Consider the following 144179-nt stretch of genomic DNA (forward strand, 5'->3'; position numbering starts at 1 on the left):
ATGACATTTCAACTGGCTGTGGGATTGGCCAGGACAGGTTGGGGAAAAGCCCTGCTCAACTTAGCAATTATTTACTTTCCCTCTCCCCCCCCCAAACATAGGGATGAATTAAATGTTTGGCAACATTAAAGACTTACCTGTGTACTAGTTCTTACTCCACTCCTGCTTGATCTCCTGCATTCCCTCATTCCTCTCCTCTGTTGACCCCCTCTCTACTCCATCTTGCATATGACTGTATTGTTCTCTTCCTCCACATAGAGCCTGCCTTGGTGGGATTCACAATAAATAAATAAATAGGGCCAAGGTCGTGGGGAGGAGGAATAGTTCCCCTCACCTCTGCTCTTACCACCAGTACTGCAGTTCTTTACAGGGCCGCTGAGAGACTGAACCAGGCCCGGGGCAGGGCCTGCTACCGCCGGGGCCAGGGTAGGGCCGCTGCCCCCCCCCCCCCATGAGCATTGCCACTGCCGCCCCCCACCACAATCGTTGCTGCTGCCACAACTGCAATTGAAATACCTTGGCTGGCAGGGATCCCGAGGCCCTGCCAGGAGAAGAGGTCTTCCTCCAGTGCTGCTCTTCACTCTGCCAATTGCCTGCCCCTGCGGCTGTTTTTTCTCTCAAGGAAAAGAAGCCTCTTAGCAAGCAATGGGCAGAGTGAAGGGTAGCGCTGGAGGAAGACCTGCAGTGTCTGCTCCTCCAGGTCCTCTCCAGCTTCCAAGGGGGGCCCGGCGCCTGAGTTTTCTCTGTCCTGCACCTGTCGGGACGCGATCACCCGGGTTCCATCAGGAGAAGGAGAGACCCCGGCGCTCGGCCCCCCTTGGAGGCCTGGGCCCGGGGAATTTCCCTCCCCCCCCCCCGCCCCCTCTTCTCTATTCCTAACAGCTGCAATAGCGATAAAAAGTTACAAAAGGCTCAGCTTGGGGTCTTGAGCAGGTGTGCAATCCTTAGCCTCTCGCAAGCCCCGCCCCCTACGATGTACAGGCTTCCTCTTACCAAGGAAACATACTCAGAGGCCAATTTTGGCCTCTCATAAGCCACGCCCCCTCCTATGCATGGGTTTCCTCTTACCAAGGAAGTACATACAGAGGAGGGAGTGGGGCTTCAGGTCCAAGATACTGTGCTGAGCCTTTTGGGACTTGTTAAATTTACTACAGCAGCCAGTAGGACAGAAGAGCACGGCAGAGGCCTGAATTAATAAATAAAAATAAATAAATTAAGGCAATGGCAACCTTCCAGCCTCAATCAAGATTTGACGCCAGAAGTCTATGTGGCCTATGCCTAAATGCAGGCCTGCCCAAACATTACATTCAGCATGCAGCCTTGGCCACTTAAGATCTTGCATTTCCTTTGCACTTCGCTCTATCATCTATTGAGCTCAGCCAGGGCAGAATGTGTATTTCTTGTAGAGAATGTCCACCAGAGGGTAGCGTATTTAGTCAGAAAGGACCGAAACAGATCTGTGTTTCGGCACAAATGCCTGCCTCAGGCGGTCATTAGATCTGCACTTTCTGGTGTTGGATTTGATATGCAATGCAGGCCTCTATAGTGACGAGCAAGACGCAACTGAAGGCAGACTGAAAATCACATGTGAAGAGGAAAAGCACAGTCGCCAGCACCAGATTACCAGAAAGCGCGCTCGAAATGTTAACTTACCTATTGCTGGCTCAATCGCTCCCTCTTTTGGTCTTATTTATAGGTCCGTTGATTTGTTGTCATAACATTTTATTCATTATATTTTTTCTGCTTTTTGTTCAAATAAATGTTGTACTCTACCCCAATGTTGGTTTGTTTCTTTTTAAAAATGTCATTCACTAAATCTAGTCGTCAACATTTGTGCAGTGTTTATTTCAGTGTGATGTTTTATTGAGTTTTAGCTTTATCCGGGGCTTTTTTTGAGGGGGTCTGCTAAAATTGACTTATGGTCCCCAAGTTTCAATGAAAACACACCAATTCTGCCTTGTCATAGATTCTGTGACTGGTTGCAGGGGGCCTGGCTATTTGGGGTGGGTCCCTCAGTGATCACCCCACCCCTGAAGGGGGGCCTGGCATTTGAATACCGACCCCTTTTTTTTGCTAGAAAAAACACACTGGCTATATCACAATTTACTTAGATGTGTAGGCAATGAAACAGGATGGGACACAGCAGGGGCTATACCTCTACCAATATTTGTTACCACACAGCATCAGAAACCAGGGGTAGGAGATCAGGGAAAGATCTTGGTTTGTTTAACCCTGCTAAGCAGAATGGTGTTCCACTGCCTCTGCTTAAAAGTATAATAACGGGAATGGTTCAGGCTAACTCCAGACTTCGTTCCTTCTATCTTGCTGCACCTTATGCCTGGAACCGTCTTCCCGAGCCCATACGTCTAGCTCCATCTCTACCTGTTTTTAAATCTAAACTGAAGGCTCACCTTTTCACTGCTACCTTTGGCTCCTAGCTGCTACTCATTTGCCCTCCTCCTCCCCTGTTCCTCTTTACCCTGTAATTCCCTTGCCCGTAATGTCTTGTCTGTCTGTTTTACCTAGATTGTAAGCTCTTTGAGCAGGGACTGTCTCTCTATGTCAAATGTTCAGCGCTGCGTGCGTCTGGTAGCACTATATAAATGCTATTAGTAGTAGTAGTAGAAGCCTGCCCTTGCAGATCAGCAACGCGGCCGCGCAGGCTTCTGTTTCTGTGAGTCTGACGTACGTGCAGGACGTCAGACTCACAGAAACAGAAGCCTGCGCGGTTGCTAGTGGAATAGCAACATTCCATGTAGAATCTCAAGTAAAGCAACATTCCAGAATCTCAAATAGTAACAACATCCCATGTTCCACTGCACTAACCACTAGGCTACTCCTCCACTAGCAACATTCCATCTTTACCTGTTTTTAAATCTATGCTGAAAGCTCACCCTTTTCACTACTGCCTTTGGCTCCTAACCACTACTCATTTGCCCTCCTCCTCCCCTGTTCCTCTTTACCCTGTAATTCCCTTGCCCGTAATGTCTTGTCTGTCTGTTTTACCTAGATTGTAAGCTCTTTGAGCAGGAACTGTCTCTCTATGTCAAATGTTCAGCGCTGCGTGCGTCTGGTAGCGCTATATAAATGCTTTTAGTAGTAATAATAATAACATTGAAAAGCTTCAAACTCTCATGCCAGGACTGCAGAAATGGCTCAGTGTGTGTGTGTGGAAGATATAGCATTTGCTCCACTGGTCACCCAGGGCTGGTAATATTATGGAGGCAACCCTCACAACCCTTGGGTATGGAAGGAGTCTTAGCAGTTGTGCAATGGCGACATCTAGTGGCTGAAATTAGGATTCATATTGATGAGGTTCCTGGTTGTGGTCAATACTGGCCAAGGTGAAGGTAAAAATCCCAGGTAGTTGTGAACAGCCTCATGGCACTGTAGCCAAGCAGACACTAGTTCCAACTGAGCTGGAAGCCCGGAAGGAGGAGGAGGAGAAAACTGCTAGGCAGGATTTAAGAAGCATATGACTGTTTGTTTTACATTGGAATTAAAGATCAGCAGAAATGTGAGAGATCACAATGTTGTTGTTTTGACCGTCAACCAAATTATTTAATAAGGTTTTGGTCGTTCCTGCTGCTTTACAGTATTAAGGGCTGAGCTGATAAGCAAGACAGCAGACACAAACCTATGATATAAAGAGACATGTAATAATGTCATTTAAATCATTACACCTTGTTTCACATTGGGTGATTAATGCACCAAACATCATCTGCAGATAAACCAAAGACTCTGTGAATATAGCAAAGCTGGTGGATTAGTTGAATGGTCCCACTTTAGGGTGGGGCAGAGATTAAAGTCAACATTTCTAAAAAGCTATGAGCTGTTGCTTACATCAGCGTGCCCATCCTGTCTGTGTGTATGTGCTTGGACAGCATAAAATCTAAACCACTGTTTTGAAATCTCAGAGCATTAATTATACATATATATATATTTGGCTTGTATTTGGAAAAACACGTTTTGACAGCGCCAAACCACTCCGAGAAAAATTGCATTGGCTACCAATCAAAGAACGTATTACTTTTAAAATCTGCACGACTGTTCATAAAATTATTTACGGCGAGGCACCGGGATACATGACAGACCTTATCAACCTGCCAACCAGAAACACCACAAAATCTGCACGATCATACCTAAACCTCCACTACCCAAACAGCAAAGGACTCAAATACAAATCCACCTATGCATTCAGCTTTTCCTACCTAAGCGCACAATTATGGAACGCATTGTCAAAAGCAGTGAAAACTACGCTCGACCACCTCATTTTTGGAAAGCACTAAAGACAGATCTGTTCAGAAGAGCATACCCCACCGACCCAACATAAAAATACCTGGTCACCTGTGACACAATGCAACCAAAGATCGTAACGAACATTACGTGACTCTTCTTCCCCCTTTCCCTCTCTAAATTCCCCCAACTGTACCTAACATACATGTACCTCATTCTACCACAATATCACTTTGTATTCATCATACCATGTATTTGTTCAGTCCGGAATTGGCTAACATTGAGCCTGCAAAAAGGTGGGAAAATGTGGGATACAAATGTAACAAATAATAATAATAATATTTATATAAGCAGAGTGGGATGTAAAGAGTATCCTTTTTACTTGCATTTTGCTGTGCTAATGATTGAAAATAACTCATTATGCATTGCTGCCCACACCAGAGCTTTCCAAACCTGTTCTGATGAGTCTACAGTAAGCTTGGTTTTCAGGATTTCCATGATGCAAGTTGTTGCTCTCTCTCTCTCTCTCTCTCCTCCCCCCCCCCCCCCCCCCCCCCCATCAGGCCATGCAAACACATTTTTCCATGCAGAGGGTCTTCCCCTAGGGGACAGAATTCTCTATGGGGCCTCCCAATATCTTTGTGATTCCCTAACAGCAATCATCAGATGGCACCCTGGTAGTGTGGTTCCCAAAGAAAATTAAAGCTTTTCTTGAAAAAGCTAGTGGAATAGCAATATTCCATGTAGAATCTCCAATAGTAGCAACATTCCACGTAGAATCTCCAATAGTAGCAACATTCCACGTAGAATCTCCAATAGTAGCAACATTCCATGTAGAATCTCCAATAGTATCTATATCTATTTCCCACTCATGGCAGGCTCAATGCGGCTTACATGGGGCAATGGAGGGTTAAGTGACTTGCCCAGAGTCACAAGGAGCTGCCTGTGCCTGAAGTGGGAATCGAACTCAGTTCCCCAGGACCAAAGTCCACCACCCTAACCACTAGGCCACTCCTCCACTCACACTCAGGATAGAATCTCCAATAGTAGCAACATTCCATGTAGAAGTCGGCCCTTGCAGATCACCAATGTGGCTGCGCAGGCTTCTGCTTCTGTGAGTCTGACGTCCTGCACGTACGTGCAGGACGTCAGACTCACAGAAACAGAAGCTTGCGCAGCCTTCTACATGGAATGTTGCTAGTGGAATAGCAACGTTCCATGTAGAATCTCCAATAGTAGCAACGTTCCATGTAGAATCTCCAATAGTAGCAACATTCCATGTAGAATCTCCAATAGTATCTCTTTTATTTTTGTTACATTTGTACCCTGCGCTTTCCTACTCATGGCAGGCTCAATGCGGCTTACACAGGGCAATGGAGGGTTAAGTGACTTGCCCAGAGTCACAAGGAGCTGCCTGGGCCGGGAATCAAACTCAGTTCCTCAGTTCCCCAGGACCAAAGTCCACCACCCTAACCACTAGGCCACTCCTCCACTCACACTCAGGATAGAATCTCCAATAGTAGCAACATTCCATGTAGAAGTCGGCCCTTGCAGATCACCAATGTGGCTGCGCAGGCTTCTGCTTCTGTGAGTCTGACGTCCTGCACGTACGTGCAGGACGTCAGACTCACAGAAACAGAAGCTTGCGCAGCCTTCTACATGGAATGTTGCTAGTGGAATAGCAACGTTCCATGTAGAATCTCCAATAGTAGCAACGTTCCATGTAGAATGTCCAATAGTATCTATTTTCTTTTTGTAACATTTGTACCCTGCGCTTTCCCACTCATGGCAGGCTCAATGCAGCTTACATGGGGCATTGGAGGGTTAAGGGACTTGCCCAGAGTCACAAGGAGCTGCCTGTGCCTGAAGTGGGAATCCAACTCAGTTCCTCAGTTCCCCAGGACCAAAGTCCACCACCCTAACCACTAGGCCACTCCTCCACTCCCGCTATAATAACATTTCCATTTCACTCCTGAAACATGTCCAGCATCTTTTAAATACTGGAGGGTAGACAATGTTAGTTAATAAATACACTGTAAGTGATAGCCTGGAGAATACACTGCAGTGAATGTATCTTGTCTACAAAGAGCCAACTCCCATTCAACATTTTACCTTGGTGACAGATTAACTGGGTAAACCGGGTAGGCCAATTTGTCTTTCACTGGTGTCAAATACTATCTTATTACAATTTATACTTTACTTATAAATGTTAAATTTTACTTGCATGTTACTTAAGAGGCTCATTTTCAATGCACATAAACGTACAAAGTTATATAGGTTACCATGTAACTTTGCAAGTCTATGTGCTTTGAAAATGAGCATTGTCACATAAAATACCACATCTGTTAAATGCCTTTCCTCATTATATAATTGCTTATTTATTTTCACCTCAATTGATGCAGCCTCACGGAACAGTTGTAACAATATAACCAAGAGTCTCTCAGTCACCTCCGGTTTACAAAAGAGACTTTGATTTCAGTGTTTTGGGATATTTTTCTTCTTTAGTAAAATAAACACAACTAAATATTAACATGAATGTGGGTTTCATTCAAAATGCAACTGGGTCAACCACTAAAACCAGGCAGTTAATATCCAGCTTATTTTCAAAAGAGATCGCCGGCCATCTTTTGACACAAATCGGGAGATGGCCAGCCATCTCCTGAACCCGGCCAAATCGGTATAATGGAAAGCCGATTTTGGCCGGCTCCAACTGCTTTCCGTCGCAGGGCCGGCCCAAAGTTAAAGGGGGCGTGTCGGCAGGGTACGGAAGGTGGGACGGGGGCCAGCTCTGACGAGCAATTCACCGACTTCACTTGGTCCATTTATTTTTAGGACCAAGCCTCAAAAAAGTGCCTCAATTGACCAGATGACCACCGGAGGGAATCGGGGATGACCTCCCCTTACTTCCCCAGTGGTCACCAACTCCCTCCCACCCAAAACAAAAATGTAAAAAACATTTTTTTTGCCAGCCTCTATGCCAGCCTGAAATGTCATACCCAGCTCCCTGACAGCAGTATGCAGGCCCTGGAGCAGTTTTTTGTGGGTGCAGTGCACTTCAGGCAGGTGGACCCAGGCCCATCCCCCCCCCTACCTATTACACTTGTGGTGGTAAATGGGAGCCCTCCAATCCCCCCCAAAAAACCCATTGTACCCACATGTAGGTGCCCCCCTTCACCCCTTAGAGCTATGGTAGTGGTGTAGAGTTGTGGAGAGTGGATTTGGGGGGCTCAGCACCCAAGGTAAGGGAGCTATGCACCTGGGAGCAATTTTTGAAGTCCACTGCAGTGCCCCCTAGGGTGCCCGGTTGGTGTCCTGGCATGTCAGGGGGGGGGGGCCAGTGCACTACAAATGCTGGCTCCTCCCATGACCAAATGCCTTGGATTTGGCTGGGTTTGAGATGACCGGCTTCAGTTTCCATTATCGGCGAAAAACGATGCCGGCCATCTCAAACCCGGCCAAATCCAAGGCATTTGGCTGGCCCCAACCATATTATCGAAACAAAAGATGGCCGGCCATCTTTTTCGATAATATGGTCGGGGACAACTCTTTACGGCGCCGGCCATATAGATGGCGCTGGTAAATGTTTAAAGTGCTTTAATGAATGCACATCCCTAGTAAAAATGTGGTCCCTAACTTCAGTCTAGTTAAAAACCCCATCCAAGACTATACAAGTCTCCTCATGAGACCCATTGAAACAAGCTAGGGGTGTGTAACCTCATTGTACTCTCTGGAAAGGACACCTGAGAAGCTGCATCTTCACACTGAAGAATTAAATTTAGAGCCATATAATCCGGGTTTGCATACTGTAAACAAGCTGTCATATCCTGTGCTGTTAACACTGTAATTGACTAGAATTGAGAGGAGAAAAGTGAACTCTGTGTTCTGTTGACTAACGCCCTCCTTACTGACCAGAGATCTACAGCTGCAACAGTCTGCTTCATTAACATGTCATTGAACACAGTAACAACTATGTTTCAAAGGAAAAAAACTAACTTTTATATCAGATTATCCTATAATGAAGAAAATGGCTCAAACTGCGATACCCGCAGACTGCCATAGTCAGAAAGGAAGATGCGACATTACAGAAATCATCAATGCAGTTTTCTGTGGGGAGGGCAATTTTGAGTCTCACTGTGGCTCTGTGGTGCTTTCTACCCTCAGGTCTGCAAGTTGATTTTCAAAGGGAAATGAAATCCCTGCACATATTTTACCAGGCCCATCCTGGAACTCTCACCTTCTGAAGACAGGAGCACAAGTTCCTGGTGTGGAGCAAACCGCCAAGAAATAGCACTAAGAACTTACGCTCCCATCTTCAGAGTGGACTTCCGCTGTGCAGAGATACGACTTCTTGCGTAACAACAACCTATGTATTGAGTGCTGCTTGTTTGAATTGACCCCTGAGGCAGGAGTTAGTTTACGCCGAAACACGGCCCAGGTCAGGTCATGATAAAGTACACTTAGTCCAGAAAAAAGCACAAAGGGCTGTCAAGAATGGAATGCTTGTGTTATGTACTCTGACCCTCTCCATTGTATGAATAGACTTCCTGAGCCGGTACGTCAAGCTCCATCTCTGGCCGTGTTCAAATCTAAGCTAAAAGCCCACCTTTTTGATGCTGCTTTTAACTCCTAACCCTTATTCACTTGTTCAGAACCCTTATTTTATCATCCTCACTTTAATATTCCCTTATCTCTTGTTTGTCCTGTTTGTCTGTCCTAATTAGATTGTAAGCTCTGTCGAGCAGGGACTGTCTCTTCATGTTCAAGTGTACAGCGCTGCATACGTCTAGAAATAAGTAGTAGTAGTAGTAGTATGTTGCTAGTGAGGGTCTTGCAAGGATTCTTACACTTACACATTTTTAAACATGTTCGTGACCAGTCCACTGTACACACACAGTTTTGAAAATGAAGTGCATGAATGTTGTTCATATGCAAGCCTCCAAAAAGCCCACTACTCCGATAAGCACATGCATTTGTTGACAATAGCATGGGGAACACCAGTGACATTTCCAGTGTCAGTTCATATTGTTTCTAACCTGAAGCAACAGATAAAAAGTACAAATTTAGAGGACACTGAAACACAGAAGTGAAACCAAAACAATGAAAGAAATATTAAAAATGGCAACAAGACAAAAAACAAAATGATTTTTCTATGCACACCATTAGTCCTAGAACGCCTTTTTTCTGTACACGAATGGCTGGTTTAGAACACTTTTTTGATAAATCAGACTAGGCTTGTTTTACAGAGCCATGCTAGCGATTCCCGTGCGGCCAATGAGAGGAAGCCCATACGAATTGAATAGGCCTCCTCTCATTTGCCGCACTGAGAATCGGTAACCGTGACTTTGTAACAGAAGCCCTCTGGCTTTAAAAAATGCTTTGTACAAAATGCCAGAGGAAAGGTCCATTAACCATTATTAAGGTAGACTTGAGGAAAGCCAGTGCTACTTTTTGGGATCTTGCCAGGTACCTGTGACCTGGATTTGCCATTTTTTGAAAAAACAAAACAAAACAGGATACTAGGCTAGATGGACCCTTGGTCTGACCCAGTACAGCAACCATGTTCTTATATACCTTTAAATGATACAGCAGTCAAAACATATCTTTGGTTAATATTTTTTAAGTGAGCTTGTTTGCTGTAATATTTTCTTTCCTAGCTGAACTTTTACTTGCACAAAAACAAGAGTCTCAACCCATCTGACCATTTGACAGTCTGCATTCTTTCAGTTACAGAATGACCCAACTGAGTATTGCATGGTCAATGATTTGCAATTAATTGTGTTTTTAGTACTCTCTCATTAGCATTAGCACATACAGGGGTCCTTTTACAAAAGTGTAGCAAGCCTACCGCAGGCTTGATGTGCAATTTGGCTCTACCGGTGGGCTCCTGGGGGTTCCCGGCAGTCAATCCAACCCCCACTGCCCACCATTCCCAGTGCTCGAAAATATTTTTGCATTTTCTAGCACCAGGGGTGTGCCTGGCGGTAATCGAGCAGCACTGCGCACTACTCAATTACCGCAGGGATCCCCCAGGAAATGACCTTGTAGTAGGTGGCACTAGTCTGAAGAGGCAGAGGCTGAGCCCGAGTCAGAGGGGCAGTGCACAGACTATAAGGGTGTTAAATTCCCTGAGCCTGAAAAGTTCAGGGAGGACCTGATACAGAGGTTTCCACCAGGGAGGCCCTGGGAGGAGAGAAGTTGCCCTGAAGTGAGGGTCTCCACAGCTTATAAGCAGGGGCATAGCCAGACCTGACATTTTGGGGGGGGGGGGGTTGCCAGAGTTAACATGGGTGGGCACTAGGCATATAGGCATGAGTAGTGCTTGGTATACTCCTAAATAATGCCTTAGAGTGCACTTGATAACGGATTTCTAAGTAAACAGTCTGTCCTACATCAACATAAACCTCATGCACACTTATGGAAATCTTGGAAATATTGACATTTTTAAATGAAGTTACGTTACCCCATAATTTAAACTCTACCATTATAGTAGACTTGAGTCTGGTCAACCTCTCAACACACATCACAGTATCCTGGAAAATAATTACTGACTTTATTTTATAACAAATATAAAATGCCTTATTAAGCTGTATTAATAAAATAAGTCTTCTCATCCCTTCCTCTCCTTTCTGAAATTAACCAGTTCAAGTCCCTGGACTTCCTGACAGTGTGCCTTCCACCCCCTTCTCCTTATGAAGGAGCAGACAAATAAAGGATTATCTGCCAAATTACTTTGTGAAGTAACACTAAATCCTGCAAAGAAGCTTCTCGGTGCCTATGTAGCAAGCTTAACAGCACCAATTCTGAACACGCAAATACCAGTAACTGTACCTTTAAAAAGGCGCAGTGAATATACAGAACCGCAGTATGCTTCCTATTGGAAAAGCCAGACAAGTCAGACTCCTATCCATCCACTCACAAATTACATGCCAGCAGAATCTCTCACCTTGGTCACTCATAGAACACAGACCAGTTCTCACTAATTACAGAATAAAGGACCAAAATTAGAAAAGGATGCGATGAGAAATCACATTCTGTGTAAGCAGTGCAATAAAAGAGAAATACAAATAAAAAGGGACCATCTACTGTAGGGAGCAAATGTAAGCTCACTTTCTACCCCAAAATAAAATCCACAAATACATTATCTGGAGACCCATGAAAAGTTAAAAACTTGTGGGACAACAGTCACTGAGCTGTATTTTCAAAGCACTAAGATGTACTAAGCATAAGTGGAGGAGTGGCCTAGTGGTTAGGGTGGTGGACTTTGAGGAACTGAGTTCGATTCCCACTTCAGGCACAGGTAGCTCCTTGTGACTCTGGGCAAGTCACTTAACCCTCCATTGCCCCATGTAAGCCGCATTGAGCCTGCCATGAGTGGGAAAGCGCGGGGTACAAATGTAACAAAAATAAAATAGATACTATTGGAGATTCTACATGGAATGTTGCTACTATTGGAGATTCTACATGGAATGTTGCTATTCCACTAGCAACATTCCATGTAGAAGGCTGCGCAGGCTTCTGTATCTGTGAGTCTGACGTCCTGCACGTATGTGCAGGACGTCAGACTCGCAGAAGCAGAAGCCTGCGCGGCCACATTGCTGATCTGCAAGAGCCAACTTCTACATGGAATGTTACCAGTGGGACTCTGGCCAAGTCACTTAACCCTCCATTGCCCCATGTAAGCCGCATTGAGCCTGCCATGAGTGGGAAAGCGCGGGGTACAAATGTAACAACAACAAAAAAAAACACCTCCATGGAATTTTGTAAGTCTAAGTGCTTTGAAAATACACCTCATAGTAACCCATGGAACTTTGAGTGCTTTGAAAGTCTCTAGCCAACTTACAGTATTAGTGGAACATAACCACAGAGGCATAGTATGGTCACATTTTCAATATGGTAATACTAGAGGTCAACTAAGGAACAGGTTACTTTAAGTTAGTCTTCACTGGACCAAACTTGCTTTCCTTGTGCCATCACCATCCACCTGGATAGGCAGTGTCTTAAAAGGTGTAGGATAAAGGAATTTTTTTTTAACATTTATTTCCCACATTATCCCCAGCAAACTCAGGTTCAATGTGGCTTACATTTGAAAATACAGTGAGAAAGAATAATAGAATTCAGTTATATCATGGGAGCAAATAGAAAGATATGTCTGAAACATTTGACAAAGTTGAGAGTAACTTATATACCAAACTGGACATTTAAAAATCTGTCCTTTAATGATGCTGTATGCTCAGAAATCATAGCCATATGTATAGACATGCACACACCAGAACAAGCATCCATGCACACATTGAAAAAGTAATCAACAACTTCTACAGAGTACATCCAAAATGTAATTTTTATTTTCTCATTTCCATCTTCTAAAATTCTAGACAGCAGATTAACAGATCAGTAGAACCTAAAGCAGTCTAAAACAAGTAAAGTCAGAAAAAACACAGTTTATACCTAATTGTTCAACCACCCTTTGGGTTTAAAAAGCAAAACCATGTGCGTGTATGGACTGGATAAGTGAATTAAAACAAAGTTTAAAGCAAATGCCCTTAATATGTAATACTTGGTAGCAATAATGAAACAGTGATGAAATATTCACATAGCAAGTAGCCCGAGCCAACAGATTTATTTTCCACTGAACATAATAGACTTTGTATGAACTTGGTGGCTAATAGTGTGCTGAACTGGGCAATGTTGGCACATTTAGACTTTCTCTGGACATAACTTCTGCATGAAGGAATCCTTTTCCTCATTTTTCAACACCTCTCTGTATGAAATAGTAGTAATTAAAAAAAAGGCAAATGCATTTTTATAATATACCACATTATTCCACAAAACAAAAGGAGAAAGTTCCCACATGGCATTTTTTTTCTTTTGATGTAGGCTCAGGAAAAAAAGAAAGATGATAAATACTCCCAGGTCTCAACCTAATTGTTGTTTTTTGTTTTTTTAAATTGTACTTATAAATAGTAAGTCTGATTGTTAAGCACCTGATTCTCATAACATGATCTCTGTTTTGGTGGCCCTTTACTAGGTGAAACCATCTCTACATGAGTACAGGCAGTCTCTATAACCAGCCCCTCCAAAAGACACAATGATTTACAATTTAGAACTAATTACTTCTCTAACCGATGAAACCAATACTTCCTCTATGTACATCCATATGCTTCTTAACACGATATGTTTGAAAATATAAGTGAGATCAAATATAAATGCTACCAAGGGAAAGGGAGACTTACCTAATTGGCTTCAGCTTTTCTGATGTCTCCTGTTCTCAGTCTAACCTCCTTGGTCTGCTCTCTCCTTCCCTTCCCTCCTCCCCCACACGGTCTTGCATTTATCTCCTTCCCTTCCCCTTCCTCCTTTGCAGTCTGACAATATGGTGGCTTTTTTTTCTTCCCTCCCCCAGTTGCAGCACTTCTTGCAGCCTCTCCCCCTATGGGATCCGATACTCCTCGCTCGCTTCCCGCATAGGTGGGACCCTGCAACAAAGGGAGAGGTTCCAGGGCTGCTTACCTCACTACCAAGATCTGGGCTTCAGCATTCAAACTAAAATTGAATAAGGAAAAAACACTTTGCCTAATACTAACATCAGCACACAATACTGAACACTTCACAAACGTCAACGCCATGGGAACACCCATCCCAATAGTAGACAAACTAAAAATTCTAGGAGTTACTATCAACCTTCAATGACCAGGTTACAAACACCACCAAGAAAATGTTCCACCCTATGTGGAAACTCAAGCATATAAAAAACTATCTCCCCAGATACTGTGATATGGCTAAGCACAGTGATTCCAGCCAAGGGCAGGCAGGTCCTGAACTACCTTACCCAGAGTTCTCCAGGAGGCTTAAAGAGAAGGGCAGACAGGCAATCCCGGTAGGGATTCCGGAGAATAACTGGAGGGGATGCAGCTCGGGAAAAGGGATGCCATTGAAGTCAGTCACCAGCAGGGGGCCACTGAAAGATGAAGCACAATTTCCTTGGGTACGTAATCAGTACAAGATACCTCCCAACTGCGAGGGGGGAGGGGAGCTTGAGTCCCTGAGAACGGTGAGTAGTGAAGAGAGAGGTGGAGGGAGCAGAGCCCATGGACTGTGTAGAGCAGGGTTGCCAGCTGGGAAAAATTTTCCCAGCCCCAAATGAGCTGAGCTGAAGTGATGCACTGAGTAGTTTTTTTCTTTCTTTCTTTACAATTGAACTAAGCAGGCCAGCACCTTGCTCAGGTGGAGCTGGTAACTGAGGGAGTTGGAGTTTTTTTTTTCCTCCTTTTGTGTGTTTTGCTTTAAAACCAAGTTGGATTACAGTTGGTGTTTAACTGGATCTGGAGGGGCGCCTGGGACTGCCGGAGACCATTCCCTGACCTGTGAGCTGAAGGAAGGGCTTCACAATACGTATTCCTCACACTTGTCCAAACCATGGTCCTCTCTCATGTAGACTACAAATAGCACAAAACACAGCAGCTATACTTATATTCGGGAAAAAAACTATTCGAAAGAGTGAGTCTACTACTCTAAAAATTAGATTGGCTACCCAAGAAAGCATACATATCCTTCAAGATATACATGCTGGTCCACAGAATAATCTTCAGCGTGGTTTCAGAATACATGGCTGGCTTGATAGATCTACCATTATGCAGTGTAAAGAAGAATGCAAGATCTCCTTTAACTCTTCATTATCCCAAATGTCAAGGCCTAAGATACAAATCTACACTTACAACTACCCAACATTCTGGAAACAAGTGGAAGCTCATCTCTTCAGGAAATTCATTTCTGACGAAATCACATAGCCAAGGAGATCCCGGTCACCACACCATCACACAATCACAGACATAATTAAACCTGGCTTGCGATGACCCTTACAACTTGATGCTTGTCGACCTAAATTAATTGTAAGACACATTGAACTGACCACTAGGTTGGAAAATGTGAGGTACAAATGCATAAATAAAGAAAGCAAAGAAAGGGTGCACATTAACAAAGAATGGCCTAGTGGTTAGAGTACCCGTCTTGATACTCAGAGGTGGCCGGTTCAAGTCCCACCTCTGCTCCCTGCAGTCTTTGGCAAGTCATTTAACCCTCTATTGCCTTAGGAACAAAATTAGATTGTGAGTTCTCCAGAGACAGAGAAATACCCACTGAACCTGAATGTACCTCACCTTGGGCTATTAGTGAAAAAGGTGTGAGCAAAATCCAAATAAAGAATGGTCTACATAGAGGTGTTTCACTCTTTTAAAGCATATTAAGAAGTCCAAGGTTTCACTCTACAAGAAGAGGGAAAAAAAGTAACGACCTTAGGGTTTGCCATTTTCTCAGCAACTATTTTGAATTTCAATGAGAAATTTTACACACTTATTTAATCATCATACTTAAGTATTACTATTAAACAACATTTAATTATCATAAGCTATGTTTAGGTTACTGACTTTTTGGTGCTATCACCTAGAGATTTGTTTTGTGTTAAAAATGTTCAAGCTAAAACACAGTAAAATAACATCATTCAAACGATACAATTAATGTGTCAGAATTTTGCAGTCACTGTGAATGCTCAAAAGTGTCCACCCCCCCCAGCTTTAACATAGGCCTTCAGTCGCTTTGGGAAGCCCTTAACAGTATTGTTGATCGGTCTCTGTGGCAGGCTGTCACAGATCATTTGCAGCACTTCCTTGAGTTTGGCGATTGTTTGCGGCTTTGGGTGGAGCTTGTGATAGGCTTCCAACACTGCTCCCCAGACAAAAGTCTACATTACTTTGGCATCATTAACAGTAAGATGGTTCCTTTTATTTTATTTTGTTCAAATAATGGTATTTTAACAGTGCAAAGATTTTTGAACGTACGCAAATCACGCTAAAAAGTCAGTAACTTCGCCATGTTTATAGATAACCTCATTCCACATGGAATATAAATGTAAATAGTAAGAACAAATAAAGCTGTAAAATTTCACATTGAAATTCCAAGTGGTTGCTGAGAGAGAAGCAAAAAAGTCTAGGGGGTTACTTTTTTTTTTTTTTGCCTCACTCTGTAGTCATCTTGTCACTGATGTTGAAAATCCTTCTGAAAATGTGTCAGTGTTAAAACTGACTTTGAGAAACAACAAACTCTAATTATGGCAGGGTATATAAAAAGACAGGTGGGAAGTAACTTCTAAATGTGCCCATGATCGACCGTACATGCAAAGCTTTTGCCATGCAGATTTGCTCGGTTATCAAAGTAAAAGCATGTACTTCCGCTTTGACAATTACCTCAGGGAAAATTTTTGCACACATTTACCTCTCCTCTTTGGCATGTACAAATTTACTTGCTTGAAATTTCAAAAGCATTTGCCTAAGTGCAAATTCCTTCCCCACTAGGCCCCTCAAAATGCCTCTGGTTAGTTCAGAAAAAGTTACATACTTAAGTTTACTTGCATATCAGGCAAGTAATTTTATTAAACCTATTCTGGGGGGGGGGGGGGGGGGGGGGGGGAGAAGCAAAACAAGGTAGCAATGGAGATTCAGGTTTGTCATGCTGCTCCAAAGAAGTATGTCGAGTGTCTCACCTTAACACAAGTATCACCCGTGCCTAAGATCTAAGCAGAACAGAAGTTCAAGGCATCTCATCTCAACCAGTTCCTGATAAGAAAAGCATGGCCGATTTCATAAAACATCAGAAACAAGAATGCATGAAAGATGAGGTTTTCATTTTATTTATATACATTAGATTTATTATAAAATAATCTCAAAGCACGTCTTTTCCAGTGGATATCATGTTCAAGATTAAGAACAAGAGGTCATAGAATATGACAGCAAATAAGGACTATAAGCCCCATCTAATCTGCCAAATTTTAGCCGAAGTGTATCATCATAGACCAGGAGTCCCCAATCCACAGCCCTGTGGAGTTTATTTTTCCTGTTCGCCATACATTTCCTTTCCATGGCTGAATCTGGCCTATGAGGGAAGTTCTATTATATTAACTCATGTATGGCAGCAGTAGAGGCAACAAGGCTGGCAGCTTGCCCAGGCTCCACCAGCCAAAGATAATGATGGTAGAGTGTTGCATGGCAATGAACTCAAGAAATTCCAAGAGGGACATTCATGCTTAGCACATTCTAAGCGTGATTCTCCACCCCGCTCACCGAACTCTAAGGGAGACCCCCACTGGTTCTTTCAGCGATTTGGAGTGTCCCATGAAGACCTTCTTTTGAAAGGTTTGGGGACCCCTGTCATAGACCCCAGTTCATTTCTGCCTTCCCCTCACAACTTCATAACTAGGGATCCTTCATGTCCAGCCCAAATTTTCTTGACTTCTACTACTGTTTTATTAAGCTCTTCCGTGCATTAAACACCCTATCGGTTATTCCCAGCAGGTAGGCTCAGGAGTAACATTGGCAAATATTACTTCACAGAGAAGGTGGTAGATGCATGAAACAACCTTCCAGAAGATGTAAAGATACCATTTTTCAAGCAAATTCTCTAAAAGAAAAAGAGGCCATTAAGACACGTAGACCTTTATTGACCTTTGACTTTTGAATTATATTATTATTGGGTTTTTTTTTTAAATATTGACATGCTACATTATGCTTTGAATAATCTGTAGTAAATAATACACAAAAACATAATCATAAAGAATGAGATGAGCACAGAAGGTCCCTGGCCACTAAGACGTGAAGTAAAGCCTGAGATCAGCTGAGGTCTCCAGTGTACAACCTCACTTTGAGCAGAGTAGAAATGTCTGCAGTCCTTATCTGCACCTCATTCTATGTAAGTCTTGGAATAGTGCAACACAAAAAGTCATTAATTTACTATTGCACATAATGATTTTTAACAATGGCAGAGAAATCTAAACATCACACAATATGGCTGCAAAGATCATCTGTCCTATGGGTAACAGATACTTGGTTTCACCTTTGTCCATGAGTAAAGTGGTGTGGTAGCTGTAGTAGTCCACTTTTAAAGGTAATAAACAGAAATAAAACAAAACATGGAAAAGAAAATAAGATGATACCTTTTTTATTGGACAAAATACATTTTTAAATTAGGTTTCAAAGGTAACCTTTCTTCTTCAGACCAGAAATGAACAAATGTTGACAAATATCAAAATATATAAGTGAAACACAAAAGCATTGCAATGACAGTATCACAGGAAAAGGATGGGGTGGGTTAGGTGAGAAACAGGGAGAGCTGGGTGGGTGAGAGACTTGGAGGGGCATAATCGAACAGGGGCGCCCATCTATAAGGGCGGCCCCGTAAAGAAGCGTACCCGACCGTATTATCGAAACAAGATGGGCGGCCATCTTTCGTTTTGATAATACGGTCGGGGACGGCCAAATCTCAACATTTGGGTCGACCTTAGAAATGGCCGCCCTTAGAGATGGCCGACATTGTTTTTCGCCGATAATGGAAACTAAGGGCGCCCATCTCAAAACCGGCCAAATCCAAGCCATTTGGTTGTGGGAGGAGCCAGCATTTGTAGTGCACTGGTCCCCCTCACATGCCAGGACACCAACTGGGCACCCTAGGAGGCACTGCAGTGGACTTCACAAATTGCTACCAGGTGCATAGCTCCCTTACCTTGGGTGCTGAGCCCCCCCCCCCCCAAAACCCACTCCCCACAACTGAACCATAGCCCTTAAAGGGTAACAGAGGGCACCTAGATGTGGGTACAGTGGGTTTCGGGAGGGTTTTGGAGGGCTCCCATTTACCACCACAAGTGTAACAGGTAGGGGGGGATGGGCCTGGGTCCGCCTGCCTGAAGTGCACTGCACCCACTAAAAACTGCTTCAGGAACCTACATAGTGCTGTGATGGAGCTGGGTATGACATTTGAGGCTGGCAAAAAATGTTTTTTAATTTGTTTTTTTTGGTGGGAGGGGGTTGGTGACCACTGGGGGAGTAATGGGAGGTGACCCTCGATTCCCTCCGGTGGTCATCTGGTCAGTTCGGGCACCTTTTCAAGGCTTGGTCGTGAACAAAAAGGGACCAAGTAAAGTCGGCCAAATGCTCATCAGGGATGCCCTTCTTTTTTCCATTATCGGGCGAGGATGGCCATCTCTTAACAACGCCCCAGTCCCGCCTTCGGTACAATGCTGACACGCCCCCTTGAACTTTGGCCGTCCCGTTGATGGAAAGCAGTTGAAACCATCCAAAATCGGCTTTCGATTATGCCGATTTGGGCGCCCATCTCCTGATTTGTGTCGGAAGATGGCCGCCCTTCACCTTCGAAAATAAGCGGGACAGTCACTCATAGGGGAAAAACACTCAGCATAAGGGGATCCTTCACATGCTCATCTTCAAATGTGGTATATATCATTCATGTAAAAAGTGTGAAGAAGGAGCTATACTGGAGAGACAAGCCAGATGGTAAAACAGAATCAATTTACATAGACATAATATTAAGCATGACAATACCAACGTGGGGCAGCACTTTACAAAACCAGAACACTGCATCAATGATTTTATGGTGACAATACTACACGGAAACTTTAAAACAATCCAGGATTCTAAGCCCTTTGAAGTCAAAATGATGAAATATTTACACTCCCACCAGAAAGGACTTAACAAAGATCTGGGTTTTCTAGCTCATTATAAACCATAAAATTCTACTGCTTTGTCACCCTCTTATTAGCCATCCATCTCTCCCTGTCTCTTACCCAAGCAGATCTCCCTGTTTCTCACCTAACCCACACCACCCTCTTCCTGTGAGACTGTCATTGGAATGTTTTTGTGTTTCACTTATATATTCTGATATTTGTCAACATTTGCTCATTTCTGATCTGAAAAAAAGGGTTACCTTCAAAAGTTAATCAAAAAATGTATTAAGCTAGTCCAATATCATCTTATTTTCTTTTCTAAATTTTGTTTTATTTCTGTTTATTACTTTTGTCTATGCAGCCCTTTCCACTTGTACATATATTTCGTGTTAACACACATGATTGTGTTGTCCCCCGTTTTCCCCCGTATTTTGTTTCTCTTGGCTGCAAGTCATCAAGACGGGGCTGCCATCTCATTCCAGGTCAACTGAACAGATTGATCCAGTCCTGTTTTTTTCCAGGCCCCTCCCACTCCTCTGATTCCCATTGGAATTCAGAACTATAGATCCATGGATACTATATGACAAAGGCAAGACTGGATCAGTCTGTTCCATTGGCTGGGGATAAGATAACAATCCTATATCTCAAGGGTTATCAACCCAGTCCTCAGGACAGACCCGTCCAGTCAGGTTTTCAGGATATCAGCAATGAATATTCATATACAACGGAGCTAGTGCATGCATATTCATCGTGGGAATCCTGAAAACCTATATGGATGGGTATGTGCCAAGGTTGGGCTGAGAACCATTGATGTATTAGGAGCACATGATTCAGTCCTGATTTTTCACTTGCGGCTTCAATTTTGAGAGTTTTCACAGTGGGGGAAAAGCTTTGGATAAGGAGTTAGAAAACAAGGACATAAGACTTATGACATAAGACCAGCCCTGTTCAGCAGTATAACATAATCTGTATCATCCACTTCGTGTCATTCCCATTTCATTTCACATCATTTTTAACCCCCCAAAATAACCGGAAAATAAATTTCAGGTTATTCCTATGTTTGAGATAGTGTCCACAAAGAGTTCACATTTTTTTCTGAAAAGTGCACACTTTCCAACATTGCCTCTGAGACAAAATGTTTTTAAAAACTAATCAAAATGAAAATTCCTGTAAATGGCACAGGAGGCTAATGAAACCTTTTGGGCTGCCTAGCCCAAGGCACAATCCTCGTGCAGAAGTTGTTTGACAGATCCGGGCCTTTTTATTTTTTGACAGCCCGGAACTATCAAACAGCAGAAAGGGTTTGACAGGTCCAGGATTTTCTCCTGGACCTGTCAAACCTAAGCCCGCCCCCCCCCCCCCCCCAACACAAGGCCTGGAGGTCTGATGGACCTCCAAGCCCCTCACCCCCAAACACAAAAAAGACCTGGTGGTCCAGTGGGACTGCCAGCCCCCACCCCCAGCTCTAACAGAAGGGCCGCTAGACCTCCACACCTGCTGCGTCACCCCCCCCCCCCCCGGTGGCCTACCTCAAAGTTGGAGGAGGGAAGGACTAACCCTCCCTCCCTCCTCTGCAGGCGCCTCCTCAAAATGGCGATATCCTTCCTGGAGCATCTTGGGATGCACTGGGCAGGGCTTAACCCTCATATGCATGTGTAGTTATGCCAAGTCTAGGTATGGTCTAACTGTGGGCATCTAAATGTAAAGAATGGTAATACCGGGTTACGGTAGCATTCTATAATGGAATCTGGGTACCAAGATACTGTTACAGAATAGGCTTTCATTGTGCGGCATCGGAACACTTAATTTGACATTCCCACTTAAGAAATGACCCATACATTTAGCTAAGTGGGTTAATTTAGGATGGCTTTTTCAAAGGCCTAACTTGAAATGCTTAACTATAAGGATAACGCCTGTATAGCTAGGTGGAACGCTCTCACTCCTCCATCATTTAGAGCAGGGTTGGTAACCAATGGAAGCAGTGCATGCAAATCAATCTCATGCATATTCATTGTGGAAATCTTGAAAATCTAACTGGATTATGGCCCTTAAAGCCCGTCTTTGGCCACTCCTGATTTAAAGGGGTTTTTCTGGGACTACTGTATAGTGCTGCTGAAATTCCATGGATAGGGGACTGACATGTTTAGTGGTAGCCACCAAATATATGAGTCCTTTTGAATATTGACACAGCTGTGTCTGATGGGGTGAAAAATGAGAGGGGAAGCTAGTGATCCCCTACCACTTCAAACTGAATACAGCTGTTCCTTCAGTTCAGTAATAGGGTTGTAACATTAAAAAGCAGTCAATAGGGCTGACAATGCAACCCAGTGGCTAGTGCAAACAACTGTGAAATACGCACACTCAGACTGAAATGCCAACTCCATCACAGGTGGTGTGAGCTTCAGCAAATCACATATTCTATTTTAAAAAACTTTCACACATGAACAATGCTGCACAGGCATAGTCCTATGTGCTCAAATTAAGATTGTGTGGTCTTTGGGCATTTTTGTTTGGACACAGCTGGGTATGCTAAAACTGTTAAATACTATCACCAGTCCAGCAATTACAGCTTGAGAAAGGGGCTTTTTACCAGACACTATAGCGTATAACGTCTCTTCTCATTAAAAAAAAATACATAAAAATCCAGTTTAGATAGAAAAATACTGACCTTCATATCAACTGAGAAACTGACCTTAGTCCAAACAGTTTCACTACATAAATATTTTAGTCAACAGCTGGACATGCAAAATACCATGCTTCAACTGGGAGACGCATACAGGGGAGATTCTAGTTCGGTTTAAATTTGACTAAAATCTGCAGATTTCCCCTGAAATCCCTGGGAAAAGATTCCTTTTAACTCTTTTTGTCACCAGTCTCAAGGAAACCTACATAGATCCAAGGATGACTGTTCAACGACTGGCCTCTATTAAGAAAACAAACCAATCAGCTCCTTTCTTACAGTTCATATAGCCCTACATGAAACTGTGCCAGTCTGTTGACTCCTTTGTTTTCTTATGACTATATTAGGGAGTAATGAACTGCAATCATCCATTCATGCTAAGTATAGTATAATCTACATGTGTGATTTGGTAAGAGATACTGGCAAAAGTTAGGTGCTTATATATAGCAATAGCAGCCTCTCTGCTACTACTGATTTTCAATAATAATAATAATAGTAAGATTTAAAAGATGCAAACACATCATTGGGAGGTGAGATGTAGGGGGTTAAGTACTGAACCCTCAAAGTGAGGGAATTAAGTCCATGGGTTAGACAGAACTCAACAGCTCCATCATGGTCGCTGATGACCTAGAGATGGTTTTGGCATGCCTGACCCTCCACAAGTGAACCCGAGTTCTAGTGCACTGATGAGACTTCAAAAGTTCCTGATGGGGAGTGGCTGTGAAGAAACAGTATATGAGTCCTTTTTTCTTGTTGGCTGCATCACCCTCCGATTGTAACGTTGGCCCATGACGGGAAGGTGTCCAAATTGAACATGGCACGTCCCCAGGTGTTGATAGCCAGTGCAACACAGAGCACACCAATTATATTCATCGTTATTCCAGTTTTAGCCTAGAGGTGAGAGAAGAGAAAAAAATATAATAATGAGATTTAAAAAGTTGCTGTCGTGACCAATCAGCACAAATACAAAGGTCATTCCCTGACTGGAGAATTTTAAGATGAGGAAGGATCATTATCTCTGTTTATAACTTCATTCTGCAGTCTTGAAACATAAGATACTACAATGCATAGTAAAGTTGGGAGTGCTTGCATGACCAAATATAAAACCTAATAAAATTTTATGAATTCTAAAAATCAAACAGGTGCTGTAACACTATAGCAGGCAAGAAAGAATGAAGAAGGGAAAGTGGGCATATGATAGAAACGTACAAATATCTAGCATGCTTCAAGAACACACATTTAAGCTAAGGAATTTGTTGCCAGCAGTATGGTCAAGGCTACTAGTATAGCTGAGTATTATCAATGTCTGGAGCTCAGGTCCATAAATGTTTGCCAGACAGACTTGGATGTCCTCACCTCTTCCTTCTGGGATGGAGTGAGCCACATGGACTGAATGCTCCTAGTCCAGATCTTCCAGATGGACCATTTTCAGGGGAAGGATGCACAGTTGAATGCACCATTTGTCTGACCCAAATGGTCCTTTTGTTTTCTTATAAATTAACAGAAGCTAACATTTTATGAAGTGCTCAAAGACAGAGGGCTCCATATGAAGCTGAAGGGAGGGGAGCTGAAATCAACTCTGAGAAGATGCTTTTTATTGAGATGGTGGTGGACCCCTGGGACAGCCTTGCAGAAGCAGAGTTTAAAAGGGTCAACATAGTGACAGAAAGCATATAGGGTTGAGACAGATGCAAAGGGATCTTAGTGGAGGAGAAGAAAGGGAGAAGTCCACAGTCTGAGCGAGACCTGTAGAAGCATAATAGGTAGACTGCATACAGTATTATATAAATGCAGATTGGGTGGTCTGATTAGTACTTCTATGTAAATTTTGACAAAATAAAAATCAATCTCTGAGTCTTACTGAGTTCGTCACATTGATGGTGGGAACAGCAAGAATATATTCAACTAAAAGAAGAGTTCTCCCACAACTCCTTTCTATAGATTCCAACCAACAGAAAAGCTGTCTCAGCAACTGCTTCTACAGCCTTTGACTACTTGCTAGTAACTCTAGTACCTCCAAATCCAGTCCAGACACTGGGAGACAGGAAACATTCCCATTTGGTGCAGGTGAGTTGGCCGAGAAATATTTTGTTCACAAGCTTCTCCACAAACCCATTCTGAGAACCCCAATAGATATGTATGAGATATTTGCATACAGCAACCTCCAGTGTATGCAAATTTATTGCATGCATGTTCATATTCCTGAAAACCTGACTTGATGTGAGATCCTCCCCAGGACAGGCCTAGAAAGCTCTGACCTACAGCTTTTACAAGAAATAGTTGCATGGTTGGCCCATGGCGTTTTAAGGAACTCAATGTGTGCTATCTAGAAGAAAGAAAGGGAGGACATTAAAGAAGCAAACTTCAAGAAAGTAAAATAATTCAGAACTGTTTGGTGACAAAGTTCACAGCAAGGTGCTCAGAAACAGTGAGTATGGTCTGTGGTATCACAGACAGTATACATAATACATATTATTTTATACTGCAGGTAGATGTATACATTAATAGTTGCTTATACTCCATCTCAGGTATATGGGCCTGGGTTCCTTTCTGTACAATCCACTGCACCAAGCACTAGGTTACTCCTGGGACCTGCCTGCCAATCATACAGTATGCTTCTTCCTGGCCCTAACATAGCCAAATTGGAATGCACTCAATATACAACTTTATATTTTTTGGCTCCATCACTATGGAACTCTTTGCCCACCCATATCCTTTCCGAGAAATCCTTCCCTTCTTAAAACTCATTATTCCATGCAGGCTTTAAACATTATTCTCTAGTGAGCTGGCTGGGGGGTGCTGACCTGGGAACCGTCTCTTGGATTTTATGCTTGATCATTGAATTCTCTTTTTCTGTTTGGCTGCTCAGTGTGCCTGGGTTTGTGAGACTCGTTCACTATCTCTTTTCTTTTCCTATACCCAATGGCGTTCTTTTCTTTTGATTTAGATTTGTACACAGCTTAGATCCACTGGCTTGGACATCTGATGGTGTTAAGTATTCAGAAATGATAAGTCCCTACCCCCGGGATCTAGGGAGTACCTGGCACAAGGGGAAATAAGATTTATTTATTTTTATTAGGATTTATTTACCGCCTTTTTGAAGGAATTCACTCAAGGTGCTGTACAATAAGAATAGATCAAACATGAGCAGTAGGCAATTAGAGCAGTAAAAATATTCAAACAACACTACAAAGTATGGCATGGTATACTACTTGCAATGACAACACAATATGTACTAGAACATTATAATTGGTAGTGAAGGGTAAGGCAAAGTTGTAACATATAGATGAGTAAGAAAGTAGGAAGAATTAGAAAGTAAGGTGATTGATTTGAAGAAAGTTGCACGTGAGGTCAGAGAGATGGTTAAATATTATCTCAGTTAGGCTAGGAGTGGATAAACATGTCCCGCTGCAGTATGTGCAGCCCAAGTCAATCCTTGTATGTGTGAGTGAGACTAACAAGTTTGTTAGTTCTTCCATTAAAGGCTTGGTTGAAGAGCCAAGCTTTCACCTGCTTCCTGAAGTAGAGGTAGTTTTGTGTTAAGCAGATTTGCCTACTGGAATAAGAAGTGGACTAAGCCCCGTAAGGGCCTACACGCACCCAATGCACGCCAATTCTGAGTTACCCCTCGGCTACCGCGTGTGCCTGACAGTAATTTCATTTTTGGTGTGCGTCCCCTACACGTGCCAGAAATAATTTTTATTTTCTGGTGCGTGGCGCTACCGGGCGATAAAAGGCATTTGACACATGTAGGTCATTACCGCCCGGTTAAAGCGTGAGACCTTACCGCTAAGTAAATGGCTGGCAGTAAGGTCTCAGACCCATAATTTTGCCGCACGTCCATTTTCAGTGAAAATGTAAAAAAGGCATTTTTACAGGTGCGCTGAAAAATGGATCTGTGCGCATCTAAAACATGCGCTAACACTACCGCAGGCCATTTTCCAGCGCACCTTAGTAAAAGGACCTCTAAAGCAGTTCTCCAGACACAATTTAGAAAATGTTTTCACTCAGTCTTGGACTTGACCAGGTCAGTATTCAAAGTCACCTTTATGTTTGCTGGTACACCAAGGGTGTTCCAACTACCTATATTTAGAGGATGTTATAATGCCGTTGTATCGCTCCATGGTGCAACCGCACCTTGAGTATTGTGTTCAATTCTGGTCGCCGCATCTCAAGAAAGATATAGTAGAATTGGAAAAGGTGCAGCGAAGGGCGACTAAAATGATAGCGGGGATGGGACGACTTCCCTATGAAGAAAGACTAAGGAGGCTAGGGCTATTCAGCTTGGAGAAGAGACGGCTGAGGGGAGACATGATAGAGGTATATAAAATAATGAGTGGAGTGGAACAGGGGGATGTGAAGCGTCTGTTCACGCTTTCCCAAAATACTAGGACTAGGGGGCATGCGATGAAACTACAGTGCAGTAAATTTAAAACAAATCGGAGAAAATATTTCTTCACTCAACGCATAATTAAATTCTGGAATTCGTTGCCGGAGAACGTGGTGAAGGCAGTTAGCTTAGCAGAGTTTAAAAAGGGGTTAGACGGTTTCCTAAAGGACAAGTCCATAAACCACTACTAAATGGACTTAGGAAAAATCCACAATTCCAGGAATAACATGTATAGAATGTTTGTACGTTTGGGAAGCTTGCCAGGTGCCCTTGGCCTGGATTGGCCGCTGTCGTGGACAGGATGCTGGGCTCGATGGACCCTTGGTCTTTTCCCAGTGTGGCATTACTTATGTACTTATGATATTCAGCTGCTATATGTATTAATTTGGGCCAGAGAATAGTTGGCTTCAATTAAACTGCTTCATTATATATATATAGTAGCTGAATTTCACCAGTCTATATATAGCTATCTGTGGTCAGTGATATGTTCAGCACCACTGACGGTATGAGTAACGGTATTGAATTCATGTTTTTTAAACACCACAATTGGCATTTGAAAAATCCCACTGTCCACCCTGAGTATTGGCTTGGAGGTATTCATGGTTTCCCACACATGAAACCAAAGCAAGCAAGAACAAAATTATTAAAACACACCACTGGTTACTCCCACTTCACTTATCCCTCCAGATCATATTTGCTTCCAGCTAGACTTTAATTTTTACTAGATCTTTCTTCCCAGTCAGAAATATGAGGGAGTATCAGCTGCCTGGTTGGGTGTGTAGTACCTAATAAACGTGGATGATACAGAGGGGCATTGTTGATAAAACGTCTAAGTCCGATTTTGTATGTTTTGCTAAAAATGTCCCAAAATCAAGTGGTGAGCATAGCCATTTTCGAACCTGAAAAACATCTCTCTTTTAGGTTCGGAAATTGCCTTTTTTTCTTGACGTTTTCTGCTCAGTGCATTTTTCTTTTGGGATCAATTTGGAAAATAAAACTGGCCAAGAGAAAAATACCCCCAAACCAGAAACCAGCCATTGTAGACTAGTCACACAGACATCCCAGTAGAGCAGTGGTGCAGTCTAGGGGGCACTGCAGTGGACTTCACATGAAAGGTGGCAGGTACACATCTTACCATAATCCCCTTACATTGTGTAGTGAGTCCTCCAAGAACAGAGAAAAAAAACATTATACCTAACTGTACACACCACTACAATAGCCCTCAAGACTGCAGGTGTCACCTGTATGTAGGTACCGTAGATATTTATTGGTTTCTGGAGAGCTCACACATTTCACCACAAGTGTACCATTTAGAGTGAGATATGGGTCTGGGTTCCCTTTTGTACAATCCTCTGCACTAGGCTCAGGGGCGTAGCCAGACGCCCAATTTTGGGTGGGCCTGGGCCCAAGATGGGTGAGCAGAAGAACTCCGCCCTGTCCCACAAGTGATTTGGTCTCTCCCTCTCTTGTCTGCATGCCATATGGTCTTTTAAACATCCCCTCCCCCGAATACTTTTTAAATAGCAGATTTTCACCATCAGCGAGCAGCAACTAATACACACTGCTCATGTTGGCCCCACAGTCTTCCTTCCCTCTGATGCAACTTCCTGTTTCCACATAGGCGGGAATACATCAGAGGGAAGGCTGCGGGGCCGGTGCGAATAGTATGTATCAGTCACTGCTTGCTACAGGCGAAGATCTGCTATTTACAAGGTACTGTATGCAGGAGGGACAGTTGTTGGGAGTTTTTGGCTGGTGGGGCTTGGGAATCCCTGCCAGCCACATCACAGGTGTGCTGCTACTTGGTGGGCCCGGGCCCACCCAGGCCCACCCTTGGCTACGCCACTGACTAGGCTACTCCTGGGACTTACCTGCAGCTCTAATAGGAATGGCTATCATATCTGAAGCTGTCATACAGCCTGATATGTACAGTCTCTGTCACATTTTAATGGGGGTGGGGGTGGGAGGGATCTGTGACCACTAGGAGAGTAAGGGGGTGGTTATGCCTTAATCCCTCCAATGTTCATTTGCTCATTTAGGGCACCTTTTGGTCATGTATTTGTGATTGACAGGTCTAGCCAAGAAGTCTTAATTTTGGCCCCAGACATTTTCATTTTGTTTCATTATTCCACAAAAAACATCTATATTTTGGTGCTGTCCATGCCCCGCCCAGGTTCTGCCCACAACACACGCCCAAAATGCCCCCTTGAAATTTAGACGAACTGTGGAGAAAAAAACCCCAAAATCGAAGTGCTGAAAATTGCAACATGGATGTTTTTGAGAGAAAAACGCCCTTCTGCCACCTTAAGATTCTTTTGAAAATTTTTTTAAAATGAGCCCCAAAATGTTAGAAATGGATAGAAAATAAAAAGTTTATAAAAAAAAGACTATTTTCTTTCCACTTTTGAAAGGTAATTTAAAACAAGAATTCTATTTTCAGTAAGCACACCCCTGATACACCCATTTCAAAGACCATTTTCAGAGCAACTTACCTGAGTAAATAGCTACTAAAAATTTTTGATAAAACATCAACACAAAAAGAAATCCCCCCAAATATTTTCAGAACTATGAGAACTATTTTGCTTGTCCACCTCATTATTACTTAAATTCAAAAAAGAGGTTTGGTAAAGTTGTATTGTGTTGTGTTTTTGGACAACATCTATCCATGGTTCTTGCATTAACTTTACCCCCTCATTTTGTCCAAACATGGCTTGCTCCAGTGCCATTTGTTTTTCATTTCCTGTTTGAGCAATGCACGTGAAGAAAGGGGCTACCAAGACTCTTCTATACATATACCACATAGAGAACCCATAGCTTAACTATACCACTTCACCAATACAACCAACACTGAAAATCTTCTTTCTAGACTATCTGTCTAGATCTTTCCTTTTCTACCATCCTAATCCTTCTACATCACCAACTGTATCTGACATCCTGGAATGGTGTTACCATAACAGGTCTCTGTAAGCCACATTGAGCCTGCAAAGAGGTGGGAAAATGTGGGATACAAATGCAATAAATAAATAAAAATAATAAATACATGGCAAATAATGGTCCTCTTACCATATCGGAAACACGGAGATGACCATAAGAAAACACAATAGCATTTGGAGGTGTTGCTACAGGCAGCATGAAGGCAAACGAAGCACAGAGTGTACATGGGATCATCACGTAGAGGGGATTGATCTTGATAGACTGCGACTAGTGAGAAAGAGAGAAGTGACATTATAAATATTTACCAACGGGACTCAGTAGTGAGCAGTCTGTCTGTTCAGGTCTGTGGAATTTGATCTGCAGATCACAGAGGGTCCAATATTCAAAAGGGTTTAACCAGGAAGGAAAGGTTTCTGCATGGTTAAACCCTGCTGAGCTGGCCATCTGGCAATATTTAGTGACACTTAAATGTTCCAGTGCTGCTGATTATTGCCCGAGACCGAGTAGTCAAAAGAAAACAGGAGAAAATGCTCTGCAGTATCAACACAGGCAGCAACAAATAGCAGAGGTGGTCCAGAGAAGAAGACAAATTGTAGGTTTGCCACATGCAAATTTATTATGCAATGACCTGACTCAGCCAAGTTTCGACACAATGCCTTCATCAGGGGTCAGCAGACTCTTCAATGCAAGATGGCAAGTATGAACACACTCCTTTTAAACCAGTGGCGTAGCTATGGGGGGGCCACAGGGGGCAGGGCCCCTCCAAATTTGCTCTGGGCCCCGGGTTTGGCTGGCAGTGGTCCCCAACCCCCGCCAGCTAAAGCCTTCATCCAGTGCTGGTCTCCGGTGCTGCCGCATTGCCTGCCCTGCTCTCTCTTCCCCTTACAGCCCGGCGCACTCATTTTAGTGAAACTGAGCATGCGCACTTGGTCAATTTCATTAAAATGAGCTTGCCGGACGTGACATGAGGGGAAGAGAGAACAGGTAAGGCAATGCGGCGGTGCCAGAGACCAGCGTTGGATGAAGGCTTCAGCTGATGTCACGATTCTGTCCATGTTTCATGCTCTCATTCATCTTGCCACCTGGTGGCTAGACCTGGTGTCTGCTATGGACTGACTGCCTGCTGTTTACCAATTGTTCCAGAAGGTGGTCCGGTCCGGTCCGGTCCTTCCAGCCTTCCAGACTGTCTTGGGATTTTTGGAACTTAGCAGCACCCTTACCTGGTGAACTCCCTTGTATGTTGCCTTTATTAAGCACCTGGAAACTTTCAGGCTTTGCCTTGGCAACAAAGATCTCCAGTTGTGTTCTTGTCCTTGTTGGCTCTGTTGCGGTTCCTGCCCTGAATGCTTGCTTTGCCTGTTATAGACCCTGCGTGTTTCCTGGTTTATTCTACAGTTTGCTGCCTGCCCAAGTCCCTGCTTGATTCCTGGTTTTCTACTGTTTGCCGCCAGCCTATAGACTCTGTTTGGTTCCTGGTTTCCTTGCTGCTTGCTGTCTGCCAGTAAGACTCTGCTTGATTCATGGACTATTCTCCTGCTGCTGCTTAGTGCTTCTGTTCCAGTCCGGCCTGCACTTGTCTGTCTGTGGTCTGCCTTGCCTCCTGTTTGGGTGATTTGCCTGCTGCTGCCGCTCCCCAGTGTGTCATGAGAAGCGTGACAGCTGGCAGAGGTTGGGGACCCCCATCAGTCAAGGTATGTGTGGTGGCGGTGCTTCAGTTGGCGGGGGTTGGGGACCTTGCCAGCCAAGATATGTACAGCGGCAGCAGTGGGTGGGGAGCGGCAGGGCAGCGGAGGGGGGCAGCGGCAGGGCGGTGGACCAAAATGTGTACCCCCCCTACACCTCAAGGTCTGGCTACGCCCCTGTTTTAAACTGCTTACCACAAGAGTTCCCACAATAAAGAAACAGAGGCTGGCCAACAGACACTCCAACACAGGAAATAGTGCTTAAAGGATGCCTTATTTGCTGCTTGGACTAAAGGACCCACTGTGTGTTTGGATTTCCTTCTGAACAGAGTTCTTTGGGCAGGTTTATTTATTCACTACTTGCCTCAACATCATTGTGACCCCTGAAGCAGGCGTTTTATTGCACCGAAATACAGAACATGCCGGGTTCTTTTGTCCAAGCAGCGAATAAAGCATCCTTCAAGCACTATTTTCTGTGTTGGACTGTCTGTCTATAGTGGATTAGGATTCTATAGTGGATGTATCTGTGTTTGTGAAAAAGACATGGCTTTCGGTTGGCATTGACTGTGCAGGATCGACGATCTGTACTGATCTGTCTGGTTTCGTTTTACAATAGGTGAATTGATGTTCTAGTGCTCACTGTAGTGTTTAAGATGCTTTCCTTTTCCTTGTGTGACTTGTAGAAATTACTGCTTTTGGTATGCTAGAATTGCTGTATAGGTCCCGAGTGTTTTGTATTCTCGGTATGCCTAGTACTGGATTTTGGAAGGGGGTGTTAAAAAATGACCAGCCCCGGGTGTCAACTACCCTAGGTACGCCACTGAAATATTGGAAGGGAATTATCAATACTTGTTTGAAAGCCGATGTGTAAACCATGGACTCATTCCCCAGGTGGCAGAAATCACCCAACCAGTGACACAAATTCTGCCCAAATAGCCTCAGCAGTGCATGGGACCCAAAAAAGAAGGAGACCCACTTACAGTTGCTCCCAGGTCTTCTGAAATGGACTGTCCCTTTGAGCCGAGGACCCTCTCCAAAATTTCACCTAGTAGCCCTTAATCTGTAGGTATGTGCACAGCCAACAAAAGAAAAGTTTGGCTATTCTTTGTTTTAACCAAAGCTTTTGTAATCTTTGTGTGAAACCTTTTAGCATGTGCACGCATTAATTCATAGGTATACACACACACAAGAGATTTGTGCACACTTGAAAGTTTTAGGCGCTTGTACGAACTGCATGTGTGCTCACAAATGTACATTCCTATTCATTAGAACCAGCAACTTCCAACACACACCAGGCTTCAATAGCATAAAGCAGTGGTGTAGCTACGTGGGGCCACGGGGGCCTGGGCCCCCATAGATTTGTCCCTCGACCCCTCCCTCCCGCCAACAACCCTCTCCCGCCGCCGCTGTCGCCGTCGGCTACCTTTGCTGGCGGGGGACCCCAACCCCCGCCAGCCGAGGTCCTCTTCTTCCAGCGTAAGGCTTCGCTCTGTTTCTGTGAGTCTGACGTCCTGCACGTTGTATGTGCAGGACGTCAGACTCAAAGAAACAGAACAAAGCCTTGTGCTGGAAGAAGAGGACCTCAGCTGGCGGGGGTTGGGGTCCCCCACCAGCAAAGGTAGGCGGTGGCAGCGGGGGAGGGTTGGCGGCGGGAGGGGGGGGGGGTCAAAGTTGTTGTTGTTGGTGGTGGTGGCAGCAGCGGGGTCGGCAATGGCGGGGGGGGAGGGGGTCGGCGGCGCCGGGGGGGGGGGGGGGGCTAAAATGTGCCCCCTCACCTCAGGCTATGGACCCCCCTCTTGCCGAAGTCTGGCTACACCCCTGGCGTAAAGCATGCCTGGACTTTTCTAAGTCAAATACATGAAACGCAAACTGCACTCACCATAGATCCAAGGATGGGAAGAAAGAGTGTCGCTGTAGCCACGTTACTGGTACACTCAGTGAAGACGGCAATAACAAGGGAAAGAACCACCGCAATGGCCCACGGGGGAATTGCGTGCAGTGGTATCATCTGGTCTCCTAGCCACTTTGACAGTCCAGAAGCCTGAGAACAAAAACAGTTAACATATATCAGGATTTTAGCATAATAACAATGAGGGAAAACCCACCAAAGAACGGAGAGGGATTTGTTATAAACTTGAATAAACTTCCTGAGCCCCTACGTCTTGCCCCATCCTTGCCCACCTTTAAATCTAGACTGAAAGCCCACCTCTTTAACATTGCTTTTGACTCGTAACCACTTGTAACCACTCACCTCCACCTACCCTCCTCTCTTCCTTCCCGTTCACATTAATTGATTTGATTTGCTTACTTTATTTATTTTTTGTCTATTAGATTGTAAGCTCTTTGAGCAGGGACTGTCTTTCTTCTATGTTTGTGCAGCGCTGCGTATGCTTTGTAGCGCTATAGAAATGCTAAATAGTAGTAGTAGTAGTGTTATGAACCAATGATTTTTCTCTATAAGCAGAGTTTTTTGAGTTGGTTCGTTTTTTCCCCCTCTGTTTCAATAATAAAAAAAGACCGATGATAATACCGTGCTCCAAAGAGAGTTGAGATGCTCCAAAAATAAAATAAAGGGGCAATTATTCAATACTGAATTATCTCAGCAGGAAGCTTTGAGGTCTTGTTGTTTAAAAGTTTATATATTTTGGGAACGATTGTGATTGCAGGATAAACTGCTCTTTAGTTAAGCTGGTTTTATATTTGCAGCTTTGACTTTTTTACCAGCTTAGTCCCATGTTTTAGTTGATTATCCTGCTTATAATCGAAATAGAAAAACGCCTATATTGTGACCCAAATCGGGAGATAGACGTTTATCTCACAAAAGCGAATAAAGCTGTATAATCGAAAGCCGAATTTGGACGTTTTCAACTGCACTCCGTCGCGGATGCGGACAAAGTTGATGGGGGCGTGTCGAAGACGTGGTGAAGGCGGAACTGGGGCGTGGTTATCGGCCAATCAGAGATGGGCGCCTTTCGCCGATAATGGAAAACAAATATGCGTTTTTAGCGAGAATTTAGGGCACTTTTCCTGGACCCTGTTTTTCCACGAATAAGGCCCCAAAAAGTGCCCTAAATGACCAGATGACCACTGGAGGGAATCGGGGATGACCTCCCCTGACTCCCCCAGTGGTCACAAACCCCCTCCCACCACAAAATATGCCGTTTCACAACTTTTTATTTTCACCCTCAAATGTCATACCCACCTCCCTGGCAGCAGTATGCAGGTCACTGGAGCAGTTATTAGGGGGTGCAGTGGACTTCAGCCAGGTGGACCCAGGCCCATCCCTCCCCTACCTGTTACAATTGTGCTGCTTAATGCTTATTAGTCGTCCAACCCCCCAAACCCACTGTACCCACATGTAGGTGCCCCCCTTCACCCCTTAGGGCTATAGTAATGGTGTAGACTTGTGGGCAGTGGGTTTTGAGGGGGATTTGGGGGGCTCAACACACAAGGGATGGGTGCTATGCACCTGGGAGCTCTTTTCCCTTTTTTTTTGTTTTTGTAAAAGTGCCCCCTAGGGTGCCCGGTTGGTGTCCTGGCATGTGAGGGGGGACAGTGCACTACGAATCCTGGCCCCTCCCACGAACAAATGCCTTGGATTTATTCGTTTTTGAGCTGGGCGCTTTCATTTTCCATTATCGCTGAAAAACAAAAACGCCCAGCTCACAAATTGTCGAATAAAACATGGACGTCTATTTTTTTTCAAAAATACGGTTTGGTCCGCCCCTTCACGGACCCGTTCTCGGAGATAAACGCCCATGGAGATAGACGTTTTCGTTCAATTATGCCCCTCCACGGGATTTAACTATGGCATGTCTTTTATCATGTGGTATTTCCTGCTCAAAACAAGAGAAAGAACGACCCCCCCCCCCCCAGGTCATTGTCTTTTGTTTCTGTCAGTTTAGAACGTGTTAAAATTATTTTGTGTGCACTGAAACAGGAACAAAATGAAAATAAAACCAAACAAACCCCTCCCCCTCAAATAAATAGAAATTGAAATAAAAGGTTTTATCCATGCACACCCCTAATAATTATTAGTGTCAGTTGAAGAAACATAATCGTACATCACTTCCTTTGGCCAAAGCAAATCCGCCTCCCAGAAGCAGTACAATGCTCCATGGCATCTGTTTGTGAACGATCTTCCAATTCAACAGAGGAGCAGGGAAAAATGACTTTTCATCTAAATTTTTACAAAGACAAATAATTAAACTGTTGATTTCCAAAAGAACATATAAATTCACAGCAACAAATTCTGTTACAAGAAAGGACATTTCTCTCGCACACATAGCTTTCCCCGGGAATTCCGTTAAGCTTCCTACGGTTTTCACACTTCTCAATAGCATGAACCCTGGGATAGGCAATCTCCAGTCCCTCTTGGGTTTTCAGAATGTTCCTATTGAATATACATGAGATACATTTGCATAGAAAAATGACGGCAGATGAAGACCATGCCTTGGAATAAATTCAGAAACAAAACAAAAAGCACCAAGGGCCTTCAAAAAAAAGGGGTAATAAAGTCTTTAATCATATACGTTGATGAAACAATGCTTGACTGGAACCGACACGGTCCGTGTTTCGTGCTCAGTGTCTGCGTCAGAGTGGACGGAGTGCTGGAAAAAGGAAAGCTGTGAGACTGGTGGTGAGCAACCTCAGGGGATCACACGGCGTTGCAGTATATTGTATTGCTTGTACAATACTGCCGCATGCTGTCAGCTATTACTTGCGACCCCTTTTACCCCTTTTTTTGAAGGCCCTTGGTGCTTTTTGTTTTGTTTCTTGTTTTTTGCTCCCTCTCTCTGTTATACTTGGAATAAATTCAGAACAGAGTGCCTATTTATTGAGATTTATTAACTGCTTTTATAAAGAGATTTACCAAGGTGGTGCACAGCAGGTACAGTTCGACATAAAACGTACAATTTTGTTAACACCATAACGATAGTAAAATGACCAAATATAAACATAAATACATTAAATGAGGTGAGATGTCAAAAAATGGTCCTATAATGACCCCTGTAGAAAGGGCGGCCGAAGGCAATCTGCTGCCTGAGGCAGGGATGAGATCCTGCCTCTGCCCGCACCCATTCCCCCACCGTTGCCCAGTCTGGTATCTCCTCCTTCCCTCCTCAACCCTCTTCCCCGCGTTTACCTTATTTTGTTTTTCCAAAAGACGGCAGTGATTCCCAAAGGCTGCCCTGCCACAGTGCTGCAGGCACCAGCCTCTTCGCTCTACTGTGTCCCGCCTCTGAGAAAACAGGAAGTTACATCAAGAGGCGGGCCGCAGTAGGGAGAAGAGGCTGGTGCAGTGGCAGGGCAACCTATGGGAATTGCCTGCCACTGCAATCTTTTGGAAAAAAAAAAAAATAAGTAAAGAGGATTGAGGAGGGAAGAGGAGAGTGCCAGTCCTAGAGAGTGTTGCCTGAGGCCCCAGCCTCAGTTGGCCTAATGGTAGGATTGCCACTGCCCTGTAGTGCACAAATTCACCCTTGCACTTGTACTCTTTTGGCATTTCTATAACTGGGCACCTGGTAGGAGCCTGTTCAATAAAGGAACATAGGCACCTACTTTCCTTTCCAGAATGTTCGCAATAACTACAGATATGCGTGCCTAAAAGTTAGGCAGTAAGGGCATATGCACAAATCCTGCGTTAATCGGGCAGCACGCAGCAATGGCTGTGCGCTGCCTGATTACTGCAGGGCATGCCTACTCCCCTCCCCCTGCACTCGAAAATAGTTTCTATTTTCCAGCACAAGGATCAGCACGCGCTGATCAGAGCAGAATCATGGGACGTCTCGGCGTGCCCCACGGCGGTGCGGTTTTGCCACATGATAACTCGTGCGGTACTCCTACCACCCTTTAGTAAAAGGGCCTCTGTGTGCAAATAGTGTACACGCTTATCGTCGAATGGCAATCATATGAAATGACACCCATCTCTAATCACCACTTACACTGTTGACATTTCTTTTGTCAGAGAGAACCTTGCTGCTATTCATGCAGTGAGCTTTTATTTATTAGGATTTATTTACCGCCTTTTTGAAGGAATTCACTCAAGGCGGTGTACAGTAAGAATAGATCAAACATGAGCAATAGGCAATTACAGCAGTAAAAATATTCGAACAACAATACAAAGTATGGCATGGTCTACTACTTGCAATGACAACACAATATGTACTAGAACATTATAATTGGTAGTGAAGGGTAAGGCAAAGTTGTAACATATAGATGAGTAAGAAAGTAGGAAGAATTAGAAAGTAAGATGACTGATTTGAAGAAAGTTGCATGTGAGGTCAGAGAGATGGTTAGATATCATCTCAGCTAGGGTAGGACTGGATAAACATGTCCCGCTGCAGTATGTGCAGCTCGAGTCAATCCTTGTGTGTGTGAGTGACACTAACAAGTTAGTTACTTCTTCCATTAAAGGCCTGGTTGAAGAGCCAAACTTTCACCTGCTTCCTGAAGTACAGATAGTCTTGTGTTAAGTGGAGCCTTTCAGGCAATGCATTCCAGAGTGTGGGGGTTACTCCGGAGAAGGCTCGCTTGCGGCCATCACATCGTGTAATGTCTTTTGCGTTCTGCTGAAAACTGTTTGCACATTTTAATCCTTTTCAAACTTATGTTGTTAAGATTTTGCACTTACCTGCTTTGGTCTCTCTGGTATCACATTCAGTTTGCTGGACCATCTGAATTTGGGCTTGGTGGCAGGCACTATGAAAAGCAGAACCGCAACAAACACAGCAACCGTGGCATCTGTGACATATCTGATTAAAAAAAGAAAAATGGAGCTGGGATGTGATTAGGCAGTTTCTGATTATAATTGAATCTTTACATTTTGTAACATTTTCAGCTTGATATTTTGATTGTAGGTTGCTATTAAGAATTATTAATAGAAAAAAAACGCTAATTTTAGCAGTTTGGGTTAATATATCAAGATTTCTCCTATTCTATAGCAGTAGGAAAAGCCTTTGCTAATATAGGGTCTCTTTTACTAAACTGAACTAGCGATCTCAACGCGGCAAATATGACCGCGCCAGGAATCACTAGTGCGGTTTAGTAAAAAAGGCCCATAGTAACATTGGGGCACTTTTACTAAGACGTGAAGGCATCTACACACATCCAACACACGTCAGTTTGAAACTACCGCCCGGCTAGCGCATGCCTCAAGCAGTAATTCCATTTTTTTACCTGCGGCAAAATTTTTTTGTCATTTTCTACCATGTGGCGCTAACTGGGCGGTAATCTGCAATGAACACTGACGATTATCGCCCGGTTAATGTGCGAGACCTTACCGCTAAGTCAATGGGTGATAGCAAGGTCTCAGGCCCACAATGGACACGCGCTAACTTTTATTTTGCCACATGTCTATTCTCGGCAAAAAAAAGGCCTTTTTTGCAGGCATGCTGAAAAATGGACCTGCGCGCGTCCAATACACGCGTCTACACCAGCGCAGGCCATTTTTCAGGGCGCCTTAGTAAAAGGACCCCATAGTAAATGATGACAGATAAAGACCTGAACAGTCCAACCAGTCTGCCCAATAGTCACCCTCATTATCAATTCATGATTATGTGATATAAAATACTTGATCATGGTCTTTCTTTGGTGTTTCTGGGACATAGACTGTAGAAGGCCATCCGGCGCTATCCTTATATTCCAACTACATGAGCTGCTGTCGAAGCCCACTCCAGCCTATCCAAATCCGTCTTGTCATTTGCAGGACACAGACCATAAATGTCTGCCCGGCACTGTCCTCATGTTCCAGCCCATTCTAAACCGGATTGACATAAACGGTACAGACCATACAAATTTCCCAGTTCTTCACAGCCAGAGTTGCCATCTAAGCATCATTCGACACATCCACACAAATACAATCATTTAAGTTTTGAGTTAAAAAAAAAAAACTACCATCCATTTTCTAATAAGAGATCCTCTGTATTCATCCTGCACTTCGTTGAATTCCGTTACCGTTTTTGTCTCTACCTTGGGAGGGCATTCTAGACATTGACCACCCTCTCTGTGAAAAACAATGTCCTGATATTACTCCTAAGTTTTCCACCCCATAACCTCAATTAATGCCCTCTAGTTTTACAGTTTCCCCTTCTCTGGAAAAAAATTGTTTCTATATTAATACCTTTCAAGTATTTCAACATCTGTATCATATCTCATCTCCTTTGTCCCTTCTTTCCTCTAGGATTTACATATTCAGATCTTCCAGTCTCAGATATGAATGGAAACATCTTCCAAAGCTTTGTGTCACATGATTTCAAAATACTCTTTTTGAGTTGCTCAGGAAATGCATGAATTAATACTAATAAGGTCATTTCAGTGCCTGTTCTTTATTTGGTTTGGTGATCAGCTGCATGGAATTTTATAAGAATACTTATTAAGAAAAAAGCAGAAGGGACAGTTTTATTTAAAATTTCCTTGTAGATGTACTATGAAATATAATGGTGTGAGAAAAATCTGTTCTTTGAACCTTCACAATTGACATCATTCTTGGTTGGTAAAGATTCAGAATGCCACTGATTTTGGGGACCATTGTTTTTCCCACTGGCCTGCTTTAATGTATAACCTGTATAACTGGGTCCAGCAGGGTTTTTTTTTCCTGATTCCTTATTATCTCAGTTTAGGGGACATTTTTATTTTCCTTGATTTTCTCCCTTGATTCTTTGCCTCCTAAGTTTAGTAGACTTTAATGATGAAAAGTTGAAATGTTTCCTTTTCTCTCTTTTCTTTTCCTTTAAGATGATAAGATTTCTCTTATTTTGTCATTTTGCTTCACAAGTTGTATACTTGCATTATGTATATTAAAATTGCATAAAAAAGCAGAGTTTCTCCCGTATACAAGCAGAAGACTCTACAAGACAGCATTATTTTAAAATAATGTTTCAAACATTTTTCATTCCTGCCTCTGGCTCCAAAAGATATTTGGAAGGAGTGTAGTACTTTGAGGAGAATGGGAGGGAGAGAGACGAGTAACAGTTTTCATTCTACTTTTGAAAAGGTCCCGTGGAGGGGCATAATCGAACGTCACCGACGAAATATATCGCTGGCGATCTATGTTGGCGGCGGCGCAACAGCTGGCCAGAACCGTATTATCGAAAAAGATGGCCGGCCATCTTTTTTTTCGATAATAGGGTTTAGCCCGGCCAAATGCCAGAGTTCGCCAGGTTTGAGATCGCCGGTTTTGTTTTTCAGCGATAATGGAAAAAAATGCCGACCATCTCAAACCCGGCGAAATCCAAGGCATTTGGTCGTGGGAGGAGCCAGCATTTGTAGTGCACTGGTCCCCTGACATGCCAGGACACCAACCGGGCACTCTAGGGGGCACTTCTAAAAATGTTTAAAAAATACACAAATAGCTCCCAGGTGCATAGCTCCCTTACCTTGGGTGCTGAGCCCCCCAAATCCCCCCAAACCCACTCCCCACAACTCTACACCATTACCATAGCCCTTATGGGTGAAGGGGGCACCTACATGTGGGTACAGTGGGTTGGAGGGCTCAACACTTAGCACCACAAGTGTAACAGGTGGGGGGATGGACTTGGGTCTGCCTGCCTGAAGTACACTGCACCCATTAAAAACTGTTCCAGGAACTTGCATACTGCTGTCAGGGAGCTGGTCATGACATTTGAGGCTGGCATACAGGCTGGTAAAAAAAAGGTTTTTATTTTTATTTTTTTTAGTGTGGGAGGGGGTTGGTGACCACTGGGGGACTATGGGGAGGTCATCCCCCATTCCCTCCAGTGGTCATCTGGTGAGTTGGGGCACCTTTTTGAGGCTTGGTCGTGAAAATAAAAGGACCAAGTAAACCCGGCGAAATACTGCTTAACGCCGCTTATTTTTTCCATTATCCGCAAAAGCCGGCCATCTGGTAGCCACGCCCATATCCCGCCTTCACTATGCCGCCGACACGCCCACTTGAACTTTCGCCGGCTCGGCAATGCTGTCAAAAAAGCCGCTTTCAATTATACCGATTTCGCCGCTTTTGAGAGTTCGCTGGCCATCTCCCGATTTACGTTGGAAGATCACCGGCGATCACTTTCAAAAATAAGCCTGATAGTCACCCTTCTAAAGATAATTTGCCAGTCCACCATCTGCTGGTCATCAATTTTCTCATCTAGCAGTACCCGCTTAATTGAGTGTGGAAGAGCCAGATATGAGGCCTGAGAGACCATTTGGTTCTAGTAACTTTCTATGGAGTTATTGGTAGCTACTGCTTTCAGCACCCAGGGGGCCCTTTTACTAAGCCGCGTAAGCGTCTATGCGCGCCTATTGTGTGCCAAAATGGAGATACCGCAGTAATTTCATTTTTGGCGTGCGTCAGATATGCGCAGGTGAAATTTGACGCATGTAGGTCATTACTACCCGGTTACCATGTGAGACTTTACCGCTAGGCCAATGGCTGGCAGTAAGGTCGCAGACCCCAAATGGACGCACGGCAATTTTGATTTTGCCGCACATCCATTTTTAGCAAAAATTTTAAAAAGGCCTTTTTTACAGACGTGCTGAAAAATGAATCGGCACGCACCCAAAACCCGCGCCTACACTACTGCAAGCCATTTTCAGTGCACCTTATTAAATGGACCCCTATTGTCTAAGAGGGTATATGAGGAATCTTTAGCTGCCACCATCTGGAGAGTGCTTTTAATATAAGAACATAGGAACATAAGAATTGCTGTACTGGCCTAGACCAATGGTCCATCAAGCCCAGTATCCTGCTTCCAACAGTGGCCAATCTTGGTAGAACCCCAAAGAGTAGTAAGATTCCATGCTACCAACCCCAGGGACGTTACCTTCAGGAACTTGGCCAAACCTTTTTTAAAACCAATATGTATGCAAGTAGAGACAGAGACCCTGCCTGTAACTCCACAAATAGTGAAGTTTATATATGGCAAGCAAAATCATACTGCAATGTCTGATTACTAAGAACAAGAAAGTAAAACATTAGCACAGTATGCAACGTTAAACATCTCTCTTTGAAAACTCGATCACTCTTCTGGTGATATTAAAAAAAAAAATCTATGAAAAATGGCTAATGCCATGACTACAATGCTGAATAGAAGGCAGAACTCACTCAACATCTGTATTAAAGAGAGCACTGGCCCAGCCAGAGACGAAGCCTGGGTCTCTTGTAAACCATAGGACAATCAGCAGAGTGAAGAGAATCAGCACGTTGAATTCAGCAAATGAGATGGGCCCCAACTTCTGGTGTTCCTCCTTAATCACATTGTACACAGCCCTCTCTTTATCTGTTCTCTGCCCTCCACAGCCCCAGGTTTTCCTGAAACTAGATAGACAAAAAAAAGGCATAAATGTGAATAATGCAGAATGGCCATTGAAGACAAAACATCAATTCTCGGCGGCCATTTTGAATCTCGCCGAGACCGTCACAGGCAGCATACAGGAGGATGCAGAGCAGCTGGGCAGGAAAGAGGGGGCTCTTTCCTGCCCCAACGTCACTAGACCACCAGGGAAGATCGTGTGAGTAAGGGGAGAGGTGGTGACAGGGCCGGGGGGAGGTAACCCTAGGGAGGGCGATCCCGAACTCGGAGGGAGGGCGGGCGGCCTGCTAAATCTCTACCTTCGGACTATAAGACGCACCCCCCATTTTCCTCCCAAATTTTGGGGGAAAAAAGTGCGTCTTATAGTCCAAAAAATACGGTATATGCACAGGTTTAGGGATGGGCGGAGCATTCAGACTGCAGTCAGGACACCCCTTGGATAAGATAGAATCTAGCACTGAAGATCTGAAGCTACGGTCCAGTTCTCCAAGCCCAGAGAACACTTCATTGGTGTTTAATGTCTGATGTTTTTCTGACTGGAGATGTGGTGATATATTCAACCCAGGATAACATGGAAGGTCATTCCTTGTGACATATTCCATATTCTCATTTATGTTCTACACTGCTTTTGACCATGTTTAGACTGGGAAGGCAGTCAATAAACATTAATAAATAAATAAATAAATGAAAGCTCACCAGTAGGGGCAGTGGCTTGTGGTTCATTACCCAATGCTCATGTTTGTATCCAGAACTTACTTGAATCCCATGAAGGAAAACTGGAGCCAGAGCCAAGCTATGGTCAGCATCAAAATCATGTTGGGGAAGGCAAATCCAAACCATGACGCAAAATTCACAATGTCACCATTCTGAGGGAACAACCTGAAAATCAGAAGACACGTTTTCTGTACAGTGATGGAGGGATCATTAGGACAGAAGAGAAAGACGGGAATTGGTGGTCCTCTGCTCTTTCTCCAAACCCATTCTGGAAAATTTAGTGCTTTGCATTTAGGGGAAGCCTTGGCCCCATAACATAACGGAGATGCCCTGACCTACATGCTAGATCTTGTAGACCTACCACCCAGAAATGCTAAAAGATCTTCCTGCACCTTTCTTAACTTACACTTCCCTGGCTGCAAAGGATTAAAATACAAACTAACACACACAGCCAGCTTTTCTTATATGGGCGCGCAGCTGTGGAATGCACTTCCAACCCACTTGAAAGCGATCAACGAACTAAGCAACTTCCGCAAATCTCTGAAAACCTCTCTCTTTGACAAGGCCTACCACGAGAACCCATAACTAACTATAACACAATACCAATCCACCTTTATTCAGAATGTACCCATCTATAACTGCTTGACCAATTCATCTTGTTTTCCTTGAATTCTTTGTAACACCAATTGTACTCTTTACCCTGGTATGGCGATACCATAACAGGTCTCTGTAAGCCACATTGAGCCTGCAAATAGGTGGGAAAATGTGGGATACAAGTGCAATAAATAAATAAATAACACTACACCAATACCATATCCTAAGTCATGTGAAAGGCAATTCTAGAACAAGGTGTTCAATGGTGCTTTCCCCTTTGCTCAGGTAAATGCATAGAAACAGCACTTTTGCATATAAGTTCCGTAACCGCTTTTCTGAAAGGGTGCATGTAAGTGGCATAAAGGGCATTTCTAGGTGTCCCAATGCCATGCGCTTAGTGCCAATTCTATAACACATGGTGCACATGGAGGGGCATAATCGAACAGGGCCAGCCATCTATAAGGGCGGCCATCTCTAAGGCCGGCCCCATCAAGCGGCATACCCGACCGTATTATCGAAACAAGATGGCCAGCCATCTTTCGTTTCGATACGGTCGTGGACGGGCAAATCGCAAAATTTGGGCCGCCCTTAGAGATGGCCGGCGTTAGAGATGGCTGGCATTGGTTTTCACCGATAATGGAAACTAATGCCGGCCATCTCAAACCCGGCCAAATCCAAGGCATTTGGTCGTGGGAGCCAGCATTTGTAGTGCACTGGTCCCCCTCACATGCCAGGACACCAACCGGGCACCCTAGGGGGCACTGCAGTGGACTTCACAAATTGATCCCAGGTGCATAGATCCCTTACCTTGGGTGCTGAGCCCCCCAAACCCCCACCAAAACCCACTACTGTGATGGAGATGGGTATGACATTTGAGGCTGGCATAGAGGTTGGCAAAAAAATGTTTATTAATTTTTTTTGGGGTGGGAGGGGGTTGGTGACCACTGGGGGAGTAAGGGGAGGTGATCCTCGATTCCTGCCGGTGGTCATCTGGTCAGTTCGGGCACCTTTTTGAGGCTTGGTCGTGAACAAAACAGGACCAAGTAAAGTCGGACAAATGCTCATCAGGGCTGGCCTTCTTTTTTCCATTATCTGCCGAGGCCGGCCATCTCTTAACCACGCCCCAGTCCCGCTTTCGGTACACTGCCAACACACCCCCTTGAACTTTGACCGGCCCTGCGACGGAAAGCAGTTGAAGCCGGCTAAAATCAGCTTTTGATTATACCGATTTGGCTGGCTTTAGGAGAAGACCGGCCATCTCCCGATTTGTGTCGGAACATGGCCGCCCTTCTCGTTCGAAAATAAGCAGGATAGGCACCTAACTATCAATTTGATGGCTCCTTTGATATGCCTACTTCTACCCACTACTTTATAGAATTGTCCCCATAGTGCATGAATACAAGGGAGCATACAAACGTGTAGAGAATGGGCATGGATATGGAAGTGGCTCCCAGTTATGCGCACCCTTGTGACATTGAGGCATGCCCAATTACATCAGGTCTAGGGCTGTTGTAACTACACACATTTAAATGTAAGATGTGTAGACGTTTGGTTATGCTAGAATCTGGATGCCCAGGTGTCATTATACAATAGCCTTTTACTATGTGGTATCAGGGTGTCTAAAAGGAGATCCCACAGTGGGTAAAAAGCCCCCAGACACACACGGCCACACGGTAAGATAATTCTTACCGCGTGGCCATGTGGCGGGGAGTCCTTACCACCACCCATTGAGGTGGCGATAAGCGTGCACCTAGGGTGGACCACCCCCCACTACCCCACCCTTAGTACGCTGCTGAGAGATGGTCCTGGAAGTGAACTCACTGACTGGACCAAGGAAGTACTGCTATAAGATTCCAAATAGAGCTGAGCCAGAATCTTTCTGTGAAGGGAAAGAGGTAGTCTAAACTAGAAGAAAAACACCCAGTGGACATCTTAGCCTTGATTGAACCTCCCCCCACTTCCACAATAATGGAACATGAGTGGAGCAGGATGCAGGGCCTGACTGGTAGGGTTACCATAATGTTGTCCTCTCAAAAAGAGGACTCATGACCCGCCCACGCCCATGCCCTGCCCCACCCCTTTCACATCCTCACCCTGCCCCTTGCCACATATTCCCCTCCCCTACCCCCTATCACCTCCCCTCCCCTTACTTACTATCTACTGCCCTGGTGGTCTAGTGACCTCTTCGGGGCAGGAAAGAGCCCCCACTTTCCTGCCTGGAACTCTTTCCTTGCCCTGCATCCTGTTGCTGTGACGGTCTCAGGATTCAAAATGGCCACCGAGAGTTGAAGTCTCACGAGGCCGCTTCAACTCTCGGCAGCCATTTTCAATCCCTACTGACTGGGATAGTGATTCAGTTATGCAGGAAGGAAAACCAGATCATAAATAAATAAGAATTGGAGCCAAGCTTGGGTTAGATAAGATTTGAATGAATCAAGTCTAGATACCTAATGGTCGATATTTAAAATGATTAAACCAGACAGAAATGGCTGTTAACTGGTTAAATCACTAAATTTATGCTGCACTTAATTGGTTATTGCCCCTGAAAATTAGCAGTGAGCACCTAAGTGAAAACCAGCTGTTTTGGGGGCATTCGGTGGGGGGGGGGGGGGACAGACTCAAAACACTTGGCCGGTTAAGGGCCGATATTCAGCACTTACCGGCCAAGGTAACCTCATAAATGGGACTGCAAAAAAAAAAAAACCCCCCGCAGTCCTATCTTTATGCAGCTACCCACGGCCGGTTAAGTTCTGAATGTCGACTTAACTGGTTATGTGTTAGCCAGCGTTGACTAAACCGAATGTTCAGTGCTGGATCCCAGACATGGCCCAGCATTGAGTTTCCGGGAATAACGTTGGCTGCAGCGGCAGTCAGCAAAATGATCAGCACTGCTGGCTGAATATTTACTCCCTAGATTCGATCTGATTTGCAGAGAGACACATCAGCTGTTGTTTGAAAAATCCAGATGGCACTGTTCCACCCCTCTTCTCTCCTGGTCTAGAGGTGACAGATCAGTCTATCCATTTTTAGTAGCTACCGCAGGCAGAGTTGCCTAAGAAGTTGTACTATTTACACAAAATGGCTGAATTGCTTTCCTGACCATGGGAGCCAGTTCGCCATTGAAAGCGTGCCCAATGTTCGATGAATGAGGTTTGCCCTTTTGCTTAGATCAGCTGCCAGGGTTATACAAAGTAAAAGCTGTTCAAAATCCACACTGTGTAATTTTAAGAAACAGAAACCTACAAAGCTTTTCATTACCTAAATATAGTCCAGAAGTCTTTTCAAACAAGCATGCGTATTAAAGAGGAATTTGCACATTATTGAATTTCATTTCCTTCTGCTACACAGCCCAGCACTTTTGTCTTGTTCCCAGTGTTTGCTCTGAATTGCAGTAGAAATTTCAGAACCTCGATTGCACTGTGCTGTTCATCTGCCAGCCAACGGCAAGGAACAGTATAAACCAGTTCATTGCTCACATTCTCTGCACTCTCAGCAGTGGGATTTCTCACAGAATTTATTTCATGTATGCTCTGAAATATTTCAGATCTCGTTCTACAGGGGTAGGGTTACCATTCGTCCGGATTTCCCCGGACATGTCCTCTTTTTGAGGGCATGTCGGGGGCGTCCAGCGGATTTTGCCCACACGCACGTTTGTCCGGATTTCTGGACAAACGTGGGCGCGTGCGTGCATGCATGCGGGTGGGCGATCAGCGCTGTGGGTCTGGTCTCGTCTCCCCTCCCCTTCCATGTTCCCTTGTCCATCATCCTTCTCGGTCGGCTGGGGATTCAAAATGGCCGCCGAGAGTTGAAGTCTCGCGAGGCCGCTTCAACTCTCGGCGGCCATTTTGAATCCCCAGCTGAGACCGAGGAGGATGCAGGCAAGGGCAGGCAGCGCTCCGGGCAGGAAAGAGGGGGCTCTTTCCTGCCCCGAAGATGTCACTAGACCACCAGGGCTAGATAGTAAGTGACGGGGGGGGCGTGGGGGGTGGGGGAGGGGACTATGTGACGGGGGCGGGAAATAGGGGGCGGAACAAGGACCCGAAAGAGGCGTGGTGTGGTGGGGCAGGGGGCATGATAAGGGCGGGGCAGGGGGCGTGACGTGTCCTCTTTTTCAGAGGACACAAAATGGTAACCCTATACAGGGGTTCCATTTTCACAAGTATGCACATTTGAACAGGCATGTGAGGGAGTGGGTGGTGGAGTAAAGACCACTCCCTCACTGGTGGTGCAGTTCAGCCACTTTACAGCAGGTAGTGCTGAGTCAGAGGGGCAGGGCTCAGGCCAGAATGGAGTTAAATGCCCTGAGATTGAACAGATCAGGGAGGCCCCAAAGAAAGAGGTTTCCCAGGGAGATACCTTAAGGCAAACAGTCTCCAGAAGGTGAGGTCTTGAGGGCAAGGATCCTCCCACTGTGTCCTATTGGCTGCAGTATCTGGGGAGCCAGAGTGGCCCTCGGCAGACATTGCGACCCCGAGTTTACCAAAAGCAAAGGTTTCAGTAAGATAGGAGAAGTTTCCTTGGAACCTAAGTTAAGATTGTCTGAGTTAAGAAGAAGTGGATATTTAACCTGTGGAAGCTTGTGTCTGGGACAAGCTTCAGGGATGCTGAACCAAGAGGGAAAAGTAAAATATACTGAAGTGTGGAACCTGTCAGGGACAAGGTTCAACTATCATGTTTGAAAGACTTTATTGAGAGTGCAAAACCTGTGAGGAAACAGGCCTATTTCCCTTTTGTACAGTAGTAAAGCTTTCCTTCTGACTTCGCAGTGCCCTCTGTCTGTATTTTATGAGGAGTCCATGCCTTTCCGTCACTCACACTACCACAGGGCAATTTTCAAAGAGAAAGTGTGTGTTAAAGTACCTGCAGATGTTGTAATTATGCCATTTCCAAATTTGCCCTATCTATGAAACTAAGAGGAAGCAGATTTAAGACAAAATTAAGAAAACATTTTTTTTTTTCAGTAAATGCACAATTAAGGCCTTGAATTTGTTGCTGGAGGATATAGTCAAGATTAATCTTATAGCTGGGTTTTATAAAGATTAGACTGAGTTTCTGGAAGACAGGACGATTATCAAGTGTTAAGGAGACTTAGGAATTGCCTCCTTATTTCTGAGAGTGAGCAACAGGGGAACGATCATCTCATTCAAATCTGCCAGGTACTTCTAAGACATCTTGTCTGGTCACTATCAGAGACAGGAGATTGGGCTCCATTGACCAAAAACCTTCTAATGCTCGGACTCAACAATTCATTCACTGAATTCCCTCTCATGACTTTGTGAATAGAATGTGCAACTCAAGGAGCTACATTGGTCCTAGTGAAACCTGGATTCTTTGCAGGTTTCAAATAGGAATAAGGAGACACTGAATATGAGATTTCAAGGCCACAGAAGTTCCTTCACTTCTCCCTGTACCGGGTGCCTTTTGACAGACAGTTATGGGTATCTAGACCAATGCCTGTCAACCCTCTCCTCAAAGCACTCCTTGCCAATCAAGGTTTCAGTATTACCAGAATGAATATTGTTTTGTTTTGGGGTTCAGACAGTGGTGTGCTGGAGCCGGCTCGCACAAGCCGGTTGTTCAATTTTCTTCCGGCTTGCGAGCCAGTTGTTGAAAATAGCGAGCCGGCTCTGGCTCTCCTCCCTCCCTCCGGATCCGCCTCACCGCCTGCTTGTTTTTTGAATTCTTCGGGGCAGGCAGTCTTGCCTGCCCGCTTCCAGCGCTGACTGTCCTCCCTTGCCGATTCGCGCTTTAAAAGTGGCCGCTGAGACTTCCAGAGGCGGCCTCGCGAGACCGGCTGAAGGGAGATGGATGGTGGACATGGAGAGAGAAGAAAGGTCAAATGGACTGAGGATATTGGAAAAAAAGTTAAGAGAAGAGAAGACAGAGGAATGCAGAAACCAGAGACTGGGACAACATGATTAGAAAAATAACATGACCAGACAACAAAGGTAAAAAAAAATGTTATTTTCTGTTTAATGATTGGAATATGTCATGCATGAGAACTGAGCATGCCTATGGTGCCGAAGCCAGTGTCACTAGCATGGAGCAGTCCTTTGACTGCTGTGCTTTTCTGAACAGGGGTCTGTGGGCTAGAGATCTTCACCAGCTAAAGTATTTCATTTTTTTAAGTTCATGGTTGGGGAAGGGGGGAAGGGAAGAGGAAAAGCATGCTCACCCAACCTGCCCACTGGCCCACCCAAAAACTGCCTTCTGGCTACGCCACTGGTTTGAGGAGCCATCTGTATCCTGTTTGTGAGGTTTCTGCACCCTAGCTTCTTCCTCATTTTGCTGCATGGTCCTTCTTTATTTTGCTGCATGGTGTGTCCCAATAGCTCAAGAGTTTGCTGGAACTTCAGAGTTCAAATTTCGGCTAATGGCCTGTACTTTTCTTGTCATTTTTAGAGCCTGAACCTAAGTCTCAGACCTGGGCTTCCAAATAATTATACAATATGCATGAGACAGATTTGCATGGAATGAGTCTCTGCTACAGTATATGCAAATTTATTTCATGCATATTCATTGTGGCAGTCCTGTAAACCCGATCAGCTAGATGTGCCTCCAGCAGGTCATGGCTGATCCTCTGAGGGAGCAGCATGCCTAAAGGAAGCCATCTGTGTTTCCAAGCCCAGTTTCTGGCTGCCCAAGGCTAGGAAAGCAGTAGAAGCAGCACTCACAGTCCTGGGTGAGTGCTGGATAAGCTTCTGCCATTGCAGACTAGGGGTGTTCATGTACCTGGTTCTTAAGGGATCTGTGGCCCTTGGCCAAGGAATATAACTGGAATGGTGGGCAAGGTGGGGGGGGGGGGGGTTAACAATGTGGGGAAATGTGAATGAAAGTTCAGGGCCCCATAGCTCAGTATAGGCTAATTCTAATTCAGCTAGGGGGTGAAGTGCTTCAGTGTGTGAAGGAAGAGCGGGACTTGGGGGTGATTGTGTCTGATGACCTTAAAGCTTTCAAACAGGTAGAAAAAGTGACGGCCAAAGCCAGAAGGATGCTTGGGTGCATAAAGAGAGGCATGACCAGCAGGAAAAAGGAGGTGATAGTTCCGTTGTATAAGTCTCTGGTGAGGCCCCATTTGGAGTACTGGAGACCGCACCTACGGAAAGATATAAACAGGATGGAGTCGGTCCAGAGGGTGGCTACGAAATTAGTAAACGGTCTTGAATGCAAAAATTATAGGGACAGGCTTATGAACCTCAACATGTATACGCTGGAAGACAGGAGACTTGATAGAAACGTTTAAATATCTCAAGGGCATTTATGTACAGGAAGAGAGCCTTTTTCAAATGAAGGAGAGCTCTGGAATGAGGGGGCATACGACAAAGTTAAGAGGGAATAGGCTTAGGAGTAACCTAAGGAAGTATTATTTCACAGAAAGGGTGGTGGAGGCGTGGAATGGCCTCCCGGTGGAGGTAGTGGAGTTGAGGACTGTTCCAGAATTTAAAAAGGCATGGGATAAGCATGTGGGATCGCTTAGGATCAGGTAGAATTGGGGGTTACATAGGATGGGCAGACTGGATGGGTCATTTGGCCTTTGTCTGCCGTCATGTTTCTAGAAGCCCAAAAGAGCCAGAAGAAAACCTGCCGGGCCAAAACAGATGAAATGAAGTAAACCAAATTCCTTTGGGTTTCTGTATTTAATAAGTGCATGCCTTAAATTCTTTCTTTGAGCTGTGACACATGCACTGATGCTTTCTCACTATCCCACGCTGAGAAGAGCTTTGCACCAACTGCTCAAATCCTTCAGCACAATTTCTAGACCAGCTATAGGAGAGATGGGTCAAGATGATGGGAGGAGGCAAAGTTGATTAGGCAACTCATGGGAAGAGGGGCAGAATTGTGTAATACTCACTGATTCATCTGTCCTTTCAACACAAGGTTCGGTCCTGTTCCTGTAAGTGTAGCAGTGCCTCCAATACTAGCTGCATAGCACACACATAGCGTCATCCCTTTGCAAATGCGTTTCTTTTCTGCGCTATCATCAGGAGTTTTGGGGACATCAGGATTGTGACTATTTCCTATGACTGGAAGGAGAACAGTACATGTTAGTTAAATAGCATGACTTGGGGGACCTTTGTGTTATCAAGTCAAGAAGAGATTGTTCTAATCTTCCTCGATTTTCATTTGCTTTGAAATTCTGTTTATCCAGATTCAGTCATTGGTGGGGCTTGAACTGGGGATTACTCAAGGGGACAAACTCAACACTGTGAAGACTTAGAGGCTGGAAAAAATGAACCATTGTTTTAAGCACTTATCATATAAGTGATGCATAAACGATAGTACCATTGATACAGAATTAGCCTCCCCCCTAGTGCAGTCAATCCTCACTAAGCAGTTAAGTTCCTTCCTCAGCCAGCCCTTTTCTTTAGCATCTAAAGTTTGCTGCTGATTTTAGCCACCTTTGGTCCCATGTGACTGTAACAGCCCAAGTCTTTACCTATATGACTATATCCCAATGAAAATGCATCTCTAGAACTTTTCTCCCATTCTATGACTATAGGAAGAGACCTTAAATTATAAGCTGTATAAGTCACTGTGAGCTGAAAAACAGGCTAATGCATGTAAAACATGTAAACTGACCACTAGAAATAGTACTACAAGGTCACTGCTAGAGGTCACCAGTGCCATTTTGAAACCAGCACTGGCAAGGACAGGAGTGATTGGGGATCTCTCCTGCCTCGACCCTACTAAACCATCAGGGATATTAAGGTAGGCCTGCAAGGGGGTGGCGGAGGCCTTACAGGTGTGTGTCCTATATTAACATCCCTGGAATAAGGTGGAGGGGGGTTGAGCCTAGACATTTTAGGGTATTTCGTGGGGGAGTCTTGCATTGGGGGAGCTTTGAGTGGATTGATGTCGGGAGAGAACAGCTACATTAAAAACTGGAGAAAACAAATCACTGTACAAAGGTACAAGACATCAATAGACAGGCGGTAGATAATATTATAGCACTGAAAAAGAGTCTATGGATGCCAGTAAATGCTGAACATCCCCAGTATTGAATAAGTTCCTTCACTGTGTCCAGAGAAGGGTCATTTGTATTGTGTTTGACATGCCCTATTGTTTTGAAATGTTGACCCCTATGGGCTGAGATAAACATTTAAACAAGAAGGAAAAGAGCATAGTAACATTTTGTAGATGCATCTGTACTACAAGAGTATACTCTACGAGTTTTTAAAGACGTGTGGGAGAAGTGATGCAGACAAGCTGTTCTGATGGACTTTTTACTCTATACTATTGAAGAAGAATGTTTTTCTTGTTTAAAGATCAATTTTTTATTCAGATTCCATCCTTGGCAAATTTGTTTATGGCAGCTTTTGAAATTCAGTGGGTTAATGAATCACTCATTGTATGGAACGGTATATATCGAAGACACCTTGCTTTGGTCCAGCTCAGTTGTCAAAGGACCAGAATTAGAGCCATGCCAAACAGCTGAATGGGTGACTGTAACCAAGGTCACACAGTGCCACATCCTTAAGACACCACTAAGGTAGGGTTAATGGTGTTGAATTCTTGAAGGATACGGATAGAATCCTTATCCTCATTTGCAGCCATCTAAACGCCGTTGAGCAATTAAAAAACAACTGTTTTGGTCACCTGGCCCATTCTGAAACCAGACTGATATGAATGACTCACTTTGGCCTCCTACAGAAATTGTAAACGCTGGATATATAAGCAACTTAATTCAATAATTAAGAAAGGTTAGATACTGGGCAATTATGAATCAGCAACATCATGTCCAAGGTTAAAGTTTTCCAACCCTTTGTAATTAGAAGGTGTAAATAGGATATTGACCCATTCAGTAAGTAGTAAGGGATGGGGACTTTTTAGGACCCTGTGAGGGAGTGAGTGGTATAGCAGCAGGTGTTCCTAAGAACACCCTCACTGAGGTTACAGAATAGCCACCTTACAGCAGGTGACTCTAAACCAGTCATGTCAGAGGCTGAAGCTGTCCAAGTGTGCATAGGGGTGTTAGGCTGTCTGGCCAGGAGGGCAGGGCTCAACAGTGAGAAAGAAGTAAAAGCCCTATGGCAGAACTGAACAGAGAGGCCCTAGGAAGAGAGAAGCAGCCCTGTAGTATAAGAGTGTAATATAACTGGTTATATTGTACTAGCGTTGAGCCCGTCCAAGCGGGCTAGTTTTGGAATGGTGGGGTTTCTGAGCCCCCCCCATGGGTCGCCGCCCCTCCACCCCGGCCTGAGCACTGTCTTTATTGAACTTACCAGTAGAGACTTCCCGCTCTGTCCCACCCCCGTCATCATGTATTGATGCGGGGGCGGGGCAGAGAGGCAAGTCTCTACTGCGCATTTGCGAGTGAGTACGCCACTCGCCTTTTATATGTTTGATTATGGTAACCACGGATATTGAGCGGAGGATAGCCGGTTATCCCCTGCCAGTTAAGCATTATTTAACCGGTCAGCATCTGTTCTGACCAGTCAAATACCACTACATACTGGGCAGTATGAGTATAATTTAAATAGCAGACATGCCATGGAATTTTTGCAGTTTCCCACAGAATCTACCTTTCAAATTTCTAAAGACAACAAAGGGCTTTTTTTGGTCCTCTTTGACATGGAGACTGGCATAGTTGGTCCAGACAAGAAGTCTTGCTCATTAGTTCTGAGCACACCAGTCTGACATTTCAAATAAGTTCAGTGAGACTTATAAAGCAAAATAAATAATAATCATTTTAAAAAATCTTAATTTTTCAAATGTGAGCAAAGTACAAAGAACTTAAAGAGAAGCCTGCAGTATGGGGATTGTGATATCACAGACTGCGATGTCACAATTACCTGCATAGACATTCCAAACAGTAGCAAAAGCATATTTATTCCAAGAGCCCAAGATGCAGTTATGTAGTTCAAACAAGCATTGATATATTAATTGCAGCCAATGGAAAACATATTATCATGAAAGATCTTTCACCTTTCAATTTTTGTGTAACTTAATCTGTTCCAGAAGTTCAGAATGATCAGTACTGAAGGATAAATCCTGCATGGTTTATCACATCACCCAATCCAAAAAGGAACCAGACCGATCCAACAGAGAAGCTGAGAGACTGAGCTGGGCCTGGGGCAGGGCCACTGCTGCCTCCCCTAGATCACCATCACCATCACCGCTACCCCACCCCCCACCGCAACTCCACATACCTTGACTGGTGGGGGTCTCCAAGCCCCGCCAGCAGAGGCCTTCCTCCAGTGCTGTTCTTCACTCCACCGCATTGCCTGCCCTGCCCCTGCTTTTCCCCTCACGTCATCAAAACCGAACATGTGCGACGTGAGGAGAGAAGCAGCTGCAGGGCAGGAAATGTAGTGGAGTGAAGGAAAACGCTGGAGAAAGGCTTCTTCTGCTGGCAGGGCCTGGGGGGGCCCCGCCAGCCAACCCAGAGGCCCCGAAGCCCTGTGTTTGCTCCTCCCCAGCCTCTAAGGGGGGGCCAGGCGCAGGAGTTTCCTCTCTTCTGCTCCTGTCGGAACGTGATCACCCGGGTTCCGTTAGGAGCAGAGAGAGAGAGAGACCCCGGCGCCAGGCTTCCCTTGGAGGCTGGGCCCGGAGGAATCTTGCCCCCCCCCCCCCCCCCCCCCCCCGGCAGCCCTGCGATCCAATGGATAATGCATAAAGCAAAACAGGAGCCTGGTGTGCTGTACCAGGACAGTTCTCAGTTGAGCTGAATGCATCTGCTTCCACTTTGGTTAGGTACTGCCCGTTTCACTGCGTGATGAGCTGGCACCAGAGGAGACATGGCCTAGAGGAGCACTATGTGGGAACAGCATGTGCTTTCAATTAGCACAGCTAATTTCATCATGTGTTACTACATAGCATGGAAGGGACATGTTCTTACTGAAACACCAGTAGCTGGCTATTTTCCTTGTATTGTAGGAATCTTTGCCAAGACTTGGCAACAAATGAATAAAAAGCTTGCAACAGCTCTGAAAAAGTGTCTGTTTCCTCAGTTCTTTCACATTTTATGTAGCTGATGGGCAGGCAACTACCAGGGCTTTATTTGCCAGGGAAACCTCATTAAAGTCTGTATAAAACCAGCCACATAGACGCTTGAAACAGGTCAAAGATCTTTAAGTACTTCTCTGTAGTCTTTATTTTTTTCTGGTTCCTTTTGATAGATTATTGCTACTACTTATTATTTCTATAACACTGCTAAATGTATGCAACACTGTAGACAACCATGCAAGAGACAATCCCTACTCAACAGAGTAATCTCATATAAGAGATTAGGGAGTTACATTTATTATGGGAAAGATTAAAACAACATGGGTCAGAGACAGAGCATGACGTACGGACTCAGGAAGTCTATTCCAGGCACATGGCACAGCAAGATGGAAGGAACGGAGTCTGGAGTTGGCATGGAGGAGAAGGGCAGGGCAGCCGAGAGACAGAGCCGGGCCCGGGACAGGGCCGCCCCCAGGCCCCCCCACCCACCCCACCCGAGGTCATCGTCGCCGCCGGGCCCTTAACTAACCTTAAACACCTCCTTCCTTTCCTTTCACCACCTTCGCGGCAAGCAGCAGAGCAGACCTCTCCTTCCTTCCGTGCTCCGCCCTCATGGACGTTACGTCAGGCGAGGGCGGGACACGGAAGGAAGGAGTGGCCTCCCCTGCTGCTGCTTGCCGCGAAGGTGGTGAAAGGAAAGGAAGGAGGCGTTTAAGGTTAGTTAGTTCGGGAGCATCGGCGGGCGGGCCTGACTGCGGTGGCGCCGGGCCCCCTCCGGAGGCCCGGGGACTTTTGTCCCCCCTGTCCCCCCTCTCGGCGGCCCTGGAGATGGGTACAGATAAGAGTGACTTACCTGATGAAAGAAACTCCCAGGGAGAGATAAGAGATATTGAGGAGCTGCAGAATGAAAGCAGTTATTAGTAAGAGGAGTTTGGATTTTATATGGATATGGACAGAGAGTCGATGAAATGACTTGAGGAGAGGTGTTATGTGTGTACAGACGTTGGCAGAAGATAAGTCATGCAGTGAAATTTTGAACAGTTTGGGAGAGAGATGGTTTAGTGAGAGACCTGTAAAGAACAAGTTGCAGTAATCTAAGCAGGAGGTGATGACAGTGTGGATAAGAGTTTTGGTAGTGTGTTCAGAAAGGAAGGAAGGAATTTAGTGATGTTACAGAGAAAAAAAATGGTAGGTTGGATATGTGCAGGAGAGGGAGAGAGAGAGGGGGGGGGCTGAGAGAATGGAAGAATAGGAGAGGTGGGGTTAGGGGCAAAGATAAGAAGCTCAATCTTGGCTATGTTTAGTTTCAGATGGTGGTGGGACATCTAGGCAGCAACATCAGACGTGCAGGATGAGACTTGGGCCTGAATTCCTGGTGAAATTTTAGTTGTAGAGTTACCAACATAAAAGATGGTACTGAAACCAATGGGAGGAGATCAGAGCCCTGAAGTACACCAACTGATAGTGGGATAGAAGTGGAAGAGGATCCATGTGAGCATACACTAAAAGTGAGATGGGAGAGATAAGAAGAAAACCAAAACAGAACAAGAAAAATCTAAGCAAGGACAGTGTTTCAAGGAGCTGCTTCATAGCTTCTTACCCTGTACAGATCCAAAAGACAACGCATTCTTCTCCTCTAGCTCTATGCCCACATTCACCTGTCCCTCAGGCTGTTCCGTATGTCCCACATCTGAATCAGATTTATTGAGCTGGCTCAGGACAGCCTGCACAATAGGGACCATCATGGCAGTGGTGGCAGTGTTGCTTATCCACATGGACAGGAAGGCGGTGACTCCCATAAACCCAAGCATCAGCCTAATATAAAAATGGAAAAACACTCACCTATGGGTGGTTGAACAAAGACACAAATCACTCACATTTGTGTAGGTCCATCTACCAACATCTAATTCTATATAATCAATATAACACAACAGTGCACTGTTGCTACCTTTCCTATCCAGGATTACTTGGCAGGGCCTTCCTAAGGGTTGTGTGAGTGGTGTGCCAGCACAGGGTGCAAGGGAGGTGGGGGTGCAAAAATTGCTCCCTGTCCATTATCTCCCTTGCTTGGATGTGGTGCAGTAGGTAGGGTGGGGGTGATAGGAGGTATGCCACACAGGATGTGATTCCAGCTTGGGACACTCCTATTATCTGGCAATAAACAATAACATTAACTTCTCCCAATCTCATACCAGCATCTGTTAAAACCTGAATAGGCTATCAAAGAGATACCACAGCGCTGGTTGAGACCTTTCAATGGATTCATATTTGAGACCTATTCTCCCTTAATCAGGTCATTGAGAAAAAGTGCATTTACAAGAGTCATTGAACTGGATAGAATCTTCTTCAGTGTATTGCTGGTCTACTGGGCTTAGAAATACATGAGTAGCAAAATCTATACAGAGATGTATTTTCAAAGCATCTAGACTTACAAATTTCATAATAACCTATGGAACTTTGTAAGTCTAAGTGCTTTAAAAATGAGCCTCTATATAGTAACATAGTAAATGTTGGCAGATAAAGACCTGCACTGGTCAGGTGCTTTGAAAATGAGCCCCACAGCGTGTTTAGAAAAACAGTACACATCTAAAGTACTCTGAATGGGGCTTATAGGAAGGTTTATCCCAAATACTGTCCCCCTGATTTTAGCGCTACAACCGGTTAAATGCTGCTGAACATGACTGGTTATGCGCTGAGACACGAGTTAACCGGTCGGTGGCTGTTCCTGGCTGGTTAACTTGCACTGAATATTGGCTGGACTGTTCTTAAGCTTTTCGGATGGAAACTGTGCTCATCGCTGTTTTGGACATATCAGACAATGATATTCAAGGAAACAGGTCAGCAATACTTTTGGGCAGAAAGCTGAGAAAGCAACATCAACAAAAAGTGAGAGACTCAAATAATAAAGCAGACCCAGTCCTCCTCACCCAATCTCTTCTTGTTTATCTTTCTCTCTATATATTTTCTGTTCTAATTCTCATTTTTTCAGTCCTTACTTTCACATTGTTTATTTGCCAAATAAAGTAGTTTCCAATATTATTTCAGCTTTGATATTCCACCCAATCAGGAGGCTTTCTAGGTGGTTCTCAACATAATAATAATAAGGATAAAATGAAATGAGCTACAATATCAAACAGGAAAGGAGATAGTTAAAATAGTATGCAGATTAAATGGCAATATATACCCCCCACCACCAACCCAGAGCACAATGGGACACGAGAACAAGACATATCCAGCCAAACTTCAGCCAAAGGTTTTTAGATCCTTTTTCAAAGTCTAAAAACGTTTCCATTTAGTGATAGTAGAGAGAGAATTGTTTGTGCCTCTGCATCCTCACTATTTGTTACATGTAGCCCAAAAAAGATTACCTCTTACATTGAAAAAACATGTTTTGTTACATCCTATGAGATATGTGTGGAACTATTTGACAAAATGTCTTGAAATGAATCCACGTTGTAGGGAACCTTGAATTTGGACCTGGTCGGACAATGGGGACTTTCCATGGTTGGGCCGCCAAAGGGATCTTTTATGTAGCGGATCTGTTAAAGGTTGATGGGTCACTGAAAACATTTGCGCAATTGCTGGAACACGTCCCATCTAATCTAATTAACTTTTATGCTTACTTACAGGCTTGTCATTATGTAAGTGCCCTGTTACCTAATTGCACCAGAAACTTGATTGAGAATTTGGAGGTGTTTTTCAAGCCGAAGAGTACGACTTTCATTTCGGTATCTTCCTTATATAGATCTTTGGTTATGTATTTGTAACGCGGAGGTGGCACGTGGAATTGGGGTGCAAGTTGTGTACCGGGGATATCTTGCGCTGTATCCAGCTGATCCCGTGTTACCTTCATACTGCTTATTATAGAGAATGTCAGTTTCGGATTGTGACCAGGTCTTATTTTTCTCCCCGTCAAGCGTTTCATGCGAAGTGTCTGGCGGTTAAGAATTATGTAAAGTGTGGATATCTAGATGCTACTCTAGCTCATGCATTATGGTATTGCCCAAGAGTACAACTTTTTTGGAAGCGTGTGATTAGATATTGGGAGCATTTATTACATAAGCAACAAAGTCTTTCTCCAATTGGACTTCTGTTGGGCTGGGTGGGTGGTGCTGACGCTTTATTAGCATCTGAACGCATTTTTATATATAAATCAGGGGTAGTGGGGAAGAAGTGCATTATGCACTGTTGGACCCAGAGCAGGGCGCCGGATTTCTGGTCTTGGCGTAATGCTCTTCATGCTCTTGCCCTTTTGGAAGCTCGTGATACACGTTTAACTCCTAAACGTAGGAAAGAATTTTGGTTAGTTTGGGAACCGTATGTAATGTCTTTGTCCTCAAGAGTTCGCAGTCTTTTATTGAATCATATCCCCATATGATCTTCTATAGTTTTGAGTAGGTATCGAAGGGGGGGGGGGGGGGGGTTGGTAGAGGGAGGGAGGGAAGGATTTAGTTGGGGGATGGGGGTATTTTAGTGGTTTGGGGAAGGGGAAAAAGGGGGGTGGGGTGGTACATGTTTTAATATGTTTTCGGATGGATACTGTAAGCTGAAATGATTTTCCTAGATTTTGTTAATTCTGAAATTTGGAATTCTGCTTATGTTCTGGATCATTAGAATTAACCAATGGTCACGTTTGTTTTTGATTTTAAGGATTCATTTGTTAGTTTTTGCCTAAATTTAGTAATTTTCTGGTTTGATTTTGTTTGCTGTGTATTTTGTATTTCTTTTGTTATAATGGTTGTGTTTTCCATTTACTGCTTATTTATGCATTGTATTTTGAACATTTAATAAAGCATTATTTATTAAAAAAAAAGTCTGCAATGAGCATTCCTATCAAAGAGAAAGGGGCAAGGCATTCCAAAGGGAGGAAGCAGTGATGCTAAAAATGTTTGTCCTTATGGTGTCAAAGCCAATGATGTGAAAAGAACGTACAGTGAGAAGGTTCTGTTGAGAGGATTGTAAGGCCCTAAGCAGGGTACAGGGGATATGTAATCTGGATAAACATAGTGGGAGACCAGTAAAATAAACTTTATGAACTATAGAAAGGATCTTAAATGTTATTCTGTGATTAATGGGCAACCAGTGCTCTTCCCAGAGCAGGGGAGTCACGTAGTCAAATTTCTTAGAATTCATTATCATATTCTGAACTATTTGTAATCTTTTCAAATCTGCAACCTGAAGGCCATTCAGCAGGGCACTGCAGTAATCTAACTGACTAATGACGAGGGTATGTGCAAGTAAGCGAAGAGCAAATTTGGTGATTACACCTCTGACCAAGGATATCAGTTGAAGTTTATAGAAACAGTGTTGTACTGTGCTGAAAATACAATGAGGAAGCTCGCTTAATACTGGGGGTGCTCAGCAGCCACTGGCACCCGCATACCTATGAAGTGGCTGGCAGGGATCCCCAAGCCCCACCAGCCGAAAACTCCCAACAAGTGTCCCTCCTGCATACCTTGTAAGTAGCAGATCTTCGCCTGCAGTGAGCAGTGACATACATACTGCTCGCACCGGCCCCACAGCCTTCCCTCTGATGTATTTCTCCTTAGGCGGAAACAGGAAATTGCATCAGAGGGAAGGGTGTGGTGCCAACATGAGCAGTGTGTATTAGTTGCTACTCGCTGCTGGTGAAAATCTGCTGTTTAAAAGGTATACGGGAGAGGGGGGATGTTTCAGAGACCATATGGCATGCAGGCGAGAGAAGGAGAGACCAAATCACCTATGGGACGGGGCGAGGTTCTTCTGCCCACCCATCTTGGGCCCAGGCCCACCCAAAATTGGGTGTCTGGCTATGCCCCTGCTTCCATAGCTCTGTCTCTCTGTTAGCCTCTGGTAGCTTTCTGTTCCTGTCTCTCACTACCCGTCTCTCTCCTCTCTCTTCCAGTCTTGCACATATACACAGAATTTTCCCTCTGAATCTCTCACTCTTACAGCCTGTGCTTTTTTTCTCTCTCTTTACCACATTTCTCACGCTTTCCCTGCTTATATCTCTCACAGCCTACACAACCCTTCTTCCTTTATCTTTCCCTGTCTCTGCCTCTCTCTTTCTTAGACTGGGGAGGTCTCTCTCTGTTTACTTTAGCTTAGTGGTCTGATAATAATGCTTCCAGTAACCTGATCTCCACCAGTGCAATAATTTTAGAAATGAGGAAAGGTGTTTTGGCATTTCTTACAATGCGGGCTTCACTCCAACAATTAGCAGAACTCTCAGTGCAATGCGTTTGTGTAAATTCCAGTGTTCCACTGCTACAGCGACAATCAGCCCACCAACAAAGAGCATATTAGTGTCCTTCAAGTACTGCATACACACCTGAAACAGAGGAGAAACAAGGGTCTCAGGGCTGGACACCAATGTCAGTCTGTGAGGCCCATATTCAAAAGGTTTAAGCTCTTAACGTGTCCTTTATAGAACAGCATTTAGCACTGATTTCTTTTTTTTTTTTTTAATGGCCACTTTTGAGCAGACAACCAAACAGCAGCAGAGATCCAAGGAAGGGCAGATACAGCAAAGGTTTATCCAAATGTCAACTTTAATGGAAACAGAGCCCAACCTGGTCACGTTTCGGAAAAACCTTCGTCAGGGGTCACACAATGCATTCATACATAGATTCAACGCATGTACTACAATACCTTTAACTGTGCTTTTTGAATTTGGGCTGGAGACTTGGTGATTACTGACTTTTGGAATTAGACCAGAGCTTTTTCTATGCAGATGCTGCTGGCTGCGTTCTTTTCCTTTTGACATTGGATCTCATTTTCCTTTTTAACGCACATATTGTAGTACATATTTCGAATCTGTGGATGTATTGTGGGAACCCACGTGACCCCTGATGAAGATTTTTCCAAAATGTGGCCAGGTTGGGTCCTGTTTCCGTTAACGTTGACATTTGGATAAACTCTTGCTGGGTTTGTCCTTCCTTGATTCGCTGCAGTGTTTGGTTGTCTGTTCTGCTTCATCAGTAGACTGTCTCTTGTCTGTTTTTGCCCATTTTTGAGCTTTATTTATTAATTTCTCCTTAGGGGTCATACACAGTGGAGCATGGGAGGGCCATGGATGTGTCACAAAGCAATGTGCACAACTTGTGAATAATATCAGGTACCAACAAATGCCAGCCATTGACCTGTTATAAGCTAAATTTTGGAATGCCAATGTGGCTGCATTAGTTTTCTATAATGGCTTAGGCACATCCTAAAGCTTTTACGGGATTGACTTAGACACACCCTAAAGCTTTAACGGGATTGGTGTTGTGTCACCTACACATCTTGGCACCAAGTTATAGAATTGCCTCTTTAGGGTCCATGATTAATGAAAGGTGGTCAATCAAGCCTTTCAATATTAAACATTCAGGATCTCAGTTCTGTAGCCTAATAGACACCAGTTATGACTGAGCTGGAAATCTAAAGTACAGGGAGGAAACGGCCAATGTACTGGAGTGCTCCCCTATAGGAAGAGCTAGGAGGGAGCAATAATACAGGATAATTTGTGGCAGCAATCTAAACAATTTGCTTTCCTGGCAGTGACGGCATACCTTTTTGGATTCCAGGATTCCAAACATAGGAAAAAGCAAGACCGGTAAAAGCGCAGTGACAGCCAGGGGGATAACCTCGGTGCACCAGTACACAGCCATCAGGATGATAATGTAACCACATTTGGCCTCCTGGAAGATATCAAAAGTCATTTGATAGTGAAATATATGGTAGAGGAGGCAAAAAGAGTGATAGAATTCAAAAAAGCTTGGAAGCAGCATAGAGGATCCCTAGACCATGAAGGAGGGAAGCCAGGAATCAGCTGTGGGTTGTGGCATTTTACCAGACATAAGACTAAGCAGATAAGATGGACCCTACTGTCCTTACCTGAAATCATGTTCTCTATATGGGAGCAGAATGGCCATGGCTGTTAACTGATACCTAACCCAGGTCAAGGACAGGTGGGGGGGGGGGGGGGGTGGTAGATAGATCTCCCAGGTGTCCACTGGTCAACTTATTTTTATGTGTCACTAAATAGACCTAGAGATTTGCTTGACAAGAGACTAGGGTAAGTTACAGCTTGCAGGTTTCTGGAGGATCTTTAAGCAGCTACAGTAGCCCTGGAGTTAAAAGGAGAAGAAAAACTTACACCTACCCTCAACGCACAATGTAAATGCCTAAAGGAACCAAAATTCCTTCCCTCTCCTCCTCCCTGCCTTCTCCTTCATGCCTCTGTATTCTCTCATTGGGGTATTTAAATACAGGCAACAAAGTGTCAAATTAAAGAATTATCTTTAAACATATATGGATTGTAACTTTCAATTAATCAAGCAGGAAAGCTTTGAAGGGGAAGGAAGTTTAGGGAAACAAATTGAACCAATGTTTTCAGGAAACCTCAAATTATTTGTATACTAATTTGTGTCTTTCAGATATTGCCCTAGTTGTGTATGTAGGATACAGAGTTCTCAAATTTCTTCTTACAGAGAAACAACTTATAAATTGCGCCACTGACATATACGGTAAAAAACTTTTAAAATTTATTTATTTATTTGCATTTGTATCCCACATTTAACTATTTACCCCCAGATTCTATATAGTGCAACTTAAATTGAGTGCGCAAATCTGGTCATATTCTGGATTTGCGTGCACAATTTAATTACTTAACAAGCCAATCAGTGCAAATAATTGCCAATTAATTGACACAAATTGGCATTAATTTGAATTTACGTGTGCAACTGTCTATGTGTATTCTGTAACAGGATGCGCATAAATTCTAAGGCGTACAGCTGAAAAGGGGGCATGGCCATGGGCACTTCTAGAATCCATGTGTATTGTTATAGAATATACCTGGCCGCACCTAATTTATACGTCAGCATTTACATCAAGTTTTACTTGGCGTAATTGCCTGCAACTATGTTTAGTTATGCAGATGGGTGCTAGGCTGGGCGCTGTGCCAAAATTTAGCCATATTCTATAAAGTATGCCTAAATTTAGGTTTACTTTATAAAATACATGCTCAGTCTAATCGATCTACCATCTAGAAATGCCCTAATATCTGCAAGGACCTACCTCAATCTACATTATCCCACCTGCAGGAATGTTAAATACAAGACCCTTTTTGCTTCGTCCTTCCCCTACATCAGTCCTAAATCCTGGAATGTTCTGCCAAAACAACTAAAAGAGCTAGTCGACCACCAACTGTTCAAGAAGTCCTTGAAAACATTCTTATTCGACAAGGCTTATTCCAACTGCAACGCCACTGTTTAATCTCTCTCTCTTGTTGACTGTACAGGTTATTCACCGGTTGGTTTGCCCTTGACATTCTTCCCGTGTTATCCCATGTTCCTTCTCCTCCTGTCTCATTCCATAACTGTGCCATCTATGTATTGTATTGTATCCTCTTGAATTAATGTAAGCCACATTGCGCCTGCTCTTGTGGGAAAATGCACCAAAATAAATAAATAAATACACCTAGGTTTTGTCTTTTTTTGTGCCAATTTTTTTAGGCATGATATATAGAATCTAGCCCTTAGGGGGGAAATTATCAACATGGCTCCTGTTAAGTCAGGTTATTTTGTCACAAGTTGGGTTATTTTAGCACAGGGTATTTTATGCAATGAGACCTATGTGGTCTTATGGTAAAATAGCCCACATTGTGCTACAATAACCTGGCTTAACAGTAGTTCACTTGTTCAGAACCCTTATTTTATCATCCTCACTTTAATATTCCCTTATCTCTTATTTGTCCTGTTTGTCTCTCCTAATTAGATTGTAAGCTCTGTTGAGCAGGGACTGTCTCTCCATGTTCAAGTGTACAGTGCTACATACGTCTAGTAGCGCTTTACCCCCCCCCCCCTTTAATATCTGCAGGCCAAGTGCTACCAGTGCATTTTTTCTAGTAAAAAAGGTACTCAAATGCCAGGCCCCCCTTCAGGGGTGGGGTGATCACTGAAAGACCCACTCCACAATAGCCAGGCCCCCTGCAACCAGTCACAGAATCTATGACAAGGCAGAATTGGTGTGAAGGGCCTGAGCTCTTTCATTGAAACTTGGGGACCATGGGTCAATTTTAGCCCTGAGTATTACTACCACTACTAATCATTTCTATAACACTACTAGACTTAAGCAGTGCTATACACATTATATGCAAGTACTTTCTCTGTCCCTAGAGGGCTCACAATCTAAGTTTTTGGACCTGGGGCAATAGTGTTCAGTGACTTGCCCAAGGTCACAAGGAACTGTAGTGGGAATTGAACCCAGGTTGCCATGATCAAGGTCTGCTGCACTGACCATTAGGCCACTCCTCCAAGTGTCCATTGTACTGTGGCTCTAGCACAGGATAAAGCAGTGGACTGGCTTCCCTTCATTTTATTGATTTTATTCTCTTGAACTCTAGATTGCTTGACAAAAACAAACAAACAAACAAACAAAAAATATCGAACAAAGGCTATGTCAACAAATTGAGACACCAGGCCACATTTAGTGCCAGGGTCAGGACCAGGCAACGTTCATTATTTTTTGCAAACAACCATTGACGTTTTCATAATAACAACATGAAAAGCCAATAAATGTGCTGGTATGAGGAAAAGGCAGGTCAGGGGAGGCAGAATCACAGTATATCCAGGTGTGTAGTGAAAATCCCCTGGAGCAAAGCTCATGGAGCTTTACTGCAAATCCTAACAAACAAGGGAGATTACCCAATAGGGCACACAAGAATTCGCCAACAGGATTTAATAAAAATATGTGTCTAGGGCTGGTCCAGTGGCTCAGTGGCAAGTGTTAGGCACTATACAATATATAGTGGAGGAGTGGCCTAGTGGTTAGGGTGGTGGACTTTGGTCCTGGGGAACTGAGGAACTGAGTTCGATTCCCACTTCAGGCACAGGCAGCTCCTTGTGACTCTGGACAAGTCACTTAACCCTCCATTGCCCCATGTAAGCCACAATGAGCCTACTATTACTACTATTTAGCATTTCTATAGCGCTACAAGGTGTACGCTGCACAAACATAGAAGAAAGACAGTCCCTGCTCAAAGAGCTTACAATCTAATAGACAAAAAATAAAGTAATCAAATCAATTAATGTGTACAGGAAGGAGGAGAGGAGGGTAGGTGGAGGCGAGTGGTTACGAGTCAAAAGCAAGGTGGGCTTTCAGTCTAGATTTAGAGGTGGCCAAGGAAGGGGAAGACGTAGGGGCTCAGGAAGTTTATTCCAGGCGTAGGGTGCAGCGAGACAGAAGGCGCGAAGTCTGGAGTTGGCAGTAGTGGAGAAGGGAACAGATAAGAAGGATTTATCCATGGAGCGGAGTGCACGGGAAGGGGTGTAGGGAAGGACGAGTGTGGAGAGATACTGGGGAGCAGCAGAGTGAGTACATTTATAGGTTAGTAGTAGCCTGCCATGAGTGGGAAAGCGCAGGGTACAAATGTAATAAAAATAAATAATAGAGGGTAGATAAGTACATAAGTATTGCCAAAACAAAAAGGCACACAACTGCTTACAAAAACAGTAGATAAAAAACAACAAAGCAGTGGAATCAAATGCATTTATTGGAACAATACCCGACGTGGCCACGTTTCGCCCTCAGGCTACGTCAGGGGTTCAAACTATCAAAAGTGTATGTAAATATATCATACACACTAGTAGTTCCAAAAATCTAGTTCTACACAGATACAAAAACAAAAAATAAAAGTATCATCAGACAAGATGCATATCTAAATGTACACACTGCAAGCACTCAATCTTAAAAACAACATTTAAAACGTCTCCATCAGATCACAGCTAGACTCCCTACATATTCCAAAGATGTGCAAGATGAGTGCTTGCAGTGCTTTCTCTGTTGTTATATTTTTGTGAGAAGTCTAGCAGTAATGTGGACTGGTTATTTATTTCTAAGGAGTTTTTTTGGTTTTGTGTTAAGAATATCAGTGGAGAAACTAGAATGTCTAGAGTCTTTTAAAAGTTTTGTGTACATTTAGATATGCTTCTTGTCTGATGACACTTTTATTTTTTGTTTTTATATCTGTGTAGAACTAGATTTTTGGAACTACTAGTGTATATGATATATTTATATACACTATGTATAAAGAAATTTCTTCCCCTCTTCATTGAATTGTTTTTGATTCTAATTATATGATCTTAACATTTTTTATTGAGAGTTATAAATGTGATATGAGTAATTGTAGATGTTCTGATAAAATTTGTGATGTATGATTTTAATGATAATTGTAAATATTTGTTTTACAGATGATATCATGTATGTCTATACATGTTTTTAGAACTTTTAAAGGATTGTTTTATATATGTTGAATTTTTTTTTTAAATAATTGCCTTTTATTAGTTGAATCATGCTTATGACATTGTTAATATGTACGGTTATACATGTTTTTATACTTGTGTTTTGTTTTTATAGTTTGTACCCCTGACGCAGCCTGAGGGCGAAACGTGGCCACGTCGGGTATTGTTCCAATAAATGCATTTGATTCCACTGCTTTGTTGCTTTTTATCATAAATATTGCCATACTGGGAAAGACCAAAGGTCCATCAAGACCAGCATCCTGTTTCCAACAGTGGCCAATCCAGGTCACAAGTACCCGGCAAGATCCCCAAAATGTACAAAACATTTTATACTGCTTATCCCAGAAATAGTGGATTTTCCCCAAGTCCATTTAATAACGGTCTATGGATTTTTCCTTTAGGAAGCTGTCCAAACCATTTTAAAACTCCGCTAAGCTAACCGCCTTTACCACATTCTCTGGCAACGAATTCCAGCGTTTAATTACACGTTGAGTGAAGAAATATTTTCTCCAATTCGTTTAAATTTGATGATGCAGCTAGAGCTGACAATAGTTTTATGATAGATATATCAGCAGAAGATGCATGTAATATGCCAAATTTGTTTGGATAAGGAATGTCATCAATAACACTCATAACTAAGAATAGAGGGGGAGAAATGGGGGGGGGGGATAAAAGCGGGAGAAACTGTGATGATAAAAGGTATAATTTAGACCTCGTTGAGCACGATGTTGTAAGTGCATGTTTGTATTTCACTCTATTTGGAAGTGTTTTTGGCTTGATTTGTCATCAATAAAAATATTGAAATATAAATTTACTACATTGTAGCTTCATCTCATGCCCCCTAGTCCTAGTATTTTTGGAAAGCATAAACAGACGCTTCACATCTACCCGTTCAACTCCACTCATTATTTTATAGATCTCTATCATATCTCCCCTCAGTCGCCTTTTCTCCAAGCTGAAGAGCCCTAGCCGCTTTAGCCTTTCCTCATAGGGAAGTCGTCCCATCCCCTTTATCATTTTCGTCGCCCTTCTCTGCACCTTTTCTAATTCCACTATATCTTTTTTGAGATGCGGCGACCAGAATTGAGCACAATATTCGAGGTGCGGTCGCACCATGCAGCGATACAAAGGCATTATAACATCCTCATTTTTGTTTTCCATTCCTTTCCTAATAATGCCTAACATTCTATTTGCTTTCTTAGCCGCAGCAGCACACTGAGCAGAAGGTTTCAACGTATCATCAACGATGACACCTAGATCACTTTCTTGGTCCGTGACTCCTAATGTGGAACCTTGCATGATGTAGCTATAATTTGGGTTCCTCTTTCCCACATGCATCACTTTGCACTTGCTCACATTAAATGTCATCTGCCATTTAGACGCCCAGTCTCCCAGTCTCGTAAGGTCCTCTTTTACAACTTGCGCAAGCACATATGTTTTAGGAGGAAAAGCCTCAAGAAGCTCCTAGAATTTTTCAACAATAATACAGGAGCGGGACTTCTTCATCTTCGGCAGGAGGTCTGCATGGAGTGTAAAGCCAGGGCTGCAAAGCTTGTCCATACTAACTGTTTGGAATTGTCAATGGTCCAAAGTCCAATGTCTTTTTAATCTATGCTGTTCTCATACTATGCTTTCCATTGCAATATTCACAGAGGAGACACATTCGCTTTAGGGTCAACATTCAGCACGGTTTAAGCAGGCAGGAGAAGCTCCTGCCCACTTAAAATATGTTGAGCTGGCCGGCCACCAATTTCAGGAGCTCTTAACCAGGTAATGCTGATAAATATTGGCCCTCACTGCTACAGCGCTGTCCAGGAAGGTGGAATCTAGGTGGTTATGGAAATTATGTGGACATCGGGCACGTAGGATCATATAAATAACAGTTCTAACTTTGCCCGCTTAGGATGCAGGCATGGTACTGAATATTTACTACACCCGTATAACTTCTGGGTATCATTGCAGACCTGGCTATCCAGTGCTGGTGCCCATCCATGGCTTGGCACGCTTGTAGATCATTGAAACAAGAGAGTGGCAGAGTCTGTCTGAATCATCCCAGTTCAACAACCACTGACATGGACTGCATAATTGACCGAATGGCTTCTTTGGGAATGAATAAAGATGAACGATGCAGATGAAGAATGTTGAGCCTGTGAAAGGGATAATGTGGTGACCTTGTTTGCCATGTTGGGAGCCAAGATGGAGAAATGCAGAGGACTACCCAAAAAACTAGGGGCTCTGGACTTAACCAATAGAGTCAAAGGTTGTACCTATCTGAGATAAGAGCAAGGTAGTTCTCAAGAGGACTAGAGAGACGGGATCACATGCAACATTTAATCTATGGGTGTGAAGGTTACAGAACCAAAACAGGAATCAGCTGTCACAGTACAATTCAAACTGAAGAAAAACATACACACATAGCTGTGGGTAGAACAATGGGCCTCTGAAAGATGACTTGTTTTCTTACCCCTGAAATAATCCTTCGCTCTTAATGGACTGAAAGCATTTAATAGATATGTGCCAAAATTATGATGCCAATTATCTGGACTATCTTCGGAAGGGAGTTGGTCCAGATAATCAAATCTGGATGGTTGGACAAACCTATGCCCACAACCACCAAGGCTAGAACCCAAGGCCCTGCATGGCCTCAACCACCCAGTCCTTGTCCCTGATGCAGCAAAAACTCTCCACACTACCAGACCGACCCGTCCACCTCCTGACATGCAAGGACTGGAGGCCTATTGCAATACACTCCCTTCTGTGAACCCTGCAGTCTGGATAATTGGACATCCGGTTAATTGGCGTTCAGATAATCAGCGTCATACTGTATTAGAATCTCAAGTTGTTTTTCATGTAAACTAGATCACTAAAGGTGTAATGTTTCAAACGATTTTTCACATGTAAAAGGCCTCTTATAAAATTAGTCCATGACAAAAAGCTGCATGCCTGTAGATGACCCACATATAAGGGCATGTTCAGGGACATGGTTTGGGAAGAGAGGGAGTAGAGTTATGAAGTATTTGCATAGCTTATAAAATACTCATCTAGGCACACGCTTCAATCATGTCACAACTAACGAGCAATGATTTTGCCACATTTTGCCAACAAAATTAAAGGTCTCCATCGGGACCTACAGACAGTTCCATCCATGCTCGTGCCAGCTAATGAAGAGAACGCTCCCTCTTCCCCGCCATGCACAGCCATCTGGGAGACTCATTCAACCAGGTCACAGAGGAAGCCCTTGAAAATATCCTGAAAAGCCTATAATCTGCCCTCTTGATCCCTGCCCAGCAAAGATTGCAAAACGAGTGAGCATGGGCCTCATTGAAGGAGCCACTAAAATTGTTAACTCCTCTCTTATGGAAGGACAGTTGTCAACAACACTAAAAAGAGCTGTGGTGCACCCCCTACTGAAAAAGAGCTCACTGGAACAGGACAAACTTGAAAACTACTGACCAGTCTCTAACATTCCTTTCCTGGCAAAACTTATAGAACGAACAGTCTGAAGACACCCCAACAACTGGCTAATTGAAAGTAACTGGCTAGACCCATGTCAATCTGGCTTCAGACCTGGGTACGGAACAGAGACAGTTTCTTGACAGGGGATCTGCCTCAATACTAGTGTTGCTCAATTTCTCGGCAGCCTTCAACACCATTACTACTACTATTTAGCATTTCTATAGCGCTACAAGGCGTACGCAGCGCTGCACAAACATAGAAGAAAGTCCCTGCTCAAAGAGCTTACAATCTAGTAGACAAAAAATAAAGCAAACAAATCAATTAATGTGTAGAGGAAAGAGGAGAGGAGGGTAGGTGGAGGCGAGTGGATACAAGTGGATCATAATATCATGCTTACAAGACTGGAACAAACAGGCATCAATGGCACAGTACTTACATGCTTCGTATCCTGTCAGACAGATAACAATCAGTTCTGTTCAGCAACAGCACATCATTGCCTTGGGCACTGGACTGTGGGGTGCCACAGGGATCCATACTGTCTCCCATTTTATTAATATCTACCTCACGCCTCTGGCTGAGCTACTTCAGTCAATGGAGACAAAATTCTGCATACCCATTGAATGAGATCTACCCACAGGTCTGAGTAAACTGACTGCCTGCCTAACCACAACTCAGGATTGGGCAGACATCAACAAACTTTGCCTGAACCCAAATAAAACAGAGATTCTTTGAGTACCAAACACTTATATGGTGCTTAGCCCTGCCCAGTACTACTACTACTACTTATCATTTCTACATCCCAGAATGCACTGGACAGGGCCTGGGTGAGGCATTTTGTTCCAGGCAGGCCCGAGGCAAGAGGGGGGAGCCGTTGCTCCTACCCTCCTGCCTCCACCTTGTTGTAAGGTACTGGGAGAGGCGGGGTGTGGGTCAGGTGTGGGAGGGAGGGGGGGTGCCTGTGCAAGGGAAGGGGTTTGGTCCACCGAACCACCAGAGAAACTTTTTTATAAAGTTCTGGGGTTAAGTGGGGGGTCGTGGTCCACCAGACCACCAGGGAAAATTTTTTAAAAAGGTTACGGGGTCATGAGCGGGGGTGTTGTGGTCCACTGGACCACCAGTGAAGGTTTAAAAAAATGATTTGGGGGCGTCAGAGTCCACTGGACCACCGGGTTAACAGTGGTGGTCCAATGCATCAGAGCTGTCAAATGGATTTGTCAGCAGAGTCAAATCCATTTCACAGCTCGAACTCGCAAACAGGGATTATGCACAAAGGGGGACCCATGCAATCCCCTTTGTGCATTGCTGGCTGTTAGCGATTCGCTAAATTTTAGCAAGGCAGACGTATTTTACAGCTGCCTTTGTGCATAAAGGCCTAGGGATTTGAACATGCAACCTTCTGGCATCAAACTGCTGCATGAAAAAAACAGCTCCATTACCTTAGCTCACGAAACAATTCTCTCTTGCTCCATCCCCCATTATGCCAGTCTGTCAAACACGGGTCTATTAAAATAAACTGAGACACTGCATAAACCTTCAATGGCATCTGCTACAAACAAAGTACTTTTTTCCATGACAAGTAAGTCGATAGTCAAAGCTAAGATGGACTTTTCCAACCCAGAAGATACTTATAACTTATTTCAGTGTTCTGTTCTTCTTGCCTTAAACCTGACACCAGAGGAAACAGTAATTCTTATTTTCAGCATTTATATCCTGAGCTTCTAGTGATCTTTCCAGACCATTCAAACTTCAACTTCATTTCTTCTCTATCAACAGAGTCCTTCCATGCACAGTAATGGTATTACAATGCCCAGTTCCAGAGCTGGCGTTAGTGCGGTGCAAGCAGTGCAATTGCTCTGGGCCCCCATGATTTGGGGGCAGGGGCACCGAGAGACTGGGCCGGGCCCAGGGCAAGGCCGCCCCTGGGGCTCCGCCCCCCCACCGCTCCCCGCTCCCCCCTCCACCGGGCCGGGCCCCCTGCATTGAAATCACCGCCTCTCACCTCCATGTGAAAGCGCTGCAGGCAGCAGGGCAGCAGATCGCCTCCCTTTGGCCCTCCTTCCCTCCTTTTGTCCCGCCCTCGCGGAAGTTACGTCAGACGAGGGCGGGACACAGGGAGGGAAGGAGGCCCGAAGGGAGGCGATCTGCTGCCCTGCTGCCTGCAACGCTTTCACACGGAGGTGAGAGGTGCTGTGATTTCAATGCAGGGGGCCCAGCCAGGTGGCAGACGGTCGACGACAGAGGGCAGGTGGGACTGTGATGCCGGGCCCGGGGAATTTTGTCCCCCCTGCCCCCCCCCCTCTCAGCGGCTATGTTTAGGGGGCCCAAAGCATGCCCTTAACTGAAGAAGGCAGAGCCTGCTGGCAGACTTTAGGGCTTCCTTCCAAATTGCTGCCCTGAGTCCCAGCCCGCCCAGCCCTTATCTTACAAATTTGCTGTCAACGAATTCTAATGACAACATGAAAACATGAACCTATTAACTAGCCACAGACACCGACTCAGAATAGTTAAAATAAATTCTTTTGCAAGTTGGAACAGTAACTTTGCTTAACGTATGTCTGTTCTGGATCAGAAGTGACTCGACAAACTCCATAGTAGTTACCTAAATTGTTGATGAGACACTTTCAGGATGCAAGAATCCTATAATTTGTAAAGTCAATCTCTGTAAAAAGGAGTGAATAACCTTTAAAAGACTATCAACAGTGTTTCCAGTCCTGTGCTGTACAACTCACACGTCTGTATTTAAATATTAAATAAGTACATTGGGGTTAAGTCAGCAAAGCTAGGATTTCCCTACAGGCTAGAGATGAAAGGTTTGGGAGAATTTTTTGAGCTTGGCTCCCTGTCCTGGGAGCAGACAACATCCAGAACTCAGCAACTCAGCAGAGGAGGTGCTCACCCCCCCCCCCCCCCCCCGGGGAAAATTGTAGGTGAATGCCCTGAGGCTGTACTTGACTCTGGAACCTTATTTAATTAAAAAGGCATTTATATCTCGGAAGAGGGGAGATATGATAGAAGCATTTAAATACCTATCAGGCTCATTTTCAAAAGAGATAGATGCCCAAAAAGTGACATAAGTCAGCATTTAGACGTTTATCTCACAGAAACGTCCAAATCAGTATTATCAAAACCTCTTTTTGGATGTCTTTCTCTGAAGTCCGTCAGAAGGAGGCCCAAATCTCAAGGGGGCGTGCCAGGGGAGTGTTCAAGGTGGGGCTTGACGTCTTACTCCCCCAGATCATAAAACATTTTTCCAACCAGCACTTTCAAAAGTGACCTTTCCTGTTCTGATTTTGGACGTTTTACAAAAAATGTCCAAATTCAGACTTAGATGTCATATCCAAAAATTCCCCTTGTGCATTTGACTTGCCCAAAGTCACAAGGAGCAGCAGTGGGAATTGAACCCATTAAGCCACTCCTCCCCTGTTTTGGATGTCTTGCATTTGGACGTCTTTTGTTCAAAAATGGACCAAAAAAAGGCTGTCCAAATCACAAAGATGTCCAAATCACAGGATGTCCATAGTATTTTCAAACACAAAAGATAGACGTCCATCTTTTTCAAAAATGACCTTCTTTCCAATTCGGAATTTGGAAGTCTTTGTAAAATGTCCAAATTCTGATTTAGACGTTTATTTCAAAAATGCCCTTCTATGTAACATAAATGCACAGGAAGCAAGACTCAATTGAAAGGAAGCTCTGGAACCAGAGGTCATAGGATGAAGGTGAAAGGGGATAGATTCAAAAGTAACCTGAGGAAATACTTCTTCACAGAAAGGGTAGTGAATTCATGGAACAGTCTCCAGGTAGAAGCGGTGGAGATGCAAACAGTATCTGAATTCAAGAGAGCTCGGGACAAGTACTTAGGGTCTCTAGGGGAGTGATAGGGGCAGAATGGATAGGCCACATGGTCTTTGTCTGTCTACATTTTTCTATGTTCCTATGAAAATCAGGTTTGAGACGATTATAATTACAGAAATAAAATACAATATTCACTACAAAAACAAACCACTCAATTTTCTGTAAAATGTCCTGGGAATACATTAATCTAGACATTTCAAATTACTCCTAGATTCAGCAGCATTATCCCCCGAATCCTGTATAGGTCACCCAAAGTTAGGTGTGTAATTTTTGATGTGGATTGCATATATGCGCAAAAAGTAACTAACAGTGATAATAATTGGCCTTAAAAACTGCTAATTGGTACTAATTACAGGTTATGTACGTATCTGCTCGGCGCCCCTATTCTATAACCTGTGCATTTAATTCATCTGGCATGCAATTCCAAAGGGGGTGTGGCCAAGGAAGGGACACAGGCAGGTCATGGGCGTTCCCAGGATTTAAGCACGGAATCATAGAATACTTCCATTTCCATGCCTAACCAACAGTGGTTAGGCACGAGCGTTTCCACCAGCCTTTGGCAGGCGTAAATACTCGCACCTAAAGTTAGACGTGAACATGTCTTAAGCCAGTATTTTATAAAAACAGATCCAGGCTTAGCGCGTATCATCCCGATGCCTAATTTTGGGCGCCGTTTATTGAATCTATTCCTAACTCCCTGATTCTATAAAAGTTGACGAAAATTGAGTGTGCAAATTTAGGTATGCGCCCGATTTGTGCATGCAATTTAATAGAATAACAAGCCAATTAGTGCCAATAATTGGCTTTTTAAGAAGCATTGATTGGCACTAATTAAATTTAATTGGAATATATGTGTGTAACCACTAGGCCACTCCTCAACTCAGCTAGCCAACCGTGAGGATCCACAACAAAAATTTTTAAATGTGCTAAAACGTTTTCTTATGTTTGTGTGCACTGGTGACAATGACTGAGTAATATTTAGTTGCTGGGATACTGTTTGTATAAACCTTAATTTAAGGTGCAATCACTTATACCAATCGTAAAGCTGGCATAAATGCGCATAAGAACATAAGAATCACCATACTGGCCCATGTCTAGATCAGGGCTGCTGAGAGACTGGGCCGGGCCCGGGGCAAGGCCGCCCCTGGGGCCCCACCGCTCCCCCCCCCCCGAGATCGTCATCGTCGATGCCCCCCTCATCCACCACCGGGCCGGGCCCCCCTGAATTCAAATCATAGCGCCTCACCTCAACCTCGCTCCGTGTGAAAGAAGCGCAGCAGCGGCAGTCTGCAGGTCGCCTCCCTTCGGGCCTTCCCTCCCTGTGTCCCGCCCTCGTCTGACGTAACTTGCGCGAGGGCGGGACACAGGGAGGGAAGGCCCGAAGGGAGGCGATCTGCAGACTGCCACTGCTGCGCTTCTTTCACACGGAGCGAAGTTGAGGTGAGGCGCTATGATTTGAATTCAGGGGGGCCCGGCCCGGTGGTGGATGGAGGGGGGCAGGTGGAGGGGACTGCGGTGCCGGGCCCCCCCTTTGAGGCCCGGGCCCGGGGAATTTTGTCCCCCCTGCCCCCCCCTCTCGGCGGCCCTGGTCTAGATGTTAGCAAGAACATGTGTTAGCCTGTGGGCTCTGCCTCTTCTCCACCCACGTTCTGCCCATGCGTATGCCCACCATCAAAGTACACGCTATTGAGCAACATGCCAACTTTTACGCTGCTCATGATTTCATAAGAGGTCATTTATGCATACATGTTACCACAAACACACGTTAATGACTAAAATAATTTCCAGTTAGGCACATACTTTGCACCTAAAAGTATGTGTCATTGTCCCCCCCCCCTCCCTTAATACAATTACACCCATAACTATATATCAATTTCTGACCTTAAGGAATTCAGGAGCAGCGGAACATCATTGTGTTTGGAGAAGCCAAAGTAACCAATCTCTAGCCCTGCTCCAAGCTCTCTAGTTGCTGATACTGTGTTGGGCAAATTACAGCAGTCTGTGATACAACCAGGGCTTTTTTTGAGGGGGTACTTGGGTGTACTGAGTACCGGCACCTTTTCCATTGTCTGCTAAAATTGAGCCACGGTCCCCAAGTTTTAATGAAAGAGCTCAGGCTCTACACACAAATTCTGCCTTGTGATAGATTCTGTGACTGATTGCAGGGGACCTGGCTATTGTGGGGTGGGTCCCTCAGTGATCACCCCACCCCTGAAGGGTGGCCTGGCATTTGAGTACTGGCACCTTTTTTGCTAGAAAAAAACGCACTGGATACAACCACTGCTTGTATGATTGTTTTCAAGTTATCATCTAATAAATAAGACCATATACAAAAACATGGACTGATGAGACAAAGTCAGCACGGATTTAGTGAAGGGAAGTCTTGCCTCACCAATCTAATGCATTTTTTTGAGGGGGTAAGCAAACATGTGAACAATGGGGAGCTGGTTGATATTGTATATCTGGATTTTCAGAAGGCGTTTGACAAAGTGCCGCACGAAAGACTCCTGAAGAAATTGCAGAGTCATGGAATCGGAGGTAGGGTATTATTATGGATTAAGAACTGGTTGAAAGATAGGAAGCAGAGAGTAGGATTGCGTGGCCAGTATTCTCAGTGGAGGAGGGTAGTTAGTGGGGTCCCGCAGGGGTCTGTGCTGGGTCCGTTGCTTTTTAATGTATTTATAAATGACCTAGAGATGGGAATAACTAGTGAGGTAATTAAATTCGCCGATGACACAAAATTATTCAGGGTCGTCAAGTCGCAGGAGGAATGTGAACGATTACAGGAGGACCTTGCGAGACTGGGAGAATGGGCGTGCAAGTGGCAGATGAAGTTCAATGTTGACAAGTGCAAAGTGATGCATGTGGGTAAGAGGAACCCGAATTATAGCTACGTCTTGCAAGGTTCCGCGTTAGGAGTTACGGATCAAGAAAGGGATCTGGGTGTCGTCGTCGATGATACGCTGAAACCTTCTGCTCAGTGTGCTGCTGCGGCTAGGAAAGCGAATAGAATGTTGGGTGTTATTAGGAAGGGTATGGAGTCCAGGTGTGCGGATGTTATAATGCCGTTGTATCGCTCCATGGTGCGACCGCACCTGGAGTATTGTGTTCAGTACTGGTCTCCGTATCTCAAAAAAGATATAGTAGAATTGGAAAAGGTACAGCGAAGGGCGACGAAAATGATAGTGGGGATGGGACGACTTTCCTATGAAGAGAGGCTGAGAAGGCTAGGGCTTTTCAGCTTGGAGAAGAGACGGCTGAGGGGAGATATGATAGAAGTGTATAAAATAATGAGTGGAATGGATCGGGTGGATGTGAAGCGACTGTTCACGCTATCCAAAAATACTAGGACTAGAGGGCATGAGTTGAAGCTACAGTGTAGTAAATTTAAAACGAATCGGAGAAAATTTTTCTTCACCCAACGTGTAATTAGACTCTGGAATTCGTTGCCGGAGAACGTGGTACGGGCGGTTAGCTTGACGGAGTTTAAAAAGGGGTTAGATAGATTCCTAAAGGACAAGTCCATAGACCGCTATTAAATGGACTTGGAAAAATTCCGCATTTTTAGGTATAACTTGTCTGGAATGTTTTTACGTTTGGGGAGCGTGCCAGGTGCCCTTGACCTGGATTGGCCACTGTCGGTGACAGGATGCTGGGCTAGATGGACCTTTGGTCTTTCCCAGTATGGCACTACTTATGTACTTATGTACTTATGTACTTATCTGATGAATTAAACACAGATTCAAGTAAGCTAGCTTAGAAACTGTGCATTTCGTATGAATAAGTTTCTATGGGGCGACTGAAGTGCAACTTTCCCCCGTCCCAGTGTCTTTATGCTAAGAACACAGTATGTTATGTTCACTTTTCCAGGCTGTAAAAATAACAACAACAACAAAAAAACCCATTTCAAATCAGCCCATTTACAGTTAACCAGAGTTATATTTTAACAACGCCAACATATTTTTAGCATCTTAACTGTAACTGTTTGAACGAAACTCCTTTCTGTTAGCTAGTTTATAAGTATCAATGTTTTCATTCAGATTAGTAGATGATTTTCATATATTTATGTTATACAGCCAGAATTCCAGGATTGCTTCCTCTCTCTCTTGCCTTTGTCACAAATCAGTGGTCAGCAGAATTCATGGGAATCTGACAAGGGGCCACACTGTGAGCACGTCTGCTGTGAGGCCCTGGAATAACAGAGAAACATAGATAAAGGCAGGTACAGACCATGTGGCCTATCCACCATGCCATGTCCTATCCTCATCATTTCCTTACAGATCCTATGTACTTGCCCCAAGCTCTCTTGAATTCAGATACAGTTTTCTCATCCAACACCTCCATCGGGATGCCTTTCCACGAATTCACCACCCTTGCCATGAAGAAGTATTTCCTCAGGCTACTTCCAAGTCTGTCCCCTTTCACCTTCATCCTAAATTGTCCCCAGTCACTTGGTCATTCTATAATATGGAGCCTAATTTAGGTGCCACCTGAGCTTGTAAATAATAGAATAGTCATGAAACACATGAGAGGCACTTCAGACCTAGATGTAAAAGCAAAACAGCTCTCTATTTAATTGAAACCCCTAGAATACTAACACTTTTATGCATTTAACAATAAGTGCTAGATTCTACTCTATAACTTATGTGCACATATCGCTTACATAGTAACATAGTAGATGACGGCAGAAAAAGACCTGCACGGTCCATCCAGTCTGCCCAACAAGATAAACTCATATGTGCCACTTTTTGTGTATACCCTACTTTGATTTGTACCTGTGCTCTTCAGGGCACAGACCGTATAAGTCTGCCCAGCACTATCCCCACCTCCCAACCACCAGCCCCACCTCCCACCACCCGCTCTGGCACAGACCGTACAAGTCTGCCCAGCACTATCCCCGCCTCCCCACCACCAGTCCCTCTTCCTACCACCGGCTCTGGCACAGACCGTATAAGTCTGCCCCGCACTATCCCCGCCTCCCAACCACCGGCTCTGGCACAGGCACAGACCGTATAAGTCTGCCCAGCACTATCCTCACCACCCCACCACCAGCCCCACCTCCCAACCACTGGCTCTGGCACAGACCGTACAAGTCTGTCCAGCACTATCCTCACCTCCCCACCACCAGTCCCGCTTCCCACCACCGGCTCTGGCACAGACCGTATAAGTCTGCCCAGCCCTATCCCCGCCTCCCACCACCGGCTCTGGCACAGACCGTATAAGTCTGCCCAGCACTATCCCTGCCTCCCAACCACCAGTCCCACTTCCCATCACCGGCTCTGGCACAGACCGTATAAGTCTGCCCAGCCCTATCCCCGCCTCCCAACCACCAGCCCCGCCTCCCGATCTTGACTAAGCTCCTGAGGAGTTAGGGATAAATATGTGGGCAGAGCATCAGTGGGACATGGACGGGACTCCCAGTTGTAAGATCAGCATCGTTTGAATGTATTAGATGTGCCCTCTTTTGGATGATCCAGTTGGAGAAATACAGATCTTCAGTATTTTATGCCATTGGGCCTAAGTTGTGGAAAGGTCTGCCTTTGTCATTAAAAACGATTGATAAAGCTAGGCCAGTTCAAAAAGGCCTTAAAAACTTATCTGTAGTTAGATAAGGCAGGGAATTACACCTTATTCCACTATAAACTCAAATAGGAGATCTACTAAAGCTCAGTATAAATAAAAAGGGAAAAGGGCTTACATTAAATTATGTGAGGACTAAATCATGCGTTCACACTACTGGTGAGAGTTGGAGCTTGCATTTTTGAAACTAACTTTTCTATTCGTGCTACTTGCCAAACTTTATCTCACCAAAATTTCTGGGTAGCATCTTTCCATTTCTACGCTATACACACTTGGTTAACATATCTTAATTGTGATTTGATGTATATTATGGTTTGATAATGTAATTGTTATTTTATGTATGTGATTATTTTGTATGTTTGGCTGTAAACTGGTTAGAATTGTAGATAATGCGGACTATGAGTTTTAATTAATAAATAAACTTTAAAAATACTGTGAGTTACAAACATCACTTGATACACTTGGATGCCAATAGTTACACCTGCCATGGACACGGAGTAACTGTTGGTACCATTTAAGTGCACCAATGTTGATTTAGTATAATGGAATATTGAAGTCCAGATGCCATTATAACATTGGTTCAACTTTCAATTTATTTGATATACAGAAAATTTTCCAAAGAAATCTAAGCAGTTTACAAATTTCTTAAATATATTAGGGAAAGGAAAACATGACGAACTAAAACAACACAAAACACAGGAGGAAGATAGGGACAGGAAATGTTACAAGTTAAAACAAAGGGTAATAAAATTAGGAGGCTTGGGACAATCTCAGCCACTTATCAGAAAGCTAATGAGAAGTAGCTAGTTTGCAACTTAGATTTAAAATTATTAAAAGAACTTTCCAGTTGCATTCAGCATAGAGGTGCCTAAAATGAGACGTCTAGTTGAAGAGTTTCCCCTAAGTTTGTTTGTTTTGGATTTGGTTCCAGAAGAAGACTGGGGGTAAAAGGTTAAGGGGGCCTTGTTGACTGAAAAATGCATTATAACATTCAACTGTACTTGGTGGGATGTGGGGCAGGGGCGGGTGCTTCCCTTTTCAAAATTTGCAAGCCTATAAACTTGGACAGAAAAACTTTGACATAAATTCCATGATCAATTAAACTCAACACTCAAGATGGTGAAACGAATGAATAAAGACCAAAATAATCTATCTTTAAATGTTCTGTTCTTGAATGAGGAATTAAAAATAAGCCACAATGAAGGGTGTGAATGTGAGGGAACAGGTACTGCAGCATTGTAGGTGAAAGGAGCTATAGTACAAAAAACCCATCCCATCAGATTGTTCAGCTTGTACTATAAAGTCTGTTAGTCAACCTGGTGTTCAACGAAGCCAACACCTACAGAAGGTGATCTCTCCTCAGGAGAAACGAAAGCCAAAACAAACAAACAGTGGATCCAAAAGAGTCCTCTCACAAATGGTGTTTCCTAAACAAGGTCTTTATTTCAATCAATAAAAAACAACCCAACACGATTCGTGTTTCGGCCGTAAAGGCCTGCGAAAATCAATAAAAAACAAATATAGCTTGGTCAAATCTGTAACACCAGGTGCCAGCTTGAGTTTGAAATGTTGCCAAAAGTCAGAAGACTCAAAAGTCTCTTTGTATCCTATTTATTGAACCTGTCTTACCCTATAATTTACCCCCTACATCATGTGATTTCCATGCAATCAAAAACGCCAGATTGGAAATTCACTATGGTCGCAACTGTAGCTAAAGTACACAATTAGACAAGTTAAAGAATGAAAAGGGGTTGACTATTTAAGGCTGTAAAGTTTGGTGTTGAAGTGGGCACCTGGGGTATATGGACTGTGCATAGGGTGGGTAATTTTCTAAGTGATTTCCAGGGACAAACAGTGTTTTACTCCCAGAAATGATAGAATAGCATTCCACACATTCAAGCAGGTACCTTTAAAATTAGCATATACGAGCATTAAGGTAGGTGCTCAAAAAACATATTGCCTACTTGCAGGTAATACATGTCTAGGCACTGCAAGGGGTGGAACCTTGGCAGGATTGGCAGTTTTTGTGTATTTTATTAATACTACTGATAAGATAAGTGCTGTAGTTGTCTGATTACTGCATTTGGCTGGTATTAGTTCTATAGTAGCTCATTAGCACTATTGGTTCGTTTAAAATCTGGGTTTTTTGGAAATCATTTTTTGCCAAATCCTTTGAAGTAATCAGGGAAGGTTTTTTGGTGGCCAATGATGAAGAGTTGATCGTTTCGATCTATTTCAGCTCTATAGGATTTGTTAGATCCTGGAGCTCTTTGAGGCCTTTTTCCTTCCTGATCTGAATTGTGTTTGTGACAACTTTTTTTTTTTTATTACATTTGTACCCTGCGCTTTCCCACTCATGGCAGGCTCAATGCGGCTTACATGGGGCAGTGGAGGGTTAAGTGACTTGCCCAGAGTCACAAGGAGCTGCCTGTGCCTGAAGTGGGAATCAAACTCAGTTCCTCAGGACCAAAGTCCACCACCCTAACCACTAGGCCACTCCTCCACTGTTGCTACTATTTGAGATTCTACATGGAATGTTGCTATTCCAACATTCCATGTAGAAGTCGGCCCTTGCAGATCACCAATGTGGCCGCACAGGCTTCTGCTTCTGTGAGTCTTACGTCCTGCACATACGTGCAGGACGTCAGACTCACAGAAACAGAAGCCTGCGCAGCCTTCTACATGGAATGTTGCTAGTGGAATAGCAACATTCCATTTAGAATCTCCAATAGTAGCAACATTCCATGTACAACCTCCAATAGTATCTATTTATTTTTGGTACATTTGTACCCTGCGCTTTCCCACTCATGGCAGGCTCAATGCGGCTTACATGGGGCAGTGGAGGGTTAAGTGACTTGCCCAGAGTCACAAGGAGCTGCCTGTGCCTGAAGTGGGAATCGAAGTCAGTTCCTCAGTTCCCCAGGACCAAAGTCCACCACCCTAACCACTAGGCCACTCCTCCACTGTTGCTACTATTTGAGATTCTACATGGAATGTTGCTATTCCAACATTCCATGTAGAAGTCGGCCCTTGCAGATCACCAATGTGGCCGCGCAGGCTTCTGCTTCTGTGAGTCTGACGTGATGTCAGACTCACAGAAACAGAAGCCTGCGCAGCCTTCTACATGGAATGTTGTTAGTGGAATAGCAACATTCCATGTAGAATCTCCAATAGTACCAACATTCCATGTAGAATCTCCAATAGTATCTATTTTATTTCTGTTACATTTGTACCCTGCGCTTTCCCACTCGTGACAGGCTCAATGCGGCTTACATGGGGCAATGGAGGGTTAAGTGACTTGCCCAGAGTCACAAGGAGCTGCCTGTGCCTGAAGTGGGAATCAAACCCAGTTCCCCAGGACCAAAGTCCACCACCCTAACCACTAGGCCACTCCTCCACTGTTGCTGCTATTTGAGATTCTACATGGAATGTTGCTATTCCACTAGCAACATTCCATGTAGAAGTCGGCCCTTGCAGATCACCAATGTGGCCGCGCAGGCTTCTGCGAGTCTGACGTCCTGGATGTACGTGCAGGACGTCAGACTCACAGAAACAGAAGCCTGCGCAGCCTTCTACATGGAATGTTGCTAGTGGAATAGCAACATTCCATGTAGAATCTCCAATAGTAGCAACGTTCCATGTAGAATCTCCAATAGTAGCAACATTCCATGTAGAATCTCCAATAGTATCTATTTTATTTTTGTTACATTTGTACCCTGCGCTTTCCCACTCATGGCAGGCTCAATGCAGCTTACATGGGGCAATGGAGGGTTAAGTGACTTGCCCAGGAGCTGCAGTTGGAATTGAACTCAGTTCCCCAGGATCAAAGTCCACTGCACTAATCACTAGGCTAGTCCTCCACTAGCAACATTCCATGTAGAAGTCGGCCCTTGCGGATCACCAATGCGGCCGCGCAGGCTTCTGCTTCTGTGAGTCTGACATCCTGCACATACGTACAGGACATCAGACTCACAGAAACAGAAGCCTGCGCAGCCTTCTACATGGAATGTTGCTAGTGGAATAGCAACATTCCATGTAGAATCTCCAATAGTAGCAACGTTCCATGTAGAATCTCCAATAGTAGCAACATTCCATGTAGAATCTCCAATAGTATCTATTTTATTTTTGTTACATTTGTACCCCGCGCTTTCCCACTCATGGCAGGCTCAATGCGGCTTACATGGGGCAATGGAGGGTTAAGTGACTTGCCCAGAGTCACAAGGAGCTGCCTGTGCCTGAAGTGGGAATCGAAGTCAGTTCCTCAGTTCCCCAGGACCAAAGTCCACCACCCTAACCACTAGGCCACTCCTCCACTGTTGCTACTATTTGAGATTCTACATGGAATGTTGCTATTCCAACATTCCATGTAGAAGTCGGCCCTTGCAGATCACCAATGTGGCCGCGCAGGCTTCTGCTTCTGTGAGTCTGACGTGATGTCAGACTCACAGAAACAGAAGCCTGCGCAGCCTTCTACATGGAATGTTGTTAGTGGAATAGCAACATTCCATGTAGAATCTCCAATAGTACCAACATTCCATGTAGAATCTCCAATAGTATCTATTTTATTTCTGTTACATTTGTACCCTGCGCTTTCCCACTCATGGCAGGCTCAATGCGGCTTACATGGGGCAATGGAGGGTTAAGTGACTTGCCCAGAGTCACAAGGAGCTGCCTGTGCCTGAAGTGGGAATCGAAGTCAGTTCCTCAGTTCCCCAGGACCAAAGTCCACCACCCTAACCACTAGGCCACTCCTCCACTGTTGCTACTATTTGAGATTCTACATGGAATGTTGCTATTCCAACATTCCATGTAGAAGTCGGCCCTTGCAGATCACCAATGTGGCCGCGCAGGCTTCTGCTTCTGTGAGTCTGACGTGATGTCAGACTCACAGAAACAGAAGCCTGCGCAGCCTTCTACATGGAATGTTGTTAGTGGAATAGCAACATTCCATGTAGAATCTCCAATAGTACCAACATTCCATGTAGAATCTCCAATAGTATCTATTTTATTTCTGTTACATTTGTACCCTGCGCTTTCCCACTCATGGCAGGCTCAATGCGGCTTACATGGGGCAATGGAGGGTTAAGTGACTTGCCCAGAGTCACAAGGAGCTGCCTGTGCCTGAAGTGGGAATCAAACCCAGTTCCCCAGGACCAAAGTCCACCACTCTAACCACTAGGCCACTCCTCCATCTCCATCTATTGCGCTATGCTTGATACATATTTTGTTGCTTTGTGGAAATTTGTTTTGAATGTTTTAAGTATTTTATTAATACCACATGTATGCACCAATTGCTGCCAGGGCATATTTTATTTATTTATTTGCTACACTTGTATCCCACATTTTCCCACCTATTTCCAGGCTCAATATGGCTTACAAAATGTTATAACAACATGTACACATTTATTTATTTCTTTATTTGTGACATTAACATCCCACATTATCCCAAACAAGTTTGAGTTCAATGTGGCTTACAATAAACAGTATTGGATACATCACAAAGAATAATACATAAGAAAGTAATTTGCTGTAAGAATCCAATTTTACAATACAGTATCCTAAACCCACTGGGATAACTATGGAAGTTTAATATTTAGAAAATCTATTATGAATGAGAAATTGTACATGAAGCAAAGAGAAGGTTAATGGTAAATAGAGTGATAACCGATTCAAGTAATAATTAGTTGTTTGAGATATGGCTATTCTTTGTGATGGTTTGTTTGTTTGAATAAACCCCTGGATTCTATACATGGCACCCAAATTTGGTCATGCTGCTGAGATGTGCATGCAACTTAATTGGTTAATGAGCTGCTAACCATCAACAATTGGGTGATAGCAACCAATCACTGATGTTAATTGGCACACATTAAACTTTGCGTGCACATCTGGCTGCATGCTGTTTTATAAGACAGGGCCCCTAGATGTCATAGTGTGTATCCCAAAAGGGGGAGTAGACATAGGAGGTGTATGAGTGGATCAGGGGGGTTCCAAAAAGTTACACGCGTAGTTATAGAACACTGGGTCAGTGCATCTAACTTGATCGTGACTGAATAGATAGGGATGGGCTGAAATGTAAATTTTAAGGGGCTTCGATATTAGCTTCAGAACTTTTAGTACAAAAACAGTACTGGGCAGACTTCTACGGTCTGTGCCTCGAGAACGGCAAGGACAAATCAAGCTCAGGTATACATATAAAGTATCACATACCATGTAAAATGAGTTTATCTTGTTGGGCAGACTAGATGGACCGGACAGGTCTTTATCTGCCGTCATTTACTATGTTACTATGTACGTAGGTTTCAGCAGGCATAAGTCTGGCGCTCAAAATTAGAATCCCCTCCCCACACACACACAAAAAAGGAGAATTCTATAGCTAGGTGCCTGCAGTTACACGTCCCTTTCTTGTATAAATGCAGAGAAAATTGTCACTTACATGCATAAGTGCTGTAAGCGATATTCTATAAGGTTGTGCATCGGTGCATAATTATGAGTGGTTTACACAAGGGCAAGGTATGCCTAGTGTGCCTGTACAAGGGTGGGGGGAGAAAGAGAGGCATGCGCCCAGAGAGAGAGAGCCCGTTGTTAAAAATCTACCAGCATACACCTTGGAGTAAACCCCTAATTCTAGAAACTTACATGTACAATTGTATGTTTACTCTCGAATTCTGTATAGATCGCCCAAATTTGAGTGCAGATCTCAATCCGCGTGTAAATTAATTAGCCAATAAGTTGCTAACAATCAATTATTGGAGTTAACAAACACTTAACTGGCAGTAATTAGGGGTTGTGCAGTTAAATGTTGGACAGTCGCTGATCTTGTTATAAGATACAGTTCCTATTCTTGGAGTGTTTATATTAAAAAAAAAAACAATTCAAACCAACTAATATATAGATAAATATGAGAGGAGTAGAAATTCTAAACAGTGACAAATAGATCATAACCTATGAAACTAAAATTATGTCCGTTGAGCTGTTAATCTCTCAAAGGGCTCACAGGGGACACGTCAAAGACATGGAAGTAATGACATTTATAGAGGCACATCAAGACACGTAAAATCAGGTCCCTATGATGTGGTGAACTAACCCACTCATGTCAACTCATAAAAAGTTTGTTTTATACTGACAGACTGCCAGCTTTTTTAATGATGGTTGGTAGACGTGTAAGCTTGGCTCTTCTCCCGAGCCTTTAATGGAAGAAGCAACTAACCAGCTAGTCACATCCATAAGGACTAACACTGGCTGCACATATTATAAGCAGAACTTGCTACTTTAGCTGAGATCATTTTCCTGTATCTGCAATTTTTTCTTAAGTTAGTTATCTTATTTCTGTATAACTCCTGTTACTCGATTTTATGTTCCATCTCTGCTTACACCCTATGCTGTCTGTTAATAGTATACTATGCTACAGTGGCATAGCTACGCAAGGCCATGGGGGCCTGGGGCCCCTGGTTTGGCTGGCAGAGGTTGGGGACACCCGCCAGCTGAAGCATTTGTCCAGCGCTGGTCTGTGCTGCTCTTCCCCTCACATCGCGTGCATGCTCGTTTTCATGAAATTGAGAAATGTGCGAACGCAAAAATGTGCCCCCTCACTTTGGGCTCTGGACCCTCTCGACGTTGAGGTCTGGCTACGTCACTGCTATGCTATAATGTGGGCTGTCATTTGAACATTTTTACTGCTGTAATTGTCTATTGCCTATGTCCAGCTTATTCTTACTGTACTCCTCCTTTGGTTAATTTCTTCAAAATGGCAGTAAATAAACCTTAAAACAAACATTTAGAATGGGCAGCACAGATTTAAATCTGCAGAGACAGGCAGCGTTCATTGGTAGGCCTAGGGGACCCTGTTTAGACAACAACAATTCTTCCTCTGCCAGGCTGTCTGGGGACAAAGTTCAAGAATTATTTATTATTATTTAGGTACTAAAAAAATCTTACTACTTCAAGCAAGTACTCTTTATCTTAAAGAGGAAAAGGCCTCAAGAAACCCCTTGACAACTGAAAAAGTCAAACTGGGGCCGATGATGAGGAAGTCCAACCCCAGTTTGACTTTTTCAGTTGTCAAGGGGTTTCTTGAGGCCTTTTCCTCTCATCTGACTGCTCTAGGTAACTCCAGTGGCGTAGGAAGGGGGGGGCGGTGGGGCGGTTCGCCCCGGGTGCACGCCGCTGGGGAGGTGTCGGCTCTGCTGGTTCCCTGCTCTCTCTGTACCGGAACAGGTCACTTCCTGTTCCGTGGCAGAGAGAGCAGGGAACCAGCGGAGCCGACGCAGCTCCCAGCGACAACCGTGCACTCGGGGCGGAGTGCCAGTGGTAAGAATGCGCTCTGAGGAGGGGGGTGCGCTGTGCTGCACCTGGGCGACCCGCCCCGGGTGTCAGCCGCCCTCGCTACGCCACTGGGTAACTCACCCCATTATATAGATTGAATTGGGGAGAAAGTTCCACAGAAAAAAAAGCTCCCACTCAGATTAAAAGAGGGAAAGGAATTTTGTTTTTAGCGGATGTCTTTTTCAGTATCAGCACAAGGTGAGTTACATTCAGGTATAATATGAATTCTCCTGTCCCCAGAGGGCTTGCCATCTAAGCTTGCAGCTGGGACAATGGAGGGTTAAGTGATTTACCCAAGGTCACAAAGAGCCATGGTGGAATTTGAACCTTAGCCCTCTGGTCTAACCATTAGACTATTTATTCCGCTAGGGGTAAGCTAGAGGCCAGCACTGTGGACAGAAAATGCCCAAGTGAAAGAACTGTGATAATTTGTTACTTGGCTCATAGCCAACTGGCAGTTGCTGTATGAGAAGAATTGTTTGCTGTTTGCTCGGTAGAGTACATGTGTGGGACACTGTTAAAGGACCTGCTAAATCCTTCTGACCGCTTTCTGGTGCCTCAGGAGAAGTTAAAAATGTGGCAGCATCTGTGAGAGATTTACTGTTATAGGTATTGCTAATAGGTTGCATTCCAGTTTCAGCATTTGGATCAGACTCAGGTAACCAAAACCCCTTCCTGAGCTGGTAGCTTACTGCCCTGGTTATTTTTCCTGATACATCTTTCCACAGCACAGCACCCCCTATTCAGCAGTTGCAGAAGCATTGAATAAGACGTCACGGACCCATCTCACATAAGTTCTCAAAGTGGCTCCAAGCAGCAGGAAATGTTGTCTCATTAAAGGGGGGCATTATTGAGGTGCAGTGAAAGGTGAGCTTTTCCCACACCTTGATTTACCACAGGAGTTACCAACCTGAGGTATAACAGTCCCATAGGTTGCTTTCTGATTAATGTGGTAAATGAATAATGTTGCTTGTGAGCCACCCCAGAAACAGAGTTATTGTAGTGGCCCAGAGAATCAGCCCGATGCTCCTGGCCATGACTTCCAGGGCCCCACAATCCTGACCCCCCCACAAAGAGCCCATTGAAAGAAGCCCCCTTCTGATCCAGCACTCACAAAGCAGAGCACCCACCCTAAAAAGCCCCCCAATCTGGCTCCCCAAAGTAAACCCCCACACTTATAAAGCCCCCTGATCCAGTCCCCCTGATCTGGCTCCCAAAGTAGAGCCCCCCCCCCCCCCCACAAAAAAAACAAGCCCCTCCATCCAGACCTCCCAATCCAGACACCCCACCTGATCTGGTCCCCACTTATTTAAAGCTCTCCCAAATAAGATCCCCCCAATCAAGCCCCCACTCCAAAAGTATACCCCCACCCCATGTGACCGTATCGTAATTATCTGGTGATCTAGGAGGTCCCTGGGCAGAGCAATCCCTTTGCTCCTGCCTTTTCAGTGCCATTCCTCAAAATGGCACCCCTAGTGGTAGTCAAATGCAACTTCACAAAGGGTTATGTTAAAGTATGAGCCTCTGGGTGGCTTGTTTGGCGGGTCTACTTTGGAAAGAGCAGATTGGGGGGCTCTGGATCTGGGGGGGGGGGGGGCTGTACTTTGGAAGGGATGGATTGGGGAGGAACCCTGAGGGTTATTGCTGATAGCATTGGGCCATGGCTTGGCAGCCTGATGCTCTAGGGTTGTAAAAATAACCCCAGCTTTTGGATGGGGTTATTTTAGGGCTATAACACAACTTGCATTGTGTACCAAAAGTTGCATTATAGCATTTGCATAGTAATGAGCTGCTTTATATGCATATGCAGGTTTTGTATCTCATTATTATATAATTTGCAATGACTTAAATATTGTTGCATGAAGGCAAGACAACCTGCGTTAGTGCCCTTTATGTCACATTAAGGGGCAAATAATGCAGGTCATTACCCTCACACAGCTTGATAACTTCCCCCCCCCCCCCCCTCAACTGCCTCTCTTGCTGCCAATGAGGGAGAAGATTGTACATAAAGAGTCAGATCGGGTCTGAGGTAACCCTACAGTCTTGTGCAAATCCAGCAGAGCAGAGAAATAAAGGAAAAAGCAAGAAGTGAGAGAAGATCAATACAAGAAGAGAGAAAATGGAACAAATACAATTAGAAAAATAACACATTCTCCCCCCCCCCCCCCCCGTTTAATAAGCTGCAGTAATGTCGACACAGCCCATTCAAAATGAATGGGCTGTGTCAGCATTAGCACATGGAAGCTGCTAGCACAGCTTAGTAAACTGGGGTGGGGGGTGGGGGGTCTGATAACAAAGGTAGAAAAGAAAAAAAAAAACATTTAGAGAGATTGGAATGTGTCAGCTTTGGGAAATCTACATCTTTTACATTTGTGCATTTTTGCAGAATACAGCAGGAAATGCATTTCTGTTTCTCTTTTTCTAACATTACACTTCTTATAGAGTCTGGCTTTCTTGGGGGTTTCCATATCAGTTTTCATCTGCATATTTCTATTTCTAATTTCTGGTCCCCTATTTTGCATTAGGCGAGGGTCCATCCTTGTTTTTCCTGTGTGGCTGAGGTAAAGGGTTCTGCTAGCATGTACATAAGTTCTTGAGTAGGGATCAGTACTAATTCAGATAGATCTAGTTTCCCAGTAGCAGGTGTATTGGTGCTCTAGGACCCAGTGAGGTCTTTTCTTAGGCAGTTTGGACCAGATTCTATATATGGTGCCCAAAAAAACAGCAGCGAAAAAAATGTGCTTAGTGCTTGTGACAGGGTTTATAGAACACTGCCCCTCACCCTTAAGAAAAGTCCCTCTCTAACTAGCTTGGGCCAACTTTGTTTTGTTAAAACTTGCAAGCCTTGCTGAGGTCTGCCTGGAGCCAGACCTCAGTTTCAGAAGACCTGAGAGTTCACAGGCTGTGTTTGGGGCAGGGCCGCCCCACGAGCCACAAACTGCTTGGCCTGCAAACCAGAGGCCTACTCAAGACTATTACTAATTCAGGCTCAGGTGAATAAAACCATTTACTTTCTCCTTTATATACCTTATCTGGCTGAGTTATTTTGAGGGCCATCCCCATAATAACCATCGCCCGGGGTCTCACAGTGCTATTCTATAAACCTTGCCTAAAGTTAGGCGCAGTTTATAGAATGCACGTAGTGCCCATTTATGTGACTAAAATTTAGGCATGACAATTTATGCCAAGTAAAACCTGGTACAAAATTCCTGCGCCGAATTTAGGCACAGATCGGGCATATTCTATAACAGTACACGTAATTTTTAGGAATACCCACGACCCACCCATGGCCACACCCCCTTTTGAGATCTACACATTAGAATTTACATGCACCACTTTACAGAATGCGCTTATAAAGTTGCATGTGTAAATTCTAATTAGTGCCAATTAGTGTTGATAATTGCTTGTTAGTGGCCAATTATCGGCACTGATTGGCGTGTTAAACAATTAAGTTGTGTGCACAACTTCAGTCGCCATATATAGAATCTGGGGGTTTGAGTCCTGGGAGTTAGGGTATGATACATACCTGTAGCAGTTGTTCTCCGAGGACAGCAGGCTGATTGTTCTCACGACTGGGTTGACGTCCGCGGCAGCCCCCACCAACCGGAAAAAGCTTCGCGGGACGGTCGGCACGCAGGGCACGCCCACCGCGCATGCGCGGCCGTCTTCCCGCCCGTGCGCGACCGCTCCCGCCAGTTGAATGACAAGCAATAAAGTATGAAACACAACTCCAAAGGGGAGGAGGGAGGGAAGGTGAGAACAATCAGCCTGCTGTCCTCGGAGAACAACTGCTACAGGTATGTATCATACCCTTTCTCCGAGGACAAGCAGGCTGCTTGTTCTCACGACTGGGGTATCCCTAGCTCTCAGGCTCACTCAAAACAATAACCCAGGTCAATTGAACCTCGCAACGGCGAGGGTACAACAGAAATTGACCTACGAAGAACAACTAACTGAGAGTGCAGCCTGACCAGAATAAATTCGGGTCCTGGAGGGTGGAGTTGGATTTACACCCCAAACAGATTCTGCAGCACCGACTGCCCGAACCGACTGTCGCGTCGGGTATCCTGCTGGAGGCAGTAATGAGATGTGAATGTGTGGACAGATGACCACGTCGCAGCCTTGCAGATCTCTTCAATAGTGGCTGACTTCAAGTGGGCCACCGACGCTGCCATGGCTCTGACACTATGAGCCGTGACATGACCCTCAAGAGTCAGCCCAGCCTGGGCGTAAGTGAAGGAAATGCAATCTGCTAGCCAATTAGAGATGGTGCGTTTCCCGACAGCGACCCCTAGCCTGTTAGGGTCGAAAGAAATAAACAATTGGGCGGACTGTCTGTGGGGCTGTGTCCGCTCCAAGTAGAAGGCCAATGCTCTCTTGCAGTCCAATGTGTGCAACTGACGTTCAGCAGGGCGGGTATGCGGCCTGGGGAAGAATGTTGGCAAGACAATTGACTGGTTAAGATGGAACTCCGACACCACCTTCGGCAGGAACTTTGGGTGAGTGCGGAGCACTACTCTGTTGTGATGAAATTTGGTATATGGAGCATGAGCTACTAGGGCTTGAAGCTCACTGACCCTACGAGCGGAAGTAACTGCCACCAGGAAAATGACCTTCCAGGTCAAGTACTTCAGATGGCAGGTATTCAGTGGCTCAAAAGGAGGTTTCATCAGCTGGGTGAGGACGACGTTGAGATCCCATGACACAGTAGGAGGCTTGATAGGGGGCTTTGACAAAAGCAAGCCTCTCATGAATCGAACGACTAAAGGCTCTCCAGAGATGGCTTTACCTTCCACACGATAATGGTAAGCACTAATCGCACTAAGGTGATTCCTTACTGAGTTGGTCTTGAGGCCAGACTCTGATAAGTGCAGAAGGTATTCAAGCAGGTTCTGTGCAGGGCAAGAACGAGGTTCTAGGGCCATGCTCTCACACCACACGACAAACCTCCTCCACTTGAAAAAGTAACTCTTTTAGTGGAATCCTTCCTAGAGGCAAGCAAGACCCGGGAGACACCCTCAGACAGACCCAACGCAGTGAAGTCTACGCCCTCAACATCCAGGCCGTGAGAGCCAGAGACTGAAGGTTGGGGTGCAGCAACGCTCCGTCGTTCTGCGAAATGAGAGTCGGAAAACACTCCAATCTCCATGGTTCTTCGGAGGACAACTCCAGAAGAAGAGGGAACCAGATCTGACGGGGCCAAAAGGGCGCTATCAGAATCATGGTGCCGCGGTCTTGCTTGAGCTTCAGTAAGGTCTTCCCCACCAAAGGTATGGGAGGATAAGCATACAGGAGGCCGGTCCCCCAATGGAGGAGAAAGGCATCCGACGCTAGCCTGCCGTGTGCCTGAAGTCTGGAACAGAACAGAGGCAGCTTGTGGTTGGTCTGAGAGGCGAAAAGGTCCACCGAGGGGGTGCCCCACGCTCGGAAGATCTTGCGTACCACTCTGGCATGGAGCGACCACTCGTGCGGTTGCATGACTCTGCTCAGTCTGTCGGCCAGACTGTTGTTTACGCCTGCCAGGTATGTGGCTTGGAGGAGCATGCCGAACCGACACGCCCAACGCCACATCCCGACGGCCTCCTGGCACAGGGGGCGAGATCCGGTGCCCCCCTGCTTGTTGACGTAATACATTGCAACCTGATTGTCTGTCCGAATTTGGATAATTTGACAGGACAGCCGATCTCTGAAAGCCTTCAGTGCGTTCCAGATCGCTCGGAGCTCCAGGAGGTTGATCTGCAGATCCTTTTCCTGGAGGGACCACAGACCCTGAGTGTGGAGCCCATCGACATGGGCTCCCCACCCCAGGCGAGATGCATCCGTCGTCAGCACTTTCGTGGGCTGCGGAACTTGGAATGGACGTCCCAGGGTCAAATTGGTCCGGATGGTCCACCAGAGCAGTGAAGTGCGACAACTGGTGGAGAGGCGGATGACATCTTCTAGATTCCCGGTGGCTTGGAACCACTGGGAAGCTAGGGTCCATTGAGCAGATCTCATGTGAAGACGAGCCATGGGAGTCACATGAACTGTGGAGGCCATATGACCCAGAAGTCTCAACATCTGCCGAGCTGTGATCTGCTGAGACGCTCTGGTCTGCGAAGCCAGGGCCAAGAGATTGGTGGCCCTCGCTTCGGGAAGGTAGGCCTGAGCCGTCTGGGAATTCAGCAGCGCTCCTATGAATTCCAGAGACTGAGTTGGCTGGAGATGGGACTTTGGGTAATTTATCACAAACCCCAGCAGCTCCAGAAGTTGAATAGTGCACTGCATGGACCGGAGGGCTCCTGCCTCCGAGGTGTTCTTGACCAGCCAATCGTCGAGATATGGGAACACGTGCACTCCCAGCTTGCGTAGGTAGGCCGCTACCACCACGAGGCACTTTGTAAACACTCGTGGGGCAGAGGCGAGCCCAAAGGGCAGCACACAATACTGAAAGTGCCGTGCGCCCAGGCGGAATCTGAGATACTGTCTGTGAGCTGGCAGTATCGGGATGTGAGTGTATGCGTCCTTTAAATCCAGGGAACATAGCCAATCGTTTTTCTGAATCATTGGCAGAAGGGTGCCCAAGGAAAGCATCCTGAACTTTTCTTTGACCAGGAATTTGTTCAGGCCTCTCAGGTCTAGGATGGGACGCATCCCCCCTGTTTTCTTTTCCACAAGGAAGTACCTGGAATAGAATCCCTGCCCTTCCTGCCCGGGTGGTACGGGCTCGACCGCATTGGCGCTGAGAAGGGCGGAGAGTTCCTCTGCAAGTACCTGCTTGTGATGGGAGCTGAAAGACTGAGCTCCTGGAGGACAATTTGGAGGCAGGGAGGCCAAATTCAGGGCGTATCCGCACCGCACTATTTGGAGAACCCACTGGTCGGAGGTTATGAGAGGCCACCTTTGGTGAAAAAATTTTAACCTCCCTCCGACCGGCAGATCGTCCGGTACGGACACTTGTAGGGCGGCTATGTTCCCGTGGATCCAGTCAAAAGCCCGTCCCCGGCTTTTGCTGTGGAGGCGCAGGGGGCTGCTTAGGCGCACGCTGTTGACGAGAACGAGCGCGCTGGGGCTGTCCCTGTGCCTGACGAGGCCTTCGGGCCGGCTGGTTGTACCTACGCTTTGCAAAAGAATAGGGTGCAGCCTGCCGTGCCCGGGAAAAACGCCCACCCGTGGGGGCGGGTGCTGAAGGCGCCCGGTGGGAGAGCTTGTCGAGAGCGGTTTCCCGCTGATGCAGTTGGTCCACCATCTGCTCGACCTTCTCACCGAAAATGTTATCCCCCCGGCAAGGGACGTCGGCCAGTCTCTGCTGGGTGCGGTTGTCCAGGTCAGAGGCACGCAGCCATGAGAGCCTGCGCATCACTATACCTTGGGCCGCAGCACGAGATGCCACGTCACAGGTGTCAAAAATCCCCCTGGACAGGAACTTTCTGCACGCCTTCAGCTGCCTGACCACCTCCTGATAAGGCCTGGACTGCTCCGGCGGGAGCTTATCGACCAGGTCCGCCAGCTGTTGCACATTGGTCCGCATGTGGATGCTCATATAGAGCAGGTACGATTGGATGCGGGTCACGAGCATGGAGGACTGGTAGGCCTTCCTCCCAAATGAGTCCAGAGTGCGAGACTCCCGCCCCGGGGGCGCCGAGGCGGTATCCCTCGAACTCCGTGCCCTCTTGAGAGCAGAATCCACGACCGCTGAGTCATGGGGCAACTGGGGCCGCATGAGCTCTGGGTCAGAGTGGATCCTGTACTGGGACTCTGCTTTCTTGGGAATGGTGGGATTAGTTAATGGTCGCACCCAGTTCCGGAGCAGCGTCTCCTTCAGGACATTGTGCAGCGGTACCGTGGAGGACTCTCTAGGTGGTGATGGATAGTCGAGGACCTCGAGCATCTCGGCCCTCGGCTCTTCCACAGAGACCACGGGAAAGGGAATGCTTATAGACATATCCCGCACAAAGGAGGCAAAGGAGAGACTCTCAGGAGGTGAGAGCTTCCTCTCCGGTGACGGCGTGGGGTCCGAGGGAAGGCCCGTAGACTCCTCTGAGGAGAAATATCTCGGGTCCTCCTCTTCCCCCCACGAGTCCTCATCCTCGGTATCGGACATTAGCTCATGTAGCTGAGTCCGGTACCGGGCCCGGCTCGACGTCGAGGCACCGAGGCCTCGGTGTCGTCGAGCGGTGGACTCCCGCGCCGGCGGGGACGGAGCTCCCTCCATCGACGTCGACGGGGACTCCACCTGCGTGGCTGTCGAGACCGGCACCGCAAGCGGCGGCGGTGTCGACTGCCCCGGCGCCGGGCTAGAGCTCGCCGGCGCCACAGTCATCGGCGCCGAGGGCGCAAGCACCCCCGGCGCCGGCACAGCCTGGCGCATCAGCCCTTCCAGGAGCCCCGGAAGGATGGCTCTGAGGCACTCGTCCAGGCCCGCTGCCGAGAAAGGCGGTGGGGCCGGCAAGGGTGTCGGTGCCAGAAGCTGCTGGGGGCCAGGAGACGGCACCGAGGTGCCGGAACCCCGACGCGTCGGTACCTCCACCACCGACGGAGATCTCTCCTCTCTGTGATGACGCTTCGGCGTCGACACCTCCTCAGGCACCGAGGGCTCCCGGTGACGGCGCTTCTTGTCCTTCTTCCGGTGCACGTCACCGGTGCCGGAGGGCATGGAGGAGGAGGAGGTCGATCCCCCTCGGTCTCGAGGCACCGGGTCCGACAGGGTTCGGTCCCGTGGCTCACGAGTTGAGGGAGTGACCGGGGCCGACTGCCCACGCGGTCTCTCTACCCCACTCTCGCCGGCGGACCGGCGGGCCGACGGGACCTGTTCTCCTGGGGTCGCTGCCATCGGTGCCGATGTCTCGGGCATCGATACCGGTACCGAAGAACCGGCCTTCGATACCGATGCCGTCGAGGTCGACGTCGAGGGGCCGGCGCAAGTTCCAAAAAGACGGTCCCGCAGAACTTGCCTCGCAACCTGAGTCCGTTTCCGGAGACCGAGACACAAAGCACACGACTTGAGATTGTGCTCCGGCCCGAGGCACTGGAGGCACCAAGCGTGGGTGTCGGTCTGCGAGATCGGCCGGCCGCAGCGACCACACTTTTTAAATCCACTCGGGACCTTCGAGGACATCGACGGAAAAAATCGCGTCGGCGAAGTCAAAGTCGGCAATGGTGGCTAAAATCACACCACGAAAATTGAAACCGACCGAGCGGCCACTAGGCCGCAACGAGGCGTCCCCGCTAGAAAGCGAGGGAAAAAGGAGGAGCGCGTGCTCCACACGCGCAAAATTCTTTTTTTTTTTTTTTTTTTTTTTTTTGGATAACAAACGAAAACTGAAAGAAGAAGAGGCCAAAAGGGCCAAGAGCGACGACCCGCGTAAACGCGGTCGAAAATTCCGGCGGCTGAAACGAGAGAGTTGCAAAAACACGACTCTCTCAGTCGCGGGAAAAAAGTAACTGGCGGGAGCGGTCGCGCACGGGCGGGAAGACGGCCGCGCATGCGCGGTGGGCGTGCCCTGCGTGCCGACCGTCCCGCGAAGCTTTTTCCGGTTGGTGGGGGCTGCCGCGGACGTCAACCCAGTCGTGAGAACAAGCAGCCTGCTTGTCCTCGGAGAAAAGACTGTTACGGTGTGTTAAGTTTGTTCTGTAGGGCCTAAGTCCGTTTTACAGGTTTTTGTATCCTTTCACAATTTTTGACAGTGGAGGGATGTGTGCTGTTGTCGAGATGACATCCCGATGTGATTATTATTATTTATTTGTTTTGTATGGTGAATTGTAAGGGGAATTCCTCCATTGGTGAAGAATATGGAATGTGTCTTACAGAACTGGAGATACAAGATTTGCATTGACATTCTGTCTAGTCCTATAGAGAATTCAGATTTCCCTCCCACATAGAAAGTATTAGCTGAATGATGCTATCGATGGGGGATTACTTTATGCATAGAAGACCCTGAGCAGGGTTTTTTTTTTTAGTTTTATATAGCTAATTTAGGAGCCCTTTACGCGCGTCCAACAGGCGTCAAATTGGAACTACCGCACGGCTACCACGTGCCCCAGGCTCTAATTTCATTTTTGACGCATGTCCATAACACGCAGTAGAAAATATTTGCAAAACAGGACACTGGGCTAGATGGACCATTTGTTCTGACCTAGTATGGCTTACTCTTATGTTCTATAAACTGAGGGGCCCTTTTACCAAACAGTGGTAAACGTGGCCTTACCGCACCCTTACGTGGGTCGTTCCCATGCATTAAGGTCATTTTTACTGTGTACAAAATAGGTGGCGGCAGGGACATAGCTACGGGTGGGCCTGGACGGGCCCAGGCCCAGCCACTTTTGCTCCAGGCCCGCCTAGCCCCTTCTGCCCACTCTCCCCGTCCGCGTGGTCTGCTCACTTTTACTTCCCTGAAGCGCCATTCTCCCTCCAGCACCGGCAATTCCCATAGCCAGCCTTCTGCCAGCACGATTCCTCGGGGCCTCTTCTCAGGCGCGTCCCGCCTACTCTGCAACTTCCTGCGTCCCACCTTTGCGGAAAACAGGAAGTTTCAGAGTAGGCGGGACGTGCCTGAGAAGAGGCTCCGACGACGCGCGCTGGCAGAAGGCTGGCTATGGGAATCGCCGGTGCTGGAGGGAGAACGGCGCTTCAGGTCAGTAAAAATGACCAGAACTGACCGTGTGCAGGGGGCTGTCGCGGTGGGGGGGGGGGGGGGTAGCAGGTGGAGAGGAAATGCGATGGTGGGCAGGCGAGCAGGTGGGGGGGGGGGGTGGTAGTGGGTGAAGAGGAAATGTGAGGCCTGTGCCCACCCAGCCCACCTCCAGGCCCATCTAAAAATTAAACTCTGGCTACGCTACTGGGTGGCGGTAGAGCCTCACTTGGAAAATTAGCAAGTGGCTATTAATAGGAAAAATAGAAAATTCGTCCATTTTACCCCAAACAGTGGCCAAGAGAGGTCACAAGTACCTGGCAGAAACCCAAATCGTGGCAATACTCCATACTACAAATCCCAGGGCAAACAGTTGCTTTCCATGTCCGTCTCAATAGCAGACAAAGTAACATAGTAGATGACGGCAGAAAAAGACCTGCACGGTCCATCCAGTCTGCCCAACAAGATAACTAATATTTGCTGCTTTTTGTGTATACCCTACTTTGATTTGTACCTGTGCTCTTCAGGGCACAGACCGTATAAGTCTGCCCAGCACTATCCCCGCCTCCCAACCACCAGCCCCGCCTCCCAACCACCGGCTCTGGCACAGACCGTATAAGTCTGCCCAGCACTATCCCTGCCTCCCAACCACCAGTCCCACTTCCCACCACCGGCTCTGGCACAGACCGTATAAGTCTGCCCAGCACTATCCCCGCCTCCCAACCACCAGCCCCGCCTCCCGATCTTGACTAAGCTCCTGAGGATCCATTCCTTCGGCACAGGATTCCTTTATGCTTATCCCACACATGTTTGAATTCCGTTACCGTTTTCATTTCCACCACCTTCCGTGGGAGGGCATTCCAAGCATCCACTACTCTCTCCGTGAAAAAATACTTCCTGACATTTTTCTTGAGTCTGCCCCCCTTCAATCTCATTTCATGTCCTCTCGTTCTACCATCTTCCCATCTCCGGAAGAGATTAGTTTGCAGATTAATACCTTTCAAATATTTGAACGTCTGTATCATATCACCCCTGTTTCTCCTTTCCTCCAGAGTATACATGTTTAGTTCAGCAAGTCTCTCCTCATACGTCTTGTAACGCAAATCTCATACCATTCTCGTAGCTTTTCTTTGCACCGCTTCAATTCTTTTTACATCCTTAACAAGATACGGCCTCCAAAACTGAACACAATACTCCAGGTGGGGCCTCACCAACGACTTATACAGGGGCATCAACACCCCCTTTCTTCTGCTGGTCACACCTCTCTCTATACAGCCTAACAACCTTCTAGCTACGGCCACCGCCTTGTCACACTGTTTCGTCGCCTTCAAATCCTCAGATACTATCACCCCAAGATCCCTCTCTCCGCCCGTACCTATCAGACTCTCCCAACCTAACACATACGTCTCCCGTGGATTTCTATTCCCTAAGTGCATCACTTTGCATTTCTTCGCATTGAATTTTAATTGCCAAAACTTAGACCATTCTTCTAGCGTCCTCAGATCCTTTTTCATGTTTTCCACTCCCTCCCGGGTGTCCACTCTGTTACAAATCTTAGTATCATCCACAAATAGGCAAACTTTACCTTCTAACCCTTCGGCAATGTCACTCACAAATATATTGAACAGAATCGGCCCCAGCACCGATCCCAGACAATAGACTTTTCTTCCAGGAATTTGTCCAAACCTTTTTTTAAACCCAGATACACTAACCGCTGTTACCACATCCTCCGGCAAAGAGTTCCAGAGCTTAACTATTTATTGAGTGAAAAAATATTTCCTCCTATTTGTTTTAAAAGTATTTCCATATAACTTCCTCAAGTGTCCTCTAGTCTTTGTACTTTTGGAACGAGTAAAAAATCAATTTACTTCTACTTGTTCTACACCACTTAAGATTTTTTAGACCTCAATGATATCTCCCCTCATCCGTCTCTTTTCCAAGCTGAAGAGTCCCAACCTCTTTAGCCTTTCCTCATACGAGAGGAGTTCCATCCCCTTGATCATTTTGGTCGCTCTTCTTTGAACCTTTTCTCATTTTCTAATTGTAATTATTGGGCTACTGTAAAATGTTTAGTATGCGCTGTCAATTTTATGCACATTGCCCTACAAATTGATCTGCAAATGTTACATGTTTCTAATGTGTGCTAAAAAATTCAAATATATGAAATGAACCAAAAAAAAAAACCCACCCCAAAAATCTGGAAAATATTATACAAATCTAAGAATGAACTTAAAACGTTTTCACTGTGCACATCCCTACTGTCTTGAAATGCCATAATTTACAGCCCACCCTTCCAGAAAACCTGCACAAGCCAGATTGCAATAGTACAGAATCGATATAGCTGGAGAGAGGGGAGCAGGAGGTGTGTATGGGATTGTACAGGGTGTAGATTGGGGATGTGAGGAGAGATAAGTACATAAGTAATGCCACACTAGGAAAAGACCAAAGGTCCATCGAGCCCAGCATCCCGTCCACGACAGCGGCCAATCCAGGCCAATGGCACCTGGCAAGCTTCCCAAACGTACAAGCATTCTATACAATCAAGCCATTGTGACATCACTAATGAGGTTGGCTCTTATTGGTGGAATGAGCCACTATGACATCACAATAGGTTAAATCACTGCTCTATGTAATAAAAGTGAGCCAAGTAGAGGACATAAGTACATAAGTAATGCCACACTGGGAAAAGACCAAGGGTCCATCGAGCCCAGCATCCTGTCCATGACAGCGGCCAATCCAGGCCAAGGGCACCTGGCAAGCTTCCCAAACGTACAAGCATTCTATACATACAGATAATAGACGGTGCAGAGTGGTGAGTAGGAAAAAAAGGATAATGCATGGGGTGAGAGTCTTCCCATGCAAACTGGAAGCACTCCAAAGCTTCCATGTTGCTGCCAGTCCTGGTCACGTTGTCAATCTTGTTTTCGTCCAAAGGTCTACATGGAGTTGTGTGTTTCTAATTTTGTTCTCAAAAATTGGCTTGCAAATGGGGTATACGTATTAAACTAGGACTGGCTTATTCTTTTCTTTTTGAACTACGTGTTCACCCTAACACATTTGAAATATTCTCAAGTAGATATTTAACGTGGTTTAAGTGGGTGGAACAGGCTCTTGCCTGCTTAAACCACAGTGAGTGGGCCGGCTGCCAATATTCAGTGGTACTTAACCAGGCAGTGGTACTGATTATCAGCTCTGACCGCCGCGGCACTGTCTGGTTAGTGCCAGGGTGGTCCGGGGGCAGAGCTTGGGTGGAGCCGGCACTTAACTGATTAGTGGTGATATTCAGTCAACCGATCAGTTAAATAAGCACATCGAGGGGTCCTTTTACTAAAGGGCGGTAGGGCTGCCACACGGGTAGCACTACCGCTGGGCACCCCCACGCACCCTGCAGTCGTTCTGCTCTTAGAACATAAGAATAGCCATACTGGGTCAGACCAGGTCACAAGTACCTGGCAGAATCCCAAACAGTAGCAACATTCCAGAATCCCAACAAGTAACAAGATTCCGCTGGCGAGTCCTATATAATAATTCTCACCTCCAACGTTCTATGCTTGGGACCGTGGCTCCCTGGCTGCAAGTGGTCTGCGAGGCAGACATGCACGGACGTCACTGACGTCAACACAGCTGTTTCCCTACTCCTCCTACTGCCTCGGAATCAGCTGTCACCCCCCCGCGCTACGGCCCCCTCGAAACCCACCCCCTCCCGCGAACCTGTCGATCCCCCCCCCGGAACGCCGAAAACCGCACCCCCCTCCCGCCGCTGTTGTGCACTACCTTCGGGTGGGTTCCTTAATCATCTTCTCAGAAAGTTTAACTCCGTGCATCTGACGTCAGACGCACGGAGTTAAACTTTCAAAGAAGATGATTGAGGAATCTACGGGAAGGGAAGGTAGCACAACAACGGCGGCGGTGGTGGCGGCGGTTTTCGCTGGCACGGGGGGGGGGGGGAACGACAGGTTCGCGGAAGGGGGGGGAATTGCCTGCCTAAGGCCCGTTTCCTTGCCTACAGAAACAGGCCTTTTTTACTAGTACTTCATATTTTCATCAATCTAAAGCAGAGAGCGATTCATGGAAGGTTTTGTATGATTATTTGGATGTTTCATAGTTTGAATTGAGCACTTTGGTTTTCATGTTTTTTAGACATTGCATTTCCACCTTGACACAGCTGTTCGGCAAAACTCTGGCCTTAGTCGGCGTGTGTTTTAAGTGGAAGCAGAGTTGCACATGTTTAAAGCTAAGTTTCCTTTTTCACGTTTAAATCACATCTTTTGCTGAAACCACTGGAGTTTTAACAAATATTTTTCAAGGGGTTTTTTTTTATGCCTGCGAAGTGAACTCGCCCTTTTGTATTCTGCCACTAAATGTTTTCTGTATTGTGAGCTACATATTTTGAAGGAGTTTTGTGAGCTGTGGTATTCGAGTCTCCTTCATCCTCTATTGATATTTAGTACTTTGAATAAAATTAACAGAAGAACATTGCCATACTGAGACAGAACGAAGGTCCATCAAACCCAGTATTAAAGAATGGGACGGGGACGCGCAGTAACCACGGGGATGGGGACAGGGACAGAGCCTGCGGGGACGGGGCGAGGATGGGGACAGAGGTCGTGGTGATGGGGACAAACTTTGTCCCCATGTTATTTTCTACTTTGAAGCCTGTTAATGAATTGGACTGTTTATGTTTGAGTGATGCAAACAACGTTTTGATTTTTTTTTTTTTTTTTTGGAAAAGCAAGCAAAAATGCTGGCCACAACTAGCAAAATTTGCATGGGGGATGCTGTACAATCCTGTTACCAGTAAATCTTCTAAGAAGCAGTGCCGTAGCGAGGGCGGCTGACACCCGGAGCGGGTCGCCGCTGCGCACCCCCCCGGGTGCAGCACGGCGCCCCCCCCCCCCCCGGAGCGCATTGTTACTACTAGAAGCGAGGGGCGGGCAGGAGGGCCGATCCGCCCCCGAGTCCACGTCGCTGGGAGCTGCGTCGGCGCCATTGGTTCCTTGCTCTCTCTGCCCTGGAACAGGAAGTAACCTGTTCCGGGGCAGAGGGAGCAAGGAACCAACAGAGACGACACCCCCCCAGTGGCGTGTACCTGGGGCGGACCGCCCCACTGCCCCCCCCCTTCCTACGCCACTGCTAAGAAGACATCTTCTATTACAGGAAGGACTGTGGAAGACAGGAGAGCTAGACTGAATCCTGAGATTGTTGATGACTTCTTATTCGTCCACAGATTAAAATATCATAACAGTGCTTCATAGGGCGTATTTCTCCCCTGCTAGGGCATACAGAACAGATTGTATTTTGTACCCCTGGACATTTTTACAGGGTGTATTAGAATTCCTTGGGGAATAGAAGTCAGCTATTGTTGGGGTTGGAAAGGTAGGGAGCTGGAGGGGGAAGGGTTATTATAGTTGCTCATTGTTATTATTGTTTTCTATTTGTGATTTATAAACAGTTGCACAGCATATTGTTTCTTTTTATACTTTAATAAAGATTTAAATATAAAATCATAAGTGTTTGAGGCTACTGCAGATGAGAACAGAGCTCACGGAGATTGGGACGCTATGGGGACAGAGACAGAACCCATGGGAACGGGGACGGGACGAGGACAAACTTTGTCCCTCTGTCACTCTCTACCCAGTATCCTGTTTCCATCAGTGGCCAATGCAGGTCACAAGTACCTGGCAAGATCCCAGAACAGTAAAACAGATTTTATGCTGCATATCTTAAAAATAAGCTGTGGATTTTCCTAAATCCATCTTAATAACAGCTTATGGACTTTTCTTTTAGGAAATTATCCAAACCTTTTTTAAACCCTGGTAGGCTAACTGCTTTTACCACATTCTCTGGCATTGAATTCCAGAGTTTAATTACACATTGAGTGAACAAATATTTTCTCCAGTTTGTTATGCCCCCAGTCCTAGTATGTTTGGAAAGAATACACTTGTGATTCACCTCTACCCATTCCATTTCACTCAGTATTTTATAGACCTCTATCATATCTCCCTTCAGCCTTGTCTTCTCCAAGCTGAAGAGCCCTAGCCACTTTAGCCTTTCCTCATAGGGAAGTCATCCCATCCCCGTTATCATTTTCATCGCCCTTCTCTTTTTGCTTTCCTAATTCTGCTAAATCTTTTTTGAGATGCAGTGACCAGAATTGCATACAGTATTCAAGGTGCGGTCGCATCATGGAGCACTACAAAGGCATTACAACATTTTCATTCTCCATTCTGTTCCTAATAATTCCTAACATTCTATTTACTCCACCGACTCTCCCCACACACATCCACTAAATAATTAATATTGAAACTAATCACCTACAACTCACCTGCTTTGGTTCTTCTGAACCATAGTTTCACTCTGGTTTTTGTTCTGTGTGTTTTGACTAATTGTAAGCTCTCTGGAGCAGGGACAGTCTCTTATGTGTCCCTGTACAGTGCTGGTGTAATGATAAACCAGGTTAAATCCTTGACCTCCTTCACAGAATCAGCTTACTAGATTTCAAGTTTTAAATCACCACCCAACCCACCCAAGTATCAAAATACACCTCTTACACCACTATATCTAACACCTCCTTCTCTAATACCTCATACATCTTCTGCTTAATACCGATTGTATACAAGATCCTGTCATGACTATGTCATAACCAGTGGAGTAGGAAGGGGGGGCGGTGGGGCGGTCCGCCCCGGGTGCACGCCGCTGGGGGTGTCGGCGCCTCGCTGGTTCCTTGCTCTCTCTGCCCCGGAACAGGTTACTTCCTGTTCCGGGGCAGAGAGAGCAAGGAACCAGCGAGCGCCGACACCCCCCAGCGGCGTGCACTCGCCGGATTGGCCCTCCCGCCCGCCCCTCACCGCCTTCCAGGTATGTTCTCGCGGGGGGGGGGCTTGCACTAAGGAGGGGAGAGGGTGCGTCGCACTGCACCCGGGGGGGGGGGGGGTGCGCAGCGGCGACCCGCCCCGGGTGTCAGCTGCCCTCACACCGCCACTGGTCATAACAACACTCTGTAAGCCACATTGAGCCTGCAAATAGGTGGGATAATGTGGGTACAAATGCAATAAAATAAATAAAAAAGAGTTTATACAAAAATGTTTTGCTGTCTTGTGCCTTTTCAGGAGTCCATGTGCTAAGGAGGGACACTCACCCAGTATCACTTCAAAATGTTACTATGAATTCATTACTTTTCACCCTGTGCCAGATTTTAGAATGAGCTGCATTCTTAGTGACCCTTAGCCAAGGACTGTCAGTGAGATGTCTGCTTTAAACTGGGAGGGTGGGGGTGGGTGCAGGTTAAAATGGGAAAGGAGTGAAAAATCCCTGGCTTGTGGAGGATAGAATCTCCAGAAGAGGGTGGTTCTGATTGAGCCAAAAGCCCAAAGAAGCAGGGAAAAAAAAGACTGGACCAGCACTCCACCCACTAGAACCAAAAAATGAACATCATGTCCTGTCTCTGTTAAAATTGCCTCAGGTACAAAACGTAGCCCCCTGTTCAGTAAGCTGGGCTAGTGGCTGCAGTGTACTAATAACGACACAGCTCATTCACTTTGAATGGGCCGTGTTGGCATTGCTGAGCGGCTTAGTAAACTGGGGAGGGGGGGGGGGGGTTAGATTGTGAGTTGTCCTGGAAGAGGGCACTCACCTTGAACTACTACTGAGAAAAGATTTGAGCTAAATCCAAATAAATAAAGAAATGTGACCCGCTGAGCGAAAAGGTACCAAAAGTGGGATCTGTGACTTATTTATACCACAAGATAGAGGGATATCAACTGCATAATCCTGCAAAATGTCACTCTCAGGTACGGACTAATTACAGCTTTAAAAAATGAGAAATGTTTATCAGTTTTTTTTTAAAAAGTACATTTTTTTCAAAAAAACGCATTTGAAAAATAGCAAACCTAAAACATCTGTATCTCTGTAATACATAGGAAGTTACGGATAAAATTTTGTACAGTCCCTTTCTACTGACCCTATAGTACACAAAAGTAAAATTTGCCCAAATTTGTCCTCCAAACTTTTATAGCCTTTATCTCTGTTATTTGTAACCCCATTTTTGGTACCTTTTCACTCAGCGGGTCACAAACGGATAAATACATAATTACAATAAATAAATCACAGCAATTTCTAATTGCAACAAACTCTCCTGGAGATTACACAGCGAGACAGCATCATTCCTTCAGAACACAGAGAAAAAGTCCTTTTTACCTTACTCTGAAGAACAAGAGGCAGAGGTAAGAGCAGCAGTGGGGTCAGGAAGAGAATGACAAAACTCTTAAATCGCAGCAGACTCTTCACACATGTTGCCATCGTCTGTGGAAACAGAGATTAGCAGGAAATAAGCAAGGTCAGACGTGCAGAGAAAGGATTTCCAGAAGTTGAAAGTTGATGAAACCTGTTGGTGAAGTTGCTTTAAATACTGCCTCCCCTCCCCAAAACCAACTACACCATCATGACTTCAGAGCTCCGTAAGAGCACTGGCATTAATTTGATGTGATGTGTTTAACGTGTGTTCTTTGAAATCAGAGCTTCATCATTCACAGAGCTCTTTTCATCTCCAGGACAAGTCCACAGTCCAGCCTAGGAATCCCAACATTAGAGGGAGGAGTTAAAAGAGGGAAAAAAAAAAAAAAAAGAAAATCTCAGCATTCAGTTAAGGGCAGACTGCACATCAGTTAACTGGAAGTTAGTGCTGAGCTGGAGAATTTCACTGTTAACACAGAGAAAATTGTTGACTACGTTGTCTGTCCCAGTGCTATTGTGATATTTAGCAAATATGATTTGGCTGAGGAAACTCTGGGTTGCAAAATTTTAAAAGCTTTTTTTTCTCTCTCTCTCTTCAGTTAACTGTTCTCTGGCTTAGAGGAACTTATTTAAAGTAAAATAAATACAAATCCGTTCTTCCAAACTGCAGTTATTCACAGGAGATTCTCTATGGGGTCCTTTTACTAAAGTGCGCCAAAAAATGGGCTGCACTAGTGTAGGCGTGTGTTTTGGGCGCGCGCAGATCCATTTTTCAGCATGCCTGTAAAAAAAGGTCTTTTTAAAAATTTTGCAGAAAATGGACATGCAGCTAAGGTTACCATATGTCCGGATTTCCCCGGACATGTCCTCTTTTTGAGGACATGTCCGGGGCGTCCGGGCGGATTTTGCCCGCCCGCCTGTTTGTCTGGATTTCTGTACAAACGGGCAGGCAGGCGAGTGGCGCCGTGGGTCTCTTCTCCCCTCCCCTTATTTACTATCTGCCCTGGTGGTCTAGTGACCTCTTTGGGGCAGGAAAGAGCCCCCTCTTTCCTGCCCGGAGCGCTGCCTGCCCTTGCCCTGCATCCTTCTCAGTCTCGGCTCGGGATTCAAAATGGCCGCTGAGAGATGAAGCGGCCTCGCGAGACGTCAACTCTCAGCGGCCATTTTGAATCCCGAGCCGAAACCGAGAAGGATGCAGGGCAAGCTAGCGCTCCGGGCAGGAAAGAGGGGGCTCTTTCCTGCCCCGAAGAGGTCACTAGACCACCAGGGCAGTAGATAGTAAGTAATGGGAGGGGAATATGTGACAAGGGGGAGGGGCGGTGACGGGGGGGGGGGGCAGGGGAATATGTGACCCGGGGGAGGGGAGGTGACGGGGGGGGCAGGGGAGGGGAATATGTGACCCCGGGGAGGGGAATATGTGACAGGGGGCGGGGCAATGATGCAAAATGGGTGGGGCGTGGGCGGGACAGAGGCAGGACATGTGTCCTCTTTTTAAGAGGACAAAATATGGTAACCCTACGTGCGGCAAAATAAAAATTGGCACGCGTCCATTTTGGGTCGGAGACCTTACCGCCAGCCATTAACTTAGCGGTAAGGTCTCATATAATAACCGTGCAGTAATCATCTACGTGCATAGAATTACAATTACTGTGCGGTTTCCGCCACACACAGGAAAATAAAAATTATTTTCCGGCGCACATAGCAAACACACGTAAAAAATAAAATCACCACCTGGGCCTCACGGTAGCTGGCCGGTAACTCCAAACTGACACGCTTTGGGCACGTGTAGGCGCCTACACGGCTTATTAAAAGGGCCCCTATGTTCTTCTAGGAAGAGAGACAATATCTTATGTACACCAAGGTTGGGTGAACTGAAGAAATGGTGACCACTAGATGAGAAAACAAGCTACAGATATTCTAGTCTCCACTTATATTAAATATTTATAGCCAGTTGCCCTTGACAGGATGTGACTCTTCACAGGTAAGACCTGGTTCTGGAGGAAGTCTCATGGCCAGTGCTAGGTAGGTCAGGTCTTCAGGATATCCACAATGGAGGTAAAGACGACAACATCATTTCGACCACATTTGGCAACATGTCGGCAGACTGACTGATGATAAATGTTAGGTAAATGTTGTAGTTAAATTTGCCTAGGTTAAATATAATAATGATAGGATTGGTAAATTCATGTACCCTTTGATTTTTTAGGGGACTTCCTTGAAAAAGTACATACATCAGTATGTAAGTATTGCCATACTGGGAAAGACCAAAGGTCCATCAAGCCCAGCATCCTGTTTCGAACATTGGCCAATCCAGGTCACATATACCTGGCAAGATCCCAAAAAAATACAAAACATTTTATACTGCTTATCCCAGAAATAGTGGATTTTCCCCGTCCATTTAATAATGGTCTTCCCTACACCCCTTCCCGTGCACTCTGCTCCATGGATAAATCCTTTTCTGTTCCCTTCTCCACTACTGCCAACTCCCAACTTCGCGCCTTATGTCTCGCTGCGCCTTCTGTCTCGCTGCACCCTACGCCTGGCATAAACTTCCTGAGCCCCTACGTCTTGCCCCCCTTTAAATCTAGACTGAAAGCCCACCTCTTTGACATTGCTTTTGACTTTGTAACCACTTGTAACCACTCGCCTCCACCTACCCTCCTCTCCTCCTTCCTGTACACATTAATTAATTTGATTTGCTTACTTTATTTTTTGTCTATTAGATTGAAAGCTCTTTGAGCAGGGTCTGTCTTTCTTCTATGTTTGTGCAGCGCTGCGTACACCTTGTAGCGCTATAAAAATGCTAAATAGTAGTAGTAGTAATGGTCTATGGACTTTTCCTTTAGGAAGCCAGCCAAACCTTTTTTAAACTCCGTTAAGCTAACCACCTTTACCATATTCTCTGGCAACGAATTCCAGAGTTTAATTACACGTTGAGTGACGAAACATTTTCTCCGATTCGTTTTAAATTTACTACATTGTAGCTTCACCACATGCCCCCTAGTCCTAGTATTTTTGGAAAGCGTAAACAGACGCTTCACATCTACCCGTTCAACTCCCCTCATTATTTTATAGACCTCTATCATATCTCCTCTCAGCCGCCTTTTCTCCAAGCAGAAGAGCCTTACCGCTTTAGCCTTTCTTCATAGGGGAGTCGTCCCATCCCCTTTATCATTTTCGTCGCCCTTCTCTGCACCTTTTCTAATTCCACTATATCTTTTTTGAGATGCGGCGACCAGAATTGAACACAATATTCGAGGTGCGGTCGCACCATGCAGCGATACAAAGGCATTAGACCATCCTCATTTTTGTTTTCCATTCCTTTCCTAATAATACCTAACATTCTATTTGCTTTCTTAGCCACAGCAGCACACAGAGCAAAAGGTTTCAACGTATCATCAACGATGACACCTAGATCCCTTTCTTGGTCCATGACTCCTAACATGGAACCTTGCATGACATAGCTATAATTTGGGTTCCTCTTTTCCACATGCATCACTTTGCACTTGCTTACATTAAACGTCATCTGCCATTTAGACGCCCAGTCTCCCAGTCTCGTAAGGTCCTGTTGTAATTTTTCACAATCCTCCCGCGATTTAACGACTTTGAATAACTTTGTGTCATCTGCAAATTTAATTACCTCACTAGTTACTCCCATCTTTAGGTCATTTATAGATATGTTAACAAGCAGCGGTCCCAGCACAGACCCCTGGGGAACCCCACTAACTACCCTTCTCCATTGTGAATACTGACCATTTAACCCTACTCTCTGTTTTCTATCTTTTAACCAGTTTTTAATCCACAATAGGACACTACCTCCTATCCCATGACTCTCCAATTTCCTCTGGAGTCTTTCATGAGGTACTTTGTCAAACGCCTTCTGAAAATCCAGATACACAATATCAACTGGCTCACCTTATCCACATGTTTGTTCACCTCTTCAAAGAAATGTAGTAGATTGGTGAGACAAGATTTCCCTTCACTAAATCCATGTTGACTTTGTCTCATTAATCCATGCTTTTGAATATACTCTGTAATTTTGTTCTTTATAATAGTCTCTACCATTTTGCCCGGCACCGAAGTCAGACTCACCGGTCTGTAATTTCCCAGATCTAGTCTAGAACCTTTTTTAAAAACTGGCGTTACATTGGCCACCCTCCAATCTTCCGGTACCACGCTCAATTTTAAGGATAAATTACATATTACTAACAATAGCTCCGCAGGCTCATTTTTCAGTTCTATCAGCACTCTGGGATGAATACCATCCGGTCCAGGAGATTTGCTACTCTTCAGTTTATAGAACTGCCCCAATTCATCCTCCAGGTTTACAGAGAATTCATTAAATTTCTCCGATTCGTCAGCTTCAAATACCATTTCCGGCAACGGTATCCCACCCAAATCTTCCTCGGTGAAGACCGAAGCAAAGAATTCATTTAATCTCTCTGCTACGGCTTTGTCTTCCCTGATTGCCCCTTTTACTCCTCGGTCATCTAGCGGTCCAACCGATTCTTTTGCCAGCTTCCTGCTTTTAATATACCTAAACAAATTTTTGCTATGTGCTTTTGCCTCCACCGCCGTCTTTTTTTCGAAGTCCCTCTTAGCCTTCCTTATCAGCGCTTTGCATTTGACTTAAGTACATAAGTACATAAGTAGTGCCATACTGGGAAAGACCAAAGGTCCATCTAGCCCAGCATCCTGTCACCGACAGTGGCCAATCCAGGTCAAGGGCACCTGGCACGCTCCCCAAACGTAAAAACATTCCAGACAAGTTATACCTAAAAATGCGGAATTTTTCCAAGTCCATTTAATAGCGGTCTATGGACTTGTCCTTTAGGAATCTATCTAACCCCTTTTTAAACTCCGTCAAGCTAACCGCCCGTACCACGTTCTCCGGCAATGAATTCCAGAGTCTAATTACACGTTGGGTGAAGAAAAATTTTCTCCGATTCGTTTTAAATTTACCACACTGTAGCTTCAACTCATGCCCTCTAGTCCTAGTATTTTTGGATAGCGTGAACAGTCGCTTCACATCCACCCGATCCATTCCACTCATTATTTTATACACTTCTATCATATCTCCCCTCAGCCGTCTCTTCTCCAAGCTGAAAAGCCCTAGCCTTCTCAGCCTCTCTTCATAGGAAAGTCGTCCCATCCCCACTATCATTTTCGTCGCCCTTCGCTGTACCTTTTCCAATTCTACTATATCTTTTTTGAGATACGGAGACCAGTACTGAACACAATACTCCAGGTGCGGTCGCACCATGGAGCGATACAACGGCATTATAACATCCGCACACCTGGACTCCATACCCTTCTTAATAACACCCAACATTCTATTCGCTTTCCTAGCCGCAGCAGCACACTGAGCAGAAGGTTTCAGCGTATCATCGACGACGACACCCAGATCCCTTTCTTGATCCGTAACTCCTAACGCGGAACCTTGCAAGACGTAGCTATAATTCGGGTTCCTCTTACCCACATGCATCACTTTGCACTTGTCAACATTGAACTTCATCTGCCACTTGCACGCCCATTCTCCCAGTCTCGCAAGGTCCTCCTGTAATCGTTCACATTCCTCCTGCGACTTGACGACCCTGAATAATTTTGTGTCATCGGCGAATTTAATTACCTCACTAGTTATTCCCATCTCTAGGTCATTTATAAATACATTAAAAAGCAACGGACCCAGCACAGACCCCTGCGGGACCCCACTAACTACCCTCCTCCACTGAGAATACTGGCCACGCAATCCTACTCTCTGCTTCCTATCTTTCAACCAGTTCTTAATCCATAATAATACCCTACCTCCGATTCCATGACTCTGCAATTTCTTCAGGAGTCTTTCGTGCGGCACTTTGTCAAACGCCTTCTGAAAATCCAGATATACAATATCAACCGGCTCCCCATTGTCCACATGTTTGCTTACCCCCTCAAAAAAATGCATTAGATTGGTGAGGCTTGACATTCCTTATGCTGTTTCTTATTATTTTCAGTCGGTTCCTTCTTCCATTTTCTGAAGGATTTTCTTTTAGCTCTAATAGCTTCCTTCATCTCACTTTTTAACCATGCCAGCTGTCATTTGGTCTTCCGTCCTCCTTTTTTAATACGCAGAATAAATTTGGCCTGGGCTTCCAGGATGGTGTTTTTGAACAGCATCCAAGCCTGATGTAAATTTTTGACCCTCGCAGTCGCTCCTCTAAGTTTTTTTTTCACCGTTCTTCTCATTTTATCATAGTCTCCTAGATCCTGCAGTGCCTGCTAGATTCTGTTAATGCTGTGGTATAAAGTTTTTAAAATTAAGTGGAAAAGACTATGGAGATTAGTTGATAAAATTAGCTTTTTATATTTTTATTTTGCCTATCACTAACCTACAATTCCTCCTTTAAACCCCAATCTTTAAGTTCCCAAAGCACAAAGCAAAATAGTGTTCACTTACCAGAGAAATGTCCTCTTCTCTCGGAACTTCTCAGAAAGAAAGTTCAGTGGGACCTTTCCTCTTTATATAGTTTTGAATCTAAGGGGCCTTTTTTAAACAGGCTCTTTGAAGCTGATTCAGCAACCTACTTCCCCACACCTTAGTTAACACTTAATTGAGGTCGCTGGATGTGCTACCTCTCCAGCAGCCAAGGAACAGAAAATAACTGCCTTTTAGAACAAGAGTTTTTGGCTGTTTAGTTTCTACCTCTAGAAAAGGTTTCAGTTTAAAACTATGGGAAAAATGCCTATTTCTAGAGAAAATTTCAGTTTAAAACTAGGGGGAAAGGGTTGTACACTATCCACCTTATAATCGAAAGAGAAAAACGCCCATATTCCGACCTAAATCGGGAGATGGACGTCTCTCTCTCGCGGGTGCCCAAATCGGTATAATCGAAAGCCGATTTTGGGCGTGTTCAACTGCACTCCGTCGCAGGAACGAATAAAGTTGACGGGGCGTGCTGGAGGCATGGCGAAGGTGGGACTGGGGCGTGGTTATCGGCCGAGGAGAAATGGGCGTCTCTAGCTGATAATCGAAAAAAAAGGCGTTTTTACCACGATTTTGGGTCACTTTTTTTGGACCCTTTTTTTTTCACGAACAAGTCCCAAAAAAGTGCCCCAACTGACCAGATGACCACTGGAGGGAATAGGGGATCACCTGCCCTGACTCCCCCAGTGGTCACTAACCCCCTCCCACCAAAAAAAACCCCATTTTACAAACATTTTTTGCCAGCCTGTATGCCAGCCTCAAATTCCTTACCCACCTCCATGACAGCAGAATGTGTTCTATCCTCTGACAGCCTTTCCCTGGTTCTGATGTGGGTCTCGGGTGAGTGCGACACCTTTTCTGTTAAGGGCACTGCAGAGTCACATCAGCAATGCATTGTGGTAGGTGTAGGATATTGGGCTCCGTGATTCCACTAGCTTGTGTTAAATGCTCACGATGTTGGTAGTTGGTAGGCTATACTCCCATGGTGCTTTTCCCTCTGCTTACTGGGTCAGAGTGTGCCCTGTTTTGTTTCCGGTAGTCCATGAGGTAGTGGCCATTTTTGTAAGCCAGTTTTAGATCCTGTTCATGTGTTAGCCACGTTATAGCACTTAGTTCTTACCTTGAATGTTGCTGAAAGAGGGCATTGTACACCATTCTGCCAGCTCGGATCTACTGCTAATCTCAGTACCAGCGAGACTCGTTGCCAGTGGGGCACAACCTCTGATCTGCAGTTAACTGTGAGTAAAGGTGCTTATTCAAATAGCGAGATTAGTCTTCAGGTGTCAACTGCTGTGCCAAGGTTATACAGCAGCAACAAGTCCTGTCCCTGGAGCACTTTTAGTGGGTACTGCAGTGCACTTCAGGCAGGCGGACCCAGGTCCATCCCCCCCCCCCCCACCTGTAACACTTGTGGTGGTAAATGGGAGGCCTCTGAAACCCACTGTACCCACATGTAGTTGCCCCCTTCACCCCTAAGAGCTATGGCAGTGTTGTACATTTGTCCTTCCCACGACCAAATGGCTTGGATTAGGACGTTTCTGAGCTGGACGTTTTTATTTTCCATTATCGCAAAAAAAAACAAAAAAAAAAAAACGCCCAGCTCAGAAAGGACCAAATCCATGGCATTTGGTCTGTCCAAACTGTATTTTCGAAACAAAAGATGGACGCCCATTTTTTTTCAAAAATATGGTCTGTCCCACTTCTTCACGTACCCGTTTTTGGACATAGATGCCTATGGAGATGGACATTCGCGTTCGATTATGCCCCTCTATGGCAACTAGTTAATAATGCTTGCTTTTCTCTCTCTCTCTTTTTATTCCCCCCTTAATACTAAACTAGATTGTTTTCTTTTCCCTCTCTCTCTCTCTCTTTTTATTCCCCCTTAATACTAAACTAGATCATGCAGTGCCTGCTAAATTCTATCTGTTAATGCTGTGGTACAAAGTTTTTAAAACTAAGTGGAAAAGACTATGGAGATTAGTTGACAAAATTAGCTTTTTATATTTTTATTTTGCCTATCACTAACCTACAATTCCTCCTGTAAACCCTAATCTTTAAGTTCCCAAAGCACAAAGCAAAATAGTGTTCATTTACCAGAGAAATGTCTTCTTCTCGCGGAACTTCTCAGAAAGAAAGTTCAGTGCGACCTTTCCTCTTTATATAGTTTTGAATCTAAGGGGCCTTTTTTAAACAGGCTCTTTGAAGCTGACTCAGCAACCTATGCAAGTATTCTACTTCCCCACACCTTAGTTAACACTTAATTGAGGTTGCTGGATGTGCTACCTCTCCAGCATTTAAAGAAACACATGCCGTGTCGGAAAAGAGTGTCCCTAAGCCAACTAGATCAAGAACCCTCTTTTTAAGATGAGTATCAAGTAAAAACAAGAAAAACAAGTTAGTCATTAGACTAAATTTATGATCCCTACAAGTTGGATGTAAAAATAATAACATAGGAAGGTGGCGGCCATTGAATCGATGACGATTTGAGTAAGTAAGTCTCTGCGTAAGAGGCTGTGGACACAGTGCAGTACTGCCGAGGTTCATTGTCCATTGTCCAACCCATTTATCTTTGTTTCTTTTGGCTGGATTTTGGATGATGTCTATAAGGTTATTGGATATCCAACAGGGAATTCGTGTACAAACCCAGCATATATTTCTATAGGCATGCAGCAAACAAGAGAATGGTCCAGGTACAGGCAGCGTCTATAGGCAGGCAGCAAGCGAGAGAATGGTCCAGGTACAGGCAGCGTCTGTAGGCAGGCAGCAAGCGAGAGAATGGTCCAGGTACAGGCAGCGTCTATAGGCAGGCAGCAAGCGAGAGAATGGTCCAGGTACAGGCAGCGTCTATAGGCAGGCAGCAAGGGAGAGAATAGTCCAGGTACAGGCAGCATCTATAGGCAGCAAGCAAGCGAAAGAATGGTCCAGGTACAGGCCCTGTCTATAGGCAGGCAGCAAGCGAGAGAATAGTCCAGGTACAGGCAGCGTCTATAGGCAGGCAGCAAGCGAGAGAATGGTCCAGGTACAGGCAGCGTCTATAGGCAGGCAGCAAGCGAGAGAATGGTCCAGGTACAGGCAGCGTCTATAGGCAGGCAGCAAGTGAGAGAATGGTCCAGGTACAGGCAGCATCTATAGGCAGGCAGCAAGCGAAAGAATGGTCCAGGTACAGGCCCTGTCTATAGGCAGGCAGCAAGCGAGAGAATGGTCCAGGTACAGGCAGCGTCTATAGGCAGGCAGCAAGGGAGAGAATGGTCCAGGTACAGGCAGCGTCTATAGGCAGGCAGCAAGGGAGAGAATGGTCCAGGTACAGGCAGCGTCTATAGGCAGGCAGCAAGGGAGAGAATGGTCCAGGTACAGGCAGCGTCTATAGGCAGGCAGCAAGCGAGAGAATGGTCCAGGTACAGGCAGCGTCTATAGGCAGACAGCAAGCGAGAGAATGGTCCAGGTACAGGCAGCGTCTATAGGCAGGCAGCAAGCGAGAGAATGGTCCAGGTACAGGCAGCGTCTATAGGCAGGCAGCAAGCGAGAGAATGGTCCAGGTACAGGCAGCGTCTATAGGCAGGCAGCAAGTGAGAGAATGGTCCAGGTACAGGCAGCATCTATAGGCAGGCAGCAAACGAGAGAATGGTCCAGGTACGGGCAGTGTCACAAACCAGAACAGCAGGATAAGCAGGAACGCGGTAAAGAGAGAAGCTTACCGAATTGAAGCCGAAGAAATGAGACAGGAGGAAAGCTCTCCTGAAATAGTGCCGGTGTTTGACGTGAGCTGGAACCAGCTGGAGGAGAGAGCTGGTCATAGGTCAGGAAAGCAGTGAGGGGAGGAGCCGGTGTCCGCCCGTGGGGCGGACCAATCCCTGTGCAGCAGGGAGGCGTGTCGCCAGACGGGGAGCAACCTTGGGAGTTCTTCAGAGGCGCCTGAGCCGGCAGAAATGCATGGTGACGTGGGCGTCCCCTGGCATACGCGCAGAACCGGAGGAGACTGCGGGAAGTGCAGCCCTGCCCCAGAGTGCCAGATCCGCTATTGCAGCGAGTGTCCCGGCGCCGACGAAGAGGTGAGGGGCGTGGCAACTGTTCTTTGAGTGAAAAATATATTTCCTCCTATTTGTTTTAAAAGTATTTCCATGTAATTTCCTCGAGTGTCCCCTGGCCTTTGTACTTTTTGAGAGAGTGAAAAATCAATTCACTTCTACCCATTCTACACCACTCCAGATTTTATAGACTTCAGTCATATCCCCCCTCAGCCATCTCTTTTCCAAGCTGAAGAACCCTAACCTCTTTAGCCTTTTTATCATATGAGAGGAGTTCCATATCCTTTACCATTTTGGGCCATTTCTAATCTCGCTATATCGTTTTTCAGATATGGAGACCAGAATTGAACACAATACTCAAGGTGAGGTCACACAGAGGCATTATAATATTCTTGGTCTTATTTTGCATCCATTTCCTAATAATTCCTAGCATCCTGTTTGCTTTTTTGGCTATCGCTGTACAATGGGCAGAAGATTTCAATGTATAGTGCACACTGTAGAGTGGTCTCCCTGAAAGTCTCTGCTCAACACAGGACTATCTCTACTTCAGGAAGCAGGTGAAAGCTTGGCTCTTCAACCAAGCCTTTAATGGAAGAAGTAACTAACTTGTTAGCCTCACTCACACACACAAGGATTGACACGGGCTGCACATACTTCAGCAGTACATGTTTATCCACTCCTACCCTAGCTGAGATAACATTTAATCATCTCTCTGACCTCATGTGAACCCTTTCTTTAAATTAGTTCCCTAAGGGGCCCTTTTACAAAGCAGCGGTAAGCCTGGCGCAGGCTTACTCTCGCTAAAAGGGAAGTACTGTCAGGCTACCGCAGCAGCCCAGCAGTAGTTCCCTCCAGGGCGCGCCATTTCCAGTGCTGCAAAAATATTTATATTTTTGTAGCGCCGGTGTGTACCCAGCTGTAATTGAGCAGTGCCATGTGCTGCCCAGCTACCAGCGGGTTAGCGTGGAAGCCCTTATTGCCACCTCAGTGGGTGGAGGTAAGTGCTCCCCCCCCGCCGAAATGGCCACGTTGCAAGTGATTCACTTGCCACACAGCCATTTCATGAAAAAAAGACCTGCCCTTTACCCGCTGCAGTAAAAAGGGAGCCTCAGCTTGCGTCAAAAACTACTACTACTACTACTAATAGCATTTATATAGCGCTACCAGATGCACGCAGCGCTGAACATTTGACATAGAGAGACAGTTCCTGCTCAAAGAGCTTACAATCTAGGTAAAACAGACAGACGACATTACGGGCAAGGGAATTACAGGGTAAAGAGGAACAGGGGAGGAGGAGGGCAAATGAGTAGTGGTTAGGAGCCAAAGGCAGTAGTGAAAAGGTGAGCTTTCAGCATAGACTTAAAAACAGGTAGAGATGGAGCTAGACGTATGGGCTCGGGAAGACGGTTCCAGGCATAAGGTGCCGCGAGAGAAAAGGAACGAAGTCTGGAGTTAGCGGTGGAGGAGAAGGGGAACGACAAGAGAGATTTGTTCAGAGAGCGGAGTTCATGGGGAGGAGTGTAGGGAGAGATGAGAGAGGAGAGGTAGCGAGGGGTCATAGAGTGGATGCACTTAAAGGTCAGTAAGAGAAGTTTGAACTGAATACGGAAGCGGACAGGGAGCCAGTGAAGTGACTTGAGGAGAGGGCTAGTGTGGGCATAGCGATTCTGGCGGAAAATAAGTCGTGCTGCAGAATTCTGGACAGATTGGAGAGGAGAAAGATGATTGAGCGGAAGACCAGTGAGAAGTAAATTGCACCACTGCCAGCACAAGCCCCCTTTTGCCGCAGCTTCGTAAAAGGACCCCTTATTTTCTAACTCCTCTTACTCTCTTATCTATCTATATGTTCCATCTTTGCTTATACCGTACACTGTCTATTAAAATATTCTATTACACATTGCGTTGACATTGTACGTAGTATACTATGCTATACTTTGTATTGTTATTTGAATATTTTTACTGCTGTAATTGTCTATTGCTTATGTTTTTTTTTATTCCTACTGTACAGCGCCTTGAGTGAATTCCTTCAAAAGGGTGGTTTAAAAAATCCTAACAATAAATGACACCTAGATCTTTTTCTTGAGCACTGACTCTGGAGTGGAGGAGTAGCCTAGTGGTTAGTGCAGCAGACTCTGATTCTGGGGAACTGGGTTCAATTCCCACTGCAGTTCCCTGTGACTCTGGGCAAATCACTTAACCCTCCATTGCCCCAGCTACAAATAAGTACCTGTATATAATATGTAAACTGCTTTGAATGTAGTTGGAAAAACCACAGGAAGGTGGTATATAAGTCCCATTCCCTTTCCCTAGCATCAGGTAACTATGACTTGGATAATTCTTCCCACTGTGCATTTGTCCATATTAAATTTCATCAGCCATTTGAATGCTTTCTTCCAGTTTCCTAAGGTCTTGCAATTTTTCACAATCCACATGCATTTTGACAACTTTGAATCGTCCTTCCATTTTCCAGATCATTTATAACTATGTTAAATAGCTAGGCATGTTCACGCCAAGGGGTCCCTTTACAAAGCTGCCTTAGTACGCCCTTACACGGGTCTGTCCTGTGCGCTACGGCCATTTCTCCCTGTAGCTGGAACTGCCATTAGCATGTGGCCAAAAAAAATGAGTGCATGAGTCCTTACTGCTACCTATTTTGTAGGCAATAAGGAGTCATACGCTAATCAGTGCTGACACGTATTCAATTCAATTCAATTTAGGACTTATATACTGCTAATATCCCCTATTTAGGGTTAATTGTGGTTTACATCATTAATAGCAAGACATTTACAATTATATAATTTATTTATTTATGTATTGCATTTGTATCCCACATTTTCCCACCTATTTGCAGGCTCAATGTGGCTTATATGATACCAGTTCCGATATGAGAAATACAGAGTGTTATTTGCATTAAGGATCAATAAGTGATAAGGTACATTGGGTAGTCAAGGAGGAAGAGTTAGTCTTTGTCCAGTTCTTGTATGAGTTTCGTTGTGTTGTTTAGGTTGGGTCATTATGGTATGCCTTTTTGAACAAAGAATTAGGACAATTGGTGATATGTTCTAATTGGTTACATATAATTCTGTACAGCCATATGCTGTGTGGTTATGGACTGTGTTAAGGCTGTTTCAAAAGTTCATGTAGGGATCGAAGATAGATGATTATTATATAGCGGTCTTTGGGGAAAGAGAAGGTTTTTAGCTTCTTTCGGTAGCTGTCCTCTAGTCTGCTATCCGGAGTGAGTTCCATAGTAAAATGATTAGCATAGAAATGTTCACTCCCTAACCCCCCAGACACACCCCCTCTGTGAGCGCAAAATGACTGCAGGACACCTCAGCACGTCCCGCCTTCAAGCTGTAGTAAGCGAGCTCAGTAAAAGGACCCCATATTCTCCTTTGCTGGAGAACTGGTGAAAAGCTCATGGGAAGAGCACCCACAAACTTTGAAAATACCTGCAGACATTTCAAACCCCCATATCACTGGACGTTTCTTGAAAGCTGTTTGTGTTAGGGTACAAGGAGGCCGCTGGACATACCAGTTAAGGGCAGCCCCTTGAGTGACAGCAGGCTATCTGGCACATTCAATGCTAAAAGGTCACTGTTTTTGAAGAATACACACATTAAACAATACTTCCCTTTTAACCATCTTTTCTTTATCTGTCTCCTTTCAAGCACTTTACCTGATCTAATCTCAGCAGTCCAGTTATTGTATGGAAAACAAAAGGAGCTGATCAATGTTGGTTTGCCTTCTGAATGGGGGTTATTTCTATGTTAAATGTGCTTCCGCTTGTATTGCTTTTTGGAGAAGAAGCCTTTTGGATTTTAAGGAGTCATTTACTTCTTTTTCACAGTGGTGGTGGAAGGAGCAGAGTGTTTTGTATGAAACAAAGGGCAAAAAAGGGGGGAATGATGTGGGAACATCTGCAGCAATAACCTCACACCCTCAGAAGTGAATAAAACCAGAAGGGTTTCCATAGCTCTCATAGACACATGTGGCAGACCTGGGTCTGGTCCACAGATCAGCACCGGGAAAAGAGATGTTTGGAGAGCTCCATGCTCAGAAGAAAGTTGTTGTAGACAGATGGGAGGCAGTTTCATAACAGGTGGACTACATGTGAAGACCATGGAAGTATCTATTTTATAATGACACACAGATGCCTACGGGGCTCATTTTCGAAACAGAAAAACATACAAAAAGCGTCAGAAAGCCCATATTTGGACGTTTTTCTTGACAAAACGTTCAAATCAGAATTTTTGAAAATCATTATTTAAACGTTTTGATATGCAGTTTGTCGGCAATATGTCCAGATCACTGGGGGGGGGGGGGGGGGGGGGGGGGTCGGGGTATGTCAAGGGTGGGATTTGGACATTACTAACACTTAGACATTTTTCCACCATAATGGAAGAAAACAAAAACATCTGGGGATACAAGTTAAATGTTTTGGTGCCCTAAATGACCACTGGGGGGATGAAGGCATATTCCCCCAGTGGTCAGACCCCCTACTACTCCCCAAATATATGGGGGATGAGAATGGGACTTGATATACCGCCTTTCTGTGGTTTTTGCAGCTACATTCAAAGCGGTTTATGTGGAGGGAAATAATCGAACGGCGCCGGCGATATATTTTGGCGGCGCCACAAACAGCTGGCCAGACCCGTATTTTCGAAAATGATGGCTGGCCATCTTTTGTTTCGATAATACGGTTCCGGCCAGCCAAATGCATTGGATTTGGCCGGGGTTTGAGATGGCCGGTTTCGTTTTTTAGCGATAATGGAAAGTTATGTCAGCCATCTCAAACCCCGGCCAAATTCAAGGCATCTGGCCGAGGGAGGAGCCAGCATTTTTAGTGCACTGGCCCCCCTGACATGCCAGGACACCAACCGGGCTCCCTAGGGGTCACTGCGGTGGACTTCAGAAAAGCTCCCACGTGCATAGCTCCCTTACTTTGGGAGCTGAGTCCCCCCAACCCCCCCCCCCCAAACCTCCTACCCACGAATGTACTGCACCCACTAAAACTGCTCCAGGGACCTGCATACAGCCTCTAGGACTTATTGCTGCTGTATAACTTTGGCACACCAGTTCACACCTGAAGACTAATCTCTCTGAAAAAGTCCTTTCTTGAAATAACCACGTTTACACACAGTTAACTGCAGATCAGAGGTTGTGCCCCACTGGCAAAGAGTCCCCTGGTACTACGATTAGCAGTAGGTCAGAGCTGGCACAATGGTGTACAATGCCCTCTTTCAGCACCATTCAAGGTAAGAACTACGTTCTCTAACGTGGGTAACACAGGAAAGGGAACTAAAACTGGCTTACAAAAATGGCCACTACCGCATGGACTACAACAGGAAACAAAACAGGGCACACTCTGACCCAGTTAGCAGGGGGGGGGGGGGGGGGGAAAGCACCATGGGAGTACAGCCCAGTACCCTACACCCACCACAATGCATTGCTAATGTGACTCTGCAGGGCACCTAACAGAAAAGGTGTCACACTCACCCGAGAGCCACATCGCAACCAGGGAAAGGCTGTCGGAGGATACAACACATTCTGCTGTCATGGAGGTGGGTACGGCATTTGAGGCTGGCATACAGGCTGGCAAAAAAGGTTTTTATTTTTATTTTTTTAGTATGGGAGGGGGTTGGTGACCACTGAGGGAGTATGGAGAGGTCATCCCCCATTCCCTCCAGTGGTCATCTGGTGAGTTGGGGCACCTTTTTGAGGCTTAGTCATGAAAATAAAAGGACCAAGTAAACCCGGCGAAATACTGCTTAACGCCATTTTATTTCCATTATCAGCGAAAGCCGGCTATCTGGTAGCCACGCCCATACCCGCCCATGTCCCGCCTTTGCTTCTCCACCGACACGCCCCTTTGAACTTTCGCCAGTGAGGCGACAGGAAAGCGGCAATGCTGTCAGAAAAGCAGCTTTCGATTATACCGATTTTGCCGCTTTTCCGAGATCGCCGGCCATCTCCCAATTTGTGTCGGGAAATGGCCGGCGATCACTTTTGATTATGAGCTGCAGGGGGACGACTCCTAGGTCCCTCCCTCTGTCCGACTCCCAGGGCCCGCCCTCCGTCCCTCCCTCCGAATTGCAAAAGTGATCTTGTTCTTACTTCGTCGGGGGTTACGGTGAGAGCAGCATGCAGACCCAGTGAAAAGCGTGCAGGCTCCCGCTTCAGCCTTCCCTCGTCTGTCTCTCAGCTCTGGTCCCGCCTTTGAGGGCGAGACCAGAGCTGAGAGACAGACAACGAGGGAAGGCTGAAGCGGGAGCCTGCACGCTTTTCACTGCGTTCTCTTCTGCATGCTGCTCTCGCCAACCCCCGACGAAGTAAGAACAAGATCGCTTTTGCAATTCGGAGGGGGGCCTTGGAATTCGGTCGGATGGATGGAAGGAGAGGGGGGCCTTGGATCTCAGAGGGAGGGAGGGAGTTTAGTAGCGCTATAGAAATGATAAGCAGCAGTAGTAGAGGGGCCTTGGATCTCGGAGGGAGGGGGGAGGCCTTGGATCTCGGAGGGGGGGCAGGCCTTGGATCTCAGAGGGGGGGAGAAAGAAGAGATCGCTGGACAAGAGGGCAGGGGGGAGAGAGAAGAGATCGCTAGACAAGAGGGCAGGGGGGAGAGAGAAGAGATCGCTAGACAAGAGGGCAGGGGGGAGAGAGAAGAGATCGCTGGACAAGAGGGCAGGGGGGAGAGAGAAGAGATCGCTGGACAAGAGGGCAGGGGGGAGAGAGAAGAGATTGCTGGACAGGAGGGCAGGGCAGAGGGGAAAAGAGAACTGCTGAACATGGATGGATGATTGGAGGGGGATGGGAGAGAGGAAATTTACTGGATATGGTTGGATGGAGGATAGGCCAGGGGAGAATGAGGAGTTGCTGGACATGGATGGATGGAGGGGAGGGAAGTCAGGAAGGAGATGCACATGGATGGAGGGGAGAAATGCTGAACATGGATGGATGGAGTGGAGGGCAGGGAAGAGAGAAGAAATGATGGACAAGGATGAAGGGAAGGAAAGACAAAGGAAGGAGGTGCACACGGATGGAGGGAAAAGGAAGAGAGGAGAAATGCTGGATATGGATGGAGGGAAGGGAAGACAGGAAGTACATGCACATGGATGGAGGGGAGGGGAGTGAGGAGAAATGCTCAATTTAAGGGCTGGATCGGAACACTTTCAGGACAGATGCCGAAACTTGAGGAAGTACATAAGTACATAAGTAGTGCCATACTGGGAAAAACCAAAGGTCCATCTAGCCCAGCATCCTGTCACCGACAGTGGCCAATCCAGGTCAAGGGCACCTGGCACGCTCCCCAAACGTAAAAACATTCCAGACAAGTTATACCTAAAAATGCGGAATTTTTCCAAGTCCATTTAATAGCGGTCTATGGACTTGTCCTTTAGGAATCTATCTAACCCCTTTTTAAACTCCGTCAAGCTAACCGCCCGTACCACGTTCTCCGGCAACGAATTCCAGAGTCTAATTACACGTTGGGTGAAGAAAAATTTTCTCAGATTCGTTTTAAATTTACCACACTGTAGCTTCAACTCATGCCCTCTAGTCCTAGTATTTTTGGATAGCGTGAACAGTCGCTTCACATCCACCCGATCCATTCCACTCATTATTTTATACACTTCTATCATATCTCCCCTCAGCCGTCTCTTCTCCAAGCTGAAAAGGATAGGGACAGGGCTACAGATGGTAGACAGGACGCATAAGGACACAGGAGGATGGTGAGAGAAAAAATATCAAATGGACACTGCATAAAACAGAAGATGGGACCAAAGCGAATAGAAAAACTATGATCAGACAACAAAGGTAGAAAAAAGTATTTTATTCAGAATTTATTAATTGGAATATGTCAGCTTTTGGAAATGTGTATCTGTGATATTTTTCATGCAAGTTTCAATTTTTCTAGTATTGCTGCATGCTGAGTCTGACTTCTTGAGGTAACTTTCTAGTTCAGTATTTTGCCTTCATATTTTTTTATTTCTAGTTCCTTGTGTCATATCTGTTGCCATGTGTTTTTCATGTGTGATCAAGGTACAGTATTCTGCTAGTGTGTAGTATTTGCAGCCCTTTTTGTTTTGTTTTTCATTAGGTTGTGTACTGGTGTTTTAGAGCCCGGTGTAATTATAGTGCTGCTTTTCCACGCATAAGGTTGTAGTTCGTCCTGTCCTTGGAATTAGTGCTGTTATGGTTTGGTAAGGTTATGAGTGGGTTTTTGCACAAGTTTGTGTATAGTGTTTTGCAGTGGAGAGATTGTGTTTTGGCTTTACTGAGGTGGCACCAAAACATCAGAAAAGGTGTCGAGCCTAAATCATGACACACTACCTCTTGAAGGATCTACATATAGTGCAAGGGCCCGGCAGTGGGGGGGGGCCCAGGGGCGGCCTTGTCCCGGGCCCGGCCCAGTCTCTCGGCGGGCCCTGATGAGCTGGATAGGTACTTATTTGTACCTGGGGCAATGGAGGGTTAAGTGACTTTCCCAGAGTCACAAGGAGCTGCAGTGGGAATCAAACCCAGTTCCCCAGGATCAAAGTCCACTGGACTAACCACTAGGACAGTATACAAGTCTCTATAACAGCCTCAGATGTTATAGCCAGTCCTAGTACAGCAGCAAGCAGGTCCCTAGAGTAGCCTAGTGGTCAATGCAATGCACTGTAGAGAAGGGAATCCAGGCCCATCTACCTCTACCTGTTACAGTTGTGGTGGAAAGTGAGCCCTCCAAATCTCACCAAGAACCTAATGTACCCACATACAGGTGACCCCTTCAGCCATAAGGGCTATTGAAGTAGTGTACAATTGGGTACGATGTGGTTTTGGTGGGTTATGGAGGGCTCACACACAATATAAGGGGGTAATAATGATATGTGTACTTGGGAGCTTTTATGTGTACTTGGTCTGCTGCGATGTCTGCTGTGTGGCCAGTGAACTAAGAATGTTGGCTCCTTCTACATCCCAATGACTTGATTTTGTATGTTTTTCACTTGGATGTTTGTTTGTTTTTTCTAAAAATGTACCAAAAAGATAAATGCACAGAGCACAAAGACATCTATCAATAGCCATTTTCAAAACAAAAAGATAGATATTTTGCTGTTTCAAAAATGGCTGTATTTCCTATTCGAAATTGGGATGTTTAGAGCAAAACATCCAAAGTCAAATTTAAGTGGAGTGGAGGAGTGGCCTAATGATTAGTGCAGCAGGTTGCAGACCTGGGGAATTGGGTTCAATTATCACTGCTGCCTGATAGTCAGTAGTGGGTTGAGATCCTGGGGAACCAGGTTCAATTCCCTCTGCAGCTCCGTGTGACCCTGGGCAAGTCACTTAACCCTCCACTGCCCCAGATACAACAGTAGTACAATGTACTACTTAGATTGTGAGCCCACTAGGGACAGACCCAGTACCTGTAAAATGAAACTGTAAACCGCTTAGATCTAAGTGGTATATAAATGCTGCGTACGTCTAGTAGCGCTATAGAAATGATAAGTAGTAGTAGTATATAAATACTGAAATGAATGAATGAAATGTCATATTGAAAATGCCTTTCCAAGTGTCTTTATAAAGCACTACACATGCAAGCCCGGAGTCAAGCAACGAGGCGGACAACAACCTCCAGTAGCCGTTGTGATCAAAAAGTCACTCACGCGCCTATAAGCTCCGCTTCTGAGTGACATGTATCTTACACGCCCCGGACGCGGTGTGACATGCGTACAACAGCCACAGTGATACCGTGTGTTTAGCGAATGACTATTGTGCGCATGCTGTAATAACTGTAATCCCGGTAGCAAACCTTCAGGGGTGGTAGGCTCCCTTTAGCAGTCCACAAACAAAGTCCTTCCAGACAACACAGCTTTTAGTTCCAAACAGTTTATTTCCCCTCCTCCACAAAATCTCAGTTCAAGGGGTTAAAGTCCCATTCAGTTTCCAAAATAAAGCAACAAGAAAAAAACTTCCCTTTAAATCCAAGTTCCAAATTGGAATAACCCTATAGGGGTGCCAAAGGCTGTTTTGGGCTTAGCCTCCTCTGTCAGCGGCACTTGCCAATACCCTTTCGTAAGATCTAAGGTAGTTAAATACTGAGCACGCCCCAGTTTGTCCAGTAAGTCATCTATTCGGGGCATGGGATAAGCATCAAACCGGGATATGGCATTCACCCTTCGGAAATCTATACAAAACCTCTGAGACCCATCACTCTTTGGTACCAACACCACTGGACTGGACCAGGGACTAACTGATTCCTCTATGATACCTAAGTCCATCATTTCCTGTACCTGCCTTATAATTTCCTTCCTCTTAAATTCGGGTGTTCTATGGGGCCTCTGCCTTACAATACTACCGGGCTCGGTGATTATATCATGGGCCACCAAATGGGTTTCCCCAGGTACATAAGTACATAAGTACATAAGTAGTGCCATACTGGGAAAGACCAAAGGTCCATCTAGCCCAGCATCCTGTCACCGACAGTGGCCAATCCAGGTCAAGGGCACCTGGCACGCTCCCCAAACGTAAAAACATTCCAGACAAGTTATACCTAAAAATGCGGAATTTTTCCAAGTCCATTTAATAGCGGTCTATGGACTTGTCCTTTAGGAATCTATCTAACCCCTTTTTAAACTCCGTCAAGCTAACCGCCCGTACCACGTTCTCCGGCAACGAATTCCAGAGTCTAATTACACGTTGGGTGAAGAAAAATTTTCTCAGATTCGTTTTAAATTTACCACACTGTAGCTTCAACTCATGCCCTCTAGTCCTAGTATTTTTGGATAGCGTGAACAGTCGCTTCACATCCACCCGATCCATTCCACTCATTATTTTATACACTTCTATCATATCTCCCCTCAGCCGTCTCTTCTCCAAGCTAAAAAGCCCTAGCCTTCTCAGCCTCTCTTCATAGGAAAGTCGTCCCATCCCCACTATCATTTTCGTCGCCCTTCGCTGTACCTTTTCCAATTCTACTATATCTTTTTTGAGATACGGAGACCAGTACTGAACACAATACTCCAGGTGCGGTCGCACCATGGAGCGATACAACGGCATTATAACATCCGCACACCTGGACTCCATACCCTTCCTAATAACACCCAACATTCTATTCGCTTTCCTAGCCGCAGCAGCACACTGAGCAGAAGGTTTCAGCGTATCATCGACGACGACACCCAGATCCCTTTCTTGATCCGTAACTCCTAACGCGGAACCTTGCAAGACGTAGCTATAATTCGGGTTCCTCTTACCCACATGCATCACTTTGCACTTGTCAACATTGAACTTCATCTGCCACTTGCACGCCCATTCTCCCAGTCTCGCAAGGTCCTCCTGTAATCGTTCACATTCCTCCTGCGACTTGACGACCCTGAATAATTTTGTGTCATCGGCGAATTTAATTACCTCACTAGTTATTCCCATCTCTAGGTCATTTATAAATACATTAAAAAGCAACGGACCCAGCACAGACCCCTGCGGGACCCCACTAACTACCCTCCTCCACTGAGAATACTGTCCACGCAATCCTACTCTCTGCTTCCTATCTTTCAACCAGTTCTTAATCCATAATAATACCCTACCTCCGATTCCATGACTCTGCAATTTCTTCAGGAGTCTTTCGTGCGGCACTTTGTCAAACGCCTTCTGAAAATCCAGATATACAATATCAACCGGCTCCCCATTGTCCACATGTTTGCTTACCCCCTCAAAAAAATGCATTAGATTGGTGAGGCAAGACTTCCCTTCACTAAATCCGTGCTGACTTTGTCTCATCAGTCCATGTTTTTGTATATGCTCTGCAATTTTATTCTTAATAATAGCCTCCACCATCTTGCCCGGCACCGACGTCAGACTCACCGGTCTATAATTTCCCGGATCTCCTCTGGAACCCTTCTTAAAAATCGGAGTAACATTGGCTACCCTCCAGTCTTCCGGTACTACACTCGATTTTAGGGACAGATTGCATATTTCTAACAGTAGCTCCGCAAGTTCATTTTTTAGGTAGGGGATTGATAACATCCTGAAACTCCTCTATCATTTCCCTTACCCGTTGCCTCTGCCCATGGGATAGTGACTCACCAATAACAGGTTTCCCCCCCCTCCTGTACATCACTTAGTTGAGGACCCAACTCCTCTTCAGGGACCGCCACAAACCCTTCTCTCTCTATCCACGGTCTCAATATATTTACATGGTAGGTCTGAATCCTACCTTTCGCATGCCTTACCCGATATGTCCATGGGCCTACTCTGGCTGTTACCACGCAGGGTCCCTTCCACTGAGAAGTAAACTTATGGGGGTCTGAGGCCACCATGACGAGCACTTTATCTCCCACCTGAAATTTCCTTACTTTTGTGCCCGGTCATAGTACCCTTTCTGGCTCTCTTGGCTCTGCCCCAGGGTGTCCTGCGCAAACGCCGTGACCCTCTGAATCCTTGCTCTTAACTCCCTCAGGTACGTACTAACCTCCCTGGGCTCTTCCTCTCTCTCTACCCATGCCTCCTGAATTATGTCCAGAATGCCCCGCGGCAATCAGCCAAAGACCAATTCAAAGGGGGATACCCCTAGGGATGCTTGAATATTCTCCCTACATGCATATAAAGCATAGGGTAACAACTGGTCCCAATCCTCATATTTCCTTTTCAAGCCTTTCCTCAACATCTGCTTAAGGGTTTTATTAAATCGCTCTACCATCCCGTTTGTCTGGGGATGGTAGGCAGCCGTGGTAATGTGGCGTATGTTAAAAGCTTCCCACAGTTCGCTTAACTGTCTAGATTTGAAATTGGATCCCTGATCCGTAAGCATTTCTCGTGGGAATCCCACTTCACAGAAAAGCTTGACCAATTCGGTTGCTATACCCGTAGCGCGTATATTTCTCATTGGGAAGGCCCAGGGAAACCTAGTGGCCCTATCCATGACTACTAAAATGTATGCAAAACCCCTAGGTGTTCTGATGAGGGGTCCCACAATGTCCATCGCCATACTTCTCATAGGTTCCCCAATAATAGGCAATGGTACCATAGGTGCTCTGGGAGGGTATCGGTCCACCAACCGCTGACAGGAGGGGCAACTTTGGCAATAATTCTGGACTTCCCTATGTACGCCAGGCCAATAAAAACGCTCCAGCACCTGTTTCAACGTACTCTGGGAGCCCTTATGCCCTGCCAAAGGATGATCATGGGCCCCTCTTAGAATAAGGCTCCTAAAGACCCTGGGAATTACCAGCTGGCCTCGCACCGGTCCCCCCACCGGATCCTGTATTTCCCGGTACAACAATCCCTCCACCACCCGAAACCGGGGAAACCCGCCTGAAGGCCCCCCTTCCACTTGTTCCCAGGCCCTTTTTAATACCGGGTCATCTCTCTGCTCCTGGCCAAAAGCGGGAAATCTCTCCACCACCTCTTGTGGCCTCCATGGCATAGCCTCTCCTTCCCCCAACCTCCTTAGGGTCCTAGCCCGGCTATGCCTCTCCGCCTGCCGTGTTTCTCTAGCCTTCCTCCCTCTACCCGGTTCTCCCATTATCTCCTCATGGAAAGGGAAGAGCTGACCTACCGAATCCTCCCCCATATCCTGCGACCCACCCCGAGCCTTCTGAGCCCGGGTAGTCACCCACCCTGTGACCCCTTCCAACCCCCGTACAAACAGCTCCCACTCCCTCCCCAAAATGAGGTCAAAAGGCAGTTTTGGCAGGATCGCCACATTAAGCCACCCTCTCCCCAGAGGGCTCCCTAGTTGGATCCTGAACACAGGGTAGGCGGTTGAAGACCCATGTATGCACCTAATCTGAATCATTCCTACATACTGTCCGCCCTCTTCCCCCATGGCAGTGCTCTGGATCTTATTCCACAAGACTCGGGACATCATCGACTGATTGGCCCCCGAGTCTAACAGGGCCTTAACTGTCACCCCTCCCACCTGAACCTCCAGGAAGAAGAAATCCTCGGGGTCTGTTCCCATATGTCCCGCAAACCCTAGTCTTTCCCTACACTCCTTCAGCATGTGGCCGGGCTTCCCACATCTAAAACACCTTCTTCCCCCTGGACTGGGACCCGGGTCCCTACGACCCTCCTCCCTCTTCCCACCAGTCCCCATATTGGCATGAGTACTTCCCCCTTGACCCCTACCCTCTTGGCTACTAAGGAGGAAGGGGTTAGTAGGATGTCTTCCTGCCTCAAAATACAGTTCAGCTCCATGAATCACCCCTTCCAATGAGCGCACCCCTTGCTTAATGAGCCACTCGCGCACTGGGGTGGGTATCGCAAACAAAAACTTTTCTACTACAATCTCCTCCACCACCTGTTCTGCAGTCTTCTGTTGCGGCTCCAGCCATTTATAGGCTAAGTCTTTCAGTCTCTGGGCAAAAGCCCGGGGCCGCCCTTCCCTCCCCATAGTAGTCTCCCTAAAAAGTATTCTATAATGGTCTCTAGTAAGATCTAATCTATTTTTAATGGCCGCCACTACCTGCTCATAATCCATGGAGCTGTCCGCAGGCATGGCCCTGTATGCAGCCAGAGCTTCCCCAGCTAGGCTTCCTGCCAGTCGAACAGCCCACTGTTCTTTCGGCCATTGCACTGCCCTTGTGATCCTCTCAAATGTAGCAATAAAGTCATCCACATCATCACCCTCCCCCATTCGTCCCAAAGAAAAGGGTCCAAACGGAGGGGTTCCTACCCCCATGGGTAAACTGGCCACTGTACCCGGGGCTGCAACCTTATCCAACAGGCTCCCTATGGCTTGCATCTGACCTTGCACTGCCTGGAGCAGAGGTACATGCTGTTCCTTGGCGGCTTCCACCACTTGCTGCAAGACCTGTTGAGCCCCCTCCTGCTGAAACTGCGCAGCCATCCAGTGAAGCATTTCTTTCTGCTCCATCCTGCCAGTCTGGAATACCCTGAAAAGAAAACCAAAAATACCAAGTGCGATACCACTTTTTTTTTTTTTCCTAATTACTAATTTGTACTGCTCTTCTCCCACCACTCCCCTTTTACACTACTCCGCCTGGGTTCCTTTGCATGACCTGTGTTCCCCCTTAGCTTCACCCTTCAATCCAGCATTGATCCCCCTTCAGGTACCTCTTACCTGGGGTAACCGCTGGTCTTCGCTTTGCTAAGGGTGGCCTTGTCAGCTTCGCTCCGGCTGCTCTGTGGTAGCTTCAATCGAGTCCCATCGGCGGTGCCACTGTAATAACTGTAATCCCAGTAGCAAACCTTCAGGGGTGGTAGGCTCCCTTTAGCAGTCCACAAACAAAGTCCTTCCAGACAACACAGCTTTTAGTTCCAAACAGTTTATTTCCCCTCCTCCACAAAATCTCAGTTTAAGGGGTTAAAGTCCCATTCAGTTTCCAAAACAAAGCAACAAGAAAAAAACTTCCCTTTAAACCCAAGTTCTCCCCCAGTTCAACAGCCTGGGTTTCAGTTTTAAAAGTCTTTCCGCTTGGGTGGTTGCAGAATGGCAGTACACCGCCCACAACACAGCTAATTGACTCCTGTGACCACCCATTGCCTTCAGTCCCTGCAACTCTGCCCCAAAGTACAATTACAGTCCATGTCCACTGGTTCCTCCAAACCTGGTGTGTTGGTCTCTCCAGCCTCCCCTTCCTCCAAACCCTCCATTAACTCTGCTTGTCTGCTAGGCTGTTGGTTGGAGACCTCCTCCCCCTCCCAGGTGGAAGGAATCTTGTACTGATTTCTAACCCAAGGGTATTGAGCTTTGTCATCCCTGCTCCCCCTTCTGGCCCTCGCCTGCCATCGCAGCTGCTCTCTCCAGTCCTTTTCCCCCTCCCTTCCACGTGGGGGCCACACTGGGTTTTGGGACCTACCACCCCAATCCCTTCTCTCAGGGCCTTGTGGGGAATGTAGTCTGGCCCCATACCTCCTCCTGAACTGCTTAGACCCTCCAACCTCCTTACAATGCGTTTCCTACACCGCAAGCGGGGATTTCACTAGATTAGCGATACTTTCATGCATACACATTTTTAATACCGCGCCGAACATTTGCAAGTTGTTTTTTTTAGAGCATGCATCGTTTTTTATAAATCGGTAAGTTTACTACGTGACTTTTACGTTTTCGGTTCTTCTACGTTTTGTTGATGCATCTACCCCTAGGTTCCCTGTTTATAAGCAGTGCTAAGAGTGTGCTTGCATTTTTAGGCACGCACTGAACGCTAAAGACACCCATATATTCCTATGTTTGTCTCTAGCATTTAGCGCATGCTAAAAACGCTAGCGCACCGTAGTAAACCAGGATTTAGAGGTGAGCTGGCAGAAATCACACCTAGATTGAAGCTGCAGATATTGCATAGATACCGTCAGGGGAAAAAACCTGAATTTTTCCCCTGTCATAAATACTGTGCCCTCTTTGGTAAGCCATCTGGATGGTTTACAATATCATAATTATAGTACTATAGATGTCATAATTATAGTAGCATATAATTAGAAAGATGTAGAAAGACATGGAAATTACATAATTATTTGGTAATGGTTTTAAAAACCCTGCACTTCTCCACAAGTAGCTGAAGCCTCCTCTGTGGTTGCTCTGCTCAATACTGCTATTCAATCAACTTTGCATTTGCTCACTGCTACCTTCAACCCAGCACCTCTACACTGCACAAACCTCCCTGGCAGTGCCACTGGCCCAGCACCTCTCATCAGCGTGACATCTCCTGCTCATTCAGCAACACCTCCTGCACGCCAGCAGACCCCAGCAGAGCCAGTCTTCCCACCTCCTGGGTAATGCTGTGGCTTATCTCCCTCATTCTGCCGAATTGCCCATTCACCAGCCTTACCTGTGAGCCCTATTGAAGGATCTGATGATACCACAATGCATGCCCATCAAAACCTGCGCCCTCCCACTGTTCCACTAAGCTGAGTGGAAGTTCTCCAACTTCATTGCTGTCAGTGATGGGTGGTTCTTCCATATTGTGTTTTTTCAATCACTAGGGACAGGTAGGTTGCCTGGAGTCCTGCAGACCTTGCCTCTCCCTCACTATTGAAAATATGATAGTGAAACAGCACCACCTACTGGCAGGACTATAGGTAGCGGTCTCCCACACAGCTTAGAGGGAACAGTGCACCCTACAGCCAAGGAAATGCCAAGCAGCCCCATCAGTGCCTCTAACCAGCTGGCACAGCATCCGCTGTGGTCAGCCCCACACCACAGCTCCCCCGTTCCCTATGGTTACACATAGCAACCCGGAGCAAACTACACAGTTGGTTCACTAGGTTTCACAGTAGAATTTAGAACAAACAACGAAATACATATCTGATTCAGGCAGAGCTAGCTCAGTAGAAATAAGGGTATGGCAACAGAAGGGTGGGGAGAGGAGGTGCAAGGCGGGAAGAGCATCCATAGCATGCATGGTGGAATTATTTCCAGCCCCTCTGTGTGTCTCCATGTGCATGTGTGCCTGTGTATGTTTGTGAGTGTGTGTCTGCATTCTATATGTGTGTCTGTGTATGTGTAAGTTTTTCAGTGCTAGCTTTGCATGTGTCTCTGATTGAGAAAAGAAAGGAAGGGAAGGGGAGAGGCTGTTTGAAAGAAGCAATTCCCTAACCGCTATGTATTAATTTCTATACTGTGGAAGCTGGACAGCATCTCTCAAAGAAATTTGGGCCATTTTGGGAAGAATTAATTTCTCTGGGACTCCTATTGTATGTATTTGTAAAATGCTAACCTTGTAATGTTTATCTGTCCTAATTAGATTGTAAGCTCTGTCGAGCAGGAACTGTCTCTTCGTGTTCAAGTGTACAGCGCTGCGTGCATCTAGTAGCGCTATAGAAATAATAAATAGTAGTAGTAGTCTTTGAGATTCTGGAATCTTACGACTCTTTGTCCTTGTCCCTTATTTGCCTTATTTGTCTGTCTTGATTAGATTGTAAGCTCTGTCGAGCAGGGACTGTCTCTTCATGTTCAAGTGTACAGCGCTGGATATGTCTAGTAGAGCTATAGAAATGATAAGTAGTAGTAGTAGTCATTGAGATTCTGAAATCTTGCTACTCTCTGGGATTCTGCACAGAATCTTGCTACTCTTTGTCCCTACCTCTTGTTTGTCCTGTTTGTCTGTCCTAATTAGATTGTAAGCTCTGTCGAGCAGGGACTGTCTCTTCATGTTCAAGTGTACAGCGCTGGATATGTCTAGTAACGCTATAGAAATGATAAGTAGTAGTAGTGTTTGGGATTCTGGAATCTTTCTACTCTTTGGGATTCCGGAATCTTGCTACTCTTTGTCCTTATCCCTTATTTGACCTGTTTGTCTGTCCTAATTAGATTGTAAGCTCTGTCGAGCAGGAACTGTCTCTTCGTGTTCAAGTGTACAGCGCTGCGTACATCTAGTAGCGCTATAGAAATAATAAATAGTAGTAGTAGTCTTTGAGATTCTGGAATCTTACGACTCTTTGTCCTTGTCCCTTATTTGCCTTATTTGTCTGTCTTGATTAGATTGTAAGCTCTGTCGAGCAGGGACTGTCTCTTCATGTTCAAGTGTACAGCGCTGGATATGTCTAGTAGAGCTATAGAAATGATAAGTAGTAGTAGTAGCCTTTGGGATTCCGGAATCTTGCTACTCTTTGTCCTTATCCCTTATTTGTCCTGTTTGTCTGTCCTAATTAGATTGTAAGCTCTGTCGAGCAGGGACTGTCTCTTCATGTTCAAGTGTACAGCGCTGCGTACATCTAGTAGCGCTATAGAAATAATAAATAGTAGTAGTAGTCTTTGAGATTCTGGAATCTTACGACTCTTTGTCCTTGTCCCTTATTTGCCTTATTTGTCTGTCTTGATTAGATTGTAAGCTCTGTCGAGCAGGGACTGTCTCTTCATGTTCAAGTGTACAGCGCTGGATATGTCTAGTAGAGCTATAGAAATGATAAGTAGTAGTAGTAGTCATTGAGATTCTGAAATCTTGCTACTCTCTGGGATTCTGCACAGAATCTTGCTACTCTTTGTCCCTACCTCTTGTTTGTCCTGTTTGTCTGTCCTAATTAGATTGTAAGCTCTGTCGAGCAGGGACTGTCTCTTCATGTTCAAGTGTACAGCGCTGGATATGTCTAGTAACGCTATAGAAATGATAAGTAGTAGTAGTGTTTGGGATTCTGGAATCTTTCTACTCTTTGGGATTCCGGAATCTTGCTACTCTTTGTCCTTATCCCTTATTTGACCTGTTTGTCTGTCCTAATTAGATTGTAAGCTCTGTCGAGCAGGAACTGTCTCTTCGTGTTCAAGTGTACAGCGCTGCGTACATCTAGTAGCGCTATAGAAATAATAAATAGTAGTAGTAGTCTTTGAGATTCTGGAATCTTACGACTCTTTGTCCTTGTCCCTTATTTGCCTTATTTGTCTGTCTTGATTAGATTGTAAGCTCTGTCGAGCAGGGACTGTCTCTTCATGTTCAAGTGTACAGCACTGCGTACGTCTAGTAGCGCTTTAGAAATGATAAGTAGTAATACTAGTAGTAGTCTTTGAGATTCTGGAATCTTACGACTCTTTGGGATTCCGGAATCTTACTACTCTTTGGGATTCCGCACAGAATCTTGCTACTCTTTGTCCTTATCCCTTATTTGTCCTGTTTGTCTGTCCTAATTAGATTGTGAGCTCTGTCGAGCAGGGACTGTCTCTTCATGTTCAAGTGTACAGCGCTGCGTACGTCTAGTAGCGCTTTAGAAATGATAAGTAGTAGTAGTTGTAATATAAAACAATAAGAGCAGTTCACAGAAACAGTCCAATCTGGCAGATTTTTAAACTCTAAGAGGTCCTTTTACTAAACCACATTAAGCAACTACTACTACTACTAACTAATACTAACTAACATTTCTAAAGCGCTACTAGGGTTACGCAGCGCTGTACAATTTAAACATAGAAGGACAGTCCCTGCTCAGAGAGCTTACAATCTAAAAGACAAGAGAACAATCTAAAGACAAGTGAACAATCTAGAGGACGAGTGAACAGTTAGTCTGATAGGGTGGATAGATTGGGGCATTCTATATTGCCCACAGATTCTATCAACGGCACTCAAAATTGTGTACGATCTTGAGATCCATGCGCAAATGAGTTAATGAGCCATTAACAATCAATTGTTGATGTTAATTGGCTCAAAATTGGATTTGCAGCACACAGATTTCGCTGTGCACGATTCTGTAAAGATCTGTGCCCAAATCCTCTCGCAGGCAACCCAAAAGGCGATGTGGCAATGGGAGGGGCATGGGCGGGTCAGGGGAGTTCCAAAGAATTACGCGCAGCGTTCTACAATTTGCGGGCTACACACCCAATTTGCACGCCAGGATTTCAGTTGGTGGGCGCTGGAGTTATTCTATAAAGAGGTCTAATCCCAAAGCACCCTTTATAGACTGCACTGGGTGCAAAGCTTTCCCAGCACCTAACGTTCGGTGCAATTTACTGAATTTGGCAGTGGAGTAGCTAGTTGGGGCACAAGGGAAAGCGACTGCTCCCCCAAACGGACTTCTGACGGTTCATCGGGCCTACGCAGTCCGCTCTATGCTCCCCTGACATCGCAACCTGGCTACGCTTCTGGAATTTGGCCTTTAATGTGCAGTTTATGCCGTGTCAGCTGCTAGTGCAGAGCTGCATTAAAGAGCAGAGAGTGGGCGTGGAAGGCATTTGGCAGTTAACATACTACAATTATTGCATGCTAACTGGCCAACACAGAGTTAACACGGGGCCACTTATCATCTCCTAAATAGGAGGTGGTATTTATTTATTTATTTATTTGCTGCATTTATAGCCCACATTTTCCCACCTCTTTGTAGGCTCAATGTGGCTTACAATATAATACAACAACAATCACATTGATGGAATAAAGAAATCAGAATATAGATAACAGATAAGGTGCATAATATTGTCATGGCAATCATATTAACGGAGTAAGAATTTCAGCATTATTGCAGTAAAGGCTGAGGGGAGATATGATAGAAGTGTATAAAATAATGAGTGGAATGGATCGGGTGGATGTGAAGCGACTGTTCACGCTATCCAAAAATACTAGGACTAGAGGGCATGAGTTGAAGCTACAGTGTGGTAAATTTAAAACGAATCGGAGAAAATTTTTCTTCACCCAACGTGTAATTAGACTCTGGAATTCGTTGCCGGAGAACGTGGTACGGGCGGTTAGCTTGACGGAGTTTAAAAAGGGGTTAGATAGATTCCTAAAGGATAAGTCCATAGACCGCTATTAAATGGACTTGGAAAAATTCCGCATTTTTAGGTATAACTTGTCTGGAATGTTTTTACGTTTGGGGAGTGTGCCAGGTGCCCTTGACCTGGATTGGCCACTGTCGGTGACAGGATGCTGGGCTAGATGGACCTTTGGTCTTTCCCAGTATGGCACTACTTATGTACTTATGTACTAATGTTGCTACTATTGGAGATTCTACATGGAATGTTGCTATTCCACTAGCAACATTCCATGTAGAAGGCTGCGTAGGCTTCTGTTTCTGTGAGTCTGACGTCCTGCACGTATGTGCAGGACGTCAGACTCACAGAAGCAGAAGCCTGCGCGGCCACATTGGGGTTAGATAGATTCCTAAAGGACAAGTCCATAGACCGCTATTAAATGGACTTGGAAAAATTCCGCATTTTTAGGTATAACTTGTCTGGAATGTTTTTACGTTTGGGGAGCGTGCCAGGTGCCCTTGACCTGGATTGGCCACTGTCGGTGACAGGATGCTGGGCTAGATGGACCTTTGGTCTTTCCCAGTATGGCACTACTTATGTACTTATGTACTTATGAGAAGTGGGTAAATAGATAAAACATAGCATAATGATATCTGAACAAGATATAATATTCAGTAATTAGGGTGTAAATTAGAATAAACGAACTTGAAAAGTTCCATTATAACTGTAACTGGTGAAGTTTAGGTGTCGGTTTCTTATGGGGGATTTTTTTTGTACGTTTTTTGGAACAAGTAAGTCTTCAGTAATTTCCGGAAGGTCATCAGGTCATGTGTTGTTCTCAAGGTGGTCGGTAAGTCATTCCATAGTTGTGTGCAGATGTACCGGTATGAGAAGCTAGATGTATGTGCCTCCACATTAACCAGGAGCAGGTACCACGTGTTAATCTGAATGTTATTGCACAATCTGCAATGCAAAATAGTAGGAATGCCCCCAATGGCAGCTCCATGGGCTAAAGTCCCATATTGCCGGAGGATGTGGTAACAGCAGTTAGTGTATGTTGGTTTTAAAAAAAGGTTTGGACAGATTGATGGAGGAAAGTCCATAGTCTGCTATTGGGACAGACATGGGAAGCAACCGCTTGTCCTGAGCTTTGCAGTATGGAGTGTTGCCAAGATTTGGGTTTCTGCCAGGTACTTGTGACCTGGTTTGGCCACTGTTTGGAAAACAGGATACTGGGCTAGATGGACCATTGGTCTGACCCACTATGGCTACTCTTATGTACTTATTAAGCTGCAATAGCTGTTTTAGTAGAAAAGGCCCCTAAGTGTCAATGCCCCCTGTTTGCCCCCATGCTAAATCGGGTCCCAGTCTTTAAACTTTTTTTTTTTTAGAGTTATTTTGCCGCCGAACAGACAGATATACATTCTAGATCACTTTATAAAAATGTTTGGGTTGGAAAGCATAAAAAGCACACAATGCTATTTCGTTGGTGTCATCTAGTGTTCAGCATGAGTAATTTCAACCACTGGTTTTTTCATGTCAGACCATGCAGTGGGATATTAAATTCTCTAAATCTAGTGAAGCACTGCATACAACTGTATAGTTTTCAAATTTAGTCTCTTGGTAGATAATTTAAGAAAAAAAGACCCTTAAGGCCCACTTGTTCTCTTTGGCCTTCCCTGGATGGCGGTCGGATTAAGGACTTTGGCAGCGCACAGTTGGCTTTTCCCTGAATTCAGACTGACATGGGTATTGCTAGTTTCTCTCCACTAGCCAATCACGGAGCTGAGCACAGAATGTTTGGTCTAGAAATGGAACATTCTATACTGGCCGGATTGTTCTTTACCAGACGACGCACTACTGCCCTTTTTTAACACTGTTGGTAGCTTCCCAATAGAAAGAGAAGAGTTCATGGTTTTTGTGGCCCCTTCTATGAGGCCCCTGCTTGCCTGCTCAGCAAGGGTCAAGGACGCAGGCAGTTGGTTAAAGATTTCTCAGATCTAAAACTGCAACCAGTTTCATATTGCTGTAGAAAATGATGTAATATATGTTGAAATTACAATTATTGGTCCCCTAAACTGTTGAAATAACTCTTTTGAAGTTCTTTTTTTTTTTATTTCAGGACTGATATTCAGCCAGGGGCACTAGCATTTTGCTGGCATTCTACCCAGAAATTCAATGTTGAGCCATGTCCGAGGTTCGACATTGAATTTCCGAGTTTGCGGAGCTGGCTAACACATATCTGGTTGTGTGATATTCAGCCTTAACCAGCTATGGGGCACCACAAAAAGACAGGATTGAGTTTCATGTAGAACACCCACAAAATAGCCAATTTTCAGTTAGGGGCTAACCAGATATTTTCAGCAGCACTAACTGGTTAAGTCCCACTGAAAATGACCTGTTAGCCCTAAATAGATGATTTAACCAACAAGGAGCCATTTCTGGCTGGTTAAATCATTTTGAATATTGATCCGTGCAAGTAAAAGCAATAGGGGTCATTCTATAGGTGCCACTTGTTAGACGCCATGCTGGGATGTGCAGAATACCAATTCTTTAATGGCCCCTGTGCGCACAGATACTTTTGTAGAATACTGGCATAAGCCTAAAGATGTTCACACAGTGTTAGTTGCACTCACTTATACCAGGTCAATGGCAGGTGAAAGTGACAGAGCTGCCGAGAGGGGGGGTAGGGGGCAAGATTCCCCGGGCCCAGCTTCCAAGGAGGGCCCGGCGTCAGCGATCACAAGAGACTGCTCTGCCAGCCACAGGTCCTGCTGCATCCTGCCTATGCAGAAACAGGAAGTTACTTCAGAGGAGGCGGGACATGGGAGGAAGAAGGACCTGTAGCTGGCAGAACACTCTCTCGTTCGCTGTTGTGGGAGGGGGACAGTGGTGGCAGAAGGGCGGAGCAGTGGCAGCGGTGGTGGTGGGGCTCTGAAGATTGTTGGTCCCAGGCCCAGCTTTGTCTCTCAGCACTCCTGGTAAGTGACTGCACTTAAGTGATCCATAATCTGCATGCAATGGCACACCCATGCCCCTCTCATTCTCTGCCCTTCTCTTTACCCCCTTGTAGTTATAGACTGTTTTATAGAATAGTACACAGTGCACATATGCATGTGAGTACCAATTATCTCTGCACTTACACACATATGGCATGCCTAATTAACATGTGTGCAGTTATAGAATTGCCCTGAATACTTTTTCAGAGTACCAGAGGCCAGTGGCATAGCAAGGGGGGCGGGTGGTGGTCTGCCCCGGGTGTCAGCTCAAGGGGGGTGCTGCCTGCCAGCTCCTCCCTGGGTGCAGCACAATGACACCCCCCCCTCGGCGCATCAACACCCCCAGACCCAGTGCCTACCCTCAGCTCCGTCCAACCAGCTCCCACACCCTACCTTTACAGAAATCTCGGAAGCCGTGGCAAGGCGAGGAGCAGCGCCTCGTGCCTGCATGTAAAAGAAGTGTGGATCATCTCATCGGGCCTTCCCTCACTCTGTCTGTCCCGCCCTCCGCTGAAGCAACTTCCTATTTCCGCAAGGGCGGGACAGACAGAGTGAGGGAAGGCCCGATGAGACGTTCCACACTTCTTTTACATGTAGGCGCGAGGCGCTGTGGCTAGCCATGCCACGGCTTCTGAGATTTCTTTAAAGGTAGGGTGCGGGAGCTGGTTGGACGGAGTTGAGGAGGGTAGGCACTGGGTTGGGGGGTGTTGATGTGCTGAGAGGGGGGATGTCATCGTGCTGCACCCGGGGGGGGGGGGGGGGGTGCAGCGGCGAACCGCCCCGGGTGGCAGCCCCCCTTGCTACGCCACTGCCAGAGGCAATGCCTGAGTTGTGAACAGAAAAGGCAGAATGTACATCTGTTATAAATTAAATTTAAAAGGGTAGAAAGGCAAGAGGAAGAAGGCTGAGGAGGGAGGGGAGAACCTGAGGAAATGGATACTAGGAAAAAAATGGGAGAAAGGCAGGAGGGATGGGGGAGGCAGAGGAAATGAATGCTGGAAGGGAAAAGATGGTGAGGGGGGACAGGAGGAGGAAATAAGAGGAAAATAACATGGAAGAGGATGCTGGGGAAGGAAGGAAGCAGAGGAAATGGGTCCTGGGAAAGGGAGAGAAAGGCAGGAGGGTGAATTCTGGAGAATGGGGGAAGCAGGTAGGACCAAGAAAGGATTGGGAACAGAATCAGGCTCTTCTAGAAGCAGGTATATGGGTGGCCAATGTAACGTTGATTTTTAAAAAGGGTTCTGGGGGTGATTGGGGAAATTACAGACCGGTAAGCCGGACGTCAATGCCTGGCAAAATAGTGGAAACTATTACAAAGCATAA

General features: G+C 45.4%; 1 protein-coding gene across 1 annotated transcript; it reads right to left on the reverse strand.

Annotated features, from left to right (window-relative positions):
* Nucleotides 1-21249: 21249 nt before the first annotated feature.
* LOC115456580 (solute carrier family 13 member 5-like) lies at nt 21250-108517 on the reverse strand. The gene is made up of 12 exons (XM_030185757.1): nt 108234-108517; nt 63484-63612; nt 62128-62264; nt 57555-57769; nt 51861-52032; nt 43457-43579; nt 42493-42705; nt 38059-38179; nt 35489-35596; nt 33304-33465; nt 29872-30009; nt 21250-23309 (listed from the first exon to the last, which is right to left on the reverse strand). Exons 1-12 carry the CDS (start codon nt 108333-108335, stop codon nt 23181-23183), a joined length of 1749 nt encoding a protein of 582 aa, XP_030041617.1. The 5' UTR covers nt 108336-108517; the 3' UTR covers nt 21250-23180.
* Between the last annotated feature and the right edge of the window lie 35662 nt (nt 108518-144179).

The sequence above is a fragment of the Microcaecilia unicolor genome, chromosome 13 (genome assembly GCF_901765095.1).
Source record: "Microcaecilia unicolor chromosome 13, aMicUni1.1, whole genome shotgun sequence".
Classification (NCBI taxonomy): domain Eukaryota; kingdom Metazoa; phylum Chordata; class Amphibia; order Gymnophiona; family Siphonopidae; genus Microcaecilia; species Microcaecilia unicolor.

What these genes read in the sequence shown, in the direction of transcription:
- LOC115456580 (XM_030185757.1), bottom strand. Translation starts at nt 108,335, where the DNA reads ATGGCAACATGTGTGAAGAGTCTGCTGCGATTTAAGAGTTTTGTCATT. An exon ending in GTTGGAGTGAAGCCCGCATT is followed by an intron (nt 57,770 to 62,127) that starts GTAAGAAATGCC and finishes TTTTTATATTAG; the next exon opens with GCTGATGCTTGGGTTTATGG. An exon ending in CTTTGGCCAAAGGAAGTGAT is followed by an intron (nt 33,466 to 35,488) that starts GTACGATTATGT and finishes TTTTGTTCTCAG; the next exon opens with GCTTCTGGACTGTCAAAGTG.